At 37.9% G+C, this 119230-nt stretch overlaps 10 protein-coding genes and 1 pseudogene across 15 annotated transcripts; 2 read left to right on the top strand and 9 right to left on the bottom strand.

Moving 5' to 3' along the window:
- Positions 1 to 6386: 6386 nt before the first annotated feature.
- Positions 6387 to 10857, bottom strand: LOC126787285 (uncharacterized). Of its 2 annotated transcripts, none has more exons than XM_050513203.1 (9): positions 9681 to 10857; positions 9110 to 9515; positions 8876 to 9002; positions 8552 to 8724; positions 7876 to 7957; positions 7678 to 7773; positions 7456 to 7551; positions 7090 to 7352; positions 6387 to 6971 (listed from the first exon to the last, which is right to left on the bottom strand). In XM_050513203.1, the coding sequence occupies exons 1-9, from the start codon at positions 10399 to 10401 to the stop codon at positions 6806 to 6808; spliced, it is 2130 nt and encodes a 709-aa protein (XP_050369160.1). In that variant the 5' UTR covers positions 10402 to 10857; the 3' UTR covers positions 6387 to 6805. The 2 variants fall into 2 exon arrangements, with proteins under 2 accessions (XP_050369160.1, XP_050369155.1); XM_050513198.1 differs by having other exon boundaries at positions 6388 to 6971; positions 7456 to 7584.
- Positions 10858 to 31030: 20173 nt separating this feature from the next.
- On the bottom strand, positions 31031 to 34633 carry LOC126787277 (probable disease resistance protein At5g66900). Its single transcript, XM_050513190.1, has 6 exons — positions 34577 to 34633; positions 33831 to 34454; positions 33210 to 33613; positions 32727 to 33088; positions 32364 to 32575; positions 31031 to 32221 (listed from the first exon to the last, which is right to left on the bottom strand). Coding segments are annotated over exons 1-6 (2445 nt in total). The 5' UTR covers positions 34578 to 34633; the 3' UTR covers positions 31031 to 31379.
- Positions 34634 to 42585: 7952 nt separating this feature from the next.
- LOC126790832 (probable disease resistance protein At5g66900) lies at positions 42586 to 46712 on the bottom strand. 2 transcript variants are annotated; one of them, XM_050517191.1, is made up of 6 exons: positions 46545 to 46712; positions 45777 to 46403; positions 44953 to 45356; positions 44476 to 44837; positions 44115 to 44329; positions 42586 to 43974 (listed from the first exon to the last, which is right to left on the bottom strand). In XM_050517191.1, coding segments are annotated over exons 1-6 (2451 nt in total). In that variant the 5' UTR covers positions 46546 to 46712; the 3' UTR covers positions 42586 to 43132. The 2 variants fall into 2 exon arrangements, with proteins under 2 accessions (XP_050373148.1, XP_050373141.1); XM_050517184.1 differs by lacking the exon at positions 46545 to 46712 and having other exon boundaries at positions 44115 to 44326; positions 45777 to 46413.
- Positions 46713 to 59824: 13112 nt separating this feature from the next.
- LOC126784095 (probable disease resistance protein At5g66890) lies at positions 59825 to 65215 on the bottom strand. Of its 3 annotated transcripts, none has more exons than XM_050509600.1 (7): positions 64936 to 65215; positions 63903 to 63944; positions 63146 to 63766; positions 62077 to 62480; positions 61458 to 61819; positions 61100 to 61311; positions 59825 to 60978 (listed from the first exon to the last, which is right to left on the bottom strand). In XM_050509600.1, coding segments are annotated over exons 2-7 (2442 nt in total). In that variant the 5' UTR covers positions 63904 to 63944; positions 64936 to 65215; the 3' UTR covers positions 59825 to 60136. The 3 variants fall into 3 exon arrangements, with proteins under 3 accessions (XP_050365557.1, XP_050365554.1, XP_050365550.1); XM_050509597.1 differs by having other exon boundaries at positions 64989 to 65215; XM_050509593.1 differs by lacking the exons at positions 63903 to 63944; positions 64936 to 65215 and having other exon boundaries at positions 63146 to 63773.
- A 1373-nt stretch (positions 65216 to 66588) lies between these two features.
- On the bottom strand, positions 66589 to 74773 carry LOC126800922 (probable disease resistance protein At5g66900; annotated as a pseudogene).
- Positions 74774 to 76994: 2221 nt separating this feature from the next.
- LOC126805082 (probable disease resistance protein At5g66900) lies at positions 76995 to 80835 on the bottom strand. The gene is made up of 5 exons (XM_050532183.1): positions 79779 to 80835; positions 79196 to 79596; positions 78560 to 78924; positions 78209 to 78420; positions 76995 to 78062 (listed from the first exon to the last, which is right to left on the bottom strand). Exons 1-5 carry the CDS (start codon positions 80599 to 80601, stop codon positions 77227 to 77229), a joined length of 2637 nt encoding a protein of 878 aa, XP_050388140.1. The 5' UTR covers positions 80602 to 80835; the 3' UTR covers positions 76995 to 77226.
- Positions 80836 to 81809: 974 nt separating this feature from the next.
- LOC126805083 (probable disease resistance protein At5g66900) lies at positions 81810 to 86038 on the bottom strand. Its single transcript, XM_050532185.1, has 7 exons — positions 85897 to 86038; positions 85718 to 85798; positions 84862 to 85593; positions 83893 to 84296; positions 83323 to 83687; positions 82972 to 83177; positions 81810 to 82828 (listed from the first exon to the last, which is right to left on the bottom strand). Exons 3-7 carry the CDS (start codon positions 85583 to 85585, stop codon positions 81987 to 81989), a joined length of 2541 nt encoding a protein of 846 aa, XP_050388142.1. The 5' UTR covers positions 85586 to 85593; positions 85718 to 85798; positions 85897 to 86038; the 3' UTR covers positions 81810 to 81986.
- A 6498-nt stretch (positions 86039 to 92536) lies between these two features.
- LOC126800915 (reticulon-like protein B13) lies at positions 92537 to 94106 on the bottom strand. The gene is made up of 5 exons (XM_050528345.1): positions 94092 to 94106; positions 93924 to 93999; positions 93626 to 93812; positions 93264 to 93478; positions 92537 to 92724 (listed from the first exon to the last, which is right to left on the bottom strand). Exons 1-5 carry the CDS (start codon positions 94104 to 94106, stop codon positions 92537 to 92539), a joined length of 681 nt encoding a protein of 226 aa, XP_050384302.1.
- Positions 94107 to 96879: 2773 nt separating this feature from the next.
- Positions 96880 to 99800, top strand: LOC126804978 (L-ascorbate oxidase homolog). Its single transcript, XM_050532059.1, has 8 exons — positions 96880 to 97088; positions 97190 to 97299; positions 97755 to 98025; positions 98140 to 98236; positions 98332 to 98677; positions 98779 to 99144; positions 99242 to 99320; positions 99410 to 99800. Exons 1-8 carry the CDS (start codon positions 96942 to 96944, stop codon positions 99611 to 99613), a joined length of 1620 nt encoding a protein of 539 aa, XP_050388016.1. The 5' UTR covers positions 96880 to 96941; the 3' UTR covers positions 99614 to 99800.
- Positions 99801 to 105414: 5614 nt separating this feature from the next.
- LOC126785296 (L-ascorbate oxidase homolog) lies at positions 105415 to 108333 on the top strand. Of its 2 annotated transcripts, XM_050510939.1 has the most exons (9): positions 105415 to 105543; positions 105650 to 105840; positions 105960 to 106069; positions 106159 to 106429; positions 106712 to 106811; positions 106912 to 107257; positions 107358 to 107723; positions 107816 to 107894; positions 108012 to 108333. In XM_050510939.1, exons 2-9 carry the CDS (start codon positions 105688 to 105690, stop codon positions 108204 to 108206), a joined length of 1620 nt encoding a protein of 539 aa, XP_050366896.1. In that variant the 5' UTR covers positions 105415 to 105543; positions 105650 to 105687; the 3' UTR covers positions 108207 to 108333. The 2 variants fall into 2 exon arrangements, with proteins under 2 accessions (XP_050366896.1, XP_050366902.1); XM_050510945.1 differs by lacking the exon at positions 105415 to 105543 and having other exon boundaries at positions 105636 to 105840.
- A 7616-nt stretch (positions 108334 to 115949) lies between these two features.
- Positions 115950 to 117453, bottom strand: LOC126784635 (dof zinc finger protein DOF3.7-like). Its single transcript, XM_050510116.1, has one exon. It carries the CDS (start codon positions 117222 to 117224, stop codon positions 116220 to 116222), a length of 1005 nt encoding a protein of 334 aa, XP_050366073.1. The 5' UTR covers positions 117225 to 117453; the 3' UTR covers positions 115950 to 116219.
- Positions 117454 to 119230: the final 1777 nt, after the last annotated feature.

Raw genomic sequence — 119230 nt, 5'->3', positions numbered from 1 at the left:
GCATTAGTTTGGGGGCAAATCATCTTATTATAGTGGAATTGTATCAATCTGAAGCTTAAGTTGAGAGAAACAAACACTTGCGCCCACTGACCCCAATATTGGTCTGCCAGTGCATAAAAGAATGACTAATTTTCGATTTATTTCATGGATGATGGATCCTACTTCTCAGCCTATATGATATGTAGGGTTGGGCATTATGGACCCGAAGAGCAGTTTCAACCGGAACCGAACTGCATTTTTTGATTGGGTGACTGAACCGCTTGTGGATGACGTCATACGGAGTGCAAACCGCATTGAACATGTTTGATGCGGTGCAACTGCAGTTTTGCTTTTCAAACCGCCCAGAATGGAACCGAACCGGATTACATTTATATATACACATGTAAACCCACAAACCTAATACCTTAGCCGCAACTTTTATAGAGTGTATACATACATATATATATATATATATTCACCAACCCTAGCCGCAAACTTTTCCCTCTCTATTCAATTCACCAACCCTAATACTCTAATACCCACTGCCGCACCCTTTCATTCCTATATTTTCAGTTTCTCACAATTGAAAAAAAACACAAGCGCGTGAGATCCCCCTTCCAAAAATTTGTTTTTCTCCCTTTGCCTGTTGAAAAAGGTGAAGAAGGTCATTTCAGGCTAACCGAGACCATCACCACCCTTCTCAAACCTCTCTCTCTCTCAAAACTCTCTCTCCCTAAAATAACAACTCCATCGCTCCGATCGAATACTATGCAATTCCATCCAAAACCCTAATCTCTAATCGAAACCCATCTTCCTGTAACTTGTCTTATTTCAATCCCGGCTGTTCATCAATACCAAAACCCCTAGAGATCTTGAACATTTTTTATTACAAAGATATGAGGATTTTTTGTTTTCTAGCGATTTCTTGAAACCCACGTGAGATTCTAGCTTGGTTTCTGCAGAAGGATAGTTTCTTTTTGTATATATCTGTTAGTGTTTTGGATCGGTAGAATGAATGGGGATCTAGGAGCTAGTTAGTTAGAGTGTTTTCAATAATTTGGGTTGATTAGGAGTTGATGAAATTTGATTAGGGATTGATATGAGCAGTTTGTGCGACGTTCTTAACATGGTTTTACCTCAATTTGTACTTTTCTTAGCCCTTATTGTTGTACTATTGAGTCATTGGGTCGTAGTAAGAGTCTGAGCGGTATTGAATGCATTTTTGTGCTTACATGAGTTAAAAACACATAATTGGTCTAGAGTCCTAGTTTGACTAGGAATCCTTGTTAGGTTTTGAAACTAATTATCTCTTACTTATGATTTTATTTTCTTATTTTCAGATTGGATTGAAGAGATAATTAAAGAAAAAAAGATGGAGCCAAGTCATGCAACAATTAAATAGAAGATGATCATTAAAGGCATAAAACATGACATGTTTTAGGAAATAAAACATGGCATGTTTTAGGAAATAAAACATGGCATGTTTTAGGGATTAAAGCATGACATTATAATATGAGAAAAGATCCAACTACCCTCATTCTTTCATCTATATATACATGACTTCATCTCTCAAATAAGATCACTTCTCATTAGCATTCAAGAGCCAAAACTCTACCAAAACACCACCATAAATTTCCCTCACAAATTAGCCAAGCTGTCCACCCCAAAACTATCATCATCTCCACCGAGTTTCACCACTGAAGACACACCTCCAAGGTTCCTACAACGTGTGATTCTCGCAACCCATCTCCATGACTTCGTCTATTTGTGTTAATCTACAATTCTTTGTCTATGAAGATTGTAAGTTGTTATTTATGTGGAAATATTGGTTTTGTATTTGTTTTAGAATTTTCAGATTGTATTTTATATGTTTTTGAGACTATACCGAATCTATGTTCTTATAATTATTGAAATTTGTATTTCTATTGTTGTGTTCTAATAATCTTTCTCATACTTTTAGATAATTTTCAGATATGTGCATATGAATTTAGTGCATGGATGCAGTCCCTAAGATTGCATTTGAGTGCTAGATTCATCAACCATATTGACACAAATCGAATCATGCCCTAAGTAGGTTCGGTTTGTGTTGATTAAAAGTGGTAAAAATTCTGGAAATTTGCATGTGAAACCATGGTGGGTGACGTCACACATGAAACATGTCTCCAACAAAGATTTGGTGCTTAAATGTAATCTTGTTTGATTTCTACTCTAAGTGTTATTGAATTTGATTACATGCATTGGTGTATTGGTGTCTAAAAAAATATGTAATTGGTCAAATTAGAATGCATGATAGGTTCCAACTTGTAATTATGTGGTGTAATAGTAAATTTGGTATAAGTTTGTTAAAGAGAAGTCGATCATGTAAATAGTAATTTAGGTTTTATTTTAGTAGTTAATAATCAATCTCAAACCCCCCATTATTTGTTAACACTAAAAGTTTAGAGTTCCCTTCAATTCCTCAGAAAGAACGATCCATGCTTATTCTATACTAACAATGATGTTTTATAGGGTTTATTATAGACGTTTTAACCAACGCTCTATCAGGGATGTTGTAATCGCTTGAATTGAAGCTTTTGAGTTTTCTAGGTTTGGGAGATAGTGTAGGAATTAGTGTTAAAGATTGAAGCTTTATTTTGTGTAAGTTGGAAATCGAATTGGGTTGATTGAGGGGATTGTGGGCTTTGTGGTTTGAGCTTGGAGTAGTGAGTTTCAGTGCACAAGGTTGATTAGGTTGTAGTTTGTAGTTTGGGGTGTACTGCTTGGAGAATTAGCAGGATGAGCTTATAGAACGAGGACCAAGAGTTGCCGGACCACTATATTCTCTCTCTCTTTTCTATATTCTCAGCATCTCACCAAAGTAGTTCACTAATCCCAGACCATCACCACTCCTCACTACCTCAGATCGGTAAGACGCCCATCATTATAATTACTACTTGATTTGAGGTTTTAATTTAATTTGGAGTTTTGAAATTTAGCTAAATTTTTTAGATTCGTTTTGGCTTTTTGTAGATCATGGAAGGGAGTTCACCATCCTTCACCCCCACTCCATCACCGTCGCCAAGTCCCAGCATTGCGACCAGTCAAATCACTTCCTCCCCGATTCCTTTGCTTCTACCACTTCCACCTAGTTCATCAGTTTCACCAGTTCTTGAAGATAGTGACTGTTCAAACAAGAGGAAGAATAACTCAATGGTGTGGGAGCATTTCGTCAGGATCAAGAATCCAGATGGGAGCTTGATGAAGCCTGGTCGTTCAAAGTGCAAGTACTGCCCTCAAACTTATGCCAGCGACACTAGAAGCAATGGTACATCTTCAATGAGGAGTCATTTGCTCCAAAATTGCATGAAATCCCCTGTTTTGGAGAAGTGCAAGAAGTAGAAGCATCTTATTTTTGAAGCCTCAGGTCAATGAGGTAACTTAGTTGCTGTTGCATATGAGTATAAGAATTCTAGGCGTTATCTTGCGAGAATAGTGGTTCGTGATGAACTGTCATTTTCATTTGTTGAGAATAAGGGATTTAAAGAATTTATGAGGGTAACTCAACCCGAATTTGTGCCTCTTCCATCTATGAGAACAGTAGTTAGAGACATTTGGAAGCTTTATGAGGATGAGAGGATTAAGATAAAATATTTTCTAGTCAGTAATAGGCAGAGAGTTTCACTGACCACATATACTTGGACAAGTATCCAAAACATTAATTATATGCTGTTAACTGCTCACTTTGTAGATGCTAATTGGAAGCTACACAAAAGGATTTTAAACTTTCGTGTAATTCCAAATCACAAGGGTAAGACAATAGGAATGCTTGTTGAATCATGTTTGATCAAGTGGGGGATTGAGAGAGTGTTTTCTATTGTTGTAGATAATGCGAGTCCAAACCAAGTTGCTCTAGATTACATGAAGGATAATATAGGAAATTGGAATCAATTTGTGTTAGGGGGCAGTTTTCTGCATCTGCGATGTTGGTGTCATATTCTGAATCTCATTGTGAGGGATGGAATGGAGGAGTTAGACAACTCCATTGATGGGATTCGGAATTGTGTCAAGTATATTAGGTCATCACCGACAAGACTAGAGAAGTTTAGGAAATGCGCTTCTTAGGAAAAGATTGATCATAAGGGAGGCATTGTCCCATTAGATGAACCTACACGCTAGAATTTAACATATTTTATGTTGGGTGTTGGATACATGTACAAGAATGCTTTTAAAAGGCTTGAGGATGAAGATCAGCAGTTTGAGGTTTATTTCCAGGAGAAACTCAATGGACGTAAGAAAGCAGGGCCTCCTGTAGCTGAGGATTGGGAAAAGGCATCAAGGCTTATCAAGTTTCTCAAGATTTTCTATGATGCAACCTTGAAATTTAGTGCAACTAAGCATGTTACTGCTAATGAGCCATTACTTTGGATGTGCACTATTGTTGGTGAGCTGGATAAATGTGTGGCTAGTGAAGATCCTCTTATTGTTAGCATTGGCAGCTCAATGAGAGCGAAGTTTGACAAGTATTGGTTGAAGATTGAAGATTTAAACCCTATTATTCTTATTGCTGTAGTTTTAGATCCATGGTACAAGACATTGTACCTCGAGTTTTTCTTCCCAAAGCTAATGGCTGACAAAAGAAGTGTAAATGAGGTTTCTACATAGAGGGTTAAAGAAGTGAAAAAGACTCTAACCAAATTGTACTATTTTTATGCTGGTAATGCCCTCTTCTTTTTTCTTGAATTGCAGATAATGATTCAGTGGCTGCAGCAACTTCAAGGAGTGTGACAATGCCAATGATTGAGTCTGCAAATCCACAAGCCGAAAAGGATAGTCATGCAGCAAACCTACACTTGTTTAAGTTGTTGGGACAAGAAAAAGATGTTGTGATCAAGAATGAGCTTGACAAGTACTTCATGGAACATGCAAAAGACTTTTCTAACAAAAAATTTGAGATTTTGTCTTGGTGGAGTGAAAATGCTTCTAGATACCCCATTCTATCCCAAATAGTCAAGGATGTGTTTTCTGTTCCTGCTTTCACAGTGGCTTTTGAATAAGCATTCAGCCTTGGAAAAAGGGTGATTGACCCTTTCAGAGCCTCACTGACGCCAAGAATGGTTGAAGGATTGGTATGTCTGAGTGATTGGCTAAGGGATGATGGATTTCAAGCATTTAAGGAGCCTACCAAAGATGAGCTGAAGTTGTATGAGGCATTAGAAAAGTTAGAAATTGGTAAGTTGTTCTTAATTCGTTCATTTTTGAATAATGAAATGTACAATAGGTTGGCTTACATGTTCCTTGTTTGTGTTTTCCACTACATTGGACTTCGATGATAGATGGAGAGATTTATAGTGATGAAGAAGAGGAAGAATGACTGAGGAGCTGAGCTGTTAAGTGGGAGTTTAGTAGAATGAAGTTGCCAACTTATTTTGTAACCTAATTATCAAGACTTTAAGTACTTATTCAGTTATTTAGGACGGTTGAATATTTAATTTTAATGGTATGTAAGGATATGACTTATAAGACTTAATTATTATTAATGGTCTGTAACTGGACTTGGGATTGTTGATGATTGTAGGTTGAGTATTTCTGCTATTTTAGTACTTATTTATTATAAAAAATGCAAGATGTTGTCCAGGTTACCATGAAATGCGGTTGGTGCAAACCGCACCGGACTGCACCGCTAATGCAGTTCAACCGAAATTGCAGTTGTTATAATTTTGAAGCAATTGCAGTTTGTAGAATCAACAAACTGTAAATGCAGTTTGCATTGTGGTTAGTGTGTCAAACCGACCCGCACCGAACCGCGCCCTCCCCTACTCATATGTACTCAAATAATCAGTTTTTACCTCAAGTATTGTTGCAACTCGAAAACGGAGTTCTATTGTTCTAGTGGCCTCCATTGTGTGATGATGATTGGCATGTAAGATTATTTCATAAATGACAATAATTTCAAAATATGGTGGTGAAATTACTCTATATAATTTGAGAAAGATACACTGCAAATTTGCATTAGTTGGCACTTGGCAGATGAGTGGAGAATACAGTGAATACTGAGAAATTAATTAGTAGGCACGAAGGCATGCATTAGACACGATCTACCTTATCTGCGTGCGTTTTTCAGTCGTAGTTAATTAGTCTCGAGCGTTCCATAAAAAAAAAAATTAGTCTCAAGCATTTGTTGAAAACTAGAAATTGTGGTGGGCAATATCACCGAATACGCTTTTTGTATTTGCCTATTTGGCTTTTACCCTGTAAAACAGTATATATGTAAAATAAATATATAAGAAATGATGCATTAATGGAGTTACTTGTTATGCATTCTAATATCTAAATTCTCATTCCCCTACTCCTGAGGGTTATTTCGGAATGTTTTATACACAAGATCACTAGGATCCAGTTTTAGAACTTTCCTCTTGTGATGTGGATAAGGTGAAAAGCTCATTCACGGCCAGGACAATGGAACAGTGAATACGCTGCTTGACACATCGTTGATAATTACAGGGACTAAAAACCAGTATTTCCTTGAATTTTTATCACACAAACTTAAACGCTCTAGTAGTATAGCTATTACAAAACTATAGAAGGTGGGGGCTCTGGGCTCATCCCACCAACTAAATAAGATTAAGATGTAATGTCTATAAGAATATAAGTGAGCACAGAATCTCTCGCCAAACTAACTACAAGTCCATAAATTAAATACCGTACATTACACTAATAGAAGGGAGATGCCACTAGATCTAACTGAATTTTTTTATTTTTCTTCCCCTTACAATGAAAGTAGAAGGTGATCAGCTTCTAAGACTCATAGATGTAAACGAGTGAGAAATGCAATGCTGATAATACACTTCTATGACACAGGTGCATTGTTGCCACCGATGTCATGACTCATGGCAAACAAACGGAAGGCCATTCGCTCCCTAAATGCTGGTATGTCTTTGTCTTTGAAGCATATTAATTGCTGCCCGGAGCTCAGATACTCCACAAATTTAAGCATGAACACTCCACAATCTCCGCTGTACGTGAAATGCACATGTTATGAGTAAGTTCGATATAATCTGGTTATCTGGATATAAAAAAAAAATAAAATTGGTGACAACAAATATAACAGACTTATTACGACAAATTGATCACCTTTCCGACTGTTGTGGGATACTTTCTGCTTGACGCACAACCTGAAACGGTGTATTCAGAGGGGATAACTCAGGCCTCATTTCATAAAACCCCGACTGGATAAGCAATGATGGGAACATCGTCGCAAGGGGATTCAGCAAGTCACAGATGAACTCATCTCGAGACGCTGATTGCATCGAGTCGTATATGGTGAACTTCCGACGCATCAAATCTACACGTACAGCTACCCAGTGTTGGTCGCTAATGTTTACCGGAATGTACAACTGGGCATGTTAACATGACAAATGGAGTTAACGAACACGTACTCGAATAGCCATGTTATCGATCATGACATTATTTACAACAGATAAGAGAACATGTACTTACATAATCAACTTCGCTCCATTGTCGAGTGAACTGAGGCGACTTGCCAAGGGGGTAGTCCAAAATATCTGAATCCCACTCATAGGAGGTGGTATTATTCTGGAAAGCAGTCCATCGCCCAGTCATCCAACTCTATAATATTTAAGCAGTCAACCTAAATAAGCTAATTAACTATACTATTTCAAGAACATAAAAACTTAGGCATAAAGCATAGCCACTTCTTACCCAGAACACAGTATCCAGAACTGTGCAAGAATGAGTCAAAGATTGGGGATGATAATGTGGATTATTGCGGACGAAGTACAAAAATGCATCTACATGCTGCACATACAACATTATATTAGCTACATTTATTCTGTGTATGTCGTTAAAAAACAGAAAATTCCACGTCTGTTTCTTTCGATTGTTATATATTATACCTACCGTGTCAGTCAACCACACACCTGGGATCATCAAGTCTTTGAACCATTTCTTTGAAGCTACAAAGACCTTTAAGTCGCGGCGTCTGCATAAATATAAAATGATCAAACCCAAATAAACACAAAATTTCGAATGGCATGGAAAGCTGATAGGGGGAGTTAAAACTACTATAATGTTAAGATTAATGTGGCATAATTAGTAACGTTAAAGATATGAGTTAAAATATTATTGACATATATAAATGTGCGTGAGTTATTTAATGAAATTATAATGTAACAATCGAGCAAAAAAGTTCAATGTTAACAATGAAGAAGAAATGATCAAAAACTAAGCCAGCTAGAATATATATCTATATTATATTAATTAAGAAAGAGAGCAGATTGTGACCCTAGGCCACGAGCCTTCTTGGTCACCCATTGACCCGTCCAGGTAAGTAACAAAATAAAGTGAGTCAAGCAGCCCTCCTGAGTGCAATAGAATAACGGAGATTATTACATCAAAGTTTTTATACAAAGTAGCTAATAAGCAGTAACGCTTTATTGTACGTGCTAAGGTGAGAAGATTCACTGTACCAAGCTTTTCAACGGATTGGAGAATTAAATCAGATCTTATGAAGGACTGGAATACCCTAATTAACTGGAGTTGACTTGAGCTTTAATAAATAAAAAAACATCCATACCCATCGTCTGGATCAGCGATCCATGCACGAAACTGCCTCATTTTTTGTTGCACCAGATCTGTTGCTAGTATTTGAAGTTCTGGTGTAAGCTTGAAGTCTTCAATGACGGTATCAACGTCCATGCCATGCCATCTATTTTCTTCTGTGCGCTCCGGGCCCTTCTCATCTTTACACTACATAATATATTACATGTACATGCTGTTATATTAACCGAACTGTATCTTTGGCAAATATATATATGTATATGTGATATAAATTAGTGTATAACAAGAGTGGAAACATAATATAACAAGAGTGGAAACATAATATGAGTTAATTACGTACTTGTATGAGGGTGACAAGTCCTTGGTTCCGTTGGCTGATATTTGTGTGGTCTCTCTTGACTTCCTCAATCTCAGCTTTAAATTCCACACGCAAGTCATCAACAGCCAAGACCTCTCTCCTCTCCATCCTGATTACGATGTCAACACCAAGTTCATTAGCCTGCATACCTTACACTCTTACAGTACAAGAGCGATTAACGATCAGTCTTTTACTGTACAAAAGTAGCCTGCATACCTTGGGACTACAGAATTAGCTATAGTCCGAGTGGCGAGCCATTTCAGAGGAACAAGGTCCATGGCGTCTTCAATATTTGATAACATCAAATTATATGAAGAACCAAACCTAGGAAATTCAGTTCTTGAGGTCACCAACAGCTTGTAATTTGAAACTTTATTCAATTCAATGAATTCATCAAGCTTCTGAAGTAGTGACTCTGATCCAGACCAAACATCATCCAAAACCAACAACAAAGGATTTTGCCCCGCTTCCCTTATGAATTGTTCTAGCCACTTAACTTCACTTACATTGTTATGGAAAGTACTAGCCTCAGAACCCATTTGTTGATATAATTGGTGTATAATGTAGTCCAAATTTGGTCGTTTTGAAACCGTCACGAAAAAGATATTCCCTTTGAATTTATCTGTCCAAAAACAATGTAACGAAGCTGTATGTGAGAGACATCCTATAAGGCCATAAGAAAAATTGAAAAAATATCAAACAAATTTTTTTAAAAGGCTAGTAAATATATATATATATATATATATATATATATATTTTGAAATGCTAGTAAATATATTATAGGTACCTTGGATTTCGTCATCTTGACAAAACTGCTTTACCAATTCGGTTTTACCGCATCTTCGATTACCAGTTACTACGAGCCTTGACACTCCATCAGTAAAGACCTTCCTCTTTAGTTCCCTTAACGGCACATCCAGTCCAACGTGAAAGGAGGGCGCTTCAGTTTCAGTTTCAGCATCATAATCTACAACATCATTTGGATTAATCGATGGCTCATCCTTAAGAGGATTCGCCTTCAAAAGGACATCCAGTTCAGATTTAAAACATGCAATTTGAAATTGTCTGATGATGAGAATCTGAACATCCGTAGAATCTACCCTTTGCATGTTAGTCTTTCCAATTCGTGCGGTCCTCACCAATTCCAAGATCTCCCTCTGAATCTTCCCCCTCATGATCTCTACATGAATCTTAAGATCTTTAATTAATTTATGGATCTTCCAAGTGTAATAAGATCTTGTGATGCGGTTCCTCCTACCAACTCTTCGACACTTATTGAGGAGCGCTCTTGCTTTCTGTGCCATCCTTTGTAAGTTCCTGCTATTTTGATCGTCTACCAGGTCCTTTTCGATCTCTAATTCTAGATATTCTACTCTACATTCGAATTCCTTTACAAAACTATTGAAACGCAGCGTGCTTAAGTACATCGTCTTAGCTCCATTGAACACAACTTCAGCTATTTTATCTACAGCAAGAGCCACTACAATACCCAATGCAACATCCGCCATTACTAGCTCTCTTGCCCTATAATAAGAAGAAGAAAAAAACGATCGACACCCTAAAGCAATGAAGTTTTTATGATTTTTTTTAATCAAATACAACAATTAATATGCTATAACGAGTTCACTACACGATCCCTAACTTTTTTTTAGTCGAAATGAATAATTAATTTAAGAGAGACGGAGCAGCCCCAAACAGCATAATAACCCAACAAGAGAAAGAAAACAACACCAAACAAACAGCAAGGAACCGAAAAGAAGAGGAAGGGGAAAGAAACCAAGCACAAAAACAGAGCCAGGCAAGAAGAGAGCAAGGTTCTACAACCCTAGACCAGCTTGTGGAGATGGGGAGGCCATGACGATCTCTCACTTACAAATAGATACTTAGACCAAATGCTACTGGGTTAAAGCAATGCAATTTTTAAGAGAAGAAAAGCTAATAAAGGTAGAGATGGAAGTTTTCTCTCAAAATCACACTTGGAAGCCATGAGGCTAACATCAGGTATTTATAACATTGAACTGAATGAAGTTTAGGATATCAAACTCGGGAGATAGCAACAAAAAAGCAAAATTACCAAAATACACTCTAAATTTGGCTGAAATTGTCAATTTGCACCATGAATCTGTATTTGAGTCAATTTACCTCCTAAACTTGGTAAAAATTGCCGATTTGCACCATATCCGTTAAATTTAACTGTTTTAATCCAATTTTGCGTCACATGTCATGCACATGAGGGGTAATGTTGTTATTTTCTATTTATATTTTTCTTAAAAAAATAAAAATATTCTTTAAAATGAAGATTATTTTTTAATCAAATTAGTTATTTACTGTTCCGGGAGAATCACTATTCTACCCTTGTGTGTCTTAGCCTAATAGGCTAAGAAGCACGAACACGTGCTATGGGCAGCGTATTGCGTGTCCGGCACAGATATGGACACAGACATGCTCGAACACGCGAACTGACTTTAGACACGGCCCGAACACGTGAGTATCCGAATTGGACACGCAGACACGCACTAACTCATAATAAAAATGAAAGTGCTTATGGTGAGATTCGAACCTTAGTCATCCAATGCACTCAACAACTCCTCAACCATTCCAACAGATTCAGTTTTTGTTATATTTATGCACATTTTAATATATATAAGGAGAGAAACTCGTGATAAAAATAAGAATGCTTGTGGTGAGATTCGAACTTTGGTTATTCAAGGTACTTATCAAGTCCTTAGCCATTCTAATAAGTTATGTTTTCATCATTTTAATGCACACTTTGACATATATATATACATCTAAAATTCTAAATATTTTCAAATTTTTAAATAAATAAATAAATAAATATATATATATATATATTAAAATAATATTTAATTAACGTGTCAACCACGTGTCCATGTCCAAAAACATTTCTATATGCCGTGTCTACGAATCAAATCGTGTCCAATACGGACACTCGTGTCCGTGTTCGTGCTACTTAGCTAATAGGTTTCCTGTTAGGAGATAGATTAGCATCTCTGTAATAGATTAGCAATTCGAATCCTACGGGATTGTGGTTTTGTAATGCCTATATATAGACCCTCATATCATTCAATAAAGATACAGTTATTTCATCCTACATCATTTACATCTTTTTTCTATATACTTAACCTACTTCGAATTATATATTCAACATACCAACCCATTCAAATATAATTTTTTGTGTATATACATATTTTTATATGTACATATTGTTGGAAGAGGAACGAAACGAGAATAATAACGACGTAATGGAATATAACGTAACCGTTTATTGATTGATAATGTGGTCTATATATATACATTACATAACCACAATCCCGTAGGATTCAAAATCTTAATCTATTACAGATATGCGAATTTATCTCTAACATGAAACCTAATAAGTCTAAGACACACACAATGGTAGAATAATAATTCACCCGGAACAAACATTTATTTTTAATTTTCAATGTATTTATTTATATTTTTCTAATATATTTTAACATACCATATTACGTAAAATAATAAATATATAAATCAATAACATGTTTCGAAAAAAAAAAATTCTACCAAGTGTTCCACGTAAGTAATTTTATTAATTTATTTCATTATTAAATATGAATAAATATATAATGACAATACTGCCCCTCAAATGCATGACATGTGACTTAAAATTGGATGAAAACATTAAATTTAACGAATATGGTGCAGATCGGCAATTTTTACTAAGTTTAGGAGGTAAATTAACTCAAATGCACGTTCGGGGTGCAAATTGACAATTATGACCAAATTTGGGGTGCAAATCGGCATTTTTGCCAAATGAATGTGATAATTTTGTTGTTAATATCGTAATTTAGTTTAATGAAATTATTATCAATGTAGTAATTTTATTCAATTAATTGTAAATGTTTGTATGATATTCCTAATACCATAGACAACCCATAATATTATATGTTCTTCTATAATGAGTGCAATCATAAAAGAAGTAAAGAACTAAATGTTGGTTTGCGACTCAGGAATTTGGCACTAAGATAATGTAAACTGATAATCATTTGGGATTGGGGATTGGGGAAGCTCGATGGAAACTACTACATGACTTAAACATTGACTTGCTAATAGGAGACTTAAACGCGCAAACGCGGCCATGGGAGACTTGATGTTTTTGTCTGTTTCTGATTTTTCCACCACTTAGGAAAAAGCTTGACCAAGCAATTTCCTCACTCCTTCATGGCGAGAAATATGAATCCACCTACCACATACTCTAAGCTCTCCCCATCTCAGTGACATCTTCCCAGTTAATTAAAAAGTAAAATACATGTACTTATGGAGAGAGTGAATTAAGCTGTGTATTCTAAGATGACAGGGAGAAATAATAAATCATACATACAGAGCTCCAATGTGTTTGTTAGGTAAAGACTGCTCTCAAATTTTCCTTCTCCACCACTATTTTTGTTTTTTTAGAGGTAAGGGTTCCCATAAATTGCATGTCTCATCATCACATACCACTTCCTCCAAATGCTCAAGATCCAATTGTAGAACGAGAATCTGAAAACAAACAAAAATGCAGACACGTGTACAAATAACATGTGATTTATTTATAATCAAGGACGGGGTTACAATCTTTGTGTACTCCTTTGATTCTATCTCCGTATATGATTTGGCTCAAGGGTGACGTGCACTTGATCTTGAGAATTTGAGTTTGATTTGGATTTAGATTTGATGAAGAACGAGCGATTTGGCCGCTTGATGATTCTTCGTGGACTTGAGTTTTGATTTGGATTTGATGAAGAACGAGCGATTTGGCCGCTTGATGATTCTTCGTGGACTTGAGTTTTGATTTGGATTTGATGAAGAACGAGCGATTTGGCCGCTTGATGATTCTTCGTGGACTTGAGTTTTGATTTGGATTTGATGAAGAACGAGCGATTTGGCCGCTTGATGATTCTTCATAGACTTGAGTTTGAATTTAGATTCGATGAAGAACGAGCAATTTGGCTGCTTGATGATTCTTCGTGGACTTGAGTTTGGATTTGGATTTGATGAAGAATGAGCAATTTGACCGCTTGATGATTCTTCGTGGATTTAATGATCTTCGTGGACTTGAGAGACTTCGGGATTTGTCGAGAGTGATCTTGCTCAAGTGATTTTTTCTCTCTCTTCTTCTCCAGTCCAAAATCTCCCATCTCTTTATGTTGAAAGGGGTGTATTTATAGTGTCAATGTTTCTATTTTGTAGAATATTTTAATGACACTAAAATAATAAATTCTTTAATTGTATAATTAAATCAATATGTATTTTCTGATTAATTTAAAATTAGTTATTCTCATAACTAAATTAAACAGAAAATAATTGAGTTAATTATGACCGTTAAGAAATTTATTAATTTAATCAAATGTCCGATTATCATTTCGAATCGTCAATGACATTCAATTTTCCGATGCAATTCGGAATCACGTAGCTTCGATTACGATCATCCGTTTATGTGCTGACACAAGTTTTATTCGGATCCGCACCAACTTTGTTGACTTTTGTGTCACGTGTGCAATTTTATCGGGTCCTTGGTCGATTTAATTATTTAATGAAGATAATTTACTTCATTAAATTTCATGTGTCTACAAATGCCCCAACTTCAAGTCGTGCTGCAAGTATGTCATCATCACGTACCGAAGACGTAGCTTGAAGTATGCACTTTGAGGCATGGGGCTTTAATTCTTTTAAAGCCTTAGAAGCATTCTTGTTTCACCGCAATAGTTCATCGAAAATATGCACACACTACTTTCTATTAGTATCGTATTATATGCATTTTTTCCTTTGGAGATGTGTCATCCACTATTATGTGTTCCTTCTGTGTGGTACAACCAGCATATAGCACACCGAAAATTCTGCAAATGGCCTTTGGTGGCGTGCTCACTTTCCAGCCCGAGACCTTGAGCAATACAATGGTGCTTATTCTTAAGTATATGTCCATGTGCCAAGTTGATTAGGCCGGCTCCATTTGAGTAGAACAACAATATCCTTATTCAATAGAGATTCCAATTTTCCCCTTAAAAGTGCTTTACTCTCTCTTCCCTCTCTCCACCAAAATACACACAAGACGCACACAAATGGCGCAGATTGGCGTTTCCACATCGGCCTCGTTCATGAGATTGAACTCCCTTGGCTTCGCTCTAAACCCTAGCTCTGCTCCCAGCCTCAGAGCTTCTCCGTCTCTCTCCCCTCTCAACGCTTTCCACCCAGGGGGTTGAAGAAGTTAGGTGGGAATAGAAAAGGTGTCCAGAGCTCCAGCAGTAGCAATAGAAACCTCACCTTTTAGATTGAGAACTGATGTGATGCTCCTTTTACGGTTCTGCTATTGCCGATGCTCTTGGTGGTTTCAATGCGCATGCAAGTAACATTGTTTCAGCTGTCTATCTTGCCACTGGTCAAGACCCTGCTAAGAACATTGAGAGTTCTCACTATATCACCATGATGGCAAGGATCTTCACGTCTCTGTCACCATGCCTTCTATCGAGGTTGGTACCGTAGGAGGAGGAACCCAACTTGCATCCCAGTCAGCCTGCTTAAACTTGCTTGGAATGAAGGGTGCTCAGTTGTGAAATGAATTTGAATGTGGGTGGTAACGTTCCAGAAAGCTTGTTATCAGCTAAGGCCAATAACTGAAGGCTTATGTAGTAGCCTAATCTTGGTGGTATAGGACCTGACAACTCATTCTGCCTCAGCTGGAGCACAACAAGGTTCTTGAGTTTTCTGATTGTGGCAGGGATGGAGCATGTGGTTCTCATAGAGGTAGATGGCTTCCAGCCTTTGCAGCCTTCCTATCTCCACTGGAATTCCACCTAGTCTATCCAGGGAAGCAGGTAGTTTCCCTCCAAAATGATTGTCTGAAAGGTCTAGCTGTTGGAGTGAGGAACAGCTCAGCAGTGCCAAAAGAAGCTCTCCAGAGAGCTTGTTTCGTGCGAGAGATATGTGATAAAAGGAAGAAGAATTGAATCAATGAGTCTGAATGAATGCATGCGGGTTTAGTAATTGGATGATTCAATCATTCATTGATTGAATGCGGTTGTGCTCTTGTGCAACCGGTTTGGTTTGGTTTTTTTTTTGTCTGAATTTTTTGACTTTTTTTCTTGACCGATTTTGACTTTTTTTGGGACTGATTTTGACTTTTTTTTTCATGGACTGATTTTGACAATAAATTTGAGAGTCGCGGTCGATCTAGCCATCTGACTGCTTTCGAAACGCGTTGATTTCCGGCGGATTTGAAGAACGTAAACAACCTAATCGCTTGACTGCTATCAATTCATAGATTTGACAGCACTCAATAAAAACGTTTTAGGCTTTACGCATCACATTCACCATGGCGGCTTTCAAGAGTTTGAAGAACGTAAACGACCTATTCGCTTGACTGGTCTCAATTCATAGACTTGACAGTACTCAATAAAAGCGTTTAAGGCTTTACGCATCATATTCAGCATGGCGGTCTTCAGATGTTTCAAGGACGTAAACGACCTAATCACTTGACTGATCTCAATTCATAGACTTGACAACACTCAATAAAAGCGTTTTAGGCTTTACGTATCACATTCAGCATGGCGGCTTTAAGAAGTTGCAAGGACGAAACAACAGTGATCCTCCGACCAGGTCTAGAGCCATGATCACCTCAATTCAGACCAACAATAGAGAATTAGACCAGATTTCTGGTAAGATTTCCGACCAATTTGTTATAAAACGTCTAATATCACTCATTCTATACTCAAACCATTGTGAAGAATTTGAGCATATAACTCATCCTTCAATCTAAACACTTAGCAACATTTCCTTGTTCATCACTCTGATGAATCTTTTCAGCTTCCACAATTTCAACTTAATAAATAAATTACATTTTATTTCTCGAAAATTTAAATTACATAAAATGACGAACCAAACACAGATTTATTCTTAGTCCAATACTATAACTACTATGGAAATAACACGCGAGTTGAGTGATAACAATCCGAATATGTTTCATCGGTAGGTTGATCTTGACTAGCTTCTCATTCATTAAGGATTGCTAGTTTCCTCTTGGTAAAATACATTTTCGAGATTGGGGTCATAGCCTCCAAATCCATTGTCATGATCCTTGTGTCATTCTCTTCTTTCTTCAATCGTAACTCTTCTTCTGTCGTTGCTTCTTTTCGCTTTTAAATGTCTATGTACTCCGCGTAATAATTAAGCTCACTTTCATTATGGACTAGCCTCTTGGTATGCCATGATGCTTGGTCACTTGCAGTGGTATGTAAAACCTCAACTCGTTGCTCAATATGAGTCTTACTTTGTTTCTTTTGGTGCCTAGCTTCCTTTGCCGCCTAGGTTCTAATTGGTCTAGGTGGACTCAATGGAGCTGCTGTGTTGCTTTGAGGTGTCTCATTCACTTGGTCGTCATCCAAATTGATGGTTGGAGATGATTCGGTTGCGGAATGAGTACTATGGTAACTACTTGCATATGAAGATGGAGTAGTAGGTAGCACTGCAACGAAAGATGGATGATCTTTAACCACTTCCCAACATTCAAAGTATGTAAACTCTTTCTTCTTGGCATTATAGTAACATGATTGAGCTTGTCGTTCCTGATGTGAAAAACTTATATTAGGTACATATTTAATTACATAATTTAAATAAAGTAGATAAAATAAATAATGTAAAAAAATTTGATATATTAAAACAAGTAATGTAAACAATGCTACATATTTAAACAAATTAGATAAAACAAATAATGTAAAAAATTAGATATATTAAAATAAATAATGTAAATAATGTAAATAATGCTACATATTTAAACAAATTAGAAATAAATTACATAATTTAATTCATATAATCAAACACATGCCCAACTTTGGGTCAGGATGTATGGTTTGAGCCAAGATTACTGGCATCCTCGACATCATGGAGATTGCTCGTAGAGAGGGCACGCCCTTGCAGTTGGACAAGGCTACCAAGGAGCGTGAGTTCGGTTAATATGTTCGTATGCTAGTAGATGTTGATCTTGCAAACGAACTGTCATCTTCGCTCATGGTCGAGCGTGAGGCACATTGTTTTCCTATTGAGATTGTTTATAAGAATATGTGCACTCATTGTGGTATGGCTGGACATATGGTCGATCGTTGTAGACAATTACAAGGTGAACCAAAGCCTTGTCATTCTAGAAGCCGATTTCAAAACCGAAGGTCCGACAAGAATACAGAGTAAAAGAGAAGGTTTTAAATGATCAAAGTAGTCCAACTGAAATTAATGGTACAGTTCCATCACGTACAGAAACATGTACAATGATAGCACAAGTTGATCAAGGGATAAATTTTGAGTCGAGAGACACTAATGAAGGAAGAATTATTGAAGACAATGGGAGATACATTGATGAAGGGAAAACTATTAAAGATGATAGAGCTTTGGTTCCAAGGCCATGTACTCATACTTCTAGTGAAAATCAGTTTGTCATTCTAGCTCATGAGACTATTGTGGGGGCTGCTAATAAATTAATTGAGCAATTGGCTGACCAAGTGTTCCAGGGGCCAAATGCTCAGACCCTTGATGTAGAGAACACAATGGTGGTTACTAATGCGGCTTTAGATGATGTTGAGGGCTCATTCCCCACCCCCTCAACAAAGACAGAACACAATGCAACTGTGGTTCGTGAGCCAGAGGAATATATGACTGTTGTTCTTTCTAGATCCCAGCAAAAGAAGCAAAAAAAAAAAATGCATGAGAATTTACTACAAGAACAAGTTTTGGACCGTTACCCTGCCCGTAGCAGGGTTCCCACCTCACGCCTCAACCTATGAAGATCATTTTTGGAAATGCTCGGGGTATGGGCAACGCCCCCACTCGTCAAGTCTTGAGTAGGATGGTTCGCAAATACAAACTTGCTATTATTGGTATTTCAGAACCTTTTATTAATTTAAGTTCACTTAAATCTTCCTTTTGGCATTCTTTAAAGATGTTTCCAGCAGCTGTGAATGACAGGGGGGACCAACCTCCAAATATCTGGCTCTTATGTGATCAAACTATTCAACCTACTGTGTTACTAGCTACAGACCAGCAGCTCACAATTTCTTGCACTTTGAACAATGTTAATTGTATTTTGACTTGGGTTTATGCAAGAACTATGGTAACAGAGCGTCGCCGGTTTTGGAATGATCTGCTTGTTCAGGGACCCTGGATAGTGTTGGGTGACTTTAATTGTGTCCTGGGTGTTCATGAAAAATGAGGTGGGATTCTTCCTAATGTCGTTTCATGTTCAGACTTTCAGGACATGTCAACTAATTGTGAGTTGGTTCATCTTCCTACAAAAGGATTACCTTATACCTAGACGAATAGAAGGGGTGTTGGTGCAAGTGTTGAAATGAGGCTTGACCGGTGTCTTAGAAATTTCTCTTGGATGGATGTTTGGCGCAATTTGGAGTGCACTACTCTTCCTCGTATTTCCTCAGACCATTGTCTTCTTTTAGTGTCCTTTTCAAAGCTTATACCTAACCAAAGATCATCATTTCGGTTCCATCAAATGTGGTTAGATCATCCAAGTTTTCTTACTTTGGTGAATGAGGTTTGGCAGGGTTCTCATTTCTACGGTAATCCAATGTTTATTTTGGCTTCTAAGCTGCGGACTCTTAAATATTAGATTCGGGTTTGAAATAAAGCTGAGTTTGAGGATGTAAACATAATGGTGGAGAAGTCATTTGATGATTTGCATATAATTCAACGGGAAGTTGCTAGCGCGGGTCTTTCTGATGACTTGCTTTTCAGAGAGAGTGTTGCTAGTGCTCAAGTTCATGAGGCTCTTTTGCTTCAAGAGAAATTTTTATGTGATAAATCAAGGATAAAATGGCTTACTGAAGGTGACCGAAACTCTTCTTTCTTTCTTGTAATGGTTAAAGTCTGGCATCTTAAACAGTCATTATCAACTATGACAGATGAAAACAATGTTATTGATGACCCAAAAGAGATTAGTGATCATGTGGTAAATTATTTCAATGGCCTCTTCACAACAGATTCTTTTGCAAGAGACACTGGTCTAGTTTCTTAGGTAATTCATAATCTCGTGAGTACTGAAGATAATGTTATGTTAACAGCCATTCCCACATCTGAGGAAATATTTCAGACTATGTGTTCCATGGATCATAATAGTTCTCTTGGTTCAGATGGTTTTGGTGGAATTTTTTTTATGAAGTGTTGGTCAGTTGTTGGTGTAGAGGTAGTCCAAACTGTTCAGAGTTTTTTTCAATACTGGATACATTTTCCCCCACTTCAATTCCAATTTAATGATCTTGATTCCTAAAGTCCCTGAAGCAGTCACCGTAATGCAGTTGCGTCCTATTGTTATGGCGAATTTTATTTTCAAGCTTATTACAAAGATTTTAGCTGACCGTTTGGGAAGTATTGCTACTCTGATTATTTCACCCAACCAAAGTGCTTTTCTTAGAGGTCGCACTATTGCAGACCCCATTATATTGACTTCAGAATGCATTAACCTCCTATATCGTAATAGTAAGGGTGGTAACATTGCAATTATGTTTGATGTGCAAAAGGCATTTGACCCGCTTGATTGGGGTTTCTTACTTCGGGTTTTGAAGGCTTTTGGTTTTTCAGATCCTTTTTGTGACTGGATTAAATCAATTTTGGGATCTGCACACTTATCAATTTTAGTTAATGGTGAGATGTAAGAGTTTTTTCCTTGTTCTCGTGGTATTCGTCAAGGAGATCCTTTATCACCTATTTTATTTTGTCTTGCGGAAGAGGTTTTAAGTAGAGATCTCACTAAGCTGGCTGAGGATGGACTTATTGATTTACTATTAGCTCCTCTTGGTATTACTACACCCTCACTTGTTCTATTTGCATATGACATTATGGTTTTTATGCGGGGACCAAGAGATCTTTGAAAAATCTAATGAAGTTTATGAAGGAATATGGCTTGAATTCAGGGAAAAAAGTCAATAAATCTAAATCGCTTGTGTTCCTTGGGAAGTATGCTTACCGTAGACGCTTTGTTATCCGAAAAATTTTGGGTATCAAGCAGGGGTCTCTTCCACTCACATACATTGGGGTTCCGATTTTCCAGGGACGTCCTAAGAGGGTGTATTTTCAGGCCATTGTAGATAGAGTGAGATGCAAGTTGTTGTCCTCTTGGAAATGTTCTCTGTTGTCGCAAGTGGGTAGGCTACAACTTATTCAGTCCGTGATTCAAGGCATTTTGATTTATAGTTTTCAAAAATATGAATGGCCGGCTGGTTTACTTCATGATCTTCAATCTTGGATCATGAATTTTTTTGGACTGGTGACCCTTTGAAAATAGGCATGCCTCTTGTTGCTTGGCGTCATTGTTGTAAACCCAAAGAGGAAGGAAGCTTGGGGTTACGTGATCTATTTGAGGCTAATCGTGCTCTTCTAATAAAGAGAGGTTGGGAAATGCTCTCATGTTCATCTCCAGCCTCTATTTTGCTTAGAGCTCATTTTTGAAAGATGATTTCCAACCTATAAAGTCTTACAAGAGATCTTCAGTCTGGTTGGGTCTCAAAAACGTTTGACCAATGTTTTTAAATTCTTTGCATTAGAGTTTTGGTAATGGTAAGAGGATATCTTTTTGGCAAGATAATTAGTTTGCTACTAGTGTTGGAGTAAGTGGCTATATTCCACTTCATGCTAAGGTGAATGATGTTATTGTTGATTCTCATTGGGTTCTCCCAGTAGATTTTATTTCTTCATTTTCTCAAGCAGCAGAAAAAATTGAGCGCATTGTGCTGCTTGATGCAGACACATCTGACTCTCTTTTATGACCGCACTCCTCCTCAAGAATTCTAACAACAAAAGAACTTTTGTTTTCTTCTCAAATCATAGTGAGCATAAAGATTGTGGTAAAGTGATCTGGAGTAAAGCAATTCAACCCCGCAAAACTCTTGTTGTTTGGAAGGCTCTTCATGGGCATTTACTAACTGATGAGGTTTTACAACGGCGAGATTTTTCACTTCCATCTTGTTGGTCCTTTTGTGGAAGTCATGCGGAATTGGGTACACATCTTCTTTTGCATTGTTCTAAAATTGTGGCTTTATGAAAATGAGTTTGCCTTCTATTTTCTCATTCATTCTCGCCTTGGGGTACCCTTGATGAAGTGTTTAATGATGTTGGTGTTTCAGCGTTCCCAAAACCTAAACATCAACTTTGGTTTCTAGTTTTCTGTAATCTAATTTGGTTTATTTGGATCACTAGGAATCTTGTGCGTTTTGAATGTAAGATTTTTAATGTGTTGGAAGCCCAACGTCATCTTTTGGAATTATTCAGAGAGTCTGCTATACATTCTTTTCATCTTTACAAGAAGCATCATGATGTGTCTATTTTCTCTATTCTTGGTATCTCACAATTGTCTGCCAATGCTACTAGATTCATCCCGTCCTTTAATTAAGAGTTTATTGGCTGAGGGTTTGCTATTTGCTAGAGGTTTTTATATTTATGGTTTTTCATGTGTGAGTGTACACATGCCGAATTAAGCTTTTGTTTATCCTATTTGTTAGAGTTTATCTGTAATACCCTGATTTTTTGAGTTTGCATTGTAAAAATTCTCGTAAGTCATTTAACTTGAGAATTGAATAAAAAAGAAAAAAGAAAGAGCATTGTCTCATGTTGAGCCTTTCTAAATTGCACAGTTCTCCAATGTCTCCAGGCAATTTTTTTTTGGACAACAAATCAATATATTTTTATAAAATTATGTGGTATGAATAATTATTATACCTCTTCGTTGTGTCCATGCATCAGACAAGATGTTATGTGCCTAAACTCAAAACTTTTATCATTAGATATGTCAAGCAAGTTTAACTTCTTTAGATTCCTAATCCAGCCGACTAACTCTGACAAGTCTATACAGCACCTAAGCCTCAGCAGCTCTAAATTCACTAGATTTCCGACGTCTTCAGGTAAGGCAGAGATTGACCAACTCCCATGATAGGTGCAGGGATTGACTTGACTTTTCCTATCCTGGCCTGGACTGTGTTCGTGTCTTTTCAGTTCTGTATAGGGCAGCTCTGTTTGGGCCTTGTTGTCCTAAATTGGGCTTCAACAAAGCTCAGGTCCGATCTCCGCCGCAGGACTTATCAGTTATCACACGTGAATCACAAGGAGAAAACTTGATGAAATTCAAAATAATGGAAGAAAAATTGAAAAGCAACTCACTCGTATTGCTCCAATATCTATTCCATAAACGAAGAGGATCGATTAATATCGACTGAAGCTTGTGAAGCCATTTCATGTATCCTTGGAAAAAAGGTACACTACACTCATAATATCTCATATTATTTTACAAAGAGTTTTTTTCACCAACAGTCCCTCAACTCTGGTGTACCTACCAATGTGATACCTCAACTCTTAATCGTACCAATGTGATACCCAGACTCTAGTATTGCTATCATTGAAGTACTTCCGTTAGTTTTTTTTAAACTTTTCCGTTATCTTGGTGACGTGGCAGGTACGTGAGGCCCACAAAGAGGGTTAAAAGACAAAATTAACCTCATCTGAGAGGAGCAATGTTTTTCCCGCCCTTTACCTTGAGAAAGACACCCAACAATTCCAATTTTGGCGCCAATTTTCCCTCTCTACTCCTTAATTTGTGTCTCTTATCTAAACTAAAGAACTACCGCCAACCAATCTGATAAAACCTAGATCAATCTCATTTTCTATTTTTACCCTATCACTTGTTAAACTAACATAATAAATATATAAATTTATATGGAACATCTCATTTCCACAATCTCATAAGAATATAAAAACACATAACTTAAAGAAATTCAAATACATGTTTAAGTACCATTAGTTGCCACCTTTTATGTTGATCTGCCATGATTTTTGCTTGTAAGAACTAATGGTACATGTAGTTGAATTTCGTTAAGTTATGTGTTTCTATATTCTTATGAGATTGTGGAAATGAGATGTTCCATATAAATTTATATATTTATTCTGTTAGTTTAACAAGTGCTAGGGTAAAAATAGAAAATGAGATTGATCTAGGTTTTATCAGATTGTGGTCGACTGGTTGGCGGTAGTTCTTTAGTTTAGATATTAGACACAAATTAAGGAGTATGGAGTGAAAATTGGCGCCAAAATTGGAATTGTTGGGTGTCTTTCTCAAGGTAAAGGGCGGGAAAAACATTGCTCTTCTCAGATGAGGTTAATTTTGTCTTTTAACCCTCTTTGTGGGCCTCACGTACCTGCCACGTCACCAAGATAACGGAAAAGTTGAAAAAAACTGACGGAAGTACTTCAATGATAGCAATACTAGAGTCTGGGTATCACATTGGTACGATTAAGAGTTGAGGTATCACATTGGTAGGTACACCAGAGTTGAGGGACTGTTGGTGAAAAAAACTCTTTTACAAAAAGCAAAGAAATCAAAGAAACAAACGACAGAAGAAAATCCGGGAAGAAATTGAGCAAATGTGCATGAGAGGAAAGCTCTCAAGAGTAAAGCTTTTGAAGCCAATCTAGGTTGAATTTCTCTTTGACCACCCTTACGTTGAAACTGGGTAAGAAAAGTTCCCATAACTCTTTTATGTCCTCATCAATATCACATCAGTTAACCTTTCAAGACCGGAAGTTGACTTAGGCAGCTGATTTAATCTAGAGCACTGCCTTATGTTGAGCTTTTCTAAGCAGCACAGTTCACCAATATGTGCAGGCAACTCCTTAATTCTGTAGCAATTGGATATGTCAAGAACCTTTAAATTTTGAGTTCCCTAACTGAACTTGGCAACTCTAACAGGTCTGAGCAGGACCTTAACCTCAATAGTTCTAAATTGACCAGCTTTCCAATATTTTCAGGCAGGACAGATAGCTTATGACTGTTGGTGATACTGAGCTTCTTCAGTTGAATTAGAAGACAAAGGTCAGCTGGTAACTTCACCAGATCACTGCAATAGCAATGTCAATTTCTTCAAGACTTGGGAATGCCTCAAAGAACTTGATGGAACCTTCGCTAAAAGCTCTCCCGATGCTACACATGAATAAAGACATCTTTTGTAGCCTCTTCAAACTTATGTTCTTGCTAATGGCAGGAATTGAAATCCGTTCTAATCTTATCCTCTTCAGCTCGGATAAAGAATGCAGTGAGGTAAAGTTACTCACTTCAGCTGGTATGACACCATAATTTGTGACTATTAGAACCTTCAGCGACTTTGACATTTTCTTCTTGAATTTGGGAAATGCAAGTGGTAAGATACTGATTGTTGTTCTTTGAATTGATGAATTGCATATACAGATTACAATGGTATATATAGACTAATTCACACTAATCACTAATCACTCCACTAATCACTCCACTACCCGTGATTCCCTCCACTATACCTACTACCCTCCACTCACACTCCCCCTCAAGTTAGCGCATACATATCAACCATGTCCAACTTGCCAAGTGAGTCATAAAAAGATTTCTTAGATACTCATTTTGTGAGCATATCGACAAGTTGCTCTTCTGTATGAACAAAAGGAAAACTGATGATCTTCGCGTCTAACTTCTCCTTTATAAAGTGACGATCAACCTCCACATGTTTTGTACGATCTTGTTGTACAAGATTATGTGAAATATCAATAGCTGCCTTGTTGTCACAGTACAGCTGCATAACACATTTAGGTTTAATACCCAAATCTTGTAGCAAGTTTCTAAGCCATAATAATTCGCATACTCCCTGAGCCATACCTCTGTACTCTGCTTCAGCACTAGATCGAGCTACCACCTTTTGTTTCTTACTCTTCCATGTAACAAGATTACCCCAAACAAAGGTAAATTACCCTGATGTGGATCTCCGATCTGTAATATTTCTAGCCCAGTCTGCATCTGTAAAGCCACAAATTTCAAGGATTTTATTGTGATTAGAGAACATTACTCCTCTCCCCGGAGCTGACTTCAAGTACCTCAAGATCCTTACAACAACATCTATGTGGTCCTCGCTGGGATTATGCATGAACTGACTTACTACACTTACTGCATACGCAACATCTGGTCTGGTATGTGATAGATAAATCAGACGGCCAACTAGCCTCTGATAACGAGGTTTGTCAGTAGGGACTTGATCTGGATACTCTGCTAACCGATGGTTCTACTCGATAGGAGTATCAATGGGAGTGCAGTCCAACATACTTATCTCTGTTAGTAGATCAAGGATGTACTTCCTCTGACACAGATAGATATTATCACTACCCCGGGCTACTTCAATGCCTAAGAAGTATTTGAGTGTACCTAGGTCCTTCATCTCAAACTCTGTGGCAAGCTGTTTCTGTAATCTATCCACCTCAACAGTATCATTCCCAGTAACTACCATATCATCAACATATATAATTAGGACTGTTACCTTCCCTTGTTGATGTTTGAGAAATAACGTGTGGTCTGAATTACTCTGTTTGTAGCCAATCTTCCTCATGAATTGTGAGAATCTTCCAAACCAAGCACGAGGTGACTGTTTAAGACCATACAAAGACTTTCTCAATCTGCATACGGAGTTACTTGGAGAAGCGGCCACGTATCCAGGCGGAAGATCCATGTATACTTCCTCTGTTAGTTCTCCATGAAGAAATGCATTCTTAACATCAAACTGCCTAAGTGGCCAGTTCAAGTTAGCAGCGACAGAAAGCAATACCCGGATAGTGTTTATCTTTGCAACAGGTGCAAATGTCTCATCATAGTCTATGCCATATGTCTGGGTGAACCCCTTCGCTACTAAGCGTGCTTTATACCGGCTTACTGACCCATCTGGATTATGCTTCACTGTAAACACCCAACGACATCCTACAGTCTTCTTGCCATATGGTGGAGGTACAAGCTCCCAAGTATTGTTCTTTTGTAATGTTTCCATCTCTTCCTCCATTGCTTTCCTCCATTTTGGATCTCCCAATGCATCTTGCACTTTGTTAGGTACTGATACAATAGATATTTGATTCGCAAATGACTCATATGACTTAGATAATTTTTTGGTATATATAAAATTCGCTACCGGATACTTGGCTTTAGTCTGAAGGGTATGTTCATATCTTTTTGTTGGTTGACCCCGAGTAGACCTATTTGGCAAAACATATTGTCTACTATTAGCTCTAATAGAATGACTAACCTCAGGTGAGTGATCTTCTGTACCAGGAGAGCATTGGTCAGGGGTATAGATAGTTGTACGGGAGTCATGAGGGGCAGTTGTGTTGTCAGCTTCTGGTGCTTGAATCTCTTGAGTGACGACCTCAGGTGGTGCATGCGTGGCTTTGGTAATCTCAACGTAACCTATTACCATATCAACTGACTCACTTGTTTCTCCCTCTCCATGATACAACTCTTCAAAAAATGAATTCTCCCCCTGAAGAGCAGTATCAGAAGAGGGAAAATAACTCATGTCCTCAAAAAAGGTAACATCCATAGTGACATAGTACTTCCGAGTAGGGGGATGATAGCACCGGTACCCTTTCTGATGTCCTCCGTACCCAACAAACACACATTTAACCGCCCGAACATCCAACTTAGAACGCTGATATGGTGGAAGATGAACAAAAGCAACACAACCGAAAACACGAGCAGGAAGATTATGAAAATAGGGTAATGAGACATGAGATGCAAGCACCTCATAGGGAACTTTCCCTTGAAGGACACGAGAGGGAAGACGATTAATAAGGTGGGCGGAAGTAATGACAGCATCACCCAAAGGTATTTAGGCATGTGGGCACTAAAAAGAATACACCGAGCCATGTAAAGTAAATGATGATTTTTTCTTTCAGAAACCCCATTTTGCTCAGGTGTGTAAGGACACGTTGTTTGATGAATAATCCCGTGTGTGTTAAAAAAACTCCTGAAAGTGATGATTCACATATTCCCCCCCCCCCATTATCAGAACGAAGAACTCGAATGGTGGCATTATATTGTGTTTGGACAGAGGTATGAAAGGCACAAAAAGCTGAAAAAACCTCATCTTTATTTTTAAGAAGAACAATCCATGAAGCAATCATCAATAAATGACACAAAATATCGCATGCCTGACACAGTAGAATCTTTAGAGGGTCCCCAAACATAAGAATGAATTAGTTCAAAAGGAAGAAAACTTTTAGTAGAAGTACTAGGGGAATAAGTAGATCGATGACTCTTGCCCAAAACACAGGTCTCACAACATAAAGAAGACTCGTCCACATTAATAAACAAAGTAGGCATAGATTTTTTCATAACACTAAAAGATGGATGCCCTAAGCGACGATGCCATAACCAAACTTCACTTAGCTTGTCAGAAGTGGAGAGTAAAGCGGTCTGAGACTGTCCCCCTGGTTTTCCCCCTGCGTATGTCAGATCCAGATGAAACAACCGGCCCCTCAGATACTCCCGACCGATTACCCGTCCGGTGAGAAGATCTTGAAAGATCACATACATCGGAAAAAATGTTACAGAGCACTGAGCGTCAGCGTTCAATTGGGGAATTGATATCAAATGATGAGATAAATCATGTACATAGAGTACGTTGTGAAGCTCTATGGTGGGAGTAATACGAACGGATCCGGACCCTAACACGGGGAATGCCTCACCATTAGCATTAGTAACAGAGGGTACGGGTGGAGGGGACAATACGGTAAAGTAAGATTTATCATAAGTCATATGATCAGATGCACCAGAATCAATAATCCAAGTATCAAAACTAACAAAGTGAGAAATATTGAAGGCCATACCAATTTGACTACGGCCAACGATGGAAGCTGTAGGTGCTCCGCCAGCAATATGATGATTATGCCCAACCACACCATAGATATCGGGTTCCGGAACTAAGTGAAGAGCTGCTCTAGCCTGGGGACGATGATTAGGCCTCTTGGGCCTAAGATGCGGATATAATTTCCAACAGGTCGCACGAGCATAGGTAGTATCATGGAAATAAGAGCAAGGAGGGCGAGGCTGATTTCCGAAACCTGGTGGTGGTCCTTGTCGATGAAGGGGAGCAGAAGTTGCTTGCATAAAGGGTGGTGCCGGAGAGCGAGCATGAATAGTAAGGCTGGAAATGACAGCCGGTGCCGGAAGAATACTCTCCTGCTGAGACTCATCCTTTCGGATATAGGTGAAAGCGGCGAGTAGGCTAGTTGGTTTGGTCATTCGGAGCAATTCGCCTTTCGCACTGGTATGCTTAGCATCAAGACCTTTCAGAAAATGGTGAACTCGTTCAAGCTCCTTCTCCTTGTGGTACCAAACAATATCCTCTTGATTTTTTTATCATGCAAGGACGTTTCACATCAATCTTAGCCCAAATATTTTTTAGTTTGGTAAAATAATGCGCCACCGGTTGCCCATCCTGGTGTATGGCCAAAGATGTGCACATTAACTCATGAACCTGTATGAAACCAGAGTCATTAGTATATAAGCCAGTCAGTGTCTCCCATATTGCCTACGCAGTAGCACATGCCTCCACCAGATCAACTATCTCATCATTCATAGCTTTCCACAAGATGGACATGACAAGACCATCGTCGTCGTCCCATTTGTTGTAGGCAAAAATATCCTCAGGACTAGGAGCCTTAGTGACGCGGGTGACATGTCTCATCTTGTGCATGCCTCGAAGATGAGCAGCCATGAGTCGTTTCCATTTACGAAAATTAGTTTCGTTGAGTTTGGTGCCCCCAAATGAACCACTGTCAGAACTTTTGACAGATACTTCAAAGGTCGGAACTTGAGGGAGCTGAGAATCCTCAGTTTCATGTCTAGAACCCATCGAAAAAGAAACAATAAAGTTAGACAGCAAAAAACACAAAAAAATGAGAACAATCTGTCACCGGTGCACGTGCACTGACGGTGAATATGCACCGACAGAATCTGGTCGAACCAGGCTGGGCCGGGTCGGGCGAGAGCGGGCCGGGTCGGGTCGGATTGAGAGTAGATAAATGTGAGGGGTTCGCACTTTCGCCGAAACCGCGTGAAAAAGGGGAGAGAGCGACCGCCGGTCTCGTCGATGGAGCGGACCACCGGAGGAGAGAGAGCACCGAGGAGGGGGAGATCCGGGAAGAGAGGGACCACCGGAGGAGGGCGTCTCAGAGGGACAGTGGCGGAGGGTGATTGCGGGTCGATGAGGAGTAGTGGCGGAGGCGGAAGAACGGAGCGACTTCGAAGGGACAGACAACGGGCGATTAGCTCCGGGGAAGATCGACGGCGACGTCGAGCGGCGAGTCCGAGTGCGGAGCGGCCAAGCAGAAGCAGCGGAGAGGCGCCAGAGGTCGACCTGCCGGAAAAAGGAAAAAAAGGAAAGAACAAAGCAGGAGGCTCTGATACCAAGTGGTAAGATACTGATTGTTGTTCTTTGAATTGATGAATTGCATATACAGATTACAATGGTATATATAGACTAATTCACACTAATCACTAATCACTCCACTACCCGTGATTCCCTCCACTATACCTACTACCCTCCACTCACAATGCATAGGTCTTTGTCTGAAAATTCAAAACCAGAACCTTAGCTTTTGGCAGATGCATGTTGTGCCATTCAGATGAAAACGCCCCATCTGCAAAGAATACGCTATGATGTTAGTGGAATAGAAACTAATCTGATACACATTAGGGTGCAGGGTCCGGGTCTAAATTTGCTTGTTTGCTGCATTTATGTGTATTTGGTTAGAAGTTAGAACTTAGAAGAGGAGATAGGGGAAGATTACCAGTTGAGATAGATAATAAACCAGTCTTCATGGGTTTTGACTTATGTTCCGTCCGCCAATTAGGAATTGCATCTTCACATACACCTATATTGAGTCTTTTGCTCAGTCCTGTTGGGTCAATACCTATTCTAGTTGTACTAGCTAGACTTGCTTTTCTTGGATGTTACCTATTCGTACCTATTATCCTATAGAAAATTATGTCCTGCTCTAGTTTTTAGCTGGCGATTATTTCAACTTTTCAAGATTCCATCATTTCAAAATTTGGAAATAAATTTATCGTCCATCCTTGTTATTCTAATTAAATGTTAAGTGTATTTTATAACACAATAGTTAGAAATTTATTAAGAAAAATGACACTTGACATTTAGTTATGGTGGTGGGCATGGAATGTGCATGATAGAGGTAGACAACAAATTTAATTCCTCAAAATTTGGCACTATATACTGCAGTTTGCACTAATTAGCTAGTACAACTTACAGAATTAATAACAAAAAAAAAGGAAAACAAACGAACAAAAGAAATACAACAAACAACCAATATGTTCAAGCGTACGAGGAAAAGACTATCCTCAAGAATGAACCTTAAGAAGCCAATTCATGAACTTTGATTTCTTTTACCAGCTGAGAAAAGGTTCCCATAAACATTCCTCTCATTATCAACCACATATTTAACTGTTCAACATCCACAATAGCTATACTGTCTGATATTGAGCTTCCTTTCAAATTTCCCGGGCAATTAATCATCGGATATGTCCAGAGGGTTCAGATTATTAAGGTTCCTTTGAGACGAATCATACCAGCAGTGCTGCAGCATTTATAATTTTGAATAAAGAAAGCTCTCAGAAATGAGACATGTGGAGCCAATTCAGGTTGATTTCTTCTTTCACAACCTTTACATGCATGTTTGTGAGATACGGTAAGAAGGGTTCCCATAAGATTTCTGTCTCTTCATCGCATGTCACTTCCTTCAAGCGTGCGAGATCCAAGACTGAAGATGGCAACTCATTTAATCTCGAGCACTGTTGCATGTTGAGCCTTTCTAAATTGCAAAGTTCTCCAATGTCTTCAGGCAATTCCTTGATGCTAACGCAATCCGATATGTCAAACAAGTTCAGCTTCTTGAGATTCCTTATGGAGCTGGGTAACTCTGATAAGTCTGTACAGCACCTAAGCCTCAGCAGCTCTAAATTTACAAGATTTCCAATGTCTTCGGGTAAGGCAGAGAGCTTATGAGAATTGGTGACACTGAGTTTCTTGAGTTGAATAAGGTCACATAGTTGGTGAGGCAACTCCACCAGATCATTGCAGTAATCAATATTCATTTCAACAAGATTCGGGAACGCCTCTGATATATGCATGGAACCGTTACCAAAACCTTGGCCAATGCTACACATGAATAGAGAAATCTTTTTCAAACTTTTCAACTGTATAGGATACCTGCTAATTGAAGGAATTGAAATTCGCTCCAATCTGATTCTCTTTATACTTGGTACCGAATCAACGAGTTGAGCGTTATTCAACTCAGTAGGACTGGTACTGTAACTTGTGAGTACAAGAGTCTTCAGTTTATCCATTTTCTTCATGAACTCAGGTAAGGCATAATATTTGGTATGAAAATTCAAAATCAAAACCTCTGCTTCTGGTAGTTCCAAGTTTTTCCATGTGGATGAGAACTCTTCGTCTGCATATATTATAGGTTATAATGTGAGATGAGAAGAAATAATATACATCATTAATAACGAAAGGAGTATGAGCCTAATCAGCCTATTTACATGAGCATAATTCCCAATGTGAATTGTCTGCTAAAAGAGAGATGTAACAACCTGTCGAGATTAATACAAGGCGTGCAATGAAGGATTGATAGTTTTGTTCTTTCCACCACATAGGAAGGTTGTCTCCGCATATGTCGATTGACAGTCTCATTCTCTGTTGTAGTGATTCCTGACTCATCTGTTGGATAGCCAGCTCCCTCAGCATGTCATGTTGTGTAACGAAGTGTTCACTGTAATAGCCATCGCTATCCTTGCTGTCCTTCCTGCTGGTTATGATCAAAAGTTCAAAACCAATTTGCTTGAGAATTTCTTCAACATATATATTCCAGTAAAATTATGAGAAGCAGCTACAGATTGACTTGAAATACTGGAGTGACAAGATCAAACAAGTGATACAGAAGCTGGACTGCGCACCTTGTGAGTACCAGATTAACCAAACTCCTATTGGCAAGTTCATAGAGGTTTATAACAGACGAAATATCTTCATGTATGTCATATAACTCTGCCCACATATCAATGAGGACAGCAGCAGGGATTCTATTATCTTCGGGAAATAAACCAAGGTCTATGAAGCATTTTCCAATGAGAGGCTTCTCTTCATTCAAATCATCTAAGCTACTTTGGAGGCAATTAAGCAAATCATGTTCAGTTTCAAGAACGGAAGAACCTTTAGACCATTCCAGTACTCTTTTTTCCCAAATCTCTGTTGGCTGCCCACAGAGTGATCGTCCAAGAACTGTAATTGCAAGTGGAAATCCCATACAACGTTCTACTATCTGCAAAGCAGAATTTATGTAGTCAAACACTAGGCTTGGCGGAGAAAGTGAATTTAGTATCTCATCATCTTTCCTGCATCAATATGCACATATTTTTTGCGTTGCAGGCAAAGAAATTCACCTTTTGCGAAAGATCTGCTGATATATAGGAGCTCCTGTCTCCTAAAGATGCTGCATGGTGGAAAAGTGCCATTGCATCTGCATTGCTCAAACATTCTAAATGATATGGTGAACCAAATCTTGGAAAAGCAAACCTTGATGTTACCAATATCTTGTAATCTGTCATTTTTAGGTCATCAAACTTCTCAAGAATGAATTCTGATCCAGTCCAGACATCATCCAGGACTAACAACATAGGACTTTGTCCTGTTTGCTTCAAAAATTGCTGCAGCCAGCTGACTGCTGTTACTTCACTTTGAATGTCAGGGACTACGGCACCCGTTCGATGATGTAGCTCTTGTACAATGAGGACTAAGTTGGGCTTATTTGAAACAGTAACAAAGAAGACATTGCTCTTGAATGTATCTATGCAAATAATAGACAAGAAAGAATCATTAGGAGATTAAATCCTACCAAGGAGAGTGAGACTTAGCCTATTTGCTGTATTGAATAAAAAACTTGAGAGTAGTTATTACCCTTAAAATTTAATATTTATAGCTAGCTACAGATACAGCTGAATTAGACTTTGATATAACTCAATTAGCTAGGTTATCAAACTTTCTATTTAGCAAAAAGAGAGAACCTTTGATTTCTGCATCTTGGCACAACTTTGCAGCCAGGGTAGTTTTGCCACATCCTCCAGGAGCAGTAAGTATCACCATTGAAACTCCGTCAGTAAAGAGCTTCATCTTCAATTCTCTGAGAGGCACATCCAATCCAACAGTAATCGTAGGAGGCTCAGTTACAGCACACCACCCTTGAATTTTCGCAGACTGATTGTTCTGTATCACACGATTCTCTTCAATCCTCTGCACCACATTCCCAACGTTCCTCACCGAAACCAAAGCCTTCTTCACATCCCTTATGCCCTGCACTTTCAGTATCCCCAACAGCCTCTGAAGTGCCTTGCTCAATTCAACAAGTCTGTTGCCATACTTATACTTCTTGAACCTACTCACTTTCGAGCACTTGCGAATAATCTCAACTCCCTCTTCCATTTTCACTCTAAGACTCTCGAGTTCCTCCCCTTGATCACCCAATTCCTTCCCACAATCTGCCATCTCTTTGATCAGTGGCTCCAAAGAATCCAAAGTGGACTTGATATCCCCCAGCTGGGATTTGATCATGAGTGCATCCTTCACCTGCTTAACAGAATCACACAGCGTCCAAAACGTAACTGAGAAACCTTCTCCTCCGATCAATGCCACTGCCGTTACACAACAGACACCAAAATCAGAAAACTCCGTAGAACAAAACAAAAAAAATAGAAATAAAATGGCATATGAATGTCTGAACCAGGGAGGTAATCTTAATACTGCTTGCTCTTACTTTTGAGTTAGTACGAGGTAACGTCGCAATCATATGGTTTCTTAGATAACAAGGAATGCAAAGAGCTAAGGAGTTTTGCGTTGTTTGAAATCTCCCTCAATTGCAATCGACTTGTTTAAATAGAAAAAGAACCGCGTCTGTAATTGGAATAGAGTCAGTAGAGAGTATTTTCACTGGTCCAAATTCCAAAGATTAGATTATTCTCCGAGGAAATCACCGATGGGGCTCCTGGTATTTTCTGCGGAAAGTACTAGGGCCGCGTTAACGTTAGGACCTCGAACCCGGCATCTGGCCCAATAATTGATTTGAAAGCTCTGGCCCAACGTTTATACCAATATGTTTTTTTTCGTTTCTTACGTGTTGCATTACTTTCGATGAAAAATGGGCTCTCCATTTCTTAAATACAAAATTTGTGAAATACAGTTCTTACTACAGTTATGGATGTCCTTTACATTATTTTATCAGACAAAACCTTAATAGACTGGAATTAATTGAATATATAACTTGATGATTTCTTCATACACATATCAACCTATATATATTAATCTACGAATTGATTGTCCGGGATTCACTCCGTGAAACACGGACCATGTTTCCCGCCACTATACATGCCAACACTCCCCCTCAAGTTGGTGCATACATATCGACCATGTCCAACTTGCTAAGTGAATCATAAAAAACTCTTTTTGACACTCCTTTTGTGAGCATATCGGCACGTTGCTCTTCTGTGGAAACAAAAGGAAAACTAATGATCTTTGCGTCTAGCTTTTCCTTTATAAAATGACGATCAACTTCCACATGTTTTGTACGATCATGTTGCACAGGGTTATGCGAAATATCAATAGCTGCCTTGTTGTCACAGTATAGCTGCATAGCACATTTAGGCTTAATACCCAAGTCTTCTAGTAGATTTCTAAGCCATAATAATTCGCACACTCCCTGAGCCATACCTCTGTATTCTGCTTCAGCACTAGATCGAGCTACCACATTTTGTTTCTTACTCCTCCACGTAACAAGATTGCCTCCAACAAAGGTATAGTACCCTGATGTGGACCTCCGATCGGTAACATTTCCAGCCCAGTCTGCATCTGTGAAGCCACAAATCTCAAAGATATTGTTGTGATTAGAAAATATTACTCCTCTCCCTGGAGCTGACTTCAAGTATCTCAAAATCCTTACAACAGCATCCATATGATCCACACTTGGATTATGCATGAACTGACTCACTACACTTACTGCATATGCAACATCTGGCCTGGTATGTGACAAATAAATCAGGCGTCCAACTAGCCTCTGATATCGAGCTTTGTCAGTGGGAACTTGATCTGGATACTCTGCTAACCGATAGTTCTGCTCAATAGGAGTATCAATTGGAGTGCAATCTAACATCCCTGTCTCCGTTAGTAGATCAAGGATGTACTTCCTCTGACACAGATAGATACCATCACTTCCCCGGGCTACCTCAATACCCAAGAAGTACTTGAGTGTACCTAGGTCCTTCATCTCAAACTCTGTGGCTAGCTGCTTTTGTAATCTGTCCACCTCAATAGTATCATTACCAGTAACTACTATATCGTCAACATATATGATTAGGGCTGTTACCTTCCCTTGTTGGTGTTTGCGAAATAATGTGTGGTCTGAATTACTCTGCACGTATCCAATTTTCCTCATGAATTGTGAGAATCTTCCAAACCAAGCACGAGGTGACTGTTTAAGACCATACAAAGACTTTCTCAATCTGCATACGGAGTTACTTGGAGAAGTGGCCACATATCCAGGCGGAAGATCCATGTATACTTCCTCTGTTAGTTCTCCATGAAGGAATGCATTCTTAACATCAAACTGCATAAGTGGCCAGTTCAAGTTAGCAGCGATAGAGAGCAATACCCGGATAGTGTTTATCTTTGCAACAGGTGCAAATGTCTCATCATAGTCTATGCCATATGTCTGGGTGAACCCCTTTGCTACTAGGCATGCTTTATACCGGCTTACTGACCCATCTGGATTATGCTTCACTGTAAACACCCATCGACATCCTACAGTCTTCTTGCCATATGGTGGAGGTACAAGTTCCCAAGTATTGTTCTTTTGTAATGCTTCCATCTCTTCCTCCATTGCTTTCCTCCATTTTGGATCGCCCAATGCATCCTGCACTTTGTTAGGTACTGATACAGTAGATATTTGATTCACAAATGACTCATATGACTTAGATAATCTTTTAGTAGATATAAAATTGGCCACCGGATACTTGGCTTTAGTCTGAAGGGTAGGTTCATATTTTTTTGTTGGTTGACCTCGAGTAGACCTATTTGGCAAAACATATTGTCTACTATTAGCCTGAATAGAATGACTAACCTCAGATGAGTGATCTTCTGCACCAGGAGAACATTGATCAGGGGTATAAGTAATATGAGATACATGAGGGGCAGTTGTGTTGTCAGCTTCCGGTGCCTGAATCTCTTGAGTGACGACCTCCGGTGGTGCCTGTGTGGCTGACACTTTGGTAATCTCAACAGATCTTGTTACCATATCGACTGGCTCACTTGTCTCCCCCTCTCTATGATACAGCTCTTCAAAATAGGAATTCTACCCCTGAAGAGCAGTATCAGAAGAGGAAAAATAACTCATATCCTCAAAAAAGGTAACATCCATAGTGACATAGTACTTCCGAGTAGGGGGATGGTAGCACCGGTACCCTTTCTGATGGCTGCCGTACCCAACAAAAACACATTTAACTGCCCGGGCATCTAACTTAGAACGCTGATGTTGTGGAAGATGAACAAAAGCAACACAACCGAAAACACGGGCAGGAAGATTATGAAACGAGGGTAATTTGACATGAGATGCAAGCACCTCATATGGAACTTTCCCTTGAAGAACACGAGATGGAAGACGATTAATAAGGTGGGCAGAAGTAATGACAGCATCACCCCAAAGGTATTTAGGCATGTGGGCACTAAAAAGAATACACCGAGCCATATCAAGTAAATGACGATTTTTCCGTTCAGAAACCCCATTTTGCTCAGGTGTGTAAGGACACGTTGTTTGATGAACAATCCCGTGTGCGTTAAAGAACTCCTGAAAGACATGATTCATATATTCCCCCCCCACCATTATCAGAACGAAGAACTCGAATGGTAGCATTATATTGTGTTTGGATATTGGCATGGAAGGCACGAAAGGCTGGAAACACCTCATTTTTATTTTTAAGAAGAACAATCCAGGAAAGACGTGTGCAATCATCAATAAAGGACACAAAATAACGCATTCCTGACATAGTAGACTCTTTAGAGGGTCCCCAAACATCAGAATGAATTAATTCAAAAGGAATAGAACTTTTAGTATAAGTACTAGGAGAATAGGTAGATCGATGACTCTTGCCTAAAACACATGTCTCACAACATAAACAAGACTCGTCCACACTAAGAAATAAAGTAGGCATGGATTTTTTCATAACACTAAAAGATGGATGCCCTAAGCGACGATGCCATAACCAAACTTCACTTAGCTTGTCAGAAGTGGAGAGTAAAGCGGTCCGAGACTGTCCCCCTGTTTTTTCCCCTGCGTATGTCAGATCCAGATGAAACAACCGGCCCCTCAGATACCCCCGACCAATTGCCCGTCCGGTGAGAAGATCCTGAAATATTACATACATAGGAAAAAAGGTCACAGAGCACTGAGTGTCAGCGTTCAATTGGGGAACAGATATCAAATTATGAGATAAAGCAGGGACATAAAGGACATTGTGAAGCTCTATGGTGGGAGTAATACGAACGGACCCTGTCCCTAACACGGGGAATGCCTCACCATTAGCATTAGTAACATAGGGTACGGGTGGATGAGACAATACGGTGAAATAAGATTTGTCATAAGTCATATGATCAGATGCACCAGAATCAATAATCCATGTATCAAAACTAACAGAGTGAGAAATATTAAAAACCATACCAATTGGACCGCGACCAACTATGGAGACGGTAGGTGCTCCTCCAGCAGTATGATGATCATGCCCAACCACTCCATAGATATCGGGTTCCGGAACTAATTGAAGAGCTGCTTTCGCCTGGGGTCGATAATGAGGCCTCTTAGGCCTAAGGTGTGGATATAATTTCCAACATGTCGTACGAGCATGGTTAGAATCATGGCAATAAGAGCAAGGAGGACGAGGCTGATTCCCGAAGCCTGGTGGTGGTCCCTGTTGGTGAAGGGGAGCGGAAGCTGTTGGTGGAATGGGTGGTGCCAAAGAACGAGCATGAACAGTGAGACTGGAAACGATAGCCGGTGCCTGAAGACTACTCTCCTGCTGAGACTCATCCTTTCGGATATAGGTGAAAGCGGTGAGAAGGCTAGGTGGTTCAGTCATTCGGAGCAATTCGCCTTTTGCACTGGTATGCTTTGCATCGAGACCTTTTAGGAAATGGTGAACTCGTTCAATCTCCTTCTCTTTTTGGTACCAAACAATATCCTCTTGATTTTTGATCATGCAAGGACGTTTCATATCAATCTCAGCCCAAATATTCTTTAGTTTGGTGAAATAGTGTGCCACCGGTTGCCCATCCTGATGTATTGCCAAAGCTGTGCACATTAACTCATGAACCTGTATAAAATCAGAGTCATTAGTAAATAAGCCGGCTAGTGTCTCCCATATTGCCTGTGCAGTAACACATGCTTCCACCAAATCAACTATCTCATCATTCATAGCCTTCCACAAGACGGACATGACAAGACCATCATCGTCGTCCCATTTATTGTAGGCAACAACATCCTCAGGACTAGGAGCCTTAGTGACGCCGGTGACATGGCCCATCTTGTGCATGCCGCGAAGATGAGCAGCCATAAGTCGTTTCCATTTACGAAAATTGGTTCCATTGAGTTTGGCGCCCCCAAATGAACCGCTGTCAGAACCTTTGACAGATACTTCGAAGGTCGGAACATCAGGAAGCTGAGAACCCTCCGCTTCATGTCCAGAGCCCATTGAAAAAAAGAGACAATGTAAAAATCAGGGATTAGAGAGCAAAAAATGCGAGAAAGGGAGAACAATCTGTCGCCGGTGCACTTGCACTGTTGGTGAGTATGTACTGACAGAAACTGAGTGGACCGGGTCGGGTTGAATGGACCGGGTCGGGTTGAATGAACCGGGTCGGGTTGAATGGACTGGGTCGGGTTGAATGGACCGGGCTTCTCGGATCTGGGCCAGGCTTCTCGGATCTGGGCGGGTCGGTTTCGGGCGCGGAAGCAGCGCGATGCGACGGTCTTGACGCGGCGGTGCTGACGGAAAGAGATGCCGGTGGTTTGTAGCAGCGGGACGGCAACGAGATCAGAGCTTTGTCGAGGCGCCGAGGGGCTCGCCGGTGTCGAGGCTCGTCGGTGTGTCGTCTGTGTCGAAGAGAACGGCGCTCGTCGAGGAGAACGGCGCTCGTCGAGGCGTCGAGGAGGTGAGGTTGCAGTGGTATTGACTTCTGGAGCACGACGCCGGGAAAAAAAACAGTCGGTTATTCCGACTAATTACCGGAAGCTGCAAACACCAAACCCAGGTAAAACAGAGCACGGCTCTGATACCAACTGGAATTAATTGAATATATAACTTGATGATTTCTTCATACACATATAAACCTATATATACTAATCTACGAATTGATTGTCCGGAATTCACTCCGTGAAACACGAACCATGTTTCCCGCCACTATACATGCCAACAAATAGTGCAAGGAAATTTACGTAGTGAGCACTCCGTACAAAACTCCATTGAAGTAAATTTGTATGATATACGATTTATATGAAGACCAAAACAAGTTTCAAACTTGAGACTAGGTTGAAATAACAAATACTAAATGTTCATTCTTACTTAATCTAGATATTCTAATTGGCTGAAATGACTATCTGATTGGCTGAAACGACGATTGAGAATGATGTTGCAAAATCAACCGGGAAATGTAGAAGTTTGATTGTAAACTTGCACTTTAGTGAGGACGGTCATACTTCTATTGCAAGTCACTTAATTAGAAAAATGGCATGAAGGATGATCGCGAATTGTCCTGTGGTTACCAAACAATTTGAGAGAAAAGTACTATACAATTTGAGCATTATAAATTTGATCCTCATCTTTTACGCCAAGTCTCGAGTCATAACAATAAATATCTGCGTAAGAGAACATACACTTAAATTTGTCTATAATTTTAACATTTGTATATGTATGAATGAATCCTTTGGATAAAGTCCTAAAAGAAATTCTTTTTTTTTTTGCCTTATAATTAGTACGTGCACGTTTGTATCTATGATTTTGTACGACTATGAAGTTTTCCAACTAGTCTGCAAGAAAATAACTCTTGGAACTAGAGGTAAAAATGGTGAATTAGTATCGAATTTACTTGCAGACCCTGTTGCCAGTGTCGCATAGAGAAACGGGCAAGAGATTTTCCTCTTAAAGTACTGAATAATCCCATGACTTAATATATGAAAGGACTTTAAAAAATGGAAAAACACGTATATAGTCGTGCAAATCAATATATCCGGAGTGCAGATTAGTTAAGATGCCAAGAGAATGGCCAAGAGTAATCAATCCTTATTTGAGATATAAAATGGTATCCATCACTTTCTTCTGATCATAATCTCAGAACCCTTGCAAAAATCCATGAAAGAACACATTCAATAATCTGTCAAAAATACATGAAAAGAACTGTGTCAATGATCATACACAAAGACAATTTTCCCTTTTTCTGCTCTAAGAACAGCGCAAGTGAAACTTGATACAAAAATAAACAAATAACTAGAGAAGGATTACGTTGCAAGTTGGGAATAATTTGGTAACAATTCCCTTGCATATCAAGAAAGGTATGTTTCATTAGCTTCATTAACAGACATCACCAAATTAAAGAAGAGAGGAAAACTGTCCAGGATAGCAAAACTGAAACTATCTTTAGTAAATTACCTACAAATAGTATAGTATATACATAAATCAACTATCTAGCAATTAACCTCATCAACGAGTTACCCTGATGTGTGTGTGTGTATATATATATATATATATATATATATTTTTTTTTTTAGGAGAGTGAAATTTGCACATAAATATCTGAAAACAAAATAAAAGTATGGAGTATGGAAAAGTGGGAGTTTTGGTTGCTAATTTCACTCTCCTTTGTAAGTGAGTTCTAAATTACCACGGTGCTTGAAAACTTCTCTGTTATACATCCAGGATATGCATTACAGCTACGTTTGGTAGTGTCGACAATATTAGCTTCAGAACTCAAAATGGATTAATACTGTATTATATTAGACTAGACTGAATATAGATCTTCCATTTGTGTAATAGGACTGGAAACTATAAACAAGATTTTAAAAATTAAAAGCAGAATCATCAAGCAGAGTGAGTGGATTCATCATAGTCATCTTCAACACAATACCTTGTACTCACATACATATTCATGATCATATGAACTGAATTCCTGGAGACGAGGTTTTTCAGACCAAAAAAGAGCAGAACAAGTCCTAACTGAGAATATAATACAAACTGGAATTTAACATAGAACTTGTCCAAACAGGTTGTCTCTTTCAGTTGTCCGGAAAAAAAAGAACAAAAGACCAGGCTTTTCAGCCTTACATTGTCGATCACAAATCACAACGCAAAGTTTACGATGTTACAATGGCATGAGGGTGAGTTCTTCCTCAAACCTCACACTCAGGATGCCAGCAATTTAGTTGTACAGGTTAACCAGTAGCTCAAGTTTTGTATTTCTCTTTGAGGATTCCCTGTATAATTCACACTATCGTACCTCTACCGGATTATTACACCAATATCAGAATTTCTCTTCTCGTTGCTCATCCTTGCAATACGTTTGCTTCATTTCATCAGTACTTCCTGAACATGTGCGTCAAAACATCTGTGCCAAAGTGGTTTTGGTTAGTTTTTCGATAGTATTTGGAAATTTTGAAGGATCAGTGTTTAGGACTTTGGGTTGATTAGAGAATATTGAAGGTTTTCAACAGAGGAGTTGTTTACAGGAAATAGAGGCGTTTTATTGATAGCTGGATTTTTCACTAACATGATTTTACATCTGCATACATATTTATACTACCAAGCCACCGACTTGGTTTCACCGACTTACAACTTCTAGAGCACATATTTTACAACAGTATAACATATGGATAATTACAAACACTGACAACTATAGAACACATTAGTATTCAACTTCTAGACTGATCTGGAAACATTTACAAATGTGTATTATTGAATTTAACAGTTTTCCTACACCCTGGGAGACTAGGACCTGGCTGAGCACAACATATCATCTTCTGCTCCTTTTAAGGCGCCTCCAATTTGTGAAGGGTGGCCGTACAAGAGCTATATCCCTGGCTACCTTTAAAGTTAAGTAGCATACTTGGTTCAATCCAATAAACCGCCAACTCCAAATTCTTTTCCCTAACCAACAATCCAACATAGCCTTTTCATCCCTTGCTTGCAGGAGTAAACCATCCAAAGCAAGGAGTTTAGAGTCAGGAGAAAACCATTTTTCTTCTCTTGACCTTCAACAACTTTGAGAAGATATGTTTTAACTCTTAACAATGTGCCTTTTGTAGCCAATTCAGGTTGATATCTTCTTTCACAACCTTCAACTGTATGCTCTTGAGAAAGGGTAAATAGGGTTCCCATAGAACTTCAGTTTCTTCATCACATGTCACTTCCTTCAACTTTTCAAGATCTACAACTGTTCTAGGCAACTCATTCAATCTGGAGCACTGTCTCATGTTGAGCCTTTCTAAACTGCACAGCTCTCCAATGTCTTCAGGCAATTCCTTAATACTAAAGCAATCAGATATGTCAAGCAAGTTTAACTTCTTAAGATTCCTAATGGAGCCGGGTAACTCTGATAAGTCTGTACAGCACCTAAGCCTCAGCAGCTCTAAATTAACTAGATTTCCAATGTCTTCAGGTAAGGCAGAGAGCTTATGAGAATTGGTAACACTGAGTTTCTTGAGTTGAATAAGGTCACAGAGTTTAGGAGGCAACTCTACCAAATCATTGCAGTAATCGATATTCATTTCAACAAGATTGGGAAACGCCTCTGACATATCCATGGAACCATTACCAAAACCTTGGCCAATGCTACACATGAACAGAGAAATCTTTTTCAAACTTTTCAACTGTATAGGATACCTGCTTATGGAAGGAATTGAGATTCGCTCCAATCTAATTCTCTTTAGACTTGGTATCGAATTAGCTAGTTGAAAATTATTCAACTCAGTAGGACTGGTACGGTAACTTGTGAGTATAAGAGTCTTCAGCTTATTCATTTTCTCCACAAACTCAGGTAAGGCATAATACTTGGTCTGAAAATTCAAAATCAAGACCTCTGCTTCTGGGAGTTCCAAGTTTTTCCATATAGATGAGAACTCTTTGTCTGCATATATTATAGAATACAATCTGAGATGAGGAAGAAATTATGTATACTATTTATAACCAAAAGAGCATGAGCCTATTTGCATGTGCATAAGTACCAATGTGAATTATTTGCTAAAAGAGGATGTAACAACTAATAACCTGTCGATATAGATACAAGGCGAGCGATGAGGTATTGGTACTTCTGGTCTTTCCACCACATAGGAAGGTTGTCTCCACATATGTCAATCATAAGTCTCTTTCTCAACTGTAGTGGTTTCTGAATCATCTGTTGGATAGCCAACTCTCTCAGCATGTCATGCTGTGTAACGAAGTGTTCACTATAGTAGCCATCGCTATATTTGTTGTCCTTCCTGCTGGTTATAATCAAAAGTTCAAAACCAATAAGAATATCTTCAACATACATGTTGCAGTCAAAATATGAGAAGCAGATACACATTGACTTGAAGGAAAAACTAGAATGACAAGATCAAACAAGTGATGCAGAAGCTAGACTGCATACCTTGTGACTACCAGATTAGCCAAACTCCGGGAGGTAAGTTCATAGAGGTTTACAATAGACGAAATATCTTCATGTATGCCATATAACTCTGCCCACATATCAATGAGGACAGCAGCAGGGATTCTTTTATCTTCGGGAAATAAACCAAGGTCTATGAAGCATTCCCCTAAAAGAGGTTTTTCTTCATTCAGATCATCTAAGCTACTTTGGAGGCAATTACACAAATCATGCTCCGTCTCAAGAACAGAAGACCCTTTAGACCATTCCATTACTCTTTTTTGCCAAATCTCTGTTGGCTGCCCGCAGAGTGATCTTCCGACAACAGTAATTGCTAGTGGAAAACCCATACAACGCTCTACTATCTGCAAAACAGAATTCATGTAGTCAAACACTATGCTTGGAGAGAAAGTGTATGTCGCATCCCTTTTCTGGAATCAATATTCATATATATATTGCACTGCAGACTAAGGAAATCACCTTTCTCGAAAGATCTTCTGATATATAAGAGCTCCTGTCTCCTAAGGATGCTACATGGTGAAAAAGTGCCATTGCATCTGCATTGTTCAAACATTCTAGATAATATGGAGAACCAAATCTTGGAAAAGCAGACCTTGATGTCACCAATATCTTGTAATTTGTCATTTTAAATTCATCAAACTTCTCGAGAATGAACTCTGATCCAGCCCAGACATCATCCAAGACCAACAGCATAGGATTTTGTCCTGTTTGCTTCAGAAATTGCTGCAGCCAGCTAACTGCTGTTACTTCACTTTGGAGTTCAGGGACTTTGGCACCCGCTCGATGATATAGCTCTTGGACAATCAGGAACAAGTTGGGCTTCTTTGAAACAGTAACAAAGAAGACATTGCTCTTGAATTTATCTATGCAAATAAAGGACAAGAAAGAATCACTAGGAGGTACTTTGAAGTTGTCTGCAGTTGTGAAAAGTGACTAACAGTTTGAAACTGTAAGAAATGTTCTTATAAAACATACAACATGTCCTACTCATGAACTTATGAAGTGTCTGATTGCTTGACACATAAATAGATCCTAGTAAGGAGAGTGAGACCCTATTTGTAAGCAATGTCTCTTTCACATATCGACTAATGGAAATTTAGTTATACACCCATAATTTTTAGTTTTTTACCAACATTTTATCTTGACAGTTGGGTTTTAACTAGCTACAGAATACAGATACAGCTGAATTACACTTGAATATTGGATTCTTCAATTAGGATACCAAACTCTCTAATTAGCAAAAATAATATTTGTATAACATCATTCATATAATATTTGCATACCTTTGATCTCTGCATCTTGGCACAACTTTGTAGCCAGGGTAGTTTTCCCACATCCTCCAGGGGCAGTAAGTATCACCATCGAAACTCCATCAGTAAAGAGCTTCATCTTCAATTCCCTCAGAGGCACATCCAATCCAACCGTAATAGTTGGATGTTCAGGCACAGCACACCACCCTGCAATTTTTTCAGACTGATTGTTATGTATCAAACACTTCCCTTCAATCTGCTCCACCTGATTCTCGATATTCCTCACAGAAACCAAAGCCTTCTTCACATCCCTTATGCCTTGCACGTTCAATATCCCCAACAGCCTCTTAAGTGACTTGCTCAATTCCACGAGTTTGCTGCCATACTTGTACTTTTTAAATGAACCAGCTTTTGAGCACTCTTGGATTAGCTCCACCCCTTCCTCCATTTTGACTCTGAGATTTTCTAGCTCCTCCCCTGGACCATCCAGTTCTTTCTCACACTCTTCCATTTCCTTGATCAGTGGCTGCAGAGAGTCCAGAGTGGATTTGATATCTCCGAGTTGGGGTTTGGACATCAGTATCTGGTTCTTAACTTGCTTAACCGAATCACACAGCATCCAAAATGTCGCTGCTAAACTTGCTCCACAGATGATTGCCACTGTCATCATACAACAACACCAAACAGAGACACCAAAATGAGAAAGACTTCAAATTTACTTAAAAAAAGCGAACATCAAGACTACCAAAAGAACAAGAAAACCATGCATACAATGCAAATCTCGAGTTAATTTGCTCTTACTTGCTGAATGCTGAGGTTGAAAATCAGAGATACAAGTACACGTAAACAGGATCGTATGTTTCTTCGACAAGCAACAGGATTGTATATTGCACTATGAGTGAACAAAGTTGTTGAATTCGTTTTTCTCTTTGTCTCCGATTAAGGCAGAGTTGTTGAATTGATATCTCTATTGTGTACGCGCTTCCATTTTATAGTTGCCAACAAAGTGAAACGTGTACGGCGTTTTATCAAGGAAATATCACCCCGCCCACCCAGCAATAGCCAGGTATAATACAGGCCGCGTAAGGAAGCCTATTCTGGCCCAATGATCATCACTGTGGATGACCACGTTGCATCAAATTAAAATTTGGATACTCTAACGACTGGCGCGTGTGATTTACGGCGATTTTCTAAATCTTAAACCTTAATCCATTTATTTTTAATGCGGGTTACTGGGTTGACAAGAAATTTGCCGGTTTGCCACTTGAATAGAATAATACAATATCACAACTACAATCAATCTTGACAACATTTTCCTTCTTGGCTTAAAGCTTATCCTTAGGATAATTTTTATATATAAGTCAACGAGTCATGGTTGATCCTAATCCAACTATCCAAGACGCTTATACTCCCAGAATTGTGGAAATTCATTGCCGTCCAATTTCAGCTAGCTGTAGACCCTGTCGTATACAGAGGGTAAGAAACTAGGGGAACTGGGGAAGAGATGTACTTGTTATGGAAATTTGGAACAAAATGCGTGGTAATAACCTTTCGATGAATTGCGAGAATCGAGATGACATCCAAAGCTTATCCGTGTCCGAGTTGGGTCAAGTCAATATTACATGTCCAAGTCCGGCCACAGAATTCACAATGGATCGGATAAAAGAAGTGTTTTATTATGTGTACCATGAATATCATGTGTTTACGTGGCATTGTTATGTGATATATGGTGTGATAAACATGCATGCAGTGAAAGAAAAAAATATTATTTAAATATGTGTAATTAATCAGAAACAAACACAGTAAAAAAATTGACTAATATTATTAAAGAGCTACGCTATGTATATCATGTACCGGATACATATAATAATTTTTCATAAAAAAAATGTTTTTCTCATCAACAAGTCATAAACAAAAATGGTTGTAGGCTAGGTTACATGGATGGAACCAGGAATTGAAAATGCCCTGGGCAAAAATTAGCTTAGACTTCAATTTTGAAGAAAAATTATGGGGTTTCTTTCATAATTAATTTTCAATACATAACCAGCATGAGATGTGCAAATTAACTTCTAAACGTCAAAATAAAAGTAATAAAAGAAAAACACAACACATGGTTCAGAACTGTGATCAGTGTGATGATCATAGGGTCCAAATTCAAATTTTCATACTAAATAACTAGCATTTATAAGGTAATTATGTTTCCAATGACAAAATACCATGATATTTTGTTACAAACGAAGGTCTAAAAGTCATAACAAATAGAATCAAGTGACTAACTATTAGAGTAAGAGTTGATCCTCCTAACTCTAGCAACAACACAAAGATCATCAACGAAGGCATCAACAACATACACATGAGGGTTCTCAAAGCTCATATATCCCAGCTCATGGAGAATATTGGACTAGCCATGGCTGCAGCTCTCATATTGCTTTCTCTGAAAATATGGAGGATTTTCACATCATTCATTTTGGACATCAAACAATTCCACCCATCCAGAAGAGATCCAAGAGGGTGGGAAGCAAGATTTGGGCTCTGTAAGAGTTGAACAAGAATAGCAGTCTGATTCAACTTCAAGATTAGAAATATTGAGACTAGATGCAAGTTTCTGCCATAGAAGAGGCCCCAAGCTTTAACATCCAAAATTTATACAACTCCAAGATTAATCTGAAAGCCTCTAATCCAACTATCCAAGTCACCAAATGTCATGATGATCACGCATAACACCTCCAGCAACAATTTTACTAGAGGAAGAGACTCTGGTGCTGTCAACATTTAGTTTATAATAATTTTCCAAAATACCATGATTTTGAGATAACTAACACATAATTAAAATTTTAAAAAAACACACATAACTCGTCTGTTTGGTAAGAGATGTGGGAAGAGTTATGAATAATTACTTCATAACCTGTTTTTTTCTGGGCTAATTATCAAGAAATAAATATTTAGCATTACCTTCCACATGTAAAAATGTAAGTGGTTAAAATTCCTTCTGGGCTACAGCCCATCGAAGCTTACACTAAGCTCTGTCACTGCTCTCTTGTAGCAATCACTTTCTTTCGGATTCTGGCTTTCAAGTGGTTCAACCATTCCTTATTCTCCTTATAAGACACAGATGAATTCTTGTGAATATTCTCTTCTAAAAAGATAATGGTGATCGAGAACCTCGTCAACATTCCTATGTTTTTTTTTCTTTTGTTCTTTATCTTCTTGCCTCCCCAAGTCATAACCTAGGTACGTACCAAACCATTAATCTTTTGCGCCAAGTTAGTCTATCATGAAAAGAAATGCTCCAGTAGATCGAAAGCATACGTTTGAACATGAATACATTTCATTATGGATGGATAATTGGATATGCTTTTCATATAAGTGTTAGAAGACACACGTACACACACCTACCCGTCACCCTCATGCATGCACACACTTTGGTCTCTTTTTTACGTGCACGTTTCTATGTCAACCAAAATTTTAGAAGCATGCATGATATATAATAAAAGAACTATATATACCTGGTCATTTATGATTTAGATCTCTGCGTATTTGCACACAGGAAAACTCTAGAAATTGTGGAGGCAGATGTACGTGAACATACAGGTATCGCATTGATCAGTCAATTTCAATTCATAGTTTCATAATAAAAACGTTAGCATATCCTCATTTGCACACAGAAAAACTCTTAGAAATTGTGGAGGCAAATGTATGTGAACTGGTATCGCATTTATCAGTCCCTGAATTCCATATTGTAGACACATGAAATTTAATGAAGTAAATTATCTTCGTTAAATAATTAAATCGATTAAGAGCCCGACAAATTGCACACGTGGCCCAAAAGTCAACAAAGTTGGTGCAGATCCGAATAAAACTCGTGTCAGCACATAAACGGATGATCGTAATCGAAGCTACGTGATTCCAACTTTAATTGGAAATTGAATGTCATTGACGATCGAAATGGTAATCAGACATTTGATTAAATTAATAAATTTCCTTAACGGTTATAATTAAGTCAATTATTTTCTGATTAATTTAGTTATGAGAATAACTAATTTTAAATTAATAATAAAATAATATTGATTTAATTATACAATTAAAGAAATTTATTATTTTAAGTGTCATTAAAATATTCTATAAAATATAAACTTTGACACTGTAAATAGCCATTCAACATGAAGAGAATGAGAGGATTTTTAGACTTGGAGAAGAAGGAGAGAAATCACTCGAGCAAGAATCACTCTCGACAAATCCCGAAGTCTCTCAAGTCCACGAAGATCATCAAATCCACGAAGAATCATCAAGCGGTCAAATCGCTCGTTCTTCCTCAAATCCAAATCCAACCTCAATTCCACGAAGAATCATCAAGCGGTCAAATCGCTCGTTCTTCATCAAATCCAAATCCAAATCCAACCTCAAGTCCACGAAGAATCATCAAGCGGCCAAATCGCTCGTTCTTCATCAAATCCAAATCCAATCCAAACTCAAGTCCACGAAGAAGCATCAAGCGGCCAAATCGCTCGTTCTTCATCAAATCAAATCCAAATCAAACTCAAATCCTCAAGATCAAGTGCATATCACCCTTGAGCCAAATCACATACGGAGATAGAATCAGAGGAGTTCACCAAAGATTGTAACCCCGCGCTTGATATTCAATAAATTACATTTATTTGTATACGTGTCTGCATTCTCTTGCTTGTTTTCATATTCGCGTTCTACAAATTGGCACGCCCAGTGGGACATTTTTGGCCTCTCATCTCCTTCTCCGAAGAAATCAAATCCGTTTGTGCGATGGCTTCCAAGAACAACCAAGTCGTTCCAACGAAGAAATCCAAGTCCACAACCGCGAGGTTAAGCAGAGAGGCCGAGCTGGTCAAGAAGTCCAATCAAACATCCTCCAAATCAAAGAGTGAACCGATTGCCCTTGTCACCCGGAGCGTGGCTAGAGTTCAACCCACAACATTTTTGACACTTGCTAGTAAGCCTCGTCAACCAGTCATCACCTTGGAGAGCTTGGGAGCAATAGAGCATGCCTTTCAAAGCGGGAAGAAGCAAGTGTCAAAGGAGAAGGAGCCAAGTGAGAAATCTCTTCTACCCGTTCATGGTGATAGCCCTATCCTAGAAGACGTTTTCTCTGATGACGAATCAAGCACGGCATCATACCATGGAAGTCCCAAAGAAGATGGCGATAACTTTCATTCTATGACACATGAATCCTCTTTTGACAATGCGCAGGTCTTGGTGACGGGGGCATCCACAGTTGAGGAGCAACTCTCTAATCTGTTGGAGATGGTTGAAAAGCTCACCCGAACGGTTGAAGAAAAGGATGTGCAAATCGCTGAACTCTATAACAAGTTGGAAGATCAAAATGATGAGAACTCCACCAAGGGGTCGCCTGACAGGAGCAAAGTAAATGAAAAGGGGGAAACATCCAAGAATAATGACGACTCGCTCGGTTCCTTATCACTCCAGCAATTGCAAGACATCATCACCAACTCAATTCGGGCTCAATATGGAGGTCCTTCTAGTGACTCCATCACTTACTCTAAACCTTACACGAAGAGGATCGACAGCTTAAGGATGCCGCGGGGGTATCAGCCACCAAATTTCCAACAATTTTAAGGTAAAGGGAACCCAAAGCAACATGTCGCCCACTTTGTGGAGACTTGCAGTAACGCCGGGACAGAAGGCGATCACCTTGTCAAGCAGTTTGTTCGCTCATTGAAAGGAAATGCCTTCGAGTGGTATACAGACTTAGAGCCGGAGTATGTTGACAGTTGGGCCAAATGGAGCGCGAGTTCCTTAATCGATTCTATAGTACAAGGCGGACGGTGAGCATGATGGAGCTAACTAACACGAAGCAACGGAAGGATGAACCCGCGATCGGCTACATCAATAGATGGCGCACACTTAGCCTTGATTGCAAAGACCGATTGTCAGAGATGTCAGCCGTTGAAATGTGCATCCAAGGCATGCACTTTGATTTACTATACATCTTGCAAGGAATCAAGCCTCGTTCTTTCGAAGAGTTGGCTACTCGAGCCCACGACATGGAGCTAAGCTTGGCAAGTCATAAAGGAAAGAATGAGTCCCTGGTTGACCAACAAATAGATAAAGTCTTCGGAAACAAATTTGACGAGGTTGTGAAGAAGCCTTCCAAAGAATCAATGGTCATCAATACTGCACCATTTAAGATCTCTACGCAGGATAAGAATGAGTTCAATAAGGTGCAACCTCCTCGAACCTACAATAGAAGTAAACACACGTTGAAGGAGATGGAGCAAAAGACGTACCCGTTCTCAGACTCTGATGTGGCAGGCATCTTAGAGGATCTGCTCGAAAACAAGATAATAGATCTTCCGGAGTGCAAGCGTCCTGAAGAAATGCATCGAGTCAACGATCCGAAGTATTGCAAATATCATCGCCTCGTTAGTCACCCTATAGAGAAATGCTTTGTTCTCAAGGATTTGATCATGAATCTCGCCAAGCAAGGGAGGATTAAGCTGGACGTTGACGACGTTGCTGAAGTCAGTTGCACTACCGTAACATTCGGGTCGTTTGAGCCAGTTCCACTATACTTTCACCCAATCAAAGCATCGTCCCATTTCACAAAGGAGGCGCGCGAACATAAGGAACGATAAATAAGCAAGAAGAAAATGACTTGTAGTCAAGCGGAGAGCAAAGAAATACGAAGTCTTATCCCGTCGCGCATGAGGAGTCAGTGTGTGTTGGAAGTGAATTCCACATATCAACTCAAAGTGAAGCGACATACCATCATATTCACTGGCCAAAAAGGAGATACTAACCTCGGTAATGGCGATGAGGATAACATTATCCAAACCTCTTATCATATCACGGTGGCAGAAGCATATGCCGTAGAGGAAGACGATCATGAAGATTTTGAAATTGAAATAGACGAAGCTCCTCCAGAACTTAAAGACGGGGGGCAAGCCACAAATGCTACACCTTATTCTCTTGTCTATGGTGTCGAAGCCGTATTACCATTAGAGAAAGAAATTCTGTCGTTGAGAATCGCTTTGCAAGAAGGTCTCACAAATGAGGAAAATGTCAAGTTGCGCCTTCAAGAGTTAGAAGCTTTGGACGAGAAGAGGCTTGATGCACAACAACACTTGGAATGCTACCAAGCTAGGATGTCACACGCCTTCAATAAAGGTGTTCGACCACGGTCATTTCAAGTTGATGATTTAGTTCTTGCTATTCGAAGACATATCATTATGACGCACAAGTCTGGCTCCAAATTCAAGTCAAAGTGGGATGGTCCTTATGTCGTCAGAGAAGTATACACCAATGGAGCTTACAAAATTGTGGCGGAAGACAGTTTGAGAATTGGTCCGAGCAACGACAAGTTCTTGAAGCAGTACCATGCTTGAAAACGTCAAAGAATGCTCCAAGTCCGCACGAGCCTAAACTGTACAAGACACCAAAAAAAAACAAAATATGCTCCAAGTCTGCATGAGCCTAAACTGCACAAGACACCAAAAAACACAAAAAAAGTATGCTCCAAGTCTGCATGAGCCTAAACTGCACAAGTCACCAAAAAAAACAAAAAAGTATGCTCCAAGTCTGCACGAGCCTAAACTGCATAAGACACAGAAAAAAAAAACGCTCCACGCCTGCATGAGCTTAAACTGCACAAGGCACCAAAAAAAAACTTTTGAACTACGTGATGACTTGATTCTTTTTTTAGAAGGATACGTAGGCAGCTTAAGGATAAAAATCTTAAGTTCAGTCACATCAAAATAAAAAATAAGGGTTTGTCTGCCAATCATACAAATTCTTATAAGTTGAATTTCAAAATCGATTGATTACAAGATGATTGAAGAAAAAAAAAAGGAGCAAGTCTTGATCATTCAAGTCAGTTATCACATCCAGGTCAAACCCTTGAAGCGGCTACGATGTTCTTCAAAACTGGCTCGCAACATCTTTGACTCTTCAATCTCTGTTGCAGTCAATTATGGAATCTCTCGGATTGGACACTTCTTCTTTAACTTGAAGCTGCTCCGACGTTCTTCAAAGCTGGCTCTCAGTTCTGGAATCTCTCGGATTTGACACTTCTTCTGTTCCGGATCAACAAGTCTTGCATCGTGAAGAAAACTCTGGAAAGCCGCATGGTGAATGTGATGCATAAAGCCTAACACGCTTTTATTGACTGCTGTCAAGTCTATGAAATGAGAGAAGTCAAGCGATTATGTCGTTTACTTTCTTCAAACTCTTGAAAGCCACCATGATGAATGTGATGCGTAAAGCCTAATCCGCTTTTGTTGATTGCCGTCAAGTCTATGAAGTGAGAGCAGTCAAGCGATTAGGTCTTTTACGTTCTTCAAATCCGTCAAAAAAAAGAACCAACGCGTTTCAAAAGAAGTCGAATGGTTAGATTGACCGCGACGCTCGAATTGTTGTCAAAATCATACAAAAAAAAAAGAGGTCAAAATCAGGAAAAAAAGAAGAAGGTCGAAGTAAAAAAAAAAACAAGCCGGTTGCACAAGAGCACAACCACACTGAATCATTCAATAATTCAATTATACTTTGGCATGGTTTCTCCCTCTACTGCTCTCGGCTGTACTCCGATCCCCTTATGTTTTTACCTAACAATGGAGTTGGTATAAAATCCGCACACTCTGTGTTAATCTAAGCCAACTGACGCCGAGGGAGATGATTCTTCGTCATGCTCATCAAGAACCGCATCGAAGAAGTGAGATGATTCTGTGGATGGTATTGACGGGTTGGGTAGAAATGGTAATGATGCAATCGACCACAATGAAGAATTGTTGCCTGAAGCAAATGGGGCGTCACAGATGCCTGCCTTTTCTAAGTGTTTACTACCAATCAAGTGAGGGACCGCTTTGAGACAGATATGGATCATGACTCGGATAGAGATGGAGCAAGCACCGTTTTTGAGGAAGTGGAGAGCATTTCTGTCGGAGAAGTTATGAAGAGTCCAATCTTCAGTGAAGATGAGTCTTCGAACAATACATACTCGATTGATTTGTTGTATTATCAGTGTCACACGAGCAGGATCGTGTTAATGCAATTCTTGATGAAGATGGTGGACTTGGCAAAGGAAATGTACGACGCCGGAGATCATTTAGAACTTTTACAATTCCACATGATAGGATATGGAGATGAGCTTCTGTGGGCAGCTGGATGACTTACCACGTAACTGAGGATAATACTTACCTGTGACAAGGGATGAAGTAGAGTTTGCTGGATTTGATTGCTTGTATTCGTAAGGATTATCATTTGCAAGGGCTGGTGAGTAAGGAGGAGAGAAAGGCTGCTGCTGAGGACACCATGCTCTCTCACACAAGACTGTTGCTAAGGATACCATGCTCTCTTACAAGGTTGCTGCTGAGGACACCATGCTCTCTCTCACAAGGCTGCTGCTAAGGACACCATGCTCTCTTACAAGGTTGCTGCTGAGGACACCATGCTCTCTTACAAGGTTGCTGCTGAGGACACCATGCTCTCTTACAAGGCTGCTCAAGATGACATACGGCGTGCAATAGAGATGAAGCAGTGTCAGGCGTGATGCTCCTCCTGGGCAGAAGGTTGGTCTGATTGCTGCCAAGAGAACTGGTCGTCTCAGAGGACAAGCTGCCGCAACTGCCTCCAAGGAGAAGTAGAACTGAATTTACATTTTACCTGGTGAAGGGTGACCACAGTATTAATGGTGGTGTTGAGGTCGTTTCTTCCGAAAGGTGGAGAGATTAAGTCTGTTGCTGTGTATCCATCTGACTTTGGAATTGAGCGTATGAAACAGGAGGAAATTCATGGTCCTGTGCTGTTTATATAATCATCTTATGAGGTTAAAACAAAAGACCAAAGATACTACGTTAGAGGCCGGTATTATGACCTAATATGTATCCTCCCTTGATATTGTCCTGTGTTGTTTGATGATAAAAAAAAATAAAAAAAACCTGATGAAGAAAGTGACAACAATCAAGGAGGAAAGGAGCAGCAAAGTCCATTACTTGGTCAAGGTGGTGAAAACGAAATAGTCATTGAAAGTGCTCCATCTGTCCATAGGGAACCTCCTCATGATGGCCACGGCCTCCCAAAGGTTGATTCTAAGGAAGAAGTTCTGCATGACAAAGTCAAGAAGCGAATCATGAAGGAAGGCCATGGTCTGATACCATCCAAATATTCAACATGCTTCTTGCACCACGGAGCATGACTGAAAGCATACTACATAAGTTTGAAGACAAGTGGGATGAACAACAACCACTTGAAATGATATTAGGAAAAGAGAAAAAAAAAATGACTGGCTTGGCTATTGGTGTATCCAGCATGAAGGCGGGAGAACGTGCCCTAATACCAATGGTCTAAATATCGGTTATCGGCATCGTATCGGTTTTGTAAAATAAGGATATAACGGGGATATATCGAGATATATCGGATTATATCGGATTTATCGTTTTTGTTAATTTTTAATTTAAATTTAATATATTTATAAACATATACTTCAAAATATTCAAAATATACCAAATAATATTAACTACTAAGTACTAATTGAACAAAAATAGGTGCACAAAAGATAGATTGAGATATTGATTATGCATTCATCCATTATAAATTCTCTCATCATCAGAATCAAAGTCAAAATCATCTTCTCCATTATCTTCATCCTCATCTTTTGAGATAAAATCATCTTCATAAATCACCTTCTGTCTATTTGCGTTGAAATTCCTCAAAACGACATCGTCTCCTTAAAAAAAATCACCGAAAAAAAAGTAACAAGAAAAAAAAAAGTAACAAGAAAAAAAGTCACAAAAAAAAGTCAACGAAAAAAAATTATCGAAAAAAATCATCGAAAAAAAAGTCTCCGAAAAAAAAAGTCCACCAAAAAAAAAGTCCACCGAAAAAAAAGTCAAACGAAAAAAAATCCACCGATATATCGCATGTTGACCCGATATTTTGAGTTGACCGATATATTAAGGCGATATGACATTTATCCTATCGGTTTCTAAATATCACCGATATATCGCCAATATATCCTCGATATATCCCGATATTTAGAACACTGCCTAATACATGTAGGTTGGGAGTTAGGATATGGAATTGAAGAAAAATTTCCTTTCCCTAACGTTCCACCCTCTTGAGCTTATCGGATTTGATGAGACCAAAGAAGGGAAAGCTCCTGGTGATATGACTAGTGTATTGAGAGTCAAGTTGAGAGAGATGATGATTGATTTTATAGCTTTGAGGGAGCAGATTGTAAAGGAGCACATGGAGTCTCTTGAACAAAAAGAGAATAATCTGACTGTCAGCATCATGTGTGATTGTAGGTGGATTGTGGAATCTCTACCTCCTTCCAACACAAAAGCAAACGATACTAATCAAACAATGGGCACTACGGCTATAAAGCGTATGGGAAGGGCCAGAAGCATGAGTTGAATGTTCCCACTTACCAAATGTGTGTTTAATTCTATTCAACAATGATGATAGACTTAACTATAAGGATATTAAGCATGCCACTCAGATTCCAGCCGTAGATTTGAAGAGGTGTCTGCAATCGATGGCATGCGTGAAGGGAATATTCTTCGGAAAGAGTATGTGAATAAAGACACTTGCGAAGATGACACTTTTTTTTTGTTGACGACAAGTTCACAAGCAAGCTGGACAAGATGCCATAAACAAGGCTAAAGCATTTGATGAAAAACATCGGTGGACAGCGAATGCATATGAGAAAGTAACTTCTTTTGACAGAAAAGAAGAGTACTAATAATACAAGTGAAAAAAAAAAATCTTGAGCAAAATAAAGCGGGGTTCTGCATCTAACAATGAAAAATAGGGTTCTGCGTCCAACAAAATTTGCGGAGCCTCGGAAGTTAGCTCCACAAATTTTCCAAATCAAAGTGCATATTTCAAGCTACGTCTTCGGTACGTGATGACGACATACCTGCAGCACGACTTGAAGTGGGGCATTTGTAGACACATGAAATTTAATGAAGTAAATTATCTTCGTTAAATAATTAAATCGACCAAGAGCCCGACAAATTGCACACGTGGCCCAAAAGTCAACAAAATTGGTGCAGATCCGAATAAAACTCGTGTCAGCACATAAACGGATGATCGTAATCGAAGCTACGTGATTCCGACTTTAATTGGAAATTAAATGTCATTGACGATCGAAATGGTAATCAGACATTTGATTAAATTAATAAATTTCCTTAACGGTTATAATTAAGTCAATTATTTTCTGATTAATTTAGTTATGAGAATAACTAATTTTAAATTAATAAGAAAATAATATTGATTTAATTATACAATTAAAGAAATTTATTATTTTAAGTGTCATTAAAATATTCTATAAAATATAAACTTTGACACTATAAATAGCCCTTCAACATGAAGAGAAGGAGAGGATTTTTAGACTTGGAGAAGAATGAGAGAAATCACTCGAGCAAGGATCACTCTCAAGTCCACGAAGATCATTAAATCCATGAAGAATCATCAAGCGGCCAAATCGCTCGTTCTTCCTCAAATTCAAATCCAACCTCAAGTCCACGAAGAATCATCAAGCGGCCAAATCGCTCGTTCTTTATCAAATCCAAATCCAACCTCAAGTCCACGAAGAATCATCAAGCGGTCAAATCGCTCGTTCTTTATCAAATCCAAATCCAAATCCAACCTCAAGTCCACGAAGAATCATCAAGCGGCCAAATCGCTCGTTCTTCATCAAATCCAAATCCAATCCAAACTCAAGTCCACGAAGAAGCATCAAGCGGCCAAATCGCTCGTTCTTCATCAAATCAAATCCAAATCAAACTCAAATCCTCAAGATCAAGTGCATATCACCCTTGAGCCAAATCACATACGGAGATAGAATCAGAGGAGTTCACCAAATATTGTAACCCCGCGCTTGATATTCAATAAATTACATTTATTTGTATATGTGTCTGCATTCTCTTGTTTGTTTTCAGATTCGCGTTCTACACATATATATAGAAGCGGTAGCATATATGTCCTGGAAGCAACGTCGCTTAATTATAATATTCAAAAGTACTTATATATTGTCATCGAAGTACCCAAGTACGTACGTAACGTACATATATACGTCAAGTGAAGTACTGTAGCTTAGCAATACAGCATGCGGTCATGCAGCGACTAATTCTTTCTATCATGGCTGGCTCCCTCTAAGCAATATTTGATCTTGTCAAGGCCAGGCCTTGCCTGAAGTGGTTTGATCTAGTTGCTCCACTTCAAGAAGTTAGCTGGACGTTGTTTTTCTACTACCATGCATGGAAAAGCAGCAAAATCATGCCAGAACCTCGAGGTCGTCTTAACTGTGAACGAGGCTTGGAGCAGTTCAAATCTCTAATCCACCATTAGTATCCTTTAGTACGTAACTCAAAAATGTGCCCTACATGCTGCACCATCGAAATGTCTTGACGTAGTTTATCGTCTGAGAAACTCGTTTGAACATCAAACTCTAAAGCGTAAAACTGAATAGACTCCGCTCACCTGCATATATGGGTACCCCTCCCGGCCTGGAGTCCCAGACCGAAGAGCCTCCGCAGTCTGAAGCAAGCTCTACCGGTACTCCAACCTGCAGGCAACTATTCTATGTTCTGTACTTAGGTATGCGCAACAAGATCGATATCAGAAAACTTGTATTCTTTCATTCTGAGTCGTTAAACGTCAACAAAATAATAAATATATATGTCCGCACAAAGTAGTAATCCATCATGATAAATTAAGAACCCAGAAAAAACTACACCTACATCAGGAAATTAACTTCTGCTTAAAAAATCCTGGCGTCGTAAAAAACCACCAACCGACATGGATTCAAATTGATAGATCGGTCTAACAATTTAGGTAGTAAAATTCGAATACACTAAATTTAGTGAGAAACGTTTAACATTTTCTCGGTCTGGCCACAGACTAGCAAAGAACTGATTCCAAGAACCTCTGCAGACATCCATCACTTTAACTAGTCTAAACTTATTTATTTATTTTTGAGAAAGAATTAGTCTGAACTTGTAAATTGTAAGTTTGTAACCGTCACATGTTGAAAATTTACACAGAAAGACTACAGTTGAGAACTGAAACAAGGGAATCCAGGAAAGTAGTAAACATGTGTACAATCCAATTAAACTTTTTTTTTTTGAGGGCTGGAACCCGGTTAGACCGGGAGGCTTGGCCCTCACGCCATTATTCACCAACATAGCTTCAAATACATACTGCTTCATAACCAGTAGCCACATAATAATACAAGGTTTACTAGACAATTTATTACAAAGAAATATACAAGTTACAACAATAAATAACAATAGGTATCATAGAATTTTTTTTGAAGGGAGGTATCATAGATTATAACACCAGGATCAGCCTTGTGGGGCGCCTGAGTGATCTCGTTTTGATCGGCTCGCTCCAACAGTTACTTCTCAAGTTGGAAACTTGTGCAGCCAATTCAGATTCATATCGTCTTTGACCAACCTTACGTGTATGTCTTTCAGAACAGATAAGAAGGGTTCCCATAAAACACTAGTCTCTTCATCACATATCACCTCCCTTAACTGTTCAAGATCCACAACTGATGCAGGCAGCTCTTGGAGTCTTGAGCATTGTCTCATGTTGAGTGTTTCTAAGCTGCGCATTCCACCTATATGTTGAGGCAAATCCTTGATACTGAAGCAATCAGAGATGTCAAGAGAGGTTAAGTTTATGAGGCTCTGAGTTGAGTCTGGTAACTCTGTCAAGTCTGTACAGGACCTAAGCCTTAGCACTACCAAGTTAACCAATTTTCCTATTTCTTCAGGTAAGGCAGACAGCTTATGAGAATTGGTGATACTGAGCTTTTTCAAGGAAATCAGTTCACATAGCATTGCAGGCAATTCCACCAAATCACTGCAGTAATCAATGTTCATTTCCACTACATTTGGCAATAGATCTACGAGTCTGACGGAACAGTTGCTAAAAGCTTGACCAATTTTGCACATAAATAATGATATCTTTTCTAAACTTTCCAATAATACGGGGCTTTTACTTATGGAAGGTATTGAGATTCGTTCAAATCTGATTCTCTTTAGATGTAGAAGTGACCCAAGTAATGGAAAATTTTCTAATTCAGCAGGCAAAAGACCATATTTTGTGATTATCAGAACCTTTAATTTGACCATTTTCTCCACAAATTTGGGTAAGGCATATTTCTTTGACTGAAAGTTCAGAATTAGAACCTTGGCTTGCGGTAGTTGCATGTTCGGCCATTTAGATTTGAAGTCCCCATCTGCAAGACAATTAGATTAGTTTAAAGTCTTAGTGTGTGATGTATATATAGTGTGTCCCCTTAGTTGTGTTTGTTTGCAACAGTATATATCTGCTACAGAAAGAAAGAGAGATGGAACAACCTGTTGAGATAGACAACAGGTGAGCATTGATAGGTTGACACTTCTGTTCTGTCCACCACTCAGGAAAATTGTCTCCAGAAATATCTATTATCAGCCTTTTCCTCTGTTCTACTGATTCCACACTAGATTGATAGATTGCCAATTCTCTAAGAATGTCATGAAGGGTAACAAAATGTTCAGTGTAATAGCCATCTACCTCCCTGGGGTCCTTCCTGTTCAGGAACAAAATCAATTTGCTATTAGAGATTTTCAGAAGAGAAATTGCAACAGAAATTCATGAATAGCAACTATCCATGAAGATAGCGGAAAAAGTGGAAAGATATAATATCAGGAAAGAGAAACATAGAAGTCTACTTACCTTGTGACTATAAGATTAGCCAGATTCCGATTGGTGAGTTCATAGAGGTTCGCAATGCAAAGCCAGTCAACATCTAATTTATGTGACTCTCCCCATATATCAATGAGGATAGTAGCAGGTATTCTTTGGTCTTCAGGAAATGAACCAAGGTCTAGGAAACATTCCTTGATGGTAATACTTTGTTTCTCCAAGGCATCTAAGCTGCTTTGGAGGCAAGTAAGCAGATCATGATCCGAATCAAGAATAGATGAACCTTTACTCCATTCACTTAATCTTTTTTTCCAGATCTCTATAGGCTGCCCACAAAGTGATCTCCCAACCACTGTAATCGCAAGTGGAAATCCCTTGCAATGTTTTACTACCTAGAAATCAATTTTTCCAGATTAATACTTTGTAGGTCTAGTCTTGAGTTTCAAGAGCAATGTCTCAAGCAAATGATAATATTTATTTACTCTACTATATTCCTATTTCAAATTAAGTTCGTAAATGAGCACAAATTTTGCATCTGACATGTTAATTGAAGTGCTCACTTGTTATTCTACATGAGGGAGTATGCCTAAAATAAAATATGGACAGTCTCTTTCGCCCTTTAAAAAACAAATGAGACCAAGATAATCACCTGTCTAGCAAGGTCTTCTGGAACATGAGAGCTGATATTTTCCAAGTATGCTGAATGATTAAATAGAGCCATTGCTTCTTCATCACTCAATGAATCCAAATTATATGGGGAACCAAATCGTGGAAATGCAAACCTTGATGTCACTAAGACCTTGCAATTTGGCATTTTCCATTCATCAAACATCTCAAGAAGGGATTCGGATTCAGACCAAACATCATCCAAAACCAACAGCAATGGATTTTGTTCTGTTTGGTTTAGAAACTTGTGCAGCCAATCAACTGCAGTTACTTCATTTGGGAAATCGGGTACCTGGGAACTCTTGCTTTGATATAGCTCTTCTACAATAAGATTTAAGTTGGGCTTCTTGGAAACAGTTACAAAGAAGATATTGTTCTTGAATTTATCTTCCAAAATAAAGGTAAGCAAGTTGTTAGAAGTCCCACAAATGTACAAAGCCAACATATAAAAAGCCAAGAGAATACACAAATAGAGAAGTCATACTAATCATATCTCAGTATCAATTTGAGTGCTAGCATATGCAAATAGAAAGAAATCTCTTATATGAATCATACATTAGCGCTGATGTTAAAACATATAATCAGACACCCTTCTGATATGTAAGTTTACCTACTAGTTGTGGTGAAAATACTCCTAGAAGTCTGCAACTCTAAAATTGTTGAAAACATTAGAAGGAAAGACCAAAATAATCCATATACCAGATCTTGGGTGTGTGCTTATAACAAATTAATGAAATTAAAGCAGACCCAACTGGTCACAGAAATACTGCGTATTTTTTTTTAAACCACGGTCATCGCCATATTGAAATTTAAAGCATGGGAACGCCATCCAATAATCACAGAATTGTAGTAACAGCTAGACCTAAATTTGATTATATGGTTGACGTTAACTTGCACAGAACTGGCAAAATTTTTGGCATTTTAAACCACTAATATAATGGTAATGGAAATAAAACCATGTTACGCTAATTACTACTACTACTATAATTACAAAGCAAACCATCACTAAGACAGAGAAAATAGAGACATCGATATTATCCATATATAAATACCTCTGACTTCTCCGTCTTGACAAAACTTTATTGCCAATGTAGTTTTGCCACATCCTCCAGGAGCAGTGACCACAAGCATTGATATCTTATCACTGAAAAGCTTCATCTTCAATTCTTTCAAAGGCCCCTCCAATCCAACTACAAGTGGTGGAGGTTCAGGTATTGCACACCAGCCTTTAATACCTTCAGATGAACTACTTTGTACCCCAAAATTCAAATCAATTTGCTGGACCTTAGTCTCTATATTCTTTACCATAACCAAGGTTTTTTTTACATCTCTTATGCTACGTACTTTCAGTATATCCAAGAGTCTTTGCAGAGATTTGCACAGATGACCTAGTTTGTTTGTGTCGGAAGTACTCAATGGAACAACCTTAGAGCACTTCTGAATGAGCTCAATCCCCTCCTCCATTTGTAATCTAAAATGATGTAGTTCATCATCTGGAAAATCTGATTCCTTTTTATCCTCTGCTGTCTCTTTGATCAGTGGTTTTATACAGTCTAGTGTGGATCTGATATCTACAAGTGCTTTAAACATCAAATGATGGTCATTCACTTCCTTAATGGCATCGTATAGCGCCAGAAATGATGCTTCTAAAGCTTCTCGTTTGACTGATGCCACTGTCATTGTTACAAGAACCGACACTTATATTAGAGCAGTTCTTCTTAGTTTTAAATTGAAATGTTTAAGACAAAGAAACAATGTAAGAAATGAACAGTAAAAAATACAAGAACAAAAAACTTAATTGTGACATACTTGGTGATGATGGTACAAGACGAAAATCCGAATCAATGCGCCCTGAAATTAAAAGAGAACATGCTCTTCAGGGAATAAAAGAATAAAATTTCAAAACTCTCTGGGATATATGGCATATTTATACACAAGGAAGGAACTGAGATTTTGGAGGGTTACTATCATATACGACTACTAAAAAAATGGGGCAAATGCTTGAAGTGTTCTCCGAACCTCACTGGTTGCATTTAATTCAAACCTGAGAATATGCAAGACTCTGACGTACTTCGACTTTTATAACTAAAATACTGCGTAAATTTGGTATGCAAGGCTTTCTAAAGAACGGAAAATGTTGGCCCCGAGGCCCTGACTAACTATTGTTTCTGTCATCTCAGTAAAGCATGTAAATTCTATGCTTTTTACACAAAGTCGAGGAAGTTATTCCCTATATGGATAGGAACAAAACATATAGAAGTTTAATACTTTGGAGCAATATTGGCTACAGTTCACAAACCACTAGCCAATATCAAGTATCGCCCTATACCACAGAGGAAAATATATAACATTTTTTTCAGAATTTCACTGTTAACAGCACACAAAAAAAAACAGGGATCATTCTCCATTAACATAATTTCCATGTAATATCATCACACCTAACGTGTTAAAGAGATCACGCGTTAAATTTAAACTTCAGTGGAATAACGTGCACTTCGGATTTTCCTTTTAAATAGTGGGTGGTGGCGGCTCACCTAAACTTTATTACTGATTTGAACAGTTGGTAAACTTCCCAGAAATCAAACGAGAAAAAGCTAAAAAGTTCAGCACTAATCCAAATTGAAAATGTCTAAAGTCATACAAAATTGCTAGGAAATCACAAAATCGAAAATGTTCTGCAAATCTAGTCAGCTGGGAGAACAATAAGAGAAAATCATACAGAAGCAATACCAGAAGGGAAAACTGGACGAACACAGCAAGCAATAATAAAAGGGAGAATGAACAATTGAAAATTAAATAAACCAAATAGAGCAGAGCTACTTATGAATCAGAGAAAGCTTACAGAAACGTGAAGGACAGAGCAGAAATAGAGGAGAAGAAAAGGTAAAAGGTTGCCAGAAAGGTTGAAACAAGGAAGATCTGGAGGCCGGTCTTGTTCGGCTAACTGAGATTCATTCAACAACGTTGAAGCTTTACCAAGTCTTCACTTCTGACCGGACTTTGAAATCCGGCACAAGAAATTAGTAGATTATGTTTGGCGAAACTTATTCGGTGCAGGATTAGAGGGGGTAGACTAAACTAGGTTAAAGTTGTTCTTTCCTTATAACGAGAAAGTTCACTGGTTCTAACTAGTTCTAAGTTCTAACATCAGTTCTACTGTTCTACTTCTACATTTGTAGTATTTTTTGTTCGAGTTTCGACTATTTGGACTTTGGAGCTTATGAGGAGGGTATCTAGTGTAGAATCTTTGGTTGGGCTTTACATAGCTGCCTCTGGGCTTCTTTAACGATATTTGTCTCAAGCCCAGAGAAATATAAAATTCTCCTTTTTTCATATTGTGAACATTTGGAGAATTGAGACTATTCAACTAGTTTCAAAATTTTGTTGTCGAATAAGTCGAAACTTTTGATTGACTATCTTCAGCATAAATCTGGTGTACCTTGGGGAATTCATACTCTAGTTCGTGATATCTTTCATCTTGCAGGTCAGTTTGATTCCAAATCGTTTTTCGCCATGTATATTTGGAAGCAAATTTCGTTACAAATCGATCGATTAGCCAATTACGCTCATGAACATTCGCTTCCAGCAATATGATTTTACTGCCTCTCCCTTATTGTGTTTCTATCGTTCCAGCAGTAGGAAACACATGGTTGTTCAGTGCAGATATTGAGCTAGTAAGGAAAGAGCCAAGAGGATAGTAAGTGGTCCAAATATTTATTTTTTAAAAATAATAGTTACATGAATAATTAAGAATAATAACATTTGGTGTTTTCGACGGTCGAACTTTTAGATAGATAATGTAACAAGATCAAATGATACTGAGCCCCGGATTTTGATCACTCTTTATTAGGAGACGCAAGCGGCACTCTCAGCATAAGAATGCAAAAACTAATTTGATATCTCATTCAACAATGAAGACAAAAGATGGTTGATCGAATCATATCGACTTATTACATTCTCGATTCTTTTAATTTGGACAAAGCATCAATCTGTATTACTATTTTGTTTCCTTCTTCCTTCCTTTGCATTTGCGCAGTTGTGCTTATTTGGCACACCGGGTAGTCTTCTTCTTAGTACTGTACAAGAATGATGATTATGGCCAGAACTCCACAAGCAACAATATACAAGGCCGGCATTATCATTTTATTCATCGCCCTTACCAATTTCAAAGTCTCCTTGCAGAATGGAGTTTCTTAGAGTTAGGCTTAGCTAACCTGAGGAATCATCCTGGCATGGGGCTCTGCTTTAGAACATTCTTCATCATCTGATGATGAAGGTGTTTGCAGCTGGTAATGAAAGATAGAAAAGGAGGGTACGAGTTTTAAAATTTGATCTCATTTCACAAAACACACGACGTGAATGTTTTTGCCATACAATAGCATCTGTTACAACCAAAACCAAAATCTGAAAAGGAGAGTAAGCTAGAGAAGGAAATAATATTACAATCACACATTACATTTGCTCCAACGTTTATTTAACAAAGGTATCTAATATTTCAAGATTCAAACTTTGAGAGCCAATCTAGGTGGAATTCTTCTTTGAGGACCCTTATTTCTATTTTGCGTCCAAAAAGCGTCCATGATTCTTCGTTATCCTCATCACATATCACCTCCTTCAGTTCCTCAAGATCCATAACTGATAGAGGTAGATCTTGCAGTCTAGAGCAATTTCACATATTGATATTTTCTAAAGTGCTTATTTCACCAATGTCGTCAGGCAACTCCTTGATGTTGAAGCAATCAGATATGTCGAGAAACTGCAACCTTTCAAGGTTAATAATCGAGGCTGGAAATGTTACCAAGTCTGTACAAGACTTTAGCGTCAAGACTTCCAAGTTGATCAACTTTCCTATCTCTTCAGGTAAGAAAGATAGCTTATGACAGTGGGTGATACTGAGCTTCCTTAGCTCAATCGTATCACTCAGATCACCAGACAACTCCACCAAGTCACTGCAATAGTCAATGTTCAACTCCTCTACATTTGGAAATGCATAGGAAATTTTGAAAAGGACGGATTGCTGAAAGCTTGACCCATGCTACACATGAAAAAAGAGATCTTCTTTAGACTCTTCAACTGTATGCGATTATTGGTTATGGAAGGAATTGAAATTCGCTCTAGTCTGATTCTCTTCAGACTTGGTCAAGAATCCAGTAGTTGAAAGTTACACAATTTGGCTGGTGAGGAACCATGATTTGTGACTATTAGAACTTTCAGGTTCTCCAATTTCGCAACAAAGTCAGGTAAAGCATAGATGTCTGTGCTGAAGTTTAAAACTAAAACCTCCACCTTTGATAGTTCAATGTTGTTCAAAGTTGTTGAGAAGTGAGAACACTCCATCTGCAAACAAAAGTGCTTTATGATGCTAGTGTGGAGAGGAACTGAATGTGAAAATACTATACTCAATTATGTGTGCGCATTATGTAATTGTGCTTGTGTTGGTGTGTGATTTTGTGTATGCATGAATGCATAGGTATTTTACAAGAGGAAGGATTTGGGAGAACCAGGGGAGATTGATAATAGCCGAGTTTTGATGGGTTGATGCTTCTTTTCTGTCAAGCACTTTGGTAGATTGTCTCCCATTTGTATAATCAATCTTCTTTTGTTTGCGTCTAGTTTTGTTCTATAGATCGCTAGCTGTCTAAGCAAATCATGTTGGGTGACAAAGTGTTCACTGTAGTACCCATCCACCTCAATTTCTCCTTCCTTGTAATCATGATTAAATATATAAAAATTAGCTCCTATTTTGGATTCTCTCAAGGTCAATGAGAGTACTGGTCATTGATATGACTTGACTTTTAAGAGTTAAGACTTGAACTTTCACTCATCTTCTCGATATCTTTTACGAAAAATTAAAAATTAGCCGATTGAATGACTACTCTTCTAGTCTTATTTTTATATCCCTCAAGGCTCGAGCTGATTAATTAATCAAAAAATCCAGGTCAAGGAGAGTCTGAGACATCCTTAAATTGAGTTAAATTTTTTAAAGTGAATTTTCAAATATTTCTCTAAAATATCGAAGATATATCGGATATATCGTAAATATCGGAGAAATATTAGAGATATTTTATGTTATCGGTGAAATATCGCAAGATATGGGAAAAAATAAGATATTTACCCCTAAGATATATCTTTTTTTTGAAAAAAAGAGATATCGGATGATATATCGGAAATATCGGGAAAATTTTGTTCCTTGGGTAAAGGTTGCGTCTAATATCATACCTCGTGACTATAAGATTAACCAGACTCCCAGTGGCAGGCTCTTGGAGGTTTGTAATGGTCAGATAATCTTCATCCAACTCATATAACTCTGCCCAAATATCAATTAGAGCAGAAGCAGGGATTCTCTTGCTTTTAGGATATGAGGCCAGGTCCAAGAAACAATCCTTCAGGATACTATCTTCTTCATCCAGAGCATGTAAGCTGGTTTTTAGGCACATGAGTAGATCCGTTGCAGAATCAAGAACAGAGGCACCTCTAGAGAGTGCCCTTACTCTTTTAAGCCAGAACTCTTTAGGCTTCCCACATAGTGATCACCCAATCACTGTAATAGCAAGTGGATGCTTTTTTACAGCACTCTACTATCTGCAGTTAAGTCGTCCAAATGAGGTCAAAAATTACTACTTGAATTACAGAGAAAAAAATGAAAAAAAAAATCTCGATGTTTTTAAATTTAGGGAGAAAATGATTGGCCTAGCTACATACTTTTCAGTATTAAACAGTCATATATAAATGTAAAATCACTCGGCCGTATTGTGTTGAATCATTTGTGTGTATCCAAGATTTTGTAAAAGCAACACATAATGATTTCCCTCCCATAACACTTGTGAGGGTTTAAGCATATGCTTTCTGCATTTCTCACCTTTTGTGGAAGATCTTTTGGTACATAAGAGCTCTTATCCCCTAGAGAAGCTGACTTACAGAAAAGAGCCATTGCGTCTACATAATTCATTGGTTCTAGCTTATAAGAAGTACCGAATCTTGGGAACTCATATCTTGATGTCACCAAAATTTTGTAATTTGGCAATTTCAATTCATCAAACTTCTGTATGAGAGATTCTGATCCAGGCCAAACATCATCAAGGACCAACAATAAAGGATTGTCTCCTATTTCCTTCAGAAACCCTTGCAGCCACCTAACTGCAATCACTTCACTTCCAAAATTGGGAACTCATACTTGATTGACGCAGTTCTTGAACAACACAGTCCAAGTTTGGTCTTTTTGAGATGGTGATAAATAAGATATTTCCCTTGAATTTATCTATCAAAATATTACATAAAGTGTCATCAGATAAAATTCCGATTACCTATTCATGCACAAAGAGAAATCAAATATTCCAGCCATCGAGTTAGGACACATGCTTTGCTTACTCACTCTATAACAAAGTGATAGTCCTACAAATCACATGTACCAGATATTTATTTACCATTTATTAATTTGACAAACACTATTCACAAATATTGTTCTTAAGGTTATAGTACATTACTGATTTTGACCTCATTTCTACTTTCTTCTACGCTCTTATGCTCTTTCTCTCTCTCCCTTTTCTGCTTTCTTTTGATTTGGTTTCGTCTAGCAGACTGTTTTAATACAAATAACTATTCTATTTTGTGTTGCTTGCGCTACAACTTCTCCTCATCAACCGCGGTAGACCTCTGCCTTCATCTTGAAACTCTCTTCTATCAGAAAAACGCTTGACCAACCCGGTAAGACCGCCGAAATCTTGACAACTTTTGGGTTTTCAATTGTGATTCATGGTGATGGGCTTTTGCTAGGTTCTCGGGTTGTTCATTTCTTTAGATTGAAGTAGGTTTTTCTGGGTAATCATGATATCATCTCCATGGAGCTTCATTCTATTATAAGATTGAAAGATTTTATATAATTTTCAATATGGGGAAATTACTTATTGGTACTACTAGACCACATTTAAATTAAGGGGTATTTCATTTCATACCCATTTTTGGTGCATGCTTTTAAAATAAACTCACCTATTATTTAATTATAATTTTTACTCAAATATTGTCAAATAAGATACTAAATTGTCTTTCGTTTTAACAAAAATTACATATTTCCACTATTTAACTCTAATAGTCAACTTTGGTATTAATTTTTTTACCTTAATTATAGATTGAATACGATTTTGCAAGTTTTCTTTTGAACTCATCATTATTACTAATAGATTATATTAAAATACCTTAAGATAATGAATGTACAACTTATATTTTGGTGATTTAAGATTTTCGATTAGATTGTTAACTTGGAGAACTTTGTTATATCATAGTCTTTTTCTGATTTTTTAAGTTTCATTCATATATTAAATAACCTAAATTAAAGGTATGTGGGACTTTAAGTGTTTAACCTAGTTAGTAGGTATCTCTTTAATTACAACTTAAGAATGAGAAGCATATCTATTTAGAAGGTTCATGTAGAATTCCTAGTTCGTAGATATATATGTCTCATCTATAGAAATCTACCTTTTATTGAGGAAGACAATATATAAGTGAAGTTTAATATGCTGCTTTATTAGTTATTATAGTGTATGTATATACCTATGATTCTTGTCCAGAATATTGTTTAATACCTCTTACAATGAATTAATATGATAATATACCTAACAAGAAGGAAAAAAAAAGATAATTCAACAAAAACAATATATACCTCACGATGAGAAACACTTACTGAATCAAGATCGTTTGGTACCTTATATACCTTCATATGAATTTCTCATATAATCTTCATATGACTAGCTCCTATTGCTTGAAAAATAATAATTGGTGTAAAATTTTGCAAAATGGAATTGATAAAAGAAGAACATGAAGTTGCAAAACTGAAATTTGTGATGAATATATATACATATTGATATTAGCAGTATGAATTAAATACAATGAAACAATTATGGATACAATTGACGAGCTTCACATTCAAAATTGATTTTAAAACCTAAGATTAGGAAAATTATTTAATATAACCTTTTATATTTTAGAAGGGTAGATTAGACTTATACAAAAATAAAAATTGATGATAATAAATGATTTTGGGTGTAGAATGAAAGAAAAAATAGATGTGGGCTCAGATTTAAAAAGGTGCTCCATTATTGGATTTAACTCTAATTTTCTCTTAAATTAACTAAAAACTCACTTTTCATATTTCTTATATAAATTAGGACATAAGTCAAAATCCAAAGAACAAGTAGAACAAAACTGATTAATTAATTAATACAAAATATCGAAAATACACTTATTTTCGTGAAAATTATCAAATGTCACTCCTAGATCTAACAAATTCATCTCTCCTCATTTTTTAGTTTTTTTCCGGCAAAACTAAAAAGTGATTTATGTACACTTATTACCGTGATTTTTTTAAAAATAGTAATTTTTGTAAAAAGTGATTTCTGTACGATAATTGTAAAAAGTAAATTTCGTACACTAAATGTAAATGTAATTTACGTACAGTAAATTGTAAAGTAATTTCTGAAAGGTAAATAAGTGATTTGTATTTACTGACAGTATTTACTATGAATAGTACATCAGAGTACATGAATACGTAAATAGTACGTATTTGAATAGTGAATAGTAATTACATGAATAGTAATGTTGTAAAAACCAGAAATTGCTGAACAGTAAAACATTATTACTGTTTCGGCATTTAAGGTTTTACGTAACGCTTCTAAAATCACCTCTTGTATATTCTAGGTGATCGACACAACAAGTAAATGATTCACTTGCGGAATTGTGGAAATTACGTTCATGATTATAAGGTGAGTAAAATCTCACAGTGACGAATCTACCCTTAGCGGAGATTCATAATTACATTGATTTGAAAGATCGAACTATGATATGTATATGATATAATGGATTGTGTATGTGTATAATTGGTAAAATCGATACATATATATTATATACTGTCATATTCCCGATTTCAAATAAGTTCATTTATGACATTGATATTATTTATTGAGCATGTCTTTTGATTTTATACGACAATATGCGAGGATTGTTCGTAAGTGGTTTTAACTTGAGTTATGTTAAAATGTTTTGTTGTGTTCGGACCTGTCTTCGGACGTGTTGGCATGTCGGAACCTATCCTTGGCCGGGCGACAGTTAGGATACAGTTAGAGCTCTAGTCTGTCTGTCGGTGTACTGGCATGAGAGGTAACAGATGGGTTACATGGATTATGAGTACCCATATTTTTGGATATTGGATAGCAAATGGTTGCCCAATGTCAGGCGGCGTACTAGCATGAGGGGTAACAGATGAGTACCAGGGCTCATGAGTACCCGTATTATAAATGTATTTGGGTAAACAGATGGGTTGCCCGACTTCTCATGAGCACTTATATTTTCTGATATTATTGGACAACCAGATGGGCTGTCCAATGACTCATGAGTACATTTATAATTAAATGATTTCGTGATTTCACTTTTGTATTTATTTACGAGATATAATGTTGTTTTACTCATACGAGCTGCAAGCTTACCGGATTTGTGTTTACAATCTCAGTGCACCAATTCGATGGTGTAGGGGATAGTTCTACAGGTGTGGATTAGCAGAATCGACGGAAAACTCTGAAGTCTTTGAAGTTGTTTCATTTTATCTTGTGGTGAGGATTGTGAGGATTTTACATTTCCATTTGAAATAATGCTTGAATTTTAAATTGATTTTGTAATAATCCATTTAACTGAGTTGTACTATGAACTCAGTAGTGATACGCTGTGACGATAAAATGATTTCGAATTATTGAGATTGTTTTTGAGTTTTCATGACTTCGTTTTTTCAAGTTTTATGCTCGAAATTTTGGGGTCGTGATAATGGAAATCTGCATCATCATATTGGTAAAAAACAGCACTATATCTAATGGTGAAGTCAGAAGAAAGAACATATAGATGTCAATTGCAGAAGTCTCATATGCAAATATAAAGAAACAATAAGAGATATAATATTTCAGGATTTCCGGGAACAGCTTGTTACAGTATCACCTTGACAGATAATGTTTTAAAAAACGAGATTTCTCAGCAGACCTTGATAGATTCATGTGAGTTCAGTTATTATCAGCAACATGATTCAAATAATTTGATAATGACATAAATAGTTAAAAATCCACTAACGCTAACAACATTCACCACTACTCCCAAGTCCCAACAACATTGAAGAAACAAAAGGAATTAAAGTATAGCATAATCATATCATACCTTTGACTTGTTTATCATGATAAAACATTTTAGCCAAAGTGGTTTTGCCAGACCCTCCAGGAGCTGTTATTACAAGCATTGATCCCCCATCCTTAAGAAGCTTTATCTTCAATTCCTGTAAATGTGCGTTCAATCCCACTGTATTACGTGGAACTTCAGGTACCTCAGTACTTATCCAAGCTTTTGGTTCCCCAGGTTGATTCTTTTTATCACAATCTGGTCCATTTTCTCCTGTATATTCTCTATCACAGTCTCCGCATTCTTGAACTTATCCACAGTGAAAATACAAGATAAAATAATAACGAGTAATAGCAGCGGAATATGTAGAAGAATTTTACTTTTCTATTGAATAAACGATATTACAATGATTACACCTTAATCAATAATAATGTTATTCTCAAAAGTAAAAATACTTCTTATTTGATAGTCACAATCAAGCATGAAACAACCTCACTAAGATCGTTGCTTCAAGTGTCGATACAACCTCACTAAAATCGTTGTAGTCACACGGATGATCAACCTCACTAAGAACGTTGATGTTGCCACTAAGGTCTTCAATGGAGTCACAAAGATCTCCTAGCACTAAGCTTTCTTTTTTGTGAATTTTCTTCTCTTTGGTTTCACCTTTTTTCTCCTCTCTTTTTTTCTTGTTCATGTATCTCCTAGAGGCCACACAACCTACTGCCTATATACATCATATATATAGTAGCCACATGTATTCCCTAACCCTAGGAATTAAACCTAACTTCCCTTCCTAATACATCTCACATAGAAAAAGAAAAAATCCATATGAATATGGAATACACCTTTTATTTTGAATCCTTTTCTATAACAATTTCCAAACACCATTTAATTAAATATATATTCCCAAATATATATCAATCTACCCATAATCAAATCGGTGGAGACTTCTTTGGTAGGAAAAACAAACCATAATCTTTTCCTAGTCCAATTAGGAAACAACTTCAATTCTCCTTTTGCATATCAAATCTTCATGACTTGTCCTCCACACTTTTGAATCTCCATCAACTATATAGAGGCCAATATATGTACCTTCACACAGTCTCCTTCAGAACCCCTGCGTTCTCCTTCACATCCCTGCCGGTATACACGTTCAGTATAACTAACTCACTTCCTAGACTCTTCTCCCATTCAATAAGTTGGTTGGCGTATTTGTACTTTGTAAAAATCTTCCAGTCTTGAATCTTTGAGCACTTGTCGATGAGCTTAATGCCAAACTGCATAACTTCTGTTAAGCCTTTCAGCTCCTTCCTTGAGCGATCTAATACCTCATTATCCACCATCTCTCCGATCACCGGATTTAGAGCTTCTAGCTTGGCATCGATGCCCTCAAGTTTGCCTCTAAATTCAATATTTTTGTTGATGAGGTCTTTAAAGCCGCGACAGAGCTCATCGAAAAGTTTATCAACTGGATTGATCATTTCTTACACCAAAATCAAACAGACTTAACACAACGAGGGCAGATATGGTCTGGAAAAAAAAAAGATAATTAGGCATAAATCCAATTTTAAAACCCCCACTTAAATCTAAACCCACACCAAAAAGTTTTTTTTAATCTAAACCCAAATTAATTATTTTAACCTAATATTTTTATAACAAATATTTTTCATTTAGAATAGTTTCACTTTTTTACCCTCTAGGTTAAGAAATTGAAACACCTCCTTAAAATTAACTTTGATCAACTTTCTAATTTAGTTAACATTTAATTGTATCTATCATAAATGAAAATTGCAATTTCATTTTGGAGAAATTTGATAAAATAAGGTATCAACATCAATTTAGAGAAATTATAGAATATACAAGAGTGAAACAGAGGTATGATTGAATGAATTTTGATTTTTTTTCTTATTTAAGACAATTAATTATTTGAATTTGTCATAATGAGCCTTAATTTTTACCTTAGTTTTTGTTTTTCCATCTCTTGACGTCTATTTAGCCTCTTATCACTTTATGTTATCAAAGATTTTTTTCATATACCTGGAATATACTTTTCATTCTCCCTCATATTCAGCATTTTAAAAGTACCTATCATAAACCAAAACAACCCTACACACTATAATTTAAAGAACATAATGAAATCACCATAATTGCCAAATTCCAACACTATGGATGCAGATCTCATTACCTACTAAACAATTATTCACTTTACGTATATCTGTTAAATAGATGCAAATCATGTTACATACTAAGTAGATTTTAATGCTCTATAGAATAGAACTTCAATTCTTACCTCAACCTTAGATACACAACAAAACCAAATTGTGAAACTCACCTACTCAACAGAATTATGAAACCTACAAATCTCAACCAATACATAAGTAACCATATGAATCATCTCACATATTTAACAGACTTAAGGAAAAACATACATATTTCATAGAATCACGTACTCCATTAAACAATAAGGATTATACTTTTCACCGGTTACATAGATTCTTCAGATTTAGCAAACACACACACTGAAAAACATAGAATAACAAAAATACCTACTCTAAGGTAGTATTTTGGTAAGAGATTTAGAGGTGACAAGGAATTTCAAAAATGAAGATATTTCAAAGTGAATTGATCAATATAAAGTGATGAGATATTAAATTAAAACTACAATTAAGCAATTCAGAAACATACCAAATGTATTTGTACTAGTGGCAAAGAAAGTAATTTTCATCAAGAATAAGTTTTATTTCTTATAGCAAATAATTTTTTTTATTTCTTGTTCAACCTAATTGAAAGAGTTTTAAGGGTGAGTTTAGATTAAAAAGAATGTTGATTTTTAGGTCTATAATCAATTATCTCATTAATATAAAGTGATGGGATATTAAATTGAAGATACAATTAAGCACTTCATAAACATACCAAATGTATTTGTACCAGTGGCAAATAAAGTAATTTTCATCAAGAACAAGTTTTATTTCTTATAGAAAATAATTTTTTTATTTCTTGTTATATAATAACCTAACTGAAAGAATTTTAAGGGTGAGTTTAAATTAAAAAGGGTGTTGATTTTTGGGTCTATAATTAATTACCCAAAAAAGAATACTGAGAAAACTTGATCACTGAAACATGATATCCAATAACATGAATGTCATTTGGAACCCATGCAAACAATTAACGTGATTCTCAAAAAAAAGAAAGTAATCCGTTAGTTGTTGATCATGCAAAATAGGCAAGAATATTAGATGTTCTTCTACAATGAGTGCAATCATAAAAGAAGTAAAGAACTAAATGTTGGTTTGCGACTCAGGAATTTGGCACTAAGATAATGTAAACTGATAATCATTGGGGATTGGGGAAGCTCGATGGAAACTCCTACATGACTTAAACATTGACTTGCTAATAGGAGACTTAAAACGTTAAACGCGCAAACGCGGATTGCCATGGGAGACTTGATGTTTTTGTCTGTTTCTGTTTTTTCTACCACTTGAGGCTTTACCAGGAAAAGCTTGATCAAGCAACTTCCTCACTCCTTCATGGCTAGAAATATGAATCCACCTACCACATACTCTAAGCCCTCCCCATCTCAGTGACATCTTTCCAGTTTAATTAAAAAGAAAAATACATGTACTTGTGGAGAGTGAATTAAGCTGTGTATTCTAAGATGGCCCTATTTTGATGGAATCTTCTCATTCAATCAAGTATACAAAAATTCTAATTACCAGAGGACATGTTACTGCTGTTGTATAATACTAATAAGTAGCACTAGCATAGATGAAGATTTCTACAAAAGTGAGCTGCTCATATATTGAAAATTCACATCTGAGAACTGAAGTCATTGTCATAAATAAAGTAGCCTATTACATTGCTATATTGTTGTCCTATGCATTTACAAAAATAACGAATCAAATTGAAAAAGGGGAAGGAAATGACAGGGAGAAATAATGAATCATACATACAGAGCTCCAATGTGTTTGTTAGGTAAGGACTGCTCTCAAATTTGAAGCTTATGGAGCCAATTCAGGTTGATATTTTCCTTCTCCACCACTATTTTTGTGTTTTTGAGAGGTAAGGGTTCCCATAAATTGCATGTCTCATCATCACATACTACTTCCTCCAAAAGCTCAAGATCCAATACTGATATAGGCACTTCTTGCAATCTTGAACATTCCCTCATGTTAAGCTTTCTTAAGCTGCTCATTTCACCAATATCTTCAGGCAACTCCTTGATGCTAAAGCAATAAGAAATGTCAAGAAATATCAATTTCTTTAGGTTCCTGCTCGAGCCTGGCAACTGTTCCAAGTCTGTACATGACCTTAGTCTCAGCAGTTCCAAATTTTCCAGTTTTCCAAGCTCTTCAGGCAACACGAGAAGCTTATGTGAGTTGGTGACGCTGAGCTTCCTTAAATGAATTAGATCACACAGGCCAGCAGGCATTTCCACCAAATCATTACAATAGTCTATGCTAAGTTCCTCTAGGTTTGGAAATGCATATGAGATCTGAATGGAATCGTCACTGAAAGCTTTCCCAATGGTACACATAAATAGGGCTATCTTCTTCAGACACACCAATTGTATGGGGTTCTTGGCTATTGAATTTAAGGAGACACGCTCCAATCTAACTCTCTTTAGGTGAGATAACGAACCCAGTAATGCAATATTACTCAGGTCAGCAGGTGAGAAACCATAATTTGTGACAACAAGTACCTTTAATTTATGCGCAGTTTCCACAAATTTGGGTAAGGCATAATTCTTTGTCTGAAAATTCAAGACTAGAACCTCAGCTTCTGGTAATTCCATGTGGTGCCATTTTGATGAGAAATTTCTATCTGCAAGCAAGAACCATTTGGTGTGAGCATGGACTACCACGTAAAAGTACTATTCAAGTCTTGGTCTGTGTCTTAACAAGAACATATGTGCATACATGCTCTTTTATGCATTCGTACGTAATTGTTATCAAAAGAGATGGGGTTACCAGTTGAGATGGATAACAGGCGAGCTTTCATGGATTCATACTTCTTTTCCATCCACCATTTGGGATAGTTGTTTCCCTTTATGTTTATTATCAGTCTTTCTCTATCTCCCGGAACTTGTAGTCTTGTCTCATAGATAGCCAACTCCCTAAGAAGATCATGCAGAGTAACAAAATGTTCGCTGTAGTATCCATCGCCCTGCGTCCGGTCCTTCCTGTTATGTTTTTTCAATCAGAACTCAGTTGATTAGAAGCAGAGATTGCTCAAAATATATATTGTATTAAAGTAGCAAGTTACGAGAAGCATCTAGTTATGAATATAGACAAAAATAAGGTTACATGAAGCTAGCATACCGTGTGACTACAAGATTAGCTAGACCTCGGTTGGTGAGCCTCTGGAGGTATGCAACACACAAAGTATCTTCATCGAGCTGCTCATATAACTCAGTCCACATATCAATGAGGGCATTAACTGGGATTCTTTGGTCTTCAGGAAATGATCCAAGGTCTAGAAAACAATCCCTGATGATAGCCATTTCTTTATCCGACACAACTAAGCTGCTTTGGAGACGAATAAGCAAGTCTGTCTCAGAATCAAGAATTGAAGAACCTTTGGACCATTCAATTAGTCTTTGTTTCCAGATCTCTATACTTTGTCCGCAAAGTGAACCTCCTGCCACTGTAATCGCAAGTGGATATCCCTTACAGCCCTCTACTATCTGCATTTGGAATCATTTACAATTAGTTGCAGACTAAATCATCTCAGTATTTCATGCACACGAAAAACTTGTTAAATAAATCTCTACATCTACTACGCTGGCTTAACTGTTTAATCACTAGCAGGTGCTGTTAAAAGAAATAGATGTGTTTACACTTTACAATCCTGCTCTTTAGTTATAATTAGTAAATTTAGTGTCCTTCCCACCCTTTAAAGAAAATATCAAATGCATATATTTATAGACTTATAGTTCATAGCAAACAAAAGTTTACCTGTCTTGAGAGGTCTGCTGGAATATGTGAGCTTTTATCTCTCAAGGATGCTGAATGACTAAAGAGTTCCATGGCATTTTCAGTATCCAATAATGGCAAATGATATGACGAACCAAATCTCGGAAATTCAGATCTCGATGTGACCAAAATCTTATAATCTGGAATCTCAAACTGAAACTTGTCTAGTAGGGATTCTGATCCAGACCAAACATCGTCCAAGACTAATAGTAAAGGGTTCCGCCCTTGGTCCTTAAGAAATGTTTGCAGCCACTTGACAGCAGTTATTTCATCTTGGAAATTAGGCACCTGGGAACCCTTGCGTTGGTATAATTCTTGCACAATTAAGCTCAGGTTTGGTGTGTTCGACACAGTGACAAAGAAGATATTGTTCTTGAATTTAGCTACACAAAAACAAAAACAAAAAGTACTCTATTAATCAGATATCCTAGTAAACAGAAAAAGCATACACAATTGCAGCCCAGGCATATTCAAGGAGTATGAAATGACTGAAACACTTTTCTTCATACAATATATCAACAAGGTGCAATTACTTCTCAAAGTCACAATTATATAGAAATGATACCTTTGACTTTATGGTCTTGACAAAACTTTGTTGCCAATGTAGTTTTCCCACATCCTCCTGGAGCAGTGACCACAAGCATCGAGACTCCATCCTTAAGAAGTTTCATCTTTAATTCCTGCAAAGGCTCATCCAATCCAACCGTAAACTGTGTAAGTTCAGGCACAACACCCCAAGCTCCAACTTCAGCTCCATTTCGTGTCTCAAGTCGATCTTCAAGCCTCTTGAACCCTGCCTCCACAATGCTAGAGTTTATTTCAACTCGGTCTTCAATTCGGTAAATCCCATCCACTATATCCACACTCCTCATTTCAAGTCCACTGAGAACCTTCTCCATATGCCTACTGGATGTTGCTATATCCACAACCCCTGCCTCTAAACTGATACTACTCGTTTCAATCCGAGTGAGCGCCCTCTCTGTCTTCTTTACCAAAACCAAGGTCTCCTTTCCATCCCTTACTCCCTGCGCCTTCAATACATCCAAGTGTCTTACAAGAGCACTATCCCACCCAATAAGCTTGTTGGCGTACTTGTACTTCTTGAAGATGTGCCACTTCCGAACCTTGGAGCACTTTTTAACAATCGTTATCCCCTCCTCCATATGTGCTTTGAACGTTTCTACTTCCTCCTCTGGATAACCCAGTTCCTCATTGCTTGCTTCTATCTGCTTGATCAGTGGTTCATATGACTCTAGCATAGATAGGATGTCTTTGAGGAGAGGTCCATATATCATAGACTTGCTGATGAGCTCTTTAAGCAGATCATAGATAACATTAAACAGTATTCCTCCACCAGCCCCAGCAAATACATCCCCAGCATCATTCATTGATTACAGCAAAATCAAACATAAACAGAGTATTTTGGGTACTTGAAAATCTGGAAAATTAAGATTGTTTAACTTTGGCAAATTGGAACGCATGAAATCAATCAAGATGAGCACTCAAAAATCAATCAACGATACAAAAGGTCAAATATTTCTTACTTCCTACCAGAACAAATGAAGAATATATAGAATATTCATGATGAAGCTGAATGAAATTTCTGGGTTGGAGCCCCATTGACTTACCAGAAGACTTGTAGAGCTACAAAGCAATAACATGTACTATTTTCCAGGGAACTTATATGTGGTGAGGAGAATATAAACCCGCCAAACAAAACGCAAAGCCAGTGGCCCACCATCAGCTAATAGCAGAGAAAAACACAGTTTAGCCCTTTCAAAAAAAAAAAACACATAGTTTAGCGGAAGACGCTAAACGAAACATTAGGAAATACAAAAGCGTTTTTTTTCAATTTGTTTAGAAAATTAGTACGTTTTGGAAATATTGAAATAAAATTATATATATATATTATATAAAAATAAATAAATATAATATTATAGTAACTTAAAGTCTTAATAATTTAATGTTCTACATTCGAAATAACACAAATATATATAAGAGATTTATGTATTAACAAGAGGGAGGAAAAGTTGATGACTCGGTGGGTGGTCGAAAATATGTTAAAATGAGTCATTTGACTCAACAAATGTATGTCTAACCCTTCACATTTTAGAAGAAAAAACCCCTTATTTTATTGGAAACTTGCGTTTCCACCGCGTTTTTATAGTCGTTCCGCTTCGGAAGCGAGAAATGCGCATTTCCCGCATTTCCGTGCAAGCTAGGTGCGAACAATGTTCAAAGGCATAAGACAAAAAAGAACAATTTGTTACAATAAAGTTTCAAGTTTTAAAACTTGAAAACAGAAACACACAAAAAAAAAAAAAACTTACCTGCAGCTTCATCCATGACACGCCTTGAACACGCCTTGACAGGAAGCACCGTCCATGTTTCTTCCCAATTTCAGTAGAGGATCCACACGCATCACTTTGAACTTGGAAAGTTAGAAATTACTGCTCATTAACTTGGAAACTGATCAAACAGATATCACTTTGGAACATTTCATTTGTGCTTGCCAAGAAATTTTAGCAATAAGCTCGACGAGTTTTCATCAAGTTCCAAATTTAGTGCACTTTCAAGTCTTCCTAGACCCATGCAATGTCACAAAACCCGTTTATTATATAGTCCAATTGCTGTACAGTATACACTTTCACTCTTATTCTGAAAGAATTTCAGAACTTTATCTCAGTTGGATTCTTACAAAACATTTATTCCAAAAATGAAACAAAAATGAAGCACAAATGACTTGCACTGTTCACTAAATAGAAGAAAACTTTCAAAATTGAGACTTTTGGAGCCAATTTAGGTTGAATTGTTCTTTGATCACCCTTACTTCGACGCTCGGGAGTCTAGGCAAGAAGGGCTCCCACAACTCTTTAGTTTCTTCATCACATATCACCTCCTCTATATTCTCAAAATCAAAAACCGATAGTGGTAGCTCTGTCAATCTGGAACACTGTCTCATGTTGATCTTTCTTAAACCGCTGAGTCCACCAATGTCTACAGGCAACGCGATAATGCTGAAGCAGTCAGATATATCAAGAAAATTCAAACTCCCCAGGTCCATAATAGAGCACGGAAGTTTTACCAAATCTGTACAAGACCTTAGCCTCAAAACTTCTAGCATATCCAGCTTTCCAATCTCTTTCGGCAAGGCAGATAGCTTGTGACAATTTGAGATACTGAGCTTCCTTAGATGAACCAGATTGCAAATCGTATCAGGCAATCCCAACAAGTCATTGCAATAATCAATATTTAGTTCCTCCAAATTTGGCAATGCATCTGAAATGTCGAAGGAACAATTGCTGAAAGCTTGACCAATGCTACACATGAATAATGAAATCTTCTTCAGACTCTTCAACTGTATGGAATTCTTGGTTACGGAAGGAATTGAAACACGCTCTAGCCTGATTCTCTTAAGATTTGGTAAAGAATCCACTAGGTGAAAGTTACTTAATTCAGCAGGGGAGAAACCATGATTTGTGATTATCAGAACCTTCAGATTAACCATTTTCTCCACAAAATCAGGCAAAGCATAATGTTTTGCGTTGAAATTCAAAACCATAACCTCAACATCTGCTAGATCAATGTTGTGTAACTTTGTTGAGAACGTTTTATCTGCAAGTATGTGAAATGATGTAAGTAACAAGAAAATAAAAGCAGAAAGAATTTTCACGTACTTTTTATGTATGTAAGTGCTCATTAATGTGTGCCTGCATGTGCCTATATGCATATTTATGTAGTCGGGCAGTATAGACAACCTGAGGTGATTGACAAAAGACGAGGCTTAATAAGTTGATGCTTCCGTTCAGTCAAGCACTTGGGCAGATCGTCTCCTGAGTTGCCTATGATCAGTCGCTTTTTACTTGCGTCTAGTTTGGCTTCATAAACAGCCAGCTGTCTAAGCAAATTATGCTGGGTTACAAAGTGTTCACTGTAGTAGTCATCAACCTCCATTATCTCCTTCCTGATGGTGATCAAAACTGAGTTACTCATTAAGACACTACTTCAACTAAATTATCTTATAGCAGATAATCATTAGCAGCTATTAATGAATATATAAAAATCAGTCGGTCAGACTTTCAAGCAAATGAAACAACGAGCCTGCATACCTTGTGACAACAAGATCAGCCAGACTTCGACCAGCAAGTTCTTGCAGGTTTGCTACGGCCAGGACATCTTTATCTAGCTCTTCATGTAACTCTGCCCATATGTCAATGAGAGCAACTAGAGGGATTCTTCGGCCTTCTGGAAATGAAGCTAGGTCTACAAAAGATTCCTTGATGATAGCTTCTTTTTCATTCAAAGCATCTAAGCTACTTTTAAGACGTAGAAGCACGTCAGTTTCAGCATCAACAATAGAACCACTTTTGGACAACTCCATTTCTCTTTTACACCATGACTCGTAAGATTTTCCGCGGAGTGATTTTCCGACCACATCAATAGCAAGTGGGTATCCCTTGCAGTGTTCTACTATCTGCAGTAGAGGCAGAAGTTCTAGTTTAGCCAAACAACTATGAGAACTTAATTGAAATACTGTGTAGTTTTCAATGAGCTAAGTAACCATAATGGCTAGAGTATTCACAGGTGAATATGTAAAAGCCAAACATAATTCTTTTCTTCCTTCAATTTGTGAAGCATAAATAAGAAAAAGTAGCGGGTTTCAGAGAAAATGGTGTCACCTTTCCAGCAAGTTTGTTCCATTGACGAAAGCTCCCATCATCTACTGATGCTGAATGACGCAAAAGAGTCATTGCATCTGTATCATTTAGTGATTGCAGATGATACAGAGAACCATATCCTCGAAACTGTGATCTGGATGTCACCAAAATCTTGAAATTTGGCATTTTGACTTCATCAAATTTTTCCAAAAGATATTTTGTTTCGGCCCAAACATCATCCAAAACCAACAATACAGGTGCCTCTCCTTCTTCCTTCAGAAACTTATGCAGCCATTTGATGGCAGTTGCTTCATCTTGGAAAGACGGTACATCAGTACTCTTGCGCTGACGCAGTCCTTGTACAATAAGGCTGAAGTTTGAATCCTTTGAGACAGTGAAAAAAAAGATATTCTTCTTGAATGTACCTATCAAGGGAATTAGCGAGCTGTCAATGAGAGACCCATTAAAATTATCTAAAATTGTGCAGACAGAAAGAACTAACATGAAAATTGGTAATCTTGACTTGAAATGCAGCCCCAGCATTAGAGCTGTAATGATTAAAGCAGTTTTATTCACAGATTATATTCCAATCATCAAGTAAATGCTTGGCTGCTATTCCTTTGTAAAAGTCCCATTAGATTAGGCTTATTTCTGAAGACTTTAATTTCCAAAAGATACGACTATAAACAGAATGGAACATAAATTCCCACATAAGTAGTTAAACAAATAGTTGGGTCTGCTTGACACAACTATCCCTGAGCCATACTGAACTAAAATCTTGGCCCCCCCCCCCCCAAAAAAAAAAAAACTTTTTAATCGAGTATGAAATCAAATTATATAAATAGTCCATGTTCTGCTGTTGTTAGATATAAAGAGGCCTATACAAATAATATGATGCTAAAATCGGACTACTAAAACTATTAGACCTTTTAAATGGCAAGCAGGCATAAATAACTTAGCAACTACAGAGAAGAAAAAAAGATACCATACCTTTGACATCCTCATCTTGACAGAACTTTGTAGCCAAAGTGGTTTTCCCACATCCTCCAGGAGCAGTCAGCACGAGCATTGACACTTCAGGATCCCAAAGAAGCTTCATTTTTAAGTCCCTCAAAGGCACATACAATCCAACTATAACCCGAGGAGGTACCGGTACTTCACTGTCTATTTGATTTTGTACGTCACCTTTCTGACCAATCTGCTGGAAAATTGTCCCTACTTTAACCTTTACTTCTTCTAATGCCTCTTTCATATTATTCATCCCTTCTTTCAATCCAGCAGGACCCTCACCATCCATTCGCAGCACCACATTCTCTATATTCTTCACTCCAACCAATGTCTCCTTCACATCCCTGGCTTGTTGCCATTGCAGTATAGCTAGCAGATTCTGAAGAGAGTTCTGCAACTCAAGAAGTTGGTTGCTGTATTTATACTTTTTGTAGCTTTTCAAAAAGCTAAGATTGGCGCACTTGTGAATAAGCTCAGGGCCCTTCTCCATCTGCACTTTAAATTGTCGAAGCTCGTCCTCTGGACGATCCAACACCTTATTGTACTTGTCCATCTCATCGATCAGTGGTTTCAAATCTTCTATCTTCTTCTTAAGTTCTTCAAGCAGAGGTCTAAACATCTTAGTTTTGATCACCACTTCCTTAATCACTTCATACAGTATAGTAAATGGTACTCCTATAGCTCCACCTGAAACGAGGTCAGCCATTCTTGATCCTTCACAACAAAACAACCCAACACCAAAATCAGAAAACTCAATGTCCACTCTAAACAGTTCAACAACATAACCAACAAAACATGGCAGACAAATTTAGCAAATTCCAATCCATATAAGCATTACCTCAGTATTGGTGATCAAACTAAATGATAAAACAAGACCCTAAAACTCCACAGCTTCTTGGGATATCACCAAATCACAAAGCTTTCAGATCCAAAATGGAAACTTTGATCAGTACTACCAATCTAAACTAGAAGACAATAGAGCAGATCAACATGCCAAGACTTATACTTTTCTCTTACTTTGTGATTGGTGAAGTGCATTGATGCAAAGACCCGAATTAAAGCTAGGGATATGGGAAGAGATTTAAAGGGGAAGCTCCGAGTTTTCAACCACGAGTCCATTGTCTATGACATTGACTGACCCAGCAAGCTCCAAGTTGGAGGCCATAGACTGAGCTGGTTGCTAGGAAATTGACGGAGAGAGAGAGAGAGAGAGAAGATTAAATAGAATATGAATAAATAAAAAAGGAGCTTTATGAGAATAATTAACCATTAACAGATGTGAAAGCTGCGTTGTTTTCACAATAGAGAGAGATTCTCTGTAAACAAATGAGCAAACCAAACAAACTCATGAGTCATGACCAGAATAACTTCGGTTACCTTCTTCTTCATTTGACAAAACCTGAACTGGATAGAGAGCCACACTGCTTGCTTCTTTCTTTTCCGGTTTCGACTGATCATGGCGCAGCTCCCTCTTTCTGTCAAAATCCCCGCAGTGAGTTTGGACTTTGGACAAACTGGGCTGATGTTGAGGCCCAAGGCCAAGACTAGCTCCTTTTTTTTTAACAGATGTGTTTCCACTCGAGGTAACAAACGGGCCGACTCAATTCATTTTAAGCGAGCAAAATCATGTTCGAGCGGCTTATTTGTTTAAACATTAAGCCCGATCCGGTCCGACCGTGTTTAATATGACAACATACTAAACCCTGCACCAATCTGAATAGTTGTACTGTTCTTAAATATAAGACAAAGGTAATGTTTGAAAAGTGAGATACGAATGGAAGGGGATACTTCAAAAACAACAAAAGTAGCACAAAGTTCCCCTAAACTTAATCTTGATGCCTTTTCAGCCAAACAAATTGGGTAGAGTCGTATAAACTCGACATTTAAGAACAGGTCAAAGTTATCTGACTCCTTGATTGGGATTACCATATATACTAGTTAATGGTGTCAATGGTAGTACTAGACTATATAGCTAAGTAGCACGGACACGGACACGGACACGGACACGATTCGATACGTAGACACGACATATATAATTTTTTTTGACACGGACACGTGGTGGACACGTTAATTAAATATTATTTCTAATACATATATATTTATTTAAAAATTAATTTATAAATTTGAAAGTATTTAGAATTTTAGATGTATATATATGTCAAAGTGTGCATTAAAATGATGAAAAGATAACTTGTTAGAATGACTAAGGACTTGATAAGTACTTTGGATAACCAAGGTTCGAATCTCACCACAAGCATTTTGATTTTTATCACCGGTTTATCTCCTTATATATATTAACGTGTGCATAAATATAATAAAAACTGAATATGTTGAAATAGTTAAAGAGTTGTTGAGTGTTTTGGATAACTAAGGTTCGAATCTCACCATAAGCACTTTCATTTATATTATGAGTTAGTGCGTGTCCGCGTGTCCGTGTCCGTGTCGGACACACAATATGCTGCCCATAACACGTGTCCGTGCTTCATAGCTATATAGGCTGAGATTTCCGTTTTTGAAAAATAAAATAGACAATAGAAACGAGAACAAGTATCGTTCTGTCTCTTTCTGCTGCTTTATAAAAGAAGACGAAGACTTGCCTTCATTTTCTTTAATGGTTGAAGACGTGGACATCCAAATGGCGTACCTCAAATTTGTGGAAATTTTGTTAAATAAACTTGGTCCAATGTTAATTGTATTAATGGTGTCAATGGTAGTACTAGTGGCACAAGTGGAACTTTAGAAGTGAAACTTGCAGTTTTGTCTGGCAATGGTAGTACTTGTGGTTTGTTAGGGTGTTGTTGATCAATTGGTGGTACTGTTAGGAATTAGGACTAATAGGGTTTTGTCATTACTTATTTGATAAATGAGGCATTAACATGTCAACGAACTATCACCACGAAAACAAACCAGCTTGTAGTACGTACGTTCACACTTCACATTCATTGAAACGGTCTAGGTCATACACCAGTCACGTTCCATCTAGTAAAATAATGATTTAAAAAAAATACGTTTTATATGTCATTGGGGTTTCACTCATCTTGATCCAAAATTGTAATTAGCTAGATTTTGCTTTCAAATGATCAGCTCATTCAGCTGTGTTTGCTACTGATCAGTTGTACATCACCAGCAGCATATATGGGAGAGCTAGTATGTAAATTTGCTCCCACTCATACTTTCCCACTTTAATCACCACTCACCTAGTTAATTGACACATGTCTTCTAACCTTAACCACTCTAATTATGGTTACTCCACACATTTATTTTATTTCTTTTTTATTTTATCTAATTTTTTTCTTTCAACAAAGTATCAAATCCTAATACTATATTATTAATAAAATTTATTATATATTGTTGAAGTTAAAAAAATAAAAGCTTAATATATATATATATATATATATATATCCAAAAATGAACGCTAAAAATTAAAATGATCAAATATATGCATGAGATTATGATTAGTACTTATTATGAAATGAGAAAAGATTAGTATAATATAAACTAGGATTAGAAAGATTTTGTATGCATGATTGAGTAGCATCGAACGTTGGAGAAATAAGTCAAATAACTTCAATGATATTAAGATTTCATATTTTGTTATTAGGATTTGACAATTTGGTTTTAAAATAAAAAACAAAAAGAGAAAGAAAAAAAAATATAAAATATGTAGAATAACTATAGTTACAGTGGTTAAAGTTAGAAAACATGTGTTAACTAACTAGGTAGTTGGTGATGAAAATAGGAAAGTATGAGTGAGGAGCAAATTTGCATCCGTCTAAGAAATGCACACGTACTAGAAAGTTTCCATGCACGTCGGATCTCGGCTTCCCTTCTGCTTTATTGCTAATATTATTCGAATTAGAAATCATATCGATCACCGGCATGCACCCCAAATATCCACTCCGAACTTTGGTTTTTAGACCTTCGTACATAATCAAAATGTCGGACTCATCCACAGCGTACTCTAGCTAGCTATATGCAAATGCTCCTCATCCTTTTTCTCTTTAAAATCCCCCCTGAATCTATATATAGGAGTCTCCCCCTACCTACTTCCGTACCGGTCCCTTTCCGCAGAACGTTTCTTCACATAACTGAAGGTGGAGAAGGCCGGCAGGCATGATGAGCTCGTGTCAAGCATTGCCACAAGAGACGTCAATCCTGATCAGGGGATCGATCTTCTGGTCTGGTACTTTCCCCAGATAAGTAAACCACCATAAGCCACCAAGCCGGAAACTAGAGAATAGAGAGATCATTTTGTGTGTTACAAGAGAATAGAGATAAAAACTCAAAATAAAGAGTTTTGTGTGTAGCAAAATAAAGTGAGTATGAGAGTGTATTCCTTCAAGTGTGAGTCTTGAAATAATATTGTTTTTCTCGGTGTAACTTTTATTTATATAACGGAAGTTCTTTATTGTTGCTGCCCGTGAACGTAAGTACTTTGACGAACCACGTTAATTTATGGTGTTTTTTTTTTCATTTTTAATTTCCGCTTATAATTGTGAGTTAGCTTCTATTTTCATTTTACAGCATATTCTTCCGCATTCCCAACACCTCCCTGATATAATTTTTGTACCGATTCACAAGAACAGCTCCAATTGAGAGAACTTCTGACATCTATGTACCTACGTACACAACATACAAGGCGCAAGTTCAGAAAAAGAAAATATATATTGTTCACATATATTGTTGTCCAATTTAGTTTGTACTTCGAAAAATATGTTGTTGGTACCGTATAGTTTAGGTTCAAGATAGTGTTGTTCAGTAGCACTATTATGTTGGAGAATTGCTTCATTTTTCTAACGTTTTCTGCCTAATTATGTTTAGGACATGTCTAATTAACCTTGCCTTAATCATGCATGTCTCTACTGAAAGACCCTACAACTGTTTGTCACGTAGCTTTTCAGCCTTGTGGTCCTCTCGTACTATATATGTGGAGTTACGCTCTCTTTTTTTGTAACTAAGACAATTCTATAACCAAAGAAGCTATGCATTTTCCATATTTTTCATGTTCATATTTATAGTACTATTCATTTATTTTATGGTATCAGACATGTTATTCACATTCATATGTGAAGTTCAAATGACTACCATATTTTTCATGTTCATATTTATAGTACTATTCATTTATTTTATGGTATCAGACATGTTATCCACATTCATATATGAAGTTCAAATGACCACACAGACTCTACGTCATTCAAAATATTGTCTACGTGTATGGCTTGAAAATTCGCCACACGTGCGGGGGCGTATTAAGAGTATATATCCCACATTGGAAAATGAGACATAGTTTGTTGATTAATAAGGGTTTGAATCACTTAATTCATTACCAATTGATTTTGGATGTGAACCTCATATCAATTTATCATATTCTAATTGAACATATTTGATAACTTGATGTTCAGTCTCTGTTCATTTTATTTGGTGTATGACTTGGAGAGTCTATTATCTGGTTTGTATCTTGATCTGCAGTTAAGTTTTTTCCAGGTAAAATGTCTTTGGTGTTGATGGTCTCGGCTTTGCTTACTGCCATGCAACAAATATGAGTTTGGCTTTCTGTAGAATATATAAACCGAGTTAAAGGAGTCCAACTGTCCAAGACTATAATTAAGCCTAGCTACCACAGTACGAAGGTACGATGAAACAAACGTACCCTCTATGTGTACGTATTGAGGGACAAGCTTCACGCTCATTGTAGTTTGGACTCCACTCATTCGTCCAAATTTATCCTTGTGGAACGAATCGATCGCGAGAGCGAACCGCCTTCAGTCCTTGACATTGGCATGGCGTTTATATTTTTTCAGCTACCAAAATTTTGTGTATGAAACTATGTAGCAAACTTTGCACCCCTACATTTCCAAAAAAAAACTTTGCACCCCTAATAATTCTCCGATATCCCTATTTGTAGTATTGATTAGTGACGAAGAAAAGAGAACCCTGTGGATTAACTTCCCGAAAGAAGCATTCATTATTAACCCCTGTACTGGATTCTAAGAAATGTATCATGTTTATTGTAAAGCAAAAGCCAGAAAATGACAAACATAATACCAGGAAATTAAGACCACAGAAGTTCGGTCAAACCAAGTACTAATTAACGCGACCTGATCTAGAAGACATCTCTTTAGTCAAACAAACACTCGAGAAACAAGGGAAATTCTGTTGTACGCAGCTGCATATGATGCAGCTGACTAATCTATCGTACACACTTCTACACACAGCACGTGTATTTTATGAAAACCCTCTATCAACCATTCAATTATGTATGTACTGCAGAACAGCTGAATCCGAGAGACAAAACGATTACATAAGAGAATAAGAAACACGACGACGTGGCCCACGTACGGTGAAGTTTAGGAAACCTCCCCAAACAAGGTAATTAATTAGAGTGGTCAATGGTTGTGAACTTGTGATGACCAGGAAGCAACTTTTAAATCCGTTCTCGTCCTTGATGATCCTGTTCGTCAGTACCTCAACCTGGTTCTGGAGAGACTGATCTAATTCGTGGAGATCTTCGATGAACTTGTCCTCGTTAAATAATTTGGAGAAGTCTACGGAACAAATCCTTAGGCCCTCGGACAGTTCCTTCTTCAAATCGTCAACTTCTTTGATGCAGAAATGTAAATGCAGGTCTTTTCTTCTATACCTCCTAAATATTAAATGAACTGTTCTTGTTTCAATTTCTAAACCCTAAACTTTATAAATAGAAAAAAGATTATAATAAAAAAATGGAACTTAAGAATAGTAGTTGTTGACAAATAGGATCAACAATCCCATTTAATTCGATACAAGGGGTTGTGTAAAATCACTGTATATATATACTTTTTTTTTTCTATGTCTATTTCAAGAAATAAGAAAGATATTTTGAATAATTTGAATAAGAGACGTTCATATTACGTATTAATTATTTCTTTAATATATAACAGTTCCTTGGCACCTGCAGGCCGGTTGGTTTTCGTCTTATTTTCGATCACAGTCGCCCCGGTATAAACCCACCTTTTAAAAATTGCCATGGCACCAGTCTCCTGGGCTGCTGGGATGGTATAATCTTTCACCGTCTTAGTGAGGCGTCCCAATATATCAGTCCTCTCAGATGGTTGGGGTTTCCGTCCTTGCAGTATGTCTAGCTGGTCCTGGAGAGCTTTCTCCATAGTGTGAAATCGATTGGAAAGCTGGGAGGTGGTTTGGAGCGAGCTGGATGGTTTGGAAAGATTTTCACACTCCTTTTTGAGGCCCACGAGCTTGTGTTGAAAAGCTTCTACCTGACTGATTGATAGATGAAATTTGAAGTCTTTTATCAGCATCTTTAACTTTGTGACCTCGGCTTGCAACTGTTCGAGACACGAAGCAATTCCATTGAGCTGCCTCTCGAAATTAACCTCGTGCGTTCTCTTCAGTCTCCTCACGCCGTTTTTCATCAGTTCATTGAGATCTTTCTCGGCCGCTTTTAGCAACTCATTTGCATCCATTATTGACATGATTTTCTTACAAACAACAAAAACTCAATGACAACAGGACACTGAAGGGGTTCGATCGAGTACAAGTACACAAGTATATACACCGACGTAAAGACAATTGTGAAGGGGAGACCAATCTTGCAGGTCACTAGCTAGCTAATGCATCAGGAAGGCCACAGCCAAGAAAACGTAGACACGACAGCTAGCTACTCGACCTTCTTCTCCTTGTAATTCTCTTTGGTGACCGTCACCTTATTCTTTATATTCTTGACTACCTTCTCATCCATTATGTCATAGTACCTCCGTGCCTGCGCCTTCACCCACTCCTCACTCCTCGTGAGATTTTCCTTGTACGTCGCATATATCACAGGAATAGTCATGGCCATAAGCACGCCTGTGCATTGCAACACCACAACCAAATATCAGATTTAACACCAAAAAGATTAAGAGAGAAACGAAAGCGATGCAGCCCAAACAGGAGGTACGTACTGTGTTCCGTGCCAAAAGGGTAGCAAATGCTCAACACTGCTATAATCACTAAAGAATGTCTACGGTTTACGGGAGTGCATGCAATGTTTGACTCATATCTGGACTAGAAAAGGAATGAACCAACCAGAGCATTCCCAAATGTGATGTTTTGGAACGATTAACACGATTAAATTTATTCTCGTTCCACGATACTCTGCACATATCTATATATGCCCGGCACATGCTAGCTAATTAAACTTTAGTAAACTAACTATGATCAAACTCTTTTAATAAAACTGGAAGTAAAATAAATTCATCAATTACTAACCAGACCAAATTAAACTTTGACAAAAACATGGTAACTAAAGCAGCTAGTATATCACAGCAAACGTACGTACACGAGATGGTAATATTCCACTTTTTCTCTATTCTCTAATTAATAATTGGACAGCTCTTGATAATTACCTGTAAAAAGAAGGGTGAGCAGATCAAAATATCTCCCTACACGAGATAGGAACCACAAACCAGAGGCAGTCCCAGCAAATACAAACCACTCTCTTTCCGCAGCCACCCGAAACATCCATCGAATTCCTTCTTCAATCCATGCTCGAATGGTATTCACAATCTTGAAAGCTCTCTCCTCTGTTACCTCAAACATTCCATGCAGGTTTGGAGGTTCTCTGCGAAGTGCAAACAAGCAATTAATAAATTAAAAAAACACGTACAAAGCTTGAAGCCTAGAACAATGATCCATGCCATCATCCATGACCCCAAGTAAAGACAACATGATAATCAAACAAAGAGAAGCCAGGGAGCTTAGTTCGTACTTGTTGAAGAACTTAAGCATATTGCCCCAAAGGAACAGAGAAGTGACAACAAACATGACCGCCCATGAAGTTACAGTAAGGAAGTTAAAACGATAGACTTTGAGCAACACCCATGTTGCTGTTGCTATCAAAAGAACAAGCAAACTCTGTATCTTCTTCTTCCATAGAAATATATCTCGTAAAGTATCTGCACCAAATTCCAAATCAGATCTGAGTCAACTAAATCTAATTATTCATTAAACTAATTCAAGTAGGTTCTAGCTAGTTTGTGGAGCTAAAAAATTGATTAATTAATTACCTGAACCGGGCAGGGCCGACTGATAGCTTTGATCGGTTTCAGACATATTGTTGACAACTATATCGAACAGATTGAGCTGAAAATGAAGAATTATAGACCATTTTTGAAGAGGTTTCTTGATCGGGACTGTGCTTACACGTAGATACCGGTGCGTAGAAACGTGGATACCATGCAAGCCTTCATGTCACTTAGTACGTGTAGCTTGTGCATGGGTTTAGGAACAGAAACCATTCAAGAAGATAAGCATTCTCTCTTGAGGCCCAATAGCAAGTTATGACCCAACAAACCAAATTAGTGCAAAAGGGAAAAAATTAATCACTATTTAGAGTTGATGGTGTGGTTAGTGGTTACTGCTTAGGGGTAGAGCCTCAAACTGTTTGCACATATGATAAGAGTCTATTGAGATTCCATCATTGTTCATTCATGCTGCTCCCAATAGGAGCTAAGGGTTGGCAATGGACCGGGCTTTGACGATTTTTTTAATTTTTCGGGTCGGGCTTACTAATAAAATCGAGGCCTACTGACTACTCATGGGTTCAGATCTTACGGGCTTTTTCGGGCCGGGCCATGTCTATTATTTTTATGTGTAATGTATATTTTTTTATAAAACAATAAAGACAAAATAGAATATGGTAATTATTTAACTAAATATATTACAAAAAGATAAGAAATATAATAAAATAATTTAACTAATTAACATATACAACAAATAAATACATATAAAATTATTAATTTTAAAAATGAATGAATTTTATGAGAGTTTTTTATTGGACTTTTTAGGACCGGGCCAAGCTTTGGCCTTATGGGCTCCAATGGGCCAGACCAAGGTTTTAAACATTCGGCCTTATACCCATAGGGCCGGGCCTTGGACCGGACTACCCACGGGCCGCCCACAGACTTTAGGCCAACGGGCCAAATGATGACTCTTAGTTAGAGCACTTCCCTTTCCATCACCGAGAAGCATCATAATAGGAATCACACTCATTACTTCAACCAATTTCTCTCATGATTTTCTCTCTTTGGCCCAAATTCTTTCATGATTGGCATGTTCATAGTTATACACGTACATAATTTTTATACACGTACATGACGGAAATTTGAGGAACAACCCCTAATGTTCACTTCCTCCTCTTCGGTACCTTATTTACTGGACATCACATGGTTAGCATTATTAATGGGCCCTGCCTATTTTCAACTCTCTTTTTCAAATTTTCTATTAATTATAATAATTGATTTCACTGGATAACAAATAAGTCAACATTACGAGGTGTTATCTGATGAACTTAAATAATGAGAGGATTGTTAACAGTCGGGATCCCAAAGAGAAGCATCACTGGATAGTAAACAGTCCTTCCCTCCAAAACTATATGATCCAGGCCTTTACAAGGAGCAGGAATTTAGTCTGTGAGCTTTTGAGAGGCTACAATAGATGAAGCAAGTGGGATTTGAATTAATGTGCGGAATATGATAATGAAGCTTGTGTTAAACCCTGCATTATCGTTAGGCTTGAACCTGGGGAGGTCAGGTCGAGTTTCATATACGAAGCTTCGGGTAAAATCGAAGCCCTGTTGGGTTTGCACCTATACGAAAACATGAGCTGGATTTGGTTACACCTAAGCAATATACGGCATTCAACTATGTCATACACATGCTTTCCCCATAGTGCCTGCCTTATATATTGATAAAGGCAATACCTGAGTGCAAAGCAAGGCAAGACAGAGTTAGATCCCATAAAAGCTATAAATGGCATTGGGATGCATGCAAGGTAGGATCTTAGATTCTAGATCGACGTACGCCTCAACTTTGCTATCGGGACTACTTCTATCTGATGTCTTGATATAGCCAATTAAATCACCTCAAACAGCTAATTACTGGGTAAGAAAACAAGTTGATCGACATGGGAGTTTCTTCGTCTCATTTAGTTTAGAAAGTAAAATTTGCAAAATATATAACTATGTATCTCATTTATTTTGAATACTTCATACTTGCAATATAGTTAATTAGCATATTAGACGATCGGTTAGCCATATAAATGTCAAACGATACCATTAAACCACTTTCTCGCAATTTAGACCGTAGTGTAAAACTCTCAATTATGATGTGTACTAGTTATTTTATGACAATTGATATACAAATTCGGTAATTTGGACATCCACATTATCGACCACCTGCCCGAATATTGATGATTGATGTGCAGAAGAGGTCAAGTAGTTGTGGTTGGGCTCGTGGATAGCATCAAAGGGCTTTTTTTGTTCTTCAAATTGTATGCATCTTTCTGCGTTACAGCCTTGCAGCTAGCTATATCCAAGGTCACAGAACCTTATGAAAGATAATGCCAGAAACCAAATGAAACCAGACATTTCTATATATCTGTAGATTGCTAGAGGCATGTGACACCAATTACTTGTGTCATTTCCTCAACAAAATCATAAAAACACAGCAACCAAAAACCTGGGTTACAATTACTTCTGAGAACAACCATTTGCTTTTCAATATTAACTATACTCATAAACCTATAACTGCTCCATATAATGTGAAAACCCTAAATCTTAGCACAGATGAAAAGAGGAATCAGTCAAAAAAAGAAAAGGTAAAGCATACGTAAAGAAGCAGCAACAGTAACTGATATTCAGCATCAATGGCGCAATTAGAGGCGCGAGGTTATAGTCCTAATTTACTTTTACTCATGAATGATGGATTATTTGCTTTCACTCTTTTCTCAAAAACCAAAAAAAAATTGCTTTCACTCTAAGCAAATTATCATAATTCCAAAACGCCTATAGCCTCCCCAATACAAGGAAGAGCATTGCTGTAGTTCTCCAAAAGCACTTTTGCTCTATAAAAATATCACTACTGCACTAATGTAATTATAGGTGAAGCACTTTTTCCCGCGCAGCTGTTATAAAAGCTCTCACTAACTCATTGTTACTCCATTTATTGTGGCCCATAGAAAACACAACGAAAGAGAGAAACCTAGAATCTGAGGTTTTGTGAGGTTTAGGCATATTTGCAGGGACAATGGTGAAAGCAGTCTTGCTCCAATTGCTGTTTGGGGTTTTAGCTGTTGTGTTAAGCGCTTTTGTGGTGAATGCAGAGGACCCTTATAAGTTCTACACTTGGACTGTGACTTATGGGACTCTTTCTCCTCTTGGTGTTCCCCAACAGGTTTGATTTCAAATCTCAGTTGCCCAGTTTTTAGTTCTGTCAGGTTTGGTTTTTGGATTTTTTTGGGGATTCTAAAGATTGGATCTTTGTGATGTTTGAAGGTGATTCTTATCAATGGTCAATTTCCTGGGCCTAGACTTGATGTAGTGACCAATGACAACATCATCCTTAACCTCATTAACAAGCTGGACCAACCTTTTCTGCTCACATGGTCTGTTAATTCTCCAAATCCACTCTTACTTTTGCCCAAATGCCTTAAATTGTAGTGTTAATGATTTTCATATTCTTTCATTTGATCTCCTTGAAGCAATTTCTTTTAAAGCATGAAGCTTTGAACAATTGGGGATTCTGTACATTACTTTAGTGAGAAATATCATGATATAATTAATATTGTTGATTCAATGTTGAGATAAATATTACTGGTGGTATTAAAGGCATATTTTTGCTTTAATATTTGTTAAGACTAAAATTTTAGGACAGTAGGATATGAAATGTACCCAGATAACTGCATAAGGCTTCCTTCAGTAATGTAGGTAACTAGATAACTTTTTCCTTTAGAATTACATCGAAATGGAATATATTTCAAGTCTCTTCTTTCTTGCATCCATTGTTTATCTATTTTATTGTACAATCAGCATACTAAGAAATTTGCTTGGCTACAATCAGGAACGGGATCAAGCAGAGGAAAAACTCATGGCAAGATGGGGTATTGGGAACCAACTGCCCCATCCCTCCAAACTCAAACTATACCTACAAATTTCAGCCCAAGGATCAGATAGGTACCTTCACATATTTTCCATCAACTAAATTGCACAGAGCTGCTGGAGGGTTTGGAGGGATCAATGTCTATTCGAGACCACGAATTCCTATCCCATATCCAATCCCTGAGAGTGATTTCACTTTACTTGTTGGTGATTGGTACAAGACCAGCCATCAGGTAAGAAACATATATTTGATAAATGCCATTCTATAAGTGTTGCACGTACTGTACGTGTTTAATAGAAGTTCTTCATGTTTCATTCAGTCATCATATTGTTTTTGGTATTTGCAGGAATTGCAGAAATCATTGGACTCAGGAAAGTCTCTTCCATACCCTGATGGTCTTCTTATAAACGGCCAGGCTAGTACTACCTTCAGTGGTGATCAAGGTAGCCTTTGAACACTGCAACTAAATCAAATTTAGTTGATTAATCTTCTTTCTAAATGAGAATGTTTATATGTATTTTCTTTGTTATGACCTCAGGCAAAACATACATGTTTAGGGTCTCAAATGTAGGATTGTCAACCTCATTAAACTTCAGAATTCAGGGTCATAAAATGAAGCTAGTTGAATGCGAAGGATCTCACACACAACAGAACATTTATGATTCCCTTGACGTGCATGTTGGCCAATCATTTTCCGTCCTAGTGACCTTAGTTCAGACTCCAAAGGATTACTACATTGTAGCATCCACCCGATTCACTAGACGTGTTCTTACAGCAACTGCAGTACTACACTACTCGAACTCTCACACTTCAGTTTCTGGACCTGCACCTGCTGGTCCGAGTTACCAATTTCACTGGTCTATGCAGCAAGCTAGAACTTTCAGGTATATATAAGAATAGATTCAAACATAATGATCCTCACAATTGTTGAAATTTATATTATGATGGTCTTGTTTAATGATTTTTAATTTGGTTTCTGTTGCAGGTGGAATTTGACAGCAAATGCAGCCAGGCCTAACCCTCAGGGCTCATACCATTACGGACAGATAGTACCAACAAAGACAATTATATTGGCCAGTTCAGCACCTATAATAAATGGAACTCTGCGCTACGCATTTAATAGAGTCTCCTACGTTAACCCTGACACCCCATTAAAGCTTGCTGATTACTTTAACATCCCTGGAGTTTTCAGCTTTGATGCCATTCAATCCGTTCCCTCCGGCGGCCCCTCAGTCTTAGCTACACCTGTGTTGCCAGCCTCACACCATGACTTCCTTGAAATTGTTTTCCAAAACAATGAAAAGACTATGCAGTCGGTGCATCTAGATGGTTATGATTTCTGGCCTGTTGGGTATGTAAAATGTGCATCCGCATACTTTTTCAGATGTGTCTTTGTGTAGAAAACCGAATTTATAGACTGACCTTCTTTAATGTTTAAACAATAACAGCTATGGTTCTGGACAGTGGCAGCCAGCCAAGAGAAGAACTTACAATCTAGTTGATGCTCTAACTAGACATACTGTTCAGGTATTTGGCTTTGGTTTCTCTTTTACTTGGACACTTTAGATTGCTCTGCTTTTCGGTGAAATAAGAAAATGCGTACTATGTTCTTGAAGGTTTTTCCAAACGGTTGGAGTGCCATATTGGTGTCCCTAGACAACCAAGGAATGTGGAACTTGAGGTCAGCTATATGGGAGAGGCAGTATCTTGGGCAACAACTCTATCTCAGGGTTTGGAATCCAACCCAACACCTGGCTAATGAATACGACGTTCCTTCAAACGCCCTTATGTGTGGAAAAGCTGTTGGACGACACCCTTAGGAGTTAGGATTGCTGATGGTTTGGCTGACTTGAGGACAAACAAAAGAAATTTAAAAAGAAGATTACATTTAGCGTTTATTTCCTTAGTTGTATCTGAATTTAGATGAGCTTAAATTTTCTTCTGATCTACCAAATATGATTGTATGGGCTAGTTACATAATAATTCTGTAGAAAGCAGAATTCTGAATTTTGCCTTTTTTTTTCTTTCCTTTTCATGATGCATCAACAGTAGTGTTAAGAGTCAAAATGCTACATACCATTAATGGATAAAATTGTGGTTTGATGCTAATTCTAATAATTAAAATGATTGAGCAACAGATTGCTAAATTTTCATGAGTTCGAAACTGGTTTCTGTTCCTTGAAAAATGTTTTCAGCACAAGGTCAGTGACAAAGTTCAGAACTTCAGATGTTTAAATGAGTGAGCATGTTTGACTGATGAGACCATGCACTGAAGTTGAACCATCCCACATAAAATAGCATCTCTAAGTCAAATTACGAAGTTGAACCATCCCATATAATTTAGCATTTCCAAGTCAAAATGCATGAAACATTTTCTTCTAAAAAAAATTCACATATGGCCAAGAGCAGTGTTTGCCAGAGTTTAATTAAACAGACTTCTCGTGAAGCCTGCTACACCAGCAATCATCCAGAGTTTAATTATGGAAACTTTTGAAATGTTACAGACGATCAATACAGATCGATCAAAAGACCTAGCGCCAAAATCCAAAATCTAAACTCCAAAAGAGGCTTAACTGAGCTGAGTTAGCAACTGAAAAGCTCAATTAACAGAAACCTCATATTCTGAAAACAACACACTTCATTATCACTTGATTAAACCTTCAAGCAACTCGAATTGCACCAACTCCAACGAAGAACAATCCTAGAAGATGTAACTTTAAGTTGTAGCCAAACAGACTCCAAATGAAGCACTGAAGCCTAGACCTGAACAGTCCCCAATTTAATTAGCTGAATTCAATAAAGGAAAGAGAGGGAAATGGTAGAATCACTCTAATGCCATTGCTCAAAGCTCTAAAAACAACTATTTCGAAAAGATCGAGAAGAAAGTGGAACCAATAACCTTGAGAATCAGTGGACCTAAAACAGCAAGCTCTTGGCACTCTTAAGTACCAATCTATGAAGAATAAGAGACATAAAAGACAGTTTTGGATTTCCTGGGGGCTAAACTACGTGGTAGGAATGTTGAAGAACCATAAAGAATCTTATCGATCCAAATCATAATAGCATTGATAACCACATGATCAAAATTTATTAACACATCTTTTGGAATTGAACTCCACGTGCCATGTGTGTATAATATACTCCTGGTGACTTGCCCAGATAAACTATTCAACTCTGAGGATCTATGATCTTGAGTTCCTCAAATGCCCATATCAGATCCGTCCTTGGATCCATCATCATCCATTGCCATTGCTTACTCTAATAATTGACTTGCCCTTCACTAAAGCTACATTGACCACACTAATTAATGACACTATTACTAGCTAGGAGGGTGTTCATACTTGACGATCTTAGAGATAATTTGTATATGCCGACCAGGGGCGGATCCAGACCAGGGGCGGATCCAGCCCAGGACCCAGGTGAGATTTCTGTCCAGAAAAAAAAAACTCTTTATTAAAAAAAAATTAAACCAATCGATTGTACGGGGTCTCTCTGCTCTCATCTATACTTCTACCGTTCTACTGTATAACCCACAAATTTAGCTATTCTCCAGTTCTCTTCTAAGTTCTTTTAAAATTAAATCAGATACTGATTTGAATAATTAGATACTAATTATGGAATTATTAGATTCTGAAATTTGGGTATATGGATTTGTTCACTTTGTTGGTTAAACAGATCTTATTGGAAATTTGGAATATGATTATATGAAATTGGGTGTTAATGTGTTAGTCTTGCTACTGTCTTACTGAATAGCTGAATAGATTATAATCAGAGATTGAGTATTTTATTTGCCTATTTGAGTTTGGTAAGATTGTAAGGAATTAGTGCCATCGATTTGAAATGATTGGAAATTTGGTGGTGTGTTAGAGAATGGTCGAATGAGAGATTGAGTATTTGTCTATGTGGATTAGTTAAGAACTTAAGATTATAGGGAATGGTAGGAATCTTTAGGTTTAATTTACTTTTAATTATATGAACTTTATACACTGTATATTGTAAACCTGAAAAAAAAAATTTGACATTCGGCCAAAGCTGTAGTCCGCCCCATAAAATTCTAAGTATGTCCCTAAAATTAGCCCAGGTAACATTTTTATCCTGGATCCGCCACTGATGCGACTCTAGTGATTAGGCTATAATACGCATATGCAGAGCTATAGTATATTTTAAAGTGGGAGCAACTTACATATGTAATATGTTAAATTTTTCAGTGAGAGTATCCTACATCAGGTGTCACGACCCCAAAATTTCGAGTATGAAACTCAAATTTCGAAGTCATGAAAAACTCTAAAACAATCTCAATAAAATCGAAATCATTTTAATGTCACAGCGGATCATTATTGAGTTCAAAATACAACTCAGTCAAATCGATTATTAGAAACCAAATTTATAATTCAACATTATATCAAATGAAAATGTAAAATCCTCACAAATCCTCACCACAAGATAAATGAAAACAACTTCAAAGTCTTCGGAGTTATCCGTCGATTCCGCTAATCCACACCTGCGGAATTATCCCATACACCATCGAATAGGTGCACCGGGATTGTAAACACAAACCCGGTAAGCTTTGCAGCTCGTATGAGTAAAACAACAATATAACTCGCATAAAAATATATATACGAAAATCCACCAAAACTTCAATCATAAATGCACTCATGAGTCATTAGACGGCCCATCTGGTTGTCTAATAATAGGAAAATATATGTGCTCATGAGAAATTGGGCAACCCCTCTTTTTACCCAAATGCATTTATAATACAGACACTTATGAGCGCTAGTACACCTCTGTTACCCCTCATGATAGTACGCCATAGACATTGGGCAACCATCTGCTACCCAATATCCAAAATATGGGTACTCATAAGCCGATAACTCATCTGTTACCTCTTATGCAGTACCCCGGCAGACAGACTAGAGCTCTAACTGTATCATAACTTTCGCCCGGCCAATGCTAGGTTCCGACATGCCAACACGTCCGAAGACATAACACACGTCCGAAGACATAAAACGTTTTAACAAAATCAATGTTAAAACCACGTACCAACAATCATCACATGATATTGTACGAATCAAATCAACATGCTCATTAAATATATCTCAACACTAAAATGAACTTATTGGCAACGGAAATTACGACAGTATATAATATAGCAAACCATATATATGTACCTAGTTTACCATTTATACACATACACAATCCACTATATCATATACATATCATATTTCATTTTTTAAAATTTAGCATATTCCTGAATCTCCGCAAGGGTAGATTCATTACTGTGAGATTTTACTCACCTTAAATCCTGAGCGTAATTTCCACGATTCCGAAGGTGAATCGTTTACATGACGTATCGATCACCTAGAATAGATAAGAAGTGGATTTAAAATCGTTACGTAAAACCTTAAATGCCGAAACAATAATAATATTTTACTGTTCAGCAATTTCTAGTTATACGATATTACTGTTCACATAGTTACTATTTCACGTATTTACTGTACAAATGCATATTTAATATGTATTTATGTACGTGTAATACTATTTATATATTTCTATACGTATCCATATTATTTACGTATTTTCTGTACATCCATGTACTATTCAATAGTAAATACTGTCTCTGTAAATAATAATTACCGATTTACCTTTCAGATTTTTACAATTACTGTACGTAATTTACATTTGCATTTACAGTGCGTAAAACAAATTCACATTTACTGTATGTGAATTACTTTTTACACTCACCGTACGTAAAAATAATTTTTACAAAAATTACTGTTTCAAAATCACTATTCACACGCCGCCGCATGTGGCGGCACGTGGGGTGCACGCGCCACCTCTGCAACCGCGCGTGGCGCTCACGCGCCATTCATTGTGGCAGCGCGTGGGGCCCACGTGCCGATTTCAAAACTGGTGCGTAGAACGCCACCGCCGCCCCAAAACTCTTCCTTTCTTCCCACTCTACCCTCATACGGCCTCAGGCCGTCTCTTTGCCACCCCACATCCCCTCACGCGCCACCTAAGGCGGCGGTACTCCTCATCCTCCTCCTCCTCCGATTCACTCCCAAATTCACCCAAATCACACACAATACATCCAATCACACAACCCTTGCCTCGACAGAGCTCAAGAACCACTGGATGATAGCCGGAGGTCGAGCTCGAACCGCGGAGGAGAGATTGCAGGTTCGGGTTGCAGCGCGGGGACTCACGGCGGCGAGGGAAGACGTGTCGACCTCGGGGTTTGTAGCGGTGGGCCGTGCGATGCTCTAGAGGCCGGCGGTGAGAGCCATGGCGGCCCAAGGAAAGAGATCGCCGGCGGCGAAATTTCTGAGAGAGAGAGAGAGGAGTCGGGGAGAGAGAGAGAAGAGGGAGGCGGGGGTGAGGAGAGAGAAAGGGTTTCCGAAAATGGAAACCATACTCCTAAAAATTTTCTTTTATACCCACTTCCAAAATCGGAAACTAACTTCCGTCGTTAATAACTTTTACGTACGACATCCGATTAGAACGCGTGATGTGTCCACAAACCCGTAACGACGAGCTCTACAACTTTCGTGAAGGAAGTGTTCGCAACCAAGCGACGGAGTAAAAGTCGATTCTCGCGTCGCGGAAGCGTAACGTTTTTCTAATTCACATTTCCGATATCGGTTCCATTTTCGATTTCCGACGTCGTAAAGCAAAACAAACACGTTTAAATGAATTTTACAAACTTAATAAATTTTAAAACAATCTAATAATTGGTTCCGAAAATCGGGTTATCATATTAGGCACTTGTAGTTGCCTACAACTATACATAAACCACACACCATATATACCTTCTTTAAATACAATTCTAGATACTTTGGTATACAAAGCAGGTCCGGTTCGCATTTTACAGGCACATTATAGATTTATAGTATTTTACTTGAATAAACTGAGAATGAGTGTGTCGAGACACTTTTATTTGTAGCTGTTATTTTTGTATTTTTTCTAATTGCCGAAAATAAAGAATATATAACTTTTTTCTTACAAATCTTATAGCTAGTTGAGTTCCATGATACTAACGAGCCGTTAGATTCATCATTAATAACAATTCTATCATTCTTTTCTCTTTACACAAACCACTACAATACATCTTCATGAAAATACTGAAATTTGAACTTAGAAACTCTCACTCAAACAAAACAAAAACAAAAACAAAAGTGGTGGTCGGCTCGTGAACAGTCTTCTTCAATTTTTTACATTAAAATTGTCCGAGACCCAAAAGGCCCAACTTGCACTCTTCCAAAAAGCAAATAACACTGTCACGGGCTCACGGCCAACATGGCGGGAAAGAAGAAGGAAAAAGAAACGCAAGGACTCGAAATTACCACACTGCCCCTCCACTGTCTTCGCTCTCTGCCTTATCTCCGATCCAAGAACCCTCATTTAATTCCCACACCCCTCTATTAATTCCCACCTTAAACTAGTCTTAACAACGATCCGTTCTCGGCTGCGCAGCTCCCGCTTGCTTCAATCTCATTCTTTCCCGCCACCGCGCCCACCGACGTCCCATGTCACCATTTCGAGTAAAGTTTAGTAGAGCTCATATGCAGGTAGCTGACTGCTCTACTGAAACCATGAAGTGCGCCGCAAATGAGCTCCGATTCTTCCTCGGTCCTCGCACCCGTGGACATTTATATAAGCCCACTGGGTGTTGGATCATTTGCCACACTCAACCACATTACCCCACTTCTCAATTTTCCTCGTCTCTTCGGGGACCTTGGCCGTTTCATAAGTAATCTATCTTGCTCTTTCTCTTTGAGCAATTCGGCGAACATAAAACTCCGGTTGGTTTCATGCTAACTTAGTTTATGTGTCGACGTGTTTGTTCTTTCTCGCAGAAATTTGAAGCTTGGGGGAACATATAGGAGCTTACACAATGAGGCCAACCTCTTTCATGCGTTTTTTTCTTGGAGCATTGGTTGGATTGAGTGCCTTCTGCATCATCAATGCCGAAGACCCTTATAGATATTTTACATGGACAGTTACATACGGAACTATTTCTCCATTGGGTGCTAAATTTCCTCAACAGGTCATTTGTCTTTTGATCTAACACTGTCTTTGTCATCGAGTTCTGCATGCAGCTTTTGAACTTGTAAGGTAGTTAATACTTGAAGTTGATGTACAACTGTGTATTAATCAATTTTACAGGGTATACTTATTAACGGTCAATTTCCTGGGCCAACAATTGAGGCTGTGACTAATGATAACATAGTTGTTGATGTCATTAATAAGTTGGATGAACCTTTCCTCATTACATGGTCAGTACTTTAGTTGGAAGTTTTTGATGGTTGGAAACATTGGGAACTTTGTTTTCGCTACTAATATGCTTTACTTTCCGAGAAATCAGGAATGGTATTAAGCAGAGGAAGTCCGTATGGCAAGATGGAGTTCTAGGAACCAATTGCCCAATCCCTCCGAACACCAGCTGGAGATATAAGTTTCAGACAAAGGATCAGATTGGAACCTTCAGTTACTTCCCTTCAACGAAACTTCATAGAGCTGCTGGTGGATTTGGAGGTTTCAATGTTGCACACAGGTCTGTGATACCAGTCCCATATCCTATACCCGCTGAAGAGTTTACCGTTCTTGTTGGTGATTGGTACAAGACTAGCCACAAGGTATGTATTAATGTATATTCGCAACTGCTAGAGTTTAATCTCTTAGGCACGGATGCTAGAGTGATGTTCTCTCATCAAGTTTAGTCTGCCAACATTATCAATCAATCTATATTATGTACTGATAGGTTTTAAAAAGTGGTCGAGATTCACAGTATATAGTAATGTGCTTACTCTGACAGTGGAACACTACATCTAGCTAGTTCTATGTATGTAGAGTTGCAGACTAACCTTAATACCATATATAAAAAAAAAAAGTTCTAATATGTGTTCTTATGCTTACAGGTATTGCAGAAAAAGTTAGACTCTGGCATTCCTCTTCCTCTTCCTGATGCTCTTCTTATAAATGGGCTTCATGGATCTGCAACCTTCACTGGTCAAAAGGGTAACATTACGCATAACCCCCTCCATAATTTGTTTGAATACCATAATCACCAATCGGTTTCTGAAAATTTTTTACTCGTTCTTTTGTTGCATTCTTTCAGGAAAGACCTACAAACTCAGGATATCAAATGTGGGAATAGCAACTTCAATCAACTTTAGGATTCAGGGTCATACAATGACACTTGTTGAAGTTGAAGGAGCTCATACCTTGCAAGAGGTGTTTGAATCACTTGACGTTCATCCAGGCCAATCCATAGCGGTTTTAGTTAACTTACACGGTTCCGTCAAAGACTATTTCATAGTGGCCTCAACCCGATTTACAAAACCCATTTTTACAACCACTGCAATTCTTCGATATGCTGGTTCCAGCATCAAGGCTGCAGGGCCATTGCCTATCGGTCCAACCTATCACATTCACTGGTCTATGAAGCAAGCGAGAACAATCAGGTAGCAAGCGCATTCTTAGGATATATCTCTGTTGATATATTACATCAGAGTTGTCAATTTGACAGCCATCTAATTTACCATCTCATTTTTGTGTGTGAAGATTGAATTTGACAGCAAATGCAGCCAGGCCTAACCCTCAGGGATCGTTCCATTATGGTACAATTAAAGTAATGCGGACACTTATTTTGGCCAATTCTGCTGCTAAGATCGGTGGCAAGCTTCGATATGCTGTAAACAAGATCTCCTATGTTGATCCAGAGACCCCCTTGAAGCTGGCTGACTGGTTTAACATCCCTGGAGTATTTAACTTAAACACAATCAAGGACACACCTTCTCCAGGCCCTGCAAGTTTTGGTGCCTCAGTCATCGGAACTGCACTCCATGACTTCGTCGAAATCGTATTCCAGAACACCGAACCCGCACTTCAATCTTGGCATCTTGATGGAAGTAGCTTCTACGTTGTTGGGTAAGCATGCAACTTTCGTATGCAAAACACTATATTCTTTATAGGCATAAACTCTGATCATCTGGCTACTGCTGTTGCTCTTTAAATTTCAGATATGGTTCTGGAAATTGGACCCCAGATATGAGGAGACGCTACAATTTGGCAGACGCTGTAACAAGACACACAGTTCAGGTAACTGGATTAAAGCTACTTCTATTGATTAATGTTCAGATGCAGCTTTGCTCAGAAATATAAATATTTGTACCAATTACCACTGCTAATCGAATTATCACTTGGTGAAATCAACAGGTCTATCCTTCTGGTTGGAGTGCTGTGTTGGTGTCTTTGGACAATAAGGGTATGTGGAACATGAGGTCTGCAATCTGGTCAAGAAGGTACTTGGGTCAGCAATTGTATATCAGAGTTTGGAACGACGAGAAAAGCCTCTACACTGAGAATGACATCCCTCAAAATGCATTATTTTGTGGCAAGGCCCATCGCTGAGAGGAAAATTGTCTAGTCTTTGATGTAATCTTCTGTGTTTTTTCATTTGATTTTTTTACGTGGTGGTTCTTAAGGTTCAGTTACGAGGGTGTGACTGTCAAAAAAGGAATTGGTGAAACAGGCTTAGGGTGAGGAAAAATAAGATGTTTTTAACTGTCATTGTTGTGTTAGATTTCTTGCTAACCACAATCCTTAATTGATTGTTCATTTGGTCTTATAGTTCATTCCTATTATACATTTATACTACGCCTCCCATTTTAGTGCATCAACGTTTGTCCTCAGTCTGTTATGCTTCATTGCGTTCATGTAACTAGTAAATTTACCTTTTTTTGTTTTTTATCGAAATAAATCAACTATATTATGTTTCAGCAGATAGTACCAAGATAACATAGTCAAAATGACATCTAATAAGAGAATTAGTTACATACTACTAATAAAAGATCAACGTACACCTACATTTTCAGAGAGAGCCGTAGCATGTTGCGACCTAACAAAATTGAAACCGTACTATGAGCCACCAAAGAGACTAACCTATCGATCCAAGCCTTCAAAATCATATGGCGTTCAAGACTAAAGCTTCACAGCCTCACAATATAAATCAAGGCCTAAGTAGCCTAAACACACCTAACATGAGACGGAGCTGAATTCCCTAGCTAGCTTCATCGATCGATCCAAGCCGGCCACTGAAATGTTCACCACTAATTAAGTTTGATGTAGCCTCCGGGCCACAACCATAACAATTAAGAATTTACGAGAAAGGAGCGCCATATCTCAGGTTTAGTAACCTATTATCCAAAAACAAGAGTCATCAAGAAGAATGTTATCAATGTTCTCGGTCTTCAACCCTCTGATACTTAAGTAAGAACATAAACGAGTGCAAATGGTGAGTGGAGAATGGAAAATGGAGATTTAGCTTTAATTAGTGGCCGGAGAGACATGTGCATAGAGAGCGACGGTTGGGTTTGTTACCCTTAATTTTGTTCCCATGTGCGCCTTAGTGCGACTCATAAAAGTAGAGAATGTTGTGCTATTACATGTAGTGGCTTTTTGGGTATCCAAGCTATTACTTGTGATAGCCGTTTGATATCTTCTTAGGTGAGCCCGGCATGAAGTGGCGGAACAAGGATCAAAATGCAACAATGGCCTAATTATAACACACATTTATTTAATTAAAAAATATTTAATAATTAAAAATGACGTAGCAAATCTTTTCCCGCAAACACTTATATAACATGCGATACATTACAATATAGAAGATATATAAATAAAAACTAACTAAATTTTACTCTACGAAGATCCAAAATTTCAAATTATTAATCACCGCCTCATTATCAACCGCTTTAATAAATTCATTCTTAATGTGAAGCACCATACAATTATCAAGAAAGTCATCTTCTATATTGTTTCTGAGTTTGTTCTTTATTATGTTTATGGATGAAAAAGCTATCTCCGTAGTTACAATGGATACAGGAAGAGTCAACACTAAACAAATCAATCTATAGATCATTAGGAAAAACTATGACTTTCTTGTTTGAACAAGTTTCCGACATAGATCAGATATAGAATATAAGTTGTGAAATGCCACATCGTCAGTTATATCTTTCTTATAGTAAGCACACTCCAATTCTAGAGTAAGAAAGTCATCTTGCATAAAATCTTGAGGATAAAAATTTTTAGCAAGAAAAAGTACCTTTTCAGATTCAAAGACGCTGAACTTATCATGAGGATCCAAAGTTGAAGTGAGCATAAGGAGTTCACAAAATCTCTCATTGAACCTCTTATTTAGCTCACTTAATTGAAAGTCAATGACAACATTAAATACCTCTATGCGAAAGTGGTGCTCAATGGTGATAAAATTATTTTGCTGACACGAACAACCGGTACCATCCAAGTAACGAGCACTCATATTAGGCATATCGATACTATGTGTCTCACAGAAAGTAGTAAGGGCTGCCACAAGATCATCCAACCATCATATCTCATCTCTTGAATAAGTGATTTTGTATGTGCAACAAAATTCAATGCAACTCGGATGTCAATAACTTTTCACTGTACTATTTGACAAAGATGTTATGTGACTTTCATGACTCTATACATCAAAATCAAGCAAACCACAAACTCAAAGATCGCATTGCTTTAAGAATACCACTAGCTTCTCCCTGAATAGTTAAGGTTGCAGTCTCCATGATATGAACCAAAGTAGTAAAAGTTGAATCAAATAATTCAATGAGACTCTTAATTGACCGAAAATGAGAGTTCCAAAGGGTAGTACAAGTATGTTGCAAATAACTTGTTTGGTTAGAACCCTTTCCTGTTTCATGTAGAAATACTCATGACATGTTAATATTATATTACAGTAAGTGGCAAACTAGATACATATTTACATAATTAAGAACATTGGGTGTTGTGTGTGGCAAACTGGCAATAAGTATACGGTTGGCCCAAAATATCAATCAATCATCTTTTACATAATAATAAAAATATCCTACTAACATGTACATGTATTTGAAGTCACCTTTTATTTATTTTTTCTTTGAAAGGGAAGTCATGTATATGGTGCTATCACATTGAAGTATATATCTGACATAAATGACTTTTATCAAAGAGAACTGATGAATAAAATTGATAATGAATGACCAGGGGTCAAAACAATAAGAAATAGCAAATAAGTATCTACCAAGTCAGTGCATATAGAATTAGGTCTCCATATAAATATATGAGTTCAGTAGATTATGAATTCAAATATTGAGTTTAGTAGACTATGAATTCAAATATTGAGTTTAGTATGTGTTTAATAAAAAATTATATAATCGAAGTTCAAATTCTAGGTAAAGGTCGTACCTGTTTGAAGGGTACCAAGAGCAACTAAATCTTAGATTTCGTCTTCTCAAACAGATTTTAACTCACCATTGTGCTTAGCAGAGGAATCAATAAAATTCACAATCATAACAGAAGTAGAAAAAAAGCGACAAGTATCATGACGGCCCTTCACTACCCCATTTAATGATAGCAGCAAACGGTGAGCAAAACAAGGAATATAATATGCATATGGACAATCTTCAAGAAACAACGCTGGTAAGCCATTCCAAATGCCACTCATGTTGCTAGCTCCGTCATATCCTTGACTACATATATTTTCCACTTGCAAATTGGACATACCAAAAACTTTGATTATCTCTAATTTAAGATTTAAAGAGGTTGTGTCGTATACAGTCACTATTTTAAAGAACCGTTCTCGAATTAAATTACAACGATCAACAAACCTAAAAAAAAATAGACATTTGCTCCTTACCTTATATATCAACTGCTTCATTAACAAGAATGCAAACTTTTGCATTACCAACTTCTTCATGAATCTTTTGTCTTACTCTATTGCCTAGAATTTTCAAGAGCTGCTTTTGAATAATTGGAGAGGTGTACTTGGTATTTCCAAGAACACTCTCCAATATAGCTCTATGATCATCAGTAGCCATTCTTCCATAAGACTTTCTAACTTGCTGGAAATTTCCAGCATTAAGATAGTCTTCAGATTCGTTATGGCCTCTAAAAGCTTGTCTCTAGATTGCTAATAATCTCAAACTGTCAACTGTAGCCTTCAACCTATATATGGCGATTATGCTCCACCTATTTTGTTGTTTGTTTAACAAAAACTCTCCCAATTTGTGTAGCCAAATTTCTCAATGAGTGCCACTTCTCCATAGCTTCATGATGTGGACCATTTATAAACCCAACATGTTATTTAAGGATATTCTTACTCTTCCAATTTCTCTGCCCATCAACAGTAAATGCATGATATTGAGCATTTTCTATATAAAAAATACATGGGAAACAATATATCTTTCTTCTCCAAGTACTCAAGCCATGGATGACCTTCAAACCACTCATACTTGAACTCCCTCTTTTGCTTTCCATGTTGTGAAAGTTTATGATTGAGCTTAAGTTGACAAGGACCCAATAAAATGTAAACTTTTCGGACAACTTCATACCTATCTACAAAATATATCCATATAGGACACCGTTTTCCAGGGTCACGTTCAATGGCATTGACATTGCCATTTGGATCAAACTCACTCCTCTGAGACCCGAATACAAGAGACTCAGAAGACTTTGTTCAGTTTCTCTAATGACAATTGGAGTGCTTATAAAAGCTTGTGAACTTGAACCAAATGATGGTTGAACATTGTTTTTACTAAACCATCACTACTGGAAAACTTGTTTTTTACAGCCCACAATGTGCGCTGTAACTAACATTTTACCGCCTACAAATGCAGGCCGTAAATGACAAAGTTTATTTACAGCACGCATAAAGTGTGCCGTAAATGAACATGCATGAACTAATCAGTGAAGTTCTAGGCCATTTAACATCCTCAATTCGCTTATCAGAGTGATCAGACATTCTGAAAACATACATATATTTAAGATATTAACAAGGCTCAATCCACAAATCCACACACATCAAACTAATTCAATTGAAAATCCTAAACTTCTCAAGTCATCATGAAAACTATAAAGCATACCAATATGGGATTAAAATCACCTAATCCTATAGCCTAATAATCACATATATATGTAAAATCACCTTAGATTCAACAAAAGAAGATTTGCATAATTCTAAGAATATGGGAGATTCATACCTTGGAGTTATGGGTGATTGGGGGAATCACCTAACAATCCCTTTTGAGTATGATTTATCTTGCCTAGAGATTAAGTTTCCCTTAATTGAAGAAGATAAAATGCTAACAGAGAGAAGCCTTGAGCCCTTGATTGCGAGTTGTCCAGGTATAATACTAACTCATATATCTTTCTTTTTTTTCTAACATATATATAGTTTTTCTTTGGGATTTCAAAAAACATCATGAGCTCCGACCCATGACTAATCCAGCCCATATTAGCCATGGGCTGGTTCCACCACTGCCTGCTAGGACTTGGATCACCGAGCGGGGGGGGGGGGGGGGGTCGACTGAAGCCCTTAGAGCATCCACACCCATAAATTGGATTTGCTCAAGTAAATGGTAGGGCCAGAAGCAAATTTTGCTCTAAGCAAATCAATTTCATATTTGCTCGAGCAAAATCGATTTTTACACACACCCATTAACAATTTGCTTGAGCAATTCAATTTTGTCTTTATTTAGAGTCCAAGACCTGAGTCCGGCCCAAGACCTGAGTCCGGCCCAAGACCCGAGTCCGGCCCAAGACCCATCTCCTTTTCTTCTTTCTTCTTACCTTCTTCTGCTCGCGTCTCCACTCTCCCAACAAACCCAGAAAACAGTCGCACCTTCCTCAGGCCGTGTCGCCGCCATCCGGCCATGATTCACACATGCAACCACTCTATCTTGTTCGCCTCCCCTTCCTCTATCAGATCATGGTCATTGATTATTCGTACAAGCCCTTTCTCACCCAAATCGGAGAAAATACTGACTTGGAGCTTTGGAGGATCCCGGCCACGATTTAAGACTCCAGCGATCTCGTCAACCTTCACTAGGTAAACCCAATCTTTCTTCTTAATTTCTGGTTCAATTCCAACCGAATTCAATAAATTGAAGTCTGACCGGCGTCCTTCACCTCCCCGGCGATCAATATGTGACCGTTTGAAGAGGATTGGAGGAGTTTTTGACAGAAAAATAGAATTGGAACGTTGTGGGCTCCACCATTTGGTCGAGCAACAGATCGAGCAAAATTTGCTCGAGCGGAAGATGGAGCAAAACCGGAAGGTTGATTGGGCGAGCGTCATTGCTACCGGTGCGAGCTCCAAACTGGATTTGCTTGAGCAAACCCTGGCGGTCCCACCTCCTGCTCAAACAGCTCTCTTCCTCTTGCTCGCCGGTGCAGATGCTCTTAAAGGTTTGCAATTGGCAAAATATGTTCCGGTAGTCGTGCACGTGGCGAGTGATCTCGATGTTTCCCGCCAACAAACCCTGGCGCAGGAGTGTAAACAACCCTGAAACTCTCTTTTTATAGTTGCCAAATGCCCACTGCGCGCATTCAAGGAAGCATCTCAGTACTTCAAGAATAGGCGAGGTTTCCCTTTCGGGTTGATGGAATAATGACAATGAAGTTGTGTTCCTCTATATTTGATAGCTAGGCAATAATAGCCACTCTAGCTAGCAACAGTAAGGACTAGTCTGATCACTCTGATGAGTGGTAATAGGTTCTGGGAAATTCAATGTGTTTTATGTGCGTTATTGATTAGATTTTTGTTATATGATCAAATATATACATGATATAGTGATGTTACCAATGTAGATCAGAGCAAAATAGAATTAGTCAGGCCATACTGCCAGTCGGACACGCGATCAGCTCCCAGGAAAAATTAGTCAGGATATTACGAATTACTCACGTAACACATCAACACAGAAAGAGCAACTGCCACAGTCGCACTATATATGATGTGTGTATATATATTATGTAGGAATCTAAATAATAAGATCTAACAGTCCCTATCCAGAGTGAAGGTTCACTCTGAAATTTCAGAGTGAAGTTCCAATTTTAGCACACTTTTCGGTCAAATTTTTTCACCATAAGCGATTCAATATTTAGGTATGCTATTCAAGATCATCTGTACAAAATTTCATCTAATTCGACAATGGTTTGAGTTTTCAAAATTGAGATTTACACGAACGGTTCACGTTGAACAGTTTTAATTCATTCATTGATTTAATCTAATTTCAATACCTTAACGATGTTCGAATTAGATGAAATTTTGTACAGATGATCTTGAATAGCATATCTAAATATTGAATCGCTTATGGTGAAAAAAATTGACCGAAAAGTATGTCAAAATTGGAACTTCACTCTGTAATTTCAGAATGAAGCTTCACTCTGCATAGGGACTGAAGATCTAACGACCCAACACCAATGGATCGGATAGCGAGTACATATACTGTATCGAGATGAAGAATGTTGAATTATATTCTGCTACATGCAGATCGACATTACTGTTTCTTCAGTATGCTTATTCTCTTTACACCAAAAACTGATGGATTTCTTTCCATTTCCATGCGTAGTTCAGAGATACTGTTATCTCAAGTTTCTTTGCCATTCGCTAAACCGGCCAACGTAGATCAGAGCAAAATAGAATTCGAAGAACATAAAAGCATGGATCAGAAGCTCAGTATGTTGCAGTCGATCGAAGGCGAGAAACCTTTCAGAGAGAGAGAGAGAGAGAGAGAGGGCACCCAAAGGACGTTACATAAATATATGTACGTAGAACAAGTAGCAGAAAAGGCAATCAGAGCAGAGAGAGCATGCACAAGTTTGGATAAGGCTGCATCAGCTCGCTGCTATAGAAGGAATCCTCTGACGACGGACCACTGTACGTGCAAGAATCAAAGCTAGGCTCTGCTTTTATCACTTCATTCATTACTTTCTTGTAACCAAAACAGTACTATTACTCACTGAGATTCTTCATCTTCATGCATGTGCCCTCCACCACAACACCCACCACTACCGTTTATATAACTATCAAATATCTAACCAAAACCCAGAACATTGTTCCATTTTCTGCAATATTTTCTTAGCCAGAAGCCCAGAACCAATAATTAGTAAACAATGTTACAGTTCATTCGAGTAGTCACGTTAGATTAGATAACTGAATGTACTTACTGCTGGGTTACAAATTTACAATTACTCTCCTAAAAAGATTGAATATCCAACACTTCTTTCCAGGAATAATGTGAACTATTCACAAACAGATAATTTATGCCAAAGAATTAGATAACACCAAGAAATAGTACCCCATTAACAAATAACAAACGTTTTAATATAATTTTCTGGTCCTTAATTGGTACACCCCCATTACCTCATATCCCTTTACACCTTAAAACACACGTACATAAAATGTAGAAAATCAGAGAAGGATACTGACTAATGCTAAAGCATTAGCTATATCACAACCCACACACAAACAAAAACAAAACAAAAAATAAAAACACATTAATTAAAGAAGAAAGATTGAGAACCTAGCTAACTAGCTAAAAGTAGACAAAGAAAAAGCTTAATTATGAAGTTCTTAACTTAAGGGTATGCACCGTTTGTTGTAGGTAGCTGATCGGACCAAGTAAACGCCGGGTTCCAGTTATAACCCAATTCACCACCAAGAGCCGGAGACACCTCCAAAATTGATGATGTAGATGATGTAGAAACCCCATTATTAAGATCAGGCGAATAATAATTAGCGGATGAAGAGGATGACCTAAGCCTCTGAAAGAGTTCCTGAATTCCCTGGTTGCTTTGAACCTCATGCCCAAGTATGAAATTACCATTCTGTTGTTGCTGTTGATGCGGGGGTTGAACGTTCTGGTTGTTTCTCCAGAAAGAACTCAGCGGATCCAACCCCAAGCAGGGCCGAGCTGTCATTACATCATTTCCAGCTCCAGAAGAGTCACTCATCATGTGGGATCCAATCATATTCATACCCCTCTCTTCCTTCACGGAATTAGTACACAGTTGAACATTAGGGTTAGGGTTAGGGTTTGGAGTGCTCGATCTTAGTAGAGCTAAGATATGGGAATTCTGAGGTGAACCCCACAGTATTGGACTAGCTTGCACCTCGTGATCGAACCCGAGTCCGAACCCAGACCTCCCCATCTCCGACGCCATTGTTTTCATCTTCCCGGCCACAGCTGTTTTGCTCATCGATGTTGACATAGTACCACTCTTGTTTTTCCGGCATCCACCCCCAATTGGAACATTCCTTAGGGCTCCTCCCTTGGTCCAGTAGCGGCGGCAGGTCTTGCAGAAGTGACGGGGTTGCGTGAGGTTGTAGTTGTTGTAGTAACAGAACTTGGTGTTGGCAGAATCGCATCTCGGGCATCTCAAGTTCTCTGGATTCGCTGATGCAGAGGCTGTGGCAGTGGTGGTGGTAGTTGTAGTAGCGGAAGAAGATGGAGATGGTGAAGGCGAAGGCGAAAGAGAAGTAGAAGAAGAAGAAATGGAGATTTTCCTTTCCCCTCCTCCTCCTACTCCTACTCCTACTCCTCCTATATTAAAGCCTGCGCCACCGAACAGTTCTTGGATCATCTCTTAATCTTTGATGATTATCTCTTCTTTGTAGATCTACAACAATCCAAAAACAAGAAAAGCAGCAAATAAAAATGGAGTCTTTTAGAGTTAGTGGGGAGAAAGCTAGCTAAAGAGAGAAAGTGGTTTTTGTTTTGTGTATTTAGAGTATGTGTTATCTTAGCTAAGCTATATATGTAAAGATAGGATTGATTGAGGTGGAATATCAAATAAGATGGCTTGCCTGGCCTTGTGTGACTTAAGACTTAAGTACTCTTGTATCCCTCGGCTGGCCAAATATTCTGAGGGGTGTAAAAGAATGCAGGACTGGTAGTGGGGAAGCTTTAATATATAGGTCTCTATGCATGTGGAAGAAAGTATATCACCACAGCTTTTGTTTATATATAAATATATGTATAATACAAAGTGGTATTTGGATTTGGAATTCAGTTGTGGATAGTTTTTGGAGGGAAGTAAATGGTCTTTCCTCAAATTCCAGGTCTACCCTATGTACGTACTCATCTGATCATCTATCTTTTCTCTGAGCAGAAATAGCACTAATTGATCGACCAGTCTGCATTATTTCCTTAATGCTTCTCATAACAGTGAGATACTCAGATGAACATCAAAATTAATGCATGTTGAAATCAACTTTCTCTTGTACGTATTTTACTAGCCCCCTCTTAGCTCTGGTAATTCTCTTCTTCAGAGGGGAAAATGCTCGTATACTACCTGAACTAGCTTATGTTTTTCCACCGTGATCTCCGAGGTTGAATGACCAGAACCCAAATTTGTTTTATGGTGGGCGTTCGTAATTGAATGATCTTGATTCTGAATTTTTTAGACTCTGAGCTTAGTGCAGAAGCGCTTTTTGCATTGTTTATACCAAGAAAAGATTTGCTTAGGGCAACTGGCAATTTATTATTTCAATTCTATATTGCTAGTAGTGGGAAGTGAAGAGAATATAGAATGATACCAGCAATCAAGTTTTCTAAAAGAATAATCTTTGTTGTGTGTGGGGAGCTTTTGTGTTTCCTTCGTGAAGATGCTGTTGGAGAAACATCATTACTGGTTCGAGGAGTGGGCTTATCACATGAAACTACGTGTAAAGCCAACGCCCCTACATCAACTATGAAAGCCAAATACTAATAGTATTACACTAATACTGCGCGAAACTTATGGCTTAAATTTTGCCTTCCCCACACCCACATTCACTACCAACGAGCACAAATATTAATAGCCATCGAGTTTTACACATTGATCGTGTGGTTTGTGTCTCTAGTCTCTACTATCATGTACTGCATGAGAACATTTGGTTCTCGATCATTTGCCTTTGAAACACTCATCATTAGTGTTCCAACAATGATAATTCATCGATCACACCCGTGGGCGAATGACTTTGAATGTTCGGATGTTCATTAGCTTAGGATCAACTGTGAGACTTGCATTTGTTTAAGAGTATGAGTCATTTAACTTTACATGTGAATATGTGATCGAACGAATAAAAGTCGCCCTAATTGGATCCATCACATACATATATAAGCACCGGTAGATCTCTATTCTCTAATAATGATTGTAATCGAAGGCACCCATCCACCCTTCAATTTCAGCACTTGCTGGGAGATCTAGAGAAATAATAAAATATAACAATGCAAATGAATAAATCAATTATGTGCGTAAGTACCTTCATAAATAATATATATAATCTTATCTAGAGTGAAAGTTCATTTTGAAATTACAGAGTAAACTTGTTATTTGACTTACTTTTTATCACATTTTCACCATATATATCTTATAACATAATGTATAGATCATTTATACAAAGTTTCATCCAATTTAATGATTATTTGGCCTTCCATAATCGTGATTTGTACGAACGGTTCAGTTTGAACAGATTTGATTCGTTCAGTGATTTAATAATGTTTCAACGTCTTAATGATCATCAGATTGGATGAAACATTACAAGAATGATCTATACATTATGTTCTAAGACATATACGGTGGAGATGTGAAAACTTAACTGAAAA

This window comes from Argentina anserina, chromosome 1, assembly GCF_933775445.1.
Source record: "Argentina anserina chromosome 1, drPotAnse1.1, whole genome shotgun sequence".
Taxonomy (NCBI): domain Eukaryota; kingdom Viridiplantae; phylum Streptophyta; class Magnoliopsida; order Rosales; family Rosaceae; genus Argentina; species Argentina anserina.
This window is presented reverse-complemented; position numbering and strand designations above follow the sequence as displayed.

Coding starts and splice junctions, on each gene's coding strand:
- LOC126787285 (XM_050513198.1), bottom strand. CDS start 10,401: ATGGCGGATGTTGCATTGGGTATTGTAGTGGCTCTTGCTGTAGATAAA. Junction 9,516..9,680: donor TCAAGATGACGAAATCCAAG/GTACCTATAATA, acceptor GTTTTTGGACAG/ATAAATTCAAAGGGAATATC. Junction 7,958..8,551: donor ATCGCTGATCCAGACGATGG/GTATGGATGTTT, acceptor ATATTTATGCAG/ACGCCGCGACTTAAAGGTCT.
- LOC126787277 (XM_050513190.1), bottom strand. Junction 32,576..32,726: donor GTTAATCTGGTACTCACAAG/GTGCGCAGTCCA, acceptor CATAACCAGCAG/GAAGGACAGCAAGGATAGCG. Junction 32,222..32,363: donor CCTTGTATTAATCTCGACAG/GTTGTTACATCT, acceptor TAATATATGCAG/ACGAAGAGTTCTCATCCACA.
- LOC126790832 (XM_050517184.1), bottom strand. CDS start 46,413: ATGATGACAGTGGCAATCATCTGTGGAGCAAGTTTAGCAGCGACATTT. Junction 45,357..45,776: donor CCAAGATGCAGAGATCAAAG/GTATGCAAATAT, acceptor TTATTTGCATAG/ATAAATTCAAGAGCAATGTC. Junction 44,327..44,475: donor GCTAATCTGGTAGTCACAAG/GTATGCAGTCTA, acceptor TATAACCAGCAG/GAAGGACAACAAATATAGCG.
- LOC126784095 (XM_050509593.1), bottom strand. CDS start 63,773: ATGACAGTGGCATCAGTCAAACGAGAAGCTTTAGAAGCATCATTTCTG. Junction 62,481..63,145: donor TCAAGACGGAGAAGTCAGAG/GTATTTATATAT, acceptor TTATTTTGGAAG/ATAAATTCAAGAACAATATC. Junction 60,979..61,099: donor CCTGTTGTCTATCTCAACAG/GTTGTTCCATCT, acceptor ATTGTCTTGCAG/ATGGGGACTTCAAATCTAAA.
- LOC126805082 (XM_050532183.1), bottom strand. CDS start 80,601: ATGAATGATGCTGGGGATGTATTTGCTGGGGCTGGTGGAGGAATACTG. Junction 78,421..78,559: donor GCTAATCTTGTAGTCACACG/GTATGCTAGCTT, acceptor AAAACATAACAG/GAAGGACCGGACGCAGGGCG. Junction 78,063..78,208: donor CCTGTTATCCATCTCAACTG/GTAACCCCATCT, acceptor TCTTGCTTGCAG/ATAGAAATTTCTCATCAAAA.
- LOC126805083 (XM_050532185.1), bottom strand. CDS start 85,585: ATGGCTGACCTCGTTTCAGGTGGAGCTATAGGAGTACCATTTACTATA. Junction 83,178..83,322: donor GCTGATCTTGTTGTCACAAG/GTATGCAGGCTC, acceptor GATCACCATCAG/GAAGGAGATAATGGAGGTTG. Junction 82,829..82,971: donor TCTTTTGTCAATCACCTCAG/GTTGTCTATACT, acceptor ACATACTTGCAG/ATAAAACGTTCTCAACAAAG.
- LOC126800915 (XM_050528345.1), bottom strand. Junction 93,813..93,923: donor GTCGGCCCTGCCCGGTTCAG/GTAATTAATTAA, acceptor AATTTGGTGCAG/ATACTTTACGAGATATATTT. Junction 92,725..93,263: donor GCTCACCCTTCTTTTTACAG/GTAATTATCAAG, acceptor TGCAATGCACAG/GCGTGCTTATGGCCATGACT.
- LOC126804978 (XM_050532059.1), top strand. CDS start 96,942: ATGGTGAAAGCAGTCTTGCTCCAATTGCTGTTTGGGGTTTTAGCTGTT. Junction 98,026..98,139: donor GGTACAAGACCAGCCATCAG/GTAAGAAACATA, acceptor TGGTATTTGCAG/GAATTGCAGAAATCATTGGA. Junction 98,237..98,331: donor TACCTTCAGTGGTGATCAAG/GTAGCCTTTGAA, acceptor TTATGACCTCAG/GCAAAACATACATGTTTAGG.
- LOC126785296 (XM_050510939.1), top strand. CDS start 105,688: ATGAGGCCAACCTCTTTCATGCGTTTTTTTCTTGGAGCATTGGTTGGA. Junction 106,812..106,911: donor AACCTTCACTGGTCAAAAGG/GTAACATTACGC, acceptor GCATTCTTTCAG/GAAAGACCTACAAACTCAGG. Junction 107,895..108,011: donor TAACAAGACACACAGTTCAG/GTAACTGGATTA, acceptor TGAAATCAACAG/GTCTATCCTTCTGGTTGGAG.
- LOC126784635 (XM_050510116.1), bottom strand. CDS start 117,224: ATGATCCAAGAACTGTTCGGTGGCGCAGGCTTTAATATAGGAGGAGTA.